Source organism: Chrysemys picta, chromosome 12 (assembly GCF_011386835.1).
Source record: "Chrysemys picta bellii isolate R12L10 chromosome 12, ASM1138683v2, whole genome shotgun sequence".
NCBI classification, from domain to species: domain Eukaryota; kingdom Metazoa; phylum Chordata; order Testudines; family Emydidae; genus Chrysemys; species Chrysemys picta.
The window spans coordinates 29,995,945-30,138,831 of NC_088802.1; the positions used below are offsets into that span (position 1 = coordinate 29,995,945).

Genomic DNA, 142,887 nt, shown 5'->3' on the forward strand with positions numbered 1-142,887 from the left:
TTCTCCTCCGATGCGGGGAGGGGCTGAGCCCAGGTGAGAAAGTTCTAGCCGGTGAAAGGAATACCTGGAGATTAAACTGCAAGCAGTGCAGTTGACCTTCAAGAAACTCTGCAACCTGTATAAAACCACTGTTGCCAAGTACTTTGTGTATAGTCATTTACACTAATCCAAAGTTAGTGCAAAACACCACAACATCAAAATGGTTTGATATCCACTTTGCATTGATGTGAATGAGGGCAGCAGTGAATCAGACTCATAATGCCCAGAGGTCCAGAGAGAGCATGGTAAGGTATCACAAAGGGCATCCATTCCATCTATCAAGAGAAAGAGATGGGAGCCTCCTATCTAGTCTATTCCTTTGGGTGTAATTTGTTTGCAAATTACTAGGGGGGGAGGGATAGCTCAGTGGTTTGAGCATTGGCCTGCTAAACCCAGGGTTGTGAGTTCAATCCTTGAGGGGGTCACTTAGGGATCTGGGGCAAAATCAATACTTGGTCCTGCTAGTGAAGGCAGGGGGCTGGACTCAATGACCTTTCAAGGTCCCTTCCAGTTCCAGGAGATAAGTATATCTCCATTAATTTAAATTTAATTTATGTTTCAACTAAATTTTTGCACAGATACGGGATGATGTTTAAAAAAAATCAGGGAGAGAAAACAAAAATCGTAACCTTTCAAAAAGTCTTACGATTTTTAAGACAGTTTCATGATTTACTTTCGGGTCTGTTTCATGATGTTTAACTGATAGGGTTGGCGACACTGCAGAAAACAACATTTAGAGTGAGAACTTGCTACCAGTTAATTTAGTGTAATAAGCTTAGTTTGCACGTTTTGTTTTATTTGCTCAGTAATCTGCTTTGTTCTGTTTGCTATCCCTTATAATCACTTAAAATCTACTTTTTATAGTTAATTAACTTATGTTTTGTTTATTCTAAAACCCAGTTTGTGCAATTCATAACTGGGGGGGGGGAACAAAAAGCTGTTCATATCTTCCTCCACATTGAGGGAGGGGGCGAATTTCATGAGCTTACATTGTATAGATCTCTATACAGCACAAGACAATATAATTTTGGGTTTACACTCCGGAGACTGTGTTCACTTGAGTGCTAGGCAATCTCCGAGTGGAGCCTTCCCACACAGAGCTGATTGCAAACTCTGAGCTTCTACATCTGAGTGTGTCCCTATCTGTGTGTGTACTAGAGAAGGCTTGAGGGCTGGGCGCAGCAGGACAGGGTGAGGGAGCCCAGGCTTGTGGAATGGGTGGGTTCAGTGGGGCCTCAGTGCATCAGGTGGCACCCCGGAAAGGGGGGCAACCCATCACACTGTTCTTTCCCTGTTTTGACTTGAGATCCTTCCAGCTTGTTAATATAAATTGCATTAAGTATCTGGACACAATTAACTTTTTAGTAAAGACTGAAGCAAAAAAGGCATCTGAGACCATCCCCCACTCCCTTTTCCCTAACACTCCCTAATCCTTCCTGTACTGGGGAACATCTCCCGCTCTGTTCCAAGGGATAGGATTTTTGCAAGATATGAAAATAGAGAAGCAGATTTTGTGGCCTGAACAGATAAATTCCCCACACAGGTAACAAAACAGCCCTTTTGTTGTAGGCCAAGGAAGTAGTTTTTTTGTCTACACAACATCTGAGACAGACCTGCCTCAGACTGGGTTTTTTATGTCAAATAACAATGGGGTGATCCAAAGCCTCTTGAAGACAATAGAAAGCTTCTCACTGACTCTAGTGGGGTTTGAGTCAAAATAACCCCAAAGAGAAAAAGATATTAAAACAGTAAAGAGGTCAACCTGAATCCTAATGGCAAAATATGGGACCAAAAAGCTGTCTCAAGTGCTGCCTGAGTAGCTCTGTTGAAATAAATGCGTTTGAATGGGTGTAAATGAAGGTAGGCTCTGACCGGGTGTTAATTCCCCGGTATATGTGAAGGTACATCTGTCACCTTTATGGCAGTGCCAGATTAAGGCAAAGGCACAGGATCCTGGAGTCCAGTGATCAGATCAGAATCTAAACTTCCATTTTTTAAAAAATAGTTAGTTTGAAGCCCCTGTGGTTGGGAAGAAAACCTCAGAAACATGAACCAAATGTAACTCATAGCGATGATTGCTTGAGTCTGCTGAGAGCCTGATACAATCATTGAGGGAATTGCCCCATGCATTTCAGTGGGGTGTTAAGCCCTAGCCACACTGCCCTGTGGGCCCCACCAGGCCCCCAGTTGGTGCCTGCATATGAGGCAGAAGAGGAAGAGAACAGCCAATATTGCCTCCACTGTCATTCCAAGTGGAGGGGCAAGGCTACAGGGGTTTATTGCAACTTCCTCAGAAGCAGCTGATATTCAGGAGCAATTTCAGGCAATGTAGGGCCATATGCACAGCATGACACAGGATCCCTGTAGCTACATCCCTGACAGGGAGCATCAGCTCACATGCTCAAGCTTTGATTTGAATCATAGAAATGTAGGGCTAGAAGGGACCTCAAGTTAGTTAGTCCATCCCCTTGCATTGAAGCAGCACCAAGGAAACCTGCAGACCATCCCTGACAGGCGATTGTCAACCCTGTTTTTAAAACCCTCCAATGAGTGGGTCATCCACAGGGTCTGAGACAAAGTTAATAATGGAATAACCTGCTCATGGAAGGTGTTTCTTCCTTAAAAGACTGAAGGGGCTAAATCAGTTGAGCTTATCAAAAAAGAAGATGAAGAGGTGGCTTGATTACCTGGTTAAGTGCCTTAATGGGGAGGAGATACCGGGCTCTTCAATCTAGCAGATAAAGGCACAACAAGAACCAATCGCTGTGTTAAAATCAAACAAATTATACTTAGAAATAAGGCAAAAAATATTAACAGTCAGGGTGATTAACCAGTGCAATAAACTCCCAGGGGAAGGGGTGGATGGCTTCAGATCATAGAATCACAGAACTGGAAGGACCTCGAGAGGTCATCTAGTCCAGTCCCCTGCACTCAAGGCAGGACTAAGTATTATCTAGACCATCCCTGACAGGTGTTTATCCAACCTGCTCTTAAAAATCCCCAAGGATGGAGATTCCACAACCTCCCTAGGCAATTTATTCCAGTGCTTAATCACTCTGACAGTTAGGAAGTTTTTCCTAATGTCCAACCTAAACCACCCTTGCTGCAATTTAAGCCCATTGCTTTTTGTCCTATCCACAGAGGTTAAGAAGAATAATTTTTCTCCATCCTCCTTGTGACAACCTTTTATGTACTTGAAAACTGTTATCATGTCCCCCCTCAGTCTTCTCTTTTCCAGACTAAACAAACCCATTTTTTTCAATTTTCCCTCATAGGTCATGTTTTCTAGACATTTAATCATTTTTGTTGCTCTTCTCTGGACTTTCTCCAATTTGTCTACATCTTTCCTGAAATGTGGTGCCCAGAATTGGACATAATACTCCAGTTGATGCCTAATCAGCGCGGAGAAGAGCAGAAGAATTACTTCTCATGTCTTGCTTACAACACTCCCGCTAATACATCCCAGAATGATGTTTGCTTTTTTTGCAACAGCATTACACTGTTGACTCATATTTAGCTTGTGATCCACTATGACTCCCAGATCCCTTTCCACAGTACTCTTTCCTAAGCAGTTGTTGATGTCACTAGGCATCACCCTAGGTAACTCGGGAGGGTGGAAGGCCACAAAGTGTCAATGAAGCCTTCCTGCACTAGGCCTAAGTGAACCAAACTCTATCTTTCCATGTTTAAACTCTAATCAACCTCAAAAGCCAGGTGCAATTAGAATATGTAAGCAACCAGTTATCTGTGTGCAACCCCCTGCTCAAGCGGTAATAATGAGGCCTGCATGTTTCTGGCTGAAGGGAAAAAGGACAAGATAATGGTTTAAAGAAGTTACTAACAAGCTAGGCTTATAGCTGCCAAGAATGACTTAACTATTACCAGGGACGGGAGGGGTAGAGGGAGGAATGGGGGGGAGAAAGGGAGGGCTAGAGGGGAAAGGGGGGGGGGGTGAGGCTTAACTGCAAAATGTATAAAAGAAGAAAAACTGTTCCTGTTAATGTGCTTGATCTGAGACGTGCCTGTCTCCTAGCACCGCTTTGGGATCCCAAATAAACTTTGTTTGCTTCTCCACCTGGTGTGTTTATTGACGCGAAGCACACCGGGCAACGAACCCCTCTGTTGCTTTGCCTCGGGCACTCTGTGCTGGCAACAGTTTTGGCGCCCAACGTGGGGCTCGAGGCTGAAATTTAGCCTTGCCCGGACCCCTCTCAGAGGTCGACAGATTGCGGCGACGACCAACGCCCAGCGCGCACCGGTGACTTTACTGGGGGCCTCGGCGGAGACATGGTTTGGTCGACCCCGGAGGGCACAACGGTGCAACGCGCTCGAGTAGTGGAGAAGCAGCTGCGGGCGACGGTGGGGAACCGGTCCCGTGGATAGGGCGACGGTGCAGAACCGGACCCTTGGATAAGGTAGGAACAGTCCAGTGGGGACTTTATCTGTCTTGACCTGGGGACGCCCAGTGTCTACCTGTTATGACCTGGGGACGCCCAGTGTCTCCCTACGGGGCAGGGACAGAGTAGTGCAGGCAGGGCAAGGTGTACACTCTTGGAATGCATTCTGGTGAACTGGAAAGTGTTTGGATCGGATCCGTTGATTAAAAGTAAACTGAAAAGTTTCTGTACAGTAGACTGGCCTCAATATCAGCTATAGGACCAGGAAAGGTGGCCACCGGAAGGATCACTTAATTATAACACGATCCTTCAATTACTTCTGTTTTGTCAGCAAACGGGTAAATGGAATGAACATATGTATGTACAGTTGTTTATGTTGCTAAGAGATAGGTTAGATATTTTGCAAAAGTGTAATTTGACTCCGACAGGTTCGGTAGTAGCTACTGTTAGTCCCCAGAACCCCCCCACAGCTGTAATGGCAGGTCCGGTGTCCCCTTCGGCTATCACACCCCCACCATATAAAGACAAGGTGTCTCAGCTCCCAGAGATTGCCCCCTCGTTGGAATTTTATCCGTTGATCAGTGAGACCGTGGTGTCCAGACATGGCTCAGATAGGAATCAGGCCACTACTATGCAGGTTTACACCCATGTGCCTTTTAACCTGGTGGACCTAGCAGCCTTTAAGGCACAGGCAGGGGAATTCTCTACGAACCCAAGCAAGTTTATCTTGGTCTTTGAAGGGTGCCTGGCTAGCTGTAAGCCTGACGGGAATGATTGTAATGTCCTTATGCGGACCCTGCTGTCTGAGGTGGAGCGTAAGCAGGTTGTGTCTAAAGAAAAGGAAAAGAGGCAAGCGAAAATTATGGTTGCAGCAGTACAGGCCGGTGGCAGGGGAAAATTCCAGGAAGGTGGAAGGGGCCGGGGAATGAGAGGACGTGGGTACCCTGGCTCACAGGAAAGGCGTCTGGGTCGCAACCAGTGTGCCATATGCCGAAAGGAGGGACATTGGAAAAATGAGTGCCCCGAAAGGGAAGGTACCCCTATGATGGCAGCGGAGGATCAAGAATAGGGGTGTCAGGGGAGACGGACTATCCTGCCCCCGGAACCCCGAGTAAAAATGCGGGTGGGAGATTCAGACATAGACTTCTTAATAGACTCTGGAGCTGCACGAACTGCTGTAAACCAACCCCTGCAGCTGCCTGTGTCAGACTCCCTCACTGTGGTGGGTGCCACAGGGAAAGGAACCAAGTGCCCAGTATATGCCCCAGCGGAATGTGCTTTGGGAAACAGAACTCTATTTCACAAACTGGTTTACCTCCCTGATTGTCCAACGCCTCTACGGGGACGGGACCTGCTTTGTCGCTTAGGAGCCACCCTGCATTTCACCCAAGATTAAATAACCCTCACCTTACCCCCAGAGAATGCCTGGATAATGACTCTTGCAACTGAGCCCTCAGCTTTGCAAGCCCCAGAGTGGAGCCAGTGGGAAGACAAAAGGAGGGTTAAAAAGCAGCTTTGCTGGACAGTGCTGGCCCAGGGATTTAAAAATTCCCCCACTCTGTTCGGCCAGGCCCTGGCCAGAGACTGGGAGGAGTGGGACAATGAGGACAGGGTCCTCCTCCTGCAATATGTGGATGACTTGTTGATTGCTGCTGTGGGTCTCACCCCTTGCCTTAAAGCCACTGTGAGCCTCCTGAACTTTGTTGGACTCCTCAAAAGTGGGTGTGCTCATCCTGGTTTGTTGCTCCAAAGCTCTGTATAGAAGTTATTTTGCTGGATAATGGCAATGTGTATGTGTTCATTGTTGGGAAAAGGTGTATGAGTGAAGAGTGGAAGTTTCCTTTGTAAGTTAAAAGAAGCCAAGAAGGAGAGCAGGAAAAAGAACAGAACGAGTTATCTGAGGGGAAAAATATAGCTAGCAAGCTCAGTCCAAAGATAAGATGCTGGCACCATCCAAGGACACTGCCCAGAGCTAAGACTTGGCTGACAACCAAGAAAAGGGGGGCCTGAATGTGCCCAAGCAACTATGAGATCTGCAAAACACTGTCAGGCATTAATGAAATGTGTTAGGTTTCTTTTCTCACAGATAAAAGAAGTGCTACCCAAAGACCCTAGCAGCCCTGCCATTCATTGAAATAAGGAGACAGAGTCTACGTAAGGTCCATCAACGAAAAACTGCTTTGGCTCCACACTGGAAAGGCCCTTTCCAAGTCCTGTTCACCACCAACACTGCCAAGACGGTGGCTCTGAAATTTGTCAAGGAGATCATTCCCCGCTTCAGACTCCCCCAGTGGATGGAATCTGACAACGGAACACACTTCACATCCCAAGTTGTTCAGAAGATATCAGATGCCCTGCAAATCCCCTGGAAGTTCCACACTCCATGGCGACCGCAGGCCAGTGGAGTAGTGGAACGCACAAATCAGACACTTAAGCGGCACCTCTCAAAGGTCTGCCAAGAGGCTTCCCTTAAGTGGCCTGATGCCTTACCCCTTGTTTTGCTCCGCATGCGCACTCTCCCAAAGGGCAGGTTAGGGCTCAGTCCCTTCGAGATTATGTTTGGAAGGGCATGGCCTATGAATGGTACACCGGTTCTGGCAGGGGAGTGGGAGGTAGGCTGTGGTTTCTTATCTCAGTATATGTGCTCTCTGTCTGCTGTTCTCTGTTCTCTCCACAGGTATACCAGAGATTTGCAGCCTCTCCCGCTGGATGCCCCTGTCCACTCCTTGCAGCCAGGCGATTCCGTTCTCGTTCGGACCTGGAAGGACAAGCCTCTCCAAGAGAAGTGGAAGGGACCCCACACCGTCCTGCTGGTCTCCCACACAGCAGCAAAGGTCAAGGGACACAAGAACTGGATTCATCACTCCCGTCTGAAGGCAGTGCCCGCTCCTGAACGGTGGACCGTCCAGCCTACGGAAAAGGACTACCAGCGACGACCTGAGATTTAAACTGTTATTCAAAAGACAATAAGGCCTGCTGGGAATGCCCTGTGGTCTCTTTGGACAGTCTCAGTGCACTCCCCGTGAAAACTCTAAGCGTTGGTTGTGTTTACTCTCACAGGGCCAGCCTAACCTGGTGGCCTAGTCCTTTTGTTTTTAATCTGCCTACTATTGGTAATTGATATTTTGTGGGTATTTGGGGAATTGTAATTGTTAGGCCCTAGGGTCACCTGCCCAGCATGAGTTCAGGTCCAGGGTCCGCCACAGTGGTACTCTTTGCCATAGGGACACTCCTCTCGTTACCTCCCATTTCCCCCCAGGCACATGTGGGATGGAAAGGGATCCCTACTAACTTGGAAACAAACACATATGAGTCCTTGAAGGTTTGCTTTGCCCAAGAATTTAACCTCTCTAACTGCTAAGTATGCTCCCAAATCCCGCACCACGCAGCAGGGTTACCCTGGAGGGTGGTCCCCCAAAATTGGTCAGATATCTGCTGGGGATGGTTCAGTAGGGGAAGAAATACCTCGGGTACCCCCTTGTCACAAAACTGTATCATTGAATCCCAGTATGCATTAAGGGACAACCCCTGGCCACCCCAGGCAGCATAAATCTTTGTATGCCACCTCAGAGCCCATTAAGGAAGGAGACAGGTTGGGTATGATCCTCCTCCCATCCTATGGGGTGGGATGGCTAACTCAATTTTATCGTAGGCTTTCTGTGTTTCTCACCAAGTATGCCAATAAGACCTTAGCCATAAAAAAGAGCCTTAACTCAAAGCTATACCAGCTCCGGTTGCTGTCCCTGCAAAACAGACAGGCCTTAGATTATATTTTAGCCTCCCAGGGCGGGGTGTGTGCCCTTATTGGGAATGAATGTTGTACTTATGTTCCAGAAAACTCACAGGACATTAACAAGCACGTCCTGTCAGCCAAACGGGCTTTTAGCAGTGGGAGGCCCAGGAAAGGAAACCCACGGTTTTCGATTCCCTTTGAAGTTGGTTGCCTGACCTAGGAGGACTGGGGGGTGGCCTTGTGCGTCTCCTCCTCACAAGTGTGGTACTGTGCCTGGTCACCCTCCTCCTGATTGCTTGTTTTAAAATGCTCCTCCGTAAGCTTTGTGCCCCCCCTGTTCCTCAAAAATCCCGGCATACCCTCTCATTGAAGACTCCAGCTTCATAGCACTTAATCATATCTTGTCCACAGAATATGAGAAAACTCAGCCAAAAGCTTGTTGAGTATTCTCAAAGGAGGGAGTTGTTGACGTCACTAGGCATCACCCTAGGTAACTCGGGAGGGTGGAAGGCCACAAAGTGTCAATGAAGCCTTCCTGCACTAGGCCTAAGTGAACCAAACTCTATCTTTCCATGTTTAAACTCTAATCAACCTCAAAAGCCAGGTGCAATTAGAATATGTAAGCAACCAGTTATCTGTGTGCAACCCCCTGCTCAAGCGGTAATAATGAGGCCTGCATGTTTCTGGCTGAAGGGAAAAAGGACAAGATAATGGTTTAAAGAAGTTACTAACAAGCTAGGCTTATAGCTGCCAAGAATGACTTAACTATTACCAGGGACGGGAGGGGTAGAGGGAGGAATGGGGGGGAGAAAGGGAGGGCTAGAGGGGAAAGGGGGGGGGGGGGTGAGGCTTAACTGCAAAATGTATAAAAGAAGAAAAACTGTTCCTGTTAATGTGCTTGATCTGAGACGTGCCTGTCTCCTAGCACCGCTTTGGGATCCCAAATAAACTTTGTTTGCTTCTCCACCTGGTGTGTTTATTGACGCGAAGCACACCGGGCAACGAACCCCTCTGTTGCTTTGCCTCGGGCACTCTGTGCTGGCAACAGTTTTGGCGCCCAACGTGGGGCTCGAGGCTGAAATTTAGCCTTGCCCGGACCCCTCTCAGAGGTCGACAGATTGCGGCGACGACCAACGCCCAGCGCGCACCGGTGACTTTACTGGGGGCCTCGGCGGAGACATGGTTTGGTCGACCCCGGAGGGCACAACGGTGCAACGCGCTCGAGTAGTGGAGAAGCAGCTGCGGGCGACGGTGGGGAACCGGTCCCGTGGATAGGGCGACGGTGCAGAACCGGACCCTTGGATAAGGTAGGAACAGTCCAGTGGGGACTTTATCTGTCTTGACCTGGGGACGCCCAGTGTCTACCTGTTATGACCTGGGGACGCCCAGTGTCTCCCTACGGGGCAGGGACAGAGTAGTGCAGGCAGGGCAAGGTGTACACTCTTGGAATGCATTCTGGTGAACTGGAAAGTGTTTGGATCGGATCCATTGATTAAAAGTAAACTGAAAAGATTCTGTACAGTAGACTGGCCTCAATATCAGCTATAGGACCAGGAAAGGTGGCCACCGGAAGGATCACTTAATTATAACACGATCCTTCAATTACTTCTGTTTTGTCAGCAAACGGGTAAATGGAATGAACATATGTATGTACAGTTGTTTATGTTGCTAAGAGATAGGTTAGATATTTTGCAAAAGTGTAATTTGACTCCGACAGGTTCGGTAGTAGCTACTGTTAGTCCCCAGAACCCCCCCACAGCTGTAATGGCAGGTCCGGTGTCCCCTTCGGCTATCACACCCCCACCATATAAAGACAAGGTGTCTCAGCTCCCAGAGATTGCCCCCTCGTTGGAATTTTATCCGTTGATCAGTGAGACCGTGGTGTCCAGACATGGCTCAGATAGGAATCAGGCCACTACTATGCAGGTTTACACCCATGTGCCTTTTAACCTGGTGGACCTAGCAGCCTTTAAGGCACAGGCAGGGGAATTCTCTATGAACCCAAGCAAGTTTATCTTGGTCTTTGAAGGGTGCCTGGCTAGCTGTAAGCCTGACGGGAATGATTGTAATGTCCTTATGCGGACCCTGCTGTCTGAGGTGGAGCGTAAGCAGGTTGTGTCTAAAGAAAAGGAAAAGAGGCAAGCGAAAATTATGGTTGCAGCAGTACAGGCCGGTGGCAGGGGAAAATTCCAGGAAGGTGGAAGGGGCCGGGGAATGAGAGGACGTGGGTACCCTGGCTCACAGGAAAGGCGTCTGGGTCGCAACCAGTGTGCCATATGCCGAAAGGAGGGACATTGGAAAAATGAGTGCCCCGAAAGGGAAGGTACCCCTATGATGGCAGCGGAGGATCAAGAATAGGGGTGTCAGGGGAGACGGACTATCCTGCCCCCGGAACCCCGAGTAAAAATGCGGGTGGGAGATTCAGACATAGACTTCTTAATAGACTCTGGAGCTGCACGAACTGCTGTAAACCAACCCCTGCAGCTGCCTGTGTCAGACTCCCTCACTGTGGTGGGTGCCACAGGGAAAGGAACCAAGTGCCCAGTATATGCCCCAGCGGAATGTGCTTTGGGAAACAAAACTCTATTTCACAAACTGGTTTACCTCCCTGATTGTCCAACGCCTCTACGGGGACGGGACCTGCTTTGTCGCTTAGGAGCCACCCTGCATTTCACCCAAGATTAAATAACCCTCACCTTACCCCCAGAGAATGCCTGGATAATGACTCTTGCAACTGAGCCCTCAGCTTTGCAAGCCCCAGAGTGGAGCCAGTGGGAAGACAAAAGGAGGGTTAAAAAGCAGCTTTGCTGGACAGTGCTGGCCCAGGGATTTAAAAATTCCCCCACTCTGTTCGGCCAGGCCCTGGCCAGAGACTGGGAGGAGTGGGACAATGAGGACAGGGTCCTCCTCCTGCAATATGTGGATGACTTGTTGATTGCTGCTGTGGGTCTCACCCCTTGCCTTAAAGCCACTGTGAGCCTCCTGAACTTTGTTGGACTCCTCAAAAGTGGGTGTGCTCATCCTGGTTTGTTGCTCCAAAGCTCTGTATAGAAGTTATTTTGCTGGATAATGGCAATGTGTATGTGTTCATTGTTGGGAAAAGGTGTATGAGTGAAGAGTGGAAGTTTCCTTTGTAAGTTAAAAGAAGCCAAGAAGGAGAGCAGGAAAAAGAACAGAACGAGTTATCTGAGGGGAAAAATATAGCTAGCAAGCTCAGTCCAAAGATAAGATGCTGGCACCATCCAAGGACACTGCCCAGAGCTAAGACTTGGCTGACAACCAAGAAAAGGGGGGCCTGAATGTGCCCAAGCAACTATGAGATCTGCAAAACACTGTCAGGCATTAATGAAATGTGTTAGGTTTCTTTTCTCACAGATAAAAGAAGTGCTACCCAAAGACCCTAGCAGCCCTGCCATTCATTGAAATAAGGAGACAGAGTCTACATAAGGTCCATCAACGAAAAACTGCTTTGGCTCCACACTGGAAAGGCCCTTTCCAAGTCCTGTTCACCACCAACACTGCCAAGACGGTGGCTCTGAAATTTGTCAAGGAGATCATTCCCCGCTTCAGACTCCCCCAGTGGATGGAATCTGACAACGGAACACACTTCACATCCCAAGTTGTTCAGAAGATATCAGATGCCCTGCAAATCCCCTGGAAGTTCCACACTCCATGGCGACCGCAGGCCAGTGGAGTAGTGGAACGCACAAATCAGACACTTAAGCGGCACCTCTCAAAGGTCTGCCAAGAGGCTTCCCTTAAGTGGCCTGATGCCTTACCCCTTGTTTTGCTCCGCATGCGCACTCTCCCAAAGGGCAGGTTAGGGCTCAGTCCCTTCGAGATTATGTTTGGAAGGGCATGGCCTATGAATGGTACACCGGTTCTGGCAGGGGAGTGGGAGGTAGGCTGTGGTTTCTTATCTCAGTATATGTGCTCTCTGTCTGCTGTTCTCTGTTCTCTCCACAGGTATACCAGAGATTTGCAGCCTCTCCCGCTGGATGCCCCTGTCCACTCCTTGCAGCCAGGCGATTCCGTTCTCGTTCGGACCTGGAAGGACAAGCCTCTCCAAGAGAAGTGGAAGGGACCCCACACCGTCCTGCTGGTCTCCCACACAGCAGCAAAGGTCAAGGGACACAAGAACTGGATTCATCACTCCCGTCTGAAGGCAGTGCCCGCTCCTGAACGGTGGACCGTCCAGCCTACGGAAAAGGACTACCAGCGACGACCTGAGATTTAAACTGTTATTCAAAAGACAATAAGGCCTGCTGGGAATGCCCTGTGGTCTCTTTGGACAGTCTCAGTGCACTCCCCGTGAAAACTCTAAGCGTTGGTTGTGTTTACTCTCACAGGGCCAGCCTAACCTGGTGGCCTAGTCCTTTTGTTTTTAATCTGCCTACTATTGGTAATTGATATTTTGTGGGTATTTGGGGAATTGTAATTGTTAGGCCCTAGGGTCACCTGCCCAGCATGAGTTCAGGTCCAGGGTCCGCCACAGTGGTACTCTTTGCCATAGGGACACTCCTCTCGTTACCTCCCATTTCCCCCCAGGCACATGTGGGATGGAAAGGGATCCCTACTAACTTGGAAACAAACACATATGAGTCCTTGAAGGTTTGCTTTGCCCAAGAATTTAACCTCTCTAACTGCTAAGTATGCTCCCAAATCCCGCACCACGCAGCAGGGTTACCCTGGAGGGTGGTCCCCCAAAATTGGTCAGATATCTGCTGGGGATGGTTCAGTAGGGGAAGAAATACCTCGGGTACCCCCTTGTCACAAAACTGTATCATTGAATCCCAGTATGCATTAAGGGACAACCCCTGGCCACCCCAGGCAGCATAAATCTTTGTATGCCACCTCAGAGCCCATTAAGGAAGGAGACAGGTTGGGTATGATCCTCCTCCCATCCTATGGGGTGGGATGGCTAACTCAATTTTATCGTAGGCTTTCTGTGTTTCTCACCAAGTATGCCAATAAGACCTTAGCCATAAAAAAGAGCCTTAACTCAAAGCTATACCAGCTCCGGTTGCTGTCCCTGCAAAACAGACAGGCCTTAGATTATATTTTAGCCTCCCAGGGCGGGGTGTGTGCCCTTATTGGGAATGAATGTTGTACTTATGTTCCAGAAAACTCACAGGACATTAACAAGCACGTCCTGTCAGCCAAACGGGCTTTTAGCAGTGGGAGGCCCAGGAAAGGAAACCCACGGTTTTCGATTCCCTTTGAAGTTGGTTGCCTGACCTAGGAGGACTGGGGGGTGGCCTTGTGCGTCTCCTCCTCACAAGTGTGGTACTGTGCCTGGTCACCCTCCTCCTGATTGCTTGTTTTAAAATGCTCCTCCGTAAGCTTTGTGCCCCCCCTGTTCCTCAAAAATCCCGGCATACCCTCTCATTGAAGACTCCAGCTTCATAGCACTTAATCATATCTTGTCCACAGAATATGAGAAAACTCAGCCAAAAGCTTGTTGAGTATTCTCAAAGGAGGGAGTTGTTGACGTCACTAGGCATCACCCTAGGTAACTCGGGAGGGTGGAAGGCCACAAAGTGTCAATGAAGCCTTCCTGCACTAGGCCTAAGTGAACCAAACTCTATCTTTCCATGTTTAAACTCTAATCAACCTCAAAAGCCAGGTGCAATTGGAATATGTAAGCAACCAGTTATCTGTGTGCAACCCCCTGCTCAAGCGGTAATAATGAGGCCTGCATGTTTCTGGCTGAAGGGAAAAAGGACAAGATAATGGTTTAAAGAAGTTACTAACAAGCTAGGCTTATAGCTGCCAAGAATGACTTAACTATTACCAGGGACGGGAGGGGTAGAGGGAGGAATGGGGGGGAGAAAGGGAGGGCTAGAGGGGAAAGGGGGGGGGTGAGGCTTAACTGCAAAATGTATAAAAGAAGAAAAACTGTTCCTGTTAATGTGCTTGATCTGAGACGTGCCTGTCTCCTAGCACCGCTTTGGGATCCCAAATAAACTTTGTTTGCTTCTCCACCTGGTGTGTTTATTGACGCGAAGCACACCGGAAAACGAACCCGCTGTTGCTTTGCCTCGGGCACTCTGTGCTGGCAACACAGTCATTTCCCATTTTGTATGTGTGCAACTGATTGTTCCTTTCTAAGTGGAGTACTTTGCATTTGTCCTTATTGAATTTCATCCTATTTACTTCAGACCATTTCTCCAGTTTGTTCAGATCATTTTGCATTTTAATCCTATCCTCCAAAGCACTTGCCACCCCTCCCAGCTTGGTATCATCTGGAAGATCTGCTTTAGTCAGACACATATTATTGGCTCAAATTGGGGTAACTGGGTGGAATTCTCTGGCCTGTGCTATGCAGAAGGTCAGACTAGATGATCTAATCGTCCCTTCTGGTCTTAAAATCCACGGATCTATGAAAATCTATGAGTCCTTTCATGTTTTCTGAGGACTTTCAGTGTTACTAATGTCAGCTTTGAATCCTTGCTGTCATTTCAATGGATGAGGTCCCAGTCCCACTGGAATATAAATAACTAGAGTAATTGTAAATAATCAATAATAATTTATATGCAATACACAATTTAATAACATTAATAATATTCTAAAATAAATGTTAACAAATAAAATAAATATTATATATGGCAGATGATCAGATGAAGAAGACTTGAGTTTGCAGGACATGTGGTTTGGATGAGTAGAGGAAAATTGCAGGGACTAGTATCAGATGCCAGGGCAGGGCGCGCCCATGGTGAATGTGGTTTATGATATGGCTGACTGGATGGACAGACTGCAGTACAGAATGTTTCTCTAGGCTGTGGGAAGACCAGAAAATGTGGCAGAAGGTTGCTGGCAAATGACTCTCATGCGCTGTATTTATTGTTCATTGTGATATGACTCTGTGTGGCTTTACACTATGAGAGAAGGTATATATGTAATCAATGGAGCATGTTTTATGGTATGTAGCCCAGTATTAATAATGTTGGGACCAAACACATTCCCTCTTAAACTGTGATAAACTCCATGCCCTATTGTGTGGGTGAGCAAGGGTCTTCAGAAATTTCTGTCTTACCCAAAGAAAGCAGCAACAAACTTTGGCAAAGCTACTCTTTGCTAGGACTGGTTAAATTTTGTTCAGAAGAGAACATAGACAGATATACACCAAGCACGTCGAAGGTGAAGATGGGAATGTGTTTGTTGAGGTATCAAGTCTCTGCCCAGGACTGGATTAAAAGGCATAGGCACTATAAATCTACTAGTAAGGCACCAGCTTCTGGAGTCATGTGATTACAGCAGAATCCCACCTTTAATAAAACACCACCATTATGTTGCTAGCTCTCACAGATGCAGAGAAATATCTGACAATGTGACCTGAGTGTAGCTGATGCAGTGACAGCTCCTGGGTTTGCAGAGAGCCTGAGGCAATTGCTCTGAGAGGCAGGAGTTGCCCTGGGTGTAACCAATGCAGCAACATGTGCCTGAATCTTTAGAGAGCCTTGGGGGGAACTGCCCTGAGTGTGACTGATATCGGGACATCTACCCAAGTCTGCAGATTGTCCCTGCTCAACCACAGGCTGAATTAAAGTGAGAATTGGGCTGTAGGTCTCTGCCAATTATATACATCTCAGCCCTTCCTGGAAGGGGATTGGAGATCTGCACCAGGCATCACAAACAGTCAGTAATAAGACACAGCAAGGAGGAATCAGGCACTGTGGTGAATTGAAAGTCAGAAACTGAGGTTACCAGCACCAGCCCCTGCACCGTTTGTGTGGAAAAAATGCATGTGGGCCACATTGCTGAGGCAGATGATGTCTGTCTGTCCCCATGTGCATCATGTACTAGGAAGGGGTTATCGCCGCTTGTAGAGGATTCTCCTCACCAGAGAGCCTGTGCAGTTCAGCCCCAGCTCCCTGAGAGAGAGGCACAGTAGCATGGCCATGTTCACTGGTGTGTCCATGTCCATTGGGGTATATATGCCCATCAGTGTGTACATGTACACTTGTGTATCCATGTCCATCACTATGTCCATATTCACTGAGGTGCAGACATCCACTGGCATTGCCTTGTTCACTGGTGCGTGCATGTCCATTCATTTGTGTGTCTCCATTTGCGAGGGCACATCCATTCATTCCTTCTGGGACCTGCTGCTTCCGGCTAATGAGACTGAATCTATGTCCATCTGGATTGTGCTGTCTCAGATATTTCCATAGCACCCGACCACCTATCACAAAAGGCATCACTAACAGAGCCAAATATGCATAGTGGGTGGAGTTTGTTGAATCTGAAATAAAACCACAAATAAATCAAAGACTGAAATATCTTACGTTAGTCATGTGCTGAAAGACATGTTATCACTGGAGTAATAGAAATGGAAGAGGTTTCCATCACTTTTCTTCCCCGCCCCACAGTGTGCCAGGATCAATGCAATCTCAGGTAGGGTGTGATTTTGTAAGGTATTGAGGTTATCAGTAGTCCGCAGCATTGGGCCCTTATTGGGAACTTGAGGAATGCACAGTGAAATAATGATAAATAATATTAATTCTTTGTCCTTTTACCCATGAAGCCCAAAGCTCTTTTCCAGCAGTAACTAATCATCACTAGTTACTGGGAGGTAGGTCAGTATTACTATTAGAGCTGAAGGAATAATTTGCAGTGAATAATCTTGACAGGTTTCCCACACACCAACTGCAAAACTAATTCCCCTTGATTGCACAGTTCACTCCCCAGGAAGGCATCAACTGCAAAATTCTTGACTTTCAGATTCAAATTTATATCTGAGTATCTATTTGCAGTATTGTTGTAGCCTTGTTGGTCTCAGGATATTAGAGAGACAAGGAGGGGTGGAAGGAGGTAATATCTTTTATTGAAAGCTTGTGTCTCTCACCACCAGAAGTTGGACCAGTAAAAGATATTACCTCCCACACCTTGTCTCTCAGATATCTAATCTGTCATATTATCTGTCAGTTTCACCAGTGAATAATTCCCAGGCTGCAGACCAATCATATGGAATAAAGGATTTGTACTGTAACCTTCTTAACCATACATGGCACAAGTTTCCAATTGTATACTTGACTGTAAATAGTCCCAACTTGTGTGATGTTTTATTGTTGTTATAATTAATTTGTATTATGATAGCACCGAGAGGCTCCAACCCAGATCAGGGCCCCATTGTGCTGGGCCCTGCACAGATAGAGTGAGAGATAGCTCTGACCCCGAAGAGCTCACACACTAAATAGACAAGAGAGACATACTGCAGGAGGCGAACTGGTGGCAAAGTGACTCACCCAAGGTGACACGGCAGACCAGTGGCATAGCTAGGAACAGAGCCCACATCTCTGAATACCAGTCCCATGCCTGCACCACTTAACCACACTAACTCTTCTTTAACCACATTTGTCATGCAATCAGGAAGTAAAAGCACTGTCATGTGATTAACACAAAAAATCTGTGCCAGGGCTTAGTATAGAACCCAGGAGTCCTGGTTCTTAGACCACTGCTCCAACCTCTAGAGAGACTGCCTCACACGTTGCCTCTGTTTAGAAAATACAGTTGTTCAAGTGGTGAAAATTTCCAAAGGGAACTTAACATTAAACACTCCCCATGTGATATTTGGGGCCAAGGAGAGCAGAATACATCTGGACTCCATGGGCTTATGGAGACAAATCCACTGGAATTTTGCACATGATGGGACATCATCCAGAAACAAGTTTCCCTAGCGTTTGAGGAACATATGGCGCTAACCAGATAGAGGGAATAATTTCCTTTCACTTACTCTTCCCTTCTGCAGTCCCATTGGCAGATCTCTCAGTAGTCTTGGGGCTCCCTGGTGTGGAAGGCGAGAATAGGGTGGGATCTGGAATGGCGAGAATAGGAGATGGGATCCCAGAAAGGATTCAATAAACAGAAATTGCACAGGAGAAGAAAATGTAACAAATGGTTATTTGTATTTCAGTAACAACTAGGGACTCCAGTTAAGATCAGGGCCCCATTGTGCCAGGCATTGCACAGGCACACAGGGAGAGACAGTCCCTGTCCCAGCTGAGATCAGGGCCCCGTTGTGCTGGGCACTGCACAGATACACAGGGAGAGACAGCCCCTGCACCAAAGGGCTCATGACCAAGGCGGGGGCGGATTTTTCAAAAGTTTCTAGCCCTTGTGGTGGGGGAGAGAAAATATGACCTGAGTAGCCAATGCAGCAGCAGTTGCCTGAGCCTGCAGCAAGCCTGAGACAGTCACTCTGAAAGGGGTGATCTCCCCATGCATCTCATTGGCATGTTAACTCCCAGCCTCAGTGCTCTGGGGGCCCTGCCAGCCCCACCCAGCAGGGGGCGCTATGTGTGGCAGGAGGGGAAGAGCGCTGCCACCCCTGGAGTGGAGAATGGAATCTCATGTTGATGCCTCTATCTCTCCAGAAAGGGACGGGGGTCCCACCTGCCACCAACACTCCAAGTGGGGGTTAGCGTCACAGCATGGGCTGAGGGTCCTGGCACAGGGATAGGACTGCAGGAGGCCCATATAGCCTCAATACAAGCCTGGCAGCTGGTAGGGTGGGGTTGGAGTTTGAACACTTGGGCTGTCCCCGGGCTGGGGAAAAGGAGTCTTCTGAGAACGTACCAGCCATCATCAGAGAGACAGATGCTGTAATGATTCCATTCCAGTGTTTAATATGATAGTCTCCTTCAAGCCATTTGCTCATGTTCTCAACAGTGAAGTACTTATCCGACAAGGTGATGTAGCCTTCAAAGCTGCTGTTGAAATATTGTGGTTTCTGGCTGTTTAGTACCAGGATGTTGTCGCACTGGGAAGTGTAGTGGTTTCTCTTACACACTTCAGGCATGCTTCTGGAAATGTTCACTGGGATCTGCACAGAGGAGCCCTCAGGGATGGAGCAGGAATGGCGAGGCCAGGCTGAGACATCTAGAAGAAGGATGCAACAATTTTAATTGATCCCTGGTGCTACTGTGCTCCTGGGCAGGGGCGGCTCCAGGCACCAGCGCACCAAGCGTGTGCCTGGGGCGGCAAGCCGTGGGGAGGGGCTGCTGACCGCTGCAAGGGCGGCAGTCAGGCAGCCTTCGGCGGCCTGCCTGCGGGAGGTCCACCGGTCCCGCGGCTTCGGCAGCAATTCGGCGGCAGGGATGCGAAAGGCGCGGGACCGGCGGACCTCCTGCAGTCATGCCGCCAAAGGCTGCCTGACTGCCGTGATTGGGGCGGCAAAATACATAGAGCCGCCCCTGCTCCTGGGAAGTTCTTTGCATGTCTGAGCAGAGCCAGGAGACCCCAGCATGAAAGGGAATGAGGTGGGACCCCCCAGTGGGGGAGGGGAGAGCACAATATACCCAGTCCAGTCACAGAGAAACCAACCTGTAGTTCTGGTCCCCCCACCTCAGCAAGGATCTATCAGAACCAGGGGGTCCATGGGGACTCCTTTATGGAGAGAAACTGAGAAGACTGGGGCTGTTTAGAGAGGTGGTGAGTAAGAGGAGATGGGATAAAAATATAAATAATAATGAACTGGACAGAGAAGGTAGATCAGTCCCTGCTATTCACTCTATTCTTGTGTTAGGAGACCAGGGAACACTCAATGACACTGTAAGATGACAAATTTAAAACTAATCTAAGGAAATACTTTTTCACACAACACACAAATTGCCTCTGGAACTCACTGCCATAATAGCTTATTGAGGCCAAGGGATTAGCAGGATAAAAAAAAAATGGCTATTCCGATTATCCATGTAAATGTTCAGAGTCATAAGAGTAAAGATGAAAAATAACTAGAGTTTTGGCAGGAATTTTGCCCTCCGGTTTGGGGGAATGAACCTAACCTCTAATTGATAGGGGTCAGAAAGAAGCTTCCTGTATGGGGTAAGGTACTCCATCACTGTTCACTAGGGGGTCTCTTGTCTCTTCCTCTGACTCTGGTGGAACTGGCTGTCAGAAAATTGGGCTGGGTGGACCCTTGCTCTGGTCCAATCTGGCCACTCCATAGCCCTCATCCTCTCAGACAGAATGTTGTATGGGCTGTAAAGACAAATGCTGAACACAATCTTCTCCCCAGCAGGCCTCCCCTGGATCTTTCCCTCTCTCCCTATTGCCTGGGCCATGAGCACCATACAGATCTTCCTCTGAGCCACACTGACTGGCCTATCCCCTGGCTCGATGGCTCAGTTGTTCTCAGGGACTGGATGTCATTTCCCCTCTCCGGTTGCTCAGCCTGGAGATGACTACGATTTCCATAGCGTGTGATTTGTGTTATGGAAACCTACGATGGCGTCGTTGTAACACACCAGCCTCTTCCCTCCAGCTCTGCCTAACAAGGTGTGTCAGGGAGGCCCCGGGAAGCCTCAATGCACTGTGGGCAGCCTCACAGATATTTCCTGCCTGGAAAGGGCACATAGGCAGCTGCCTCCTTACCTGGCTGCTGAGTCGGGCACAGCTGGGAAGAGTTAGCTGCTGAGTGGACTGTGCTGAGTGCCAGCCAAAAGAGAGCTAGGACCAATCTGCATGGCCCTCCAGGAAACATGGCAGCAGATGAGACTGGAGCTTCTTCTGAGGAGCAGAAGCCTGCAGCAGTGAGAGATCAGCCCAGTTATGTTGGATGCTCTCTTGAAGACCCGCCTGCGGCTCATCAGCCCCTGGGCTGTGCCGCCACCATTGTGGAAGAGCCAGCTGGGTTTGAGCACACAATGCAGCTGCCTCTCTCCCCCTATGACTCTGAGGGTCTGTACAATGATGGGAAGGGTTCAGGAAGAGAGTTGAGTGGCAGCTCACCCCTCTACACTGCAGGAGGCCCAGCATGGGGGCTGTGGATTGCTGGGCATGAGAACTGTTCTGAGACCCAGTCCAGCACCCAAGAACAATGGAGAGCTGCTCCTCTGCCACTTCTTAGAGGGGCCTTTGTGGGACCCAGTGCACAGAGTGGAGCTGCCCTTTGAAACTGGCCCTTACTGCTCCCTGTGTTTCTGTTTTCACTCTCCCCAAAGCCAGGCACCAAATTAGCTGCAAGTCCAGGAATCTTCTCCCCCTCTTCCAAAATGGCCAGAGAGGCAGATACCCCAATAGGAAAGCGAAATCACAGCCTGCTATGTAGCCTGGCTGGTGGTCCCCACCCCTCCCTTTCCACACACCCCCAGTGCCAGAGCCAATCGGTATGGGGGAGCTTCGTCCAATAGGTTCTGTGGAGCCATTGAAAGGGGACAGGACCCCCTCTGCACGCAAGAGGGCAGGATGGAGCCATTACACCCCTCCCCCCATGGGGTCAATGGGGAACAGATCTCAGAGCTCCCCTCCTCCCCATTTACTGAAGGGAGCCAGGAATCGCTCTGGTCACTCACCTGGAGAAGGATGGTGAGCTCACACTGATCAGACCCTCTGCACCCAGCAGGCATGTGGTGGGAGGAACTTCTCTGTGGGAAAAGAAACAAACAGGGTCAGCCCATGAAACCCTTCTCCTTTTCCCACAGTCTGGGGTGCTCTGCTCCTCTCCTGCAGGGCCCACAGCCACCTAATGGGAGGCCACTGCCCTCCCTGCATCTGCCTCGACATACAAATCCAACCATGAGCATAGGTCCTCATGCCCTGGCTGGGTCGCCTTGTGCTTTCTGCTCCTTGGGGGAGTAGCAAGAAAGACACTTCCGTACCGAGCCCCTTGGTGCTCAGCACAACCTGAGCCAGTGTCATTTATTCCACAGCACCATGCCCAGGTTGGTGTCCTCATGCCCTCACCTTTCAATTGTCCGTCAGTTTGAGGGAGGACACTCGCTGCAGTCCCCACATTACCTACAGTCTGCACAAATTTGATGTCCCCTAAATTCTATTGCTGATCACAGATTTTAAGGCCTGAAAAGATCATCATGATGTACTCTGGTCTCCTGCATAAACACAGGCCAGATCATTTCCCCCAGGGATCCCTGCATGGAGTCCAATAACTTGTGGCTGAACCAGTGCAAGGCTTTCAGAAAGACCAGCCCAATCTCAATTTAGGCCTGGTCTGTACACAAAGGCTCTGTCTATGTGGGAACATGTTCCCAACTAAGCTGATCTAGTTATACCAGTGTAAGTTTTCATATAGACACTCTTATACCCCTTTAACCCCTTCCCAAGTGACATAAACTAAACAGGAAAAAGGCACTTTTCTACTGGAAAAAGGCCTTGTCTATATGGGGAAATTTTGTGTAATCAAAGTTACACAATTATATCAATATAGTTCTGCTGATATAGCCCACCATGTATACACTTTTATAGCAGAGTGCCCTTTTTTCAGTTTAACTTATGCCACTTAGAAATAAGTTTAAGCTAAACAAAAAATAACAAAACAAACAACAACAAAAAGCTGCTCTTGTACCAGAATAAGGGTGTCCACGCTGGGGGAGTGGCAGTGTATACAAGCCCAGGTTTAGCTAAATCAGTAGAAATCATACCTCTGGGGTATATCAGTGCAACTTTGGCTGTGGACTCTCTTACATCAGCTGAAACCTGGTTTACAGCAGTTCTGAGATATAACCAGTTTTAAACCAATGTGAGTACAGAGGTTGTATCAGTTTCACTTAACCTATTTTTATACCGACGATTTCAGTTAAACCAATGTGCAGACTGTACAAACTTCTGTGTATAGATAAGCCCTTAGAAGGTGTGATGCAGAATCCACCACGACCCTCGGGAAGCTGCTCCAATGGTTAATCTCCCTCCCTGTTGAAATGTGCATCTTGGGTTTCCGATGTGAACTTGTCTAGATCCCAGCCACTGGCTCCTGACTGGAATCAGCCATGTGGGCTCATTGCAGGGAGGTTACGGGGAGAGAGGGGGTCACACACAAGGGGGCAATGCAACAGTGTTGTGAGTTTCTGAGCTGTGTGCCCGCCCCTCTTTCCGCCTCTCCACCACACAAGCACTGCAGCTTCCAGCCTGACCACTGCAGAGTGACGTCACGGAGTCACAGCTCACCCTCTCTCACTGCCCAGCTCTAGTCCCACCCCTAACATGTGACAGCGAATCAGCAGGCTCCTCGAGGAGCGTCAGACCCTCCCCTTCTCCTTCATTGGCCTAACAAGACACTCCTTTCCACAACTTGCTCTCCCTCCTCGTCCAGGTGTGCGAGTTTGCTGGGTGTCCTCTCACCTCCTGCCCGCTGATTTGCCCAGGTCCGCGGACAAGAGATCAGGGTGCGAGTCAGGAATTCACCATTTGCCTGCGGCTGCTGCAGAACCGCAAGGAACAAATCCCAGGAACGTGCCACCCCCCAGCTTTAGGCACAGTGCGTCAATCACTCGTTCCTGCGGATCTGCCAAATGCTCCCCTCACACACTCGGGGGGAGGGGGAGGCTATTGAATGTGCAGGAAAACGGGTCTGCAGTATTTCAGAAGAAACAGGGATACATCTTTCAGTTTCCCCCGGTGGGGAGGGTAGGTAGGGGAGCAAACGCCAAACGTGCTAAATGACCTGACCAGAACCTCCAGGGACAAGATGCCACGTTCGAGCAGAGGAAACAGGAAACAAAGAACCTGGAGAAAGCAAGAGTAGACTGGTTTATTTTGAGAGTGAGCTGGGAGGGAAAGAGGCAGTGACACACTGATTGTTGGGGCGACCTCTCGCTCCTGTCTGCGCCGCTGCAGTGACTGAACCAGAATCGTTACCAGTGGAAGGACCTCACCCAGAGTGAGGAGCACAGAGGGCACAGCCAGTGCCTGCATCTCCATGCTGGTCCCTTCTCCTCCCCTGCACCAGCTCCCCTCATCTTTCATGTCACTCTCCTTTCTAGGGTTGCCAGCCCTCCAGGATTGTCCTGGAGTCTCCAGGAAGAAACTTAAAGATCATGTCATGAGATGAAACCTTCAGGAAACAACCCACACTGGCAGCCCTACTCCTCTCCTAGTGCTGTGAAAAATCCCATCTCGCTGGGCATTTGGGGGGAGCAGTTCTTTTTTCTCTTTCTCTTCCCTATCCACATTTCTGTTCTGGCCGCTTCTCCCTGATGTGCGAGCTCATGACAGATGAATGCTGGGAAGGAGCTGGGGAGGGGCTGCTAAGTCACACACCCCAGGACTCAGCCCGCCCTCACTGAAGTTAGTCCATGCAGAGCCTGGCTGGGAAATCTCTCTGGCTGGCTAGGAGCCGTGGCCACAACCCCAGAATCCTGGCACGGCGGCGTTACTCCCCTTCCGGCTCTCACGTCAGACTTAGGCCTCGTAAACCAGCGCAGCGCCTTCCGCTCTGTCCTGCCCCCCTTGGGTGGCACCTGTTGGCATGGGATGCTACAAATGCAGGAAGCGAGGGCGAGGCTCCCCCCGCCCCACTGCACCCACTTCCCCTCCAGTGTCCCGCCTCACGTTCCATCCCCAGAGCGAAAGGGGGATCCCTCTCCCAACCCCCTGCCTGACTCTCAGCCCTAGAGCCAGGAGGGAAAGTGTCCCCCTTCTGCCGCCAGCCCTAGAGCCACGAGGGAGTCCGTTTGCTGCTCCCCAGCTGGTCCTAGTGCTACTGGCATTGCAGCGAATGGATTTGGCACAGAGCCTTGTATACAGGAGGGGAAATTAACCCCTAAATTTCCAGATCCTCAACCTGACAGCAAATTTCCCAGGACCTAGAAACCTACCTGGGGTCTAGAGCTCTGTACCACACAAAGAAGCTTGCCTCATCACCTGGATCTAGCATCCCAGCATAACACACCCCATGCTTGGAGCTGGAGAATTCTCCACTCCACAGGCAACCACCCCCCTTTCCTGAGCCCCAGAACCCCCCATTCCACTGGGTAACTTTTGCTATCGAGGCATCTAAATTACCAATTTTCATCTGGAATCCAAACCACCCCCATCCCGCCATTGCAGGAGCAGGGATTCCACGGCTGAACTAGATTGCAAAGGTGAAGGGTGAGTCTCTTCCCCTCTTACCCACTGTGCTCTTTTCTTGCTCTCTTGACTCCCCAGGCTGTTATTTATATTAGAGGAACCAGCTGAGATTGGGGCCCCATGGTGCTAGGCAAGAGATTGTAAATTTTTCAAGGCAGGTACTATCTAAATAGACAAGACAGACACACAAAGGATTGTTATCACCTGGGGAACTGAAGTCTGGAGAGGATCAGTAACTTGCCCAGGATCAAACAGGGAGTGTGTGACAGCGTCAGTAGTTAAACCCAGCCCAATGCCTTAACCACAAGGCCTTGCATTAAGAACAGGGCTGGTTAATAATATTGTCAACACTTTTTTTCAATTGCTTCCATTAAGTTTTCAACCTACTTTGGTTCCTGCAGCAGTAGCTGAGGGCAGAAACCGAAGAATGAGCAGACACTACCAGAGCTAGGAGATTAGTAATATGGAAATATAATTGTTCCACCCCGTGACTGAGTGAAACCCTCTGCTGAGCATTACTTAGTGTGTCATGTTCACCCAGCATCAGATATCATCTGGGTTTCCAGAAGGCACCTGGTCCTGCCATGGAAAACCATCTCCACAACAGGAAAGAGCCCTAGGAAGCAGCTAAGCCAGGGATCTACTGAGTCACTGCACTAAAAGAAAGTTTTAAATTATTTACTTGTACAACATACACATCGGGCCTAATTCTGCTGGTGTAACTTTTTTTACTTCTATGGGATTCCTCCAGATTTACACCAGGGTGAGTGAGAGGGGAATCTGGCACATCATTCTTAAACTGGCTGACTAGGAGACATCAGACTCCTCTTCATACATTCACAGGCTCCTTGGGTGGTGGTAGTGGGGTGGGATTAAAGGATAGAATCATAGAATACCAGGGTTGGAAGGGACCTGAGGAGGTCTGAGCAGATCTTCTCTTTGTGCTATAAACACTCTAGTCCAGAGGTGGGCAAACTTTTTGGCCTGAGGGCCACATCTGGGTGAGGAAATTGCATGCAGGGCCATGAATGTAGGGCTAGGGCAGGGGGTTGGGGTGTGGGAGGGAGTGTGGGGTGTGGTGTGCAGGAAGGGGCTCAGGGCAAGAGGTTGGGGTAGAGGAGGGGTGCAGGGTGTACGAGGAGGCTCAGGGAAGGGGGTTGGGGTGCAGGAGGGGGTGCAGAGTGTGGGAGAAGGCTCAGGGCAGGGGTGCGAGGGGGTTCTGAGGAGGGGGCTGTGGGAGGGGGCTCAGGGCAGGGGGTTTGGGTGCAGGAGGGGTGGGGGCTGCCGCAGAGGGCTCAGGGCAGGGGGTTGGGGGCTCAGGTTGGGGTGCAGGAGGGGTGTGGCACAGAGCTCAGGGCAGGGGGGTGGGGTGCAGGGTTCAGGAGGGGCTTGGGGTGTGGGCTCCGGCCCAGCACCGCTTACCTGGAGCGGCTCCGGGGTGGCAACAGCACGCAGCGGGGCTCAGTCAGGCTGCCTGCCTGCTTTGGCCCTGCACCTCACCGCTCCTGGAAGTGGCTGGCACCATGTCCCTGCAGCCCCTGTGGGGGGGGGGGGGGGGGGAGGAGGGCTCTGCGCACTGCCCTTGCCTGCGGGTACCTCCCCCAAACCTCCCATTGGCCACGGTTCCCCGTTCCCAGCCAAGGGGAGCTGTGGGGGGTGGTGCCTGCAGGCGAGGGCAGAGCCCTCTGCCCCCCCCCCCCCCCCCAAGTCTGTGGCACCACACGGTGGCAATCCCTTGGGCCGGATCCAAAGCCTTGATGGGCTGGGTCCAGCCCACAGACCATAGTTTGCTCACCCCTGCAGTAGTTGCTGGCTGCCTGGCTGTGGTGGCAGCATTGCATGCATCCCCTCATGTGCATTCTGTTTCCTAACAGCACCCTCTCCCCTCCCCCCCCCGTCCCACACACACATTCTTGTGGGGACTCTAACTAATCCCTCTGCAGGGACTGATCTTTGCAGGTGTGACATACCCCAGAGAGGGGTAGGAGTCACTCTGTAGGGTAGGGGGAGGAACAGAGAGAGTTCTCTGTGCTTTGCACATCGGTGCTGACAAGGGGAGCACAGAAAGACCATTAGATCTGTGAGGTGGAGCAGAAGCAGTTGGTTCTAAGGCAGGCAGAAAGTCTGGCGTGGGGCCGGTTATGTTGTGCACATCCCACTCTGGGCTGTGAGCCAGTGCACAGTTTGTGAGAGTCACTCGTGGGCCTTTCTTGCCAGCAGGACACTCTGTAACCAAAGGAGAGGGAGGCCTTTTCTATACTGGATTAGTTGTGGTGACCCAAACCTCCAAGAGAGGGCAGGTAAAGCTCCCATAAACTGTGATTTAAGTCAGTGCAATTTACCCTAGTTTCAAGCAGGGTTAAGCTCCATCAGTGCAAACAGTGGCTTATCCTGTCTACACAGAGAGTTTGCGCTTTGGCAGCTACTCCCAATGGTTGAAAACCCAGGGTAGACAAGGCCTCAGCTCTCAGTCTGAATAACCCTCCTAGGCCATGCACTGTCTACAGCTTAAGCAGCTGTTTAATGTGCGTCTTGCTCCACATTCACTCCATACCCAAAGGTTTTACCCAGCAAGCCATAGGGGAGGGGTGATTCCACGTGAGGAGAGGAGCTTCTGTCTTAGGAGAGATCCAGGCATTTGGAGGAGCTGTATCCATTGCCCTGCACCTGGGAGTGAACAAGAAACCCCTGGAAAAACTCCAGCTGAGCCAAACACAGCAGCCCAGCCCTGGTAAAAGAGTCCCTCAGCCTGGCTGCTCCATTCCTCCATTGAACTCCACATCCTCTTCCAAGGTCAGTGCCCTGATCTTCAAAACTCTCCAGGGCCTGCCCCCGCATCCATGATGGAAATGTCCCACGGAGAGTGCACAGGCCCCAGAGCAAAGCCAGGGAGAGATGGAGACACCTTTGTCAGTAGGGGGCCCCTGACTGAGGAACTATCTTCCTGGAGGAATCAAGGTGATCAGGAACCTTTGCACACAGGCTTTACCTCAGAGATAACACACACTGTTAAGACAAAATTACAATGCAAATTACCCCACAATTACACAGATGAGAGGAGAGACAGTAATCCACTCAGCAACACACACACCCATTCTATGGGTGGGGGGGGAGGGTCAGGTGCTTAGGACAGCAGGGGCTAGGAATCAGGACTCTTGGGTTCTGTCCCCAGCTCCAGGAGGGGAGTGGGATCTAGGGGGTCAAAGCAAGGACTAAGGAAACAGGGCATGTGATTTTCTTTCTTCCATACTCAGTGTGTGACCTTGAACAAGTCACTTTTATCTCTGTACCTCACTTTACAGAAACAAACATTAACCACCTTTGTAAACTCTTTAAGCATCTCAGGCTGAGTATTCATGATGATTTCTTATGAGTTTCTAATCTTGGCAGGGGAGCACAGGGGTGTTGGGGAATGTGTGGTGTGTGTAGGTACATAGCTGTATTGCTGGTTGTAGCCCTGTCATTTTTTAGTCCTTCACTATTATAGCTCTGGCTGTTCTCATTCTTCTTATAAATGTCCAATCCCTTTTTTGAATACTAATAATTTCTTGACCTCAGCGGAATCTTGGAGTAGTGAGTTCCACAGGCTTAATCAGTTTTGTATGTGTAAGCAGAGTCAGAATGAGTTCTACCCTGACATCTGGTGGTGAGCTGTGGAAAAGGACTTCAGGGCTGATCTCGTTTGTATGGACACACCCACCCTGCCTAGCATGATGGACTGCCTGCCTACCCAAATGGTCACTTTGGCTGTTGTGGGATCCCCAGTCTCTTTGTTATTGGGGCAGAAGTAATAAAGGGTTGTTATCCTGGTTATGTGAACCAAGGACAGTAGAACTATACTTGGCATTTTATGCCTGAGGGACCTGCCCTCAGCTAGAAGCACTCACTAGGCAAGGGACATGGGTTCCAAAGCCCAGTGAATTAAGAGAAAATGGGGACAGGTACTGTGCAGGCCTCCTTCTGAGGGCCATAAACACCACTTTGCCACCCCTCCCGCCCTGTATAATAACAGAGCTAATTTTGACTCCTTTAGGAATCTTGTTACGTACTGCAGAGCTGAAATCAAGGATACCTAGGTCTAAGCATTAGACCTACTTTAGGCTAGTGGTTTTGAATGCACCAGCACAGAGGCTCCCCTACTAGCAGCTGACATCACTGGGGGATGGGGCTAAAGACATATTGGTGAATGGCTAGCGGAGAGGCACGGCAACTGGCAGTCAACCCAAGCAGCAGAGCATGTAGGTGCCCCCATACCTTCTCCCCTTCCACCCAGGCTAGGAGGTGAACGCTGCAGATGAACTTCTGAACGCTGGGGCTGCACTGACCAAGGACAGAAACTGCAGGTTGGGTGACTTTTGGGTTGCTGGACTTAAGACCATGAGGGGAAAAGGACACTGTCAAACTTCCTTGGGGGTGGGTCTTTGCTCATGGATTTTGTTATGAATCCTGGTTGTAGTGTTTCCCCAACATAATGCCGCATTGTTTCCCTCCTTTATTAAAAGGTTTTTGCTATACTCAGACTCTGTGCTTGCAAGAGGGGAAGTATTGCCTCTTAGAGGCACCCAGGGGAGTGGTATGTAATTGTCCTAGGTCACTGGGTGGGGGCTCGAGCAAGTTTTGCCTTGTGTTATTGAAAAGGAACCCCCAGACACTGAATCCAGCCCTTGTTGCCGCCAACTCTGATGGGCAGAAGGGTTACATATGAATATGTATTTCCTTTGACCAGTTTTAAATCAGCTGTTTTTTATGGTCATTGAATATTTCCTTGTTCTTGTATTATGAGAAAGACTGAACAGGAGCACCCAAACTTCCTTTCCCATATGCTATTTGGTATCCCCCTTTATCACTTCTTCTATTATTCATCGCATCTCTAATGTGAACATTACCATATGTTATGTTAACTTATAAATTTCTCCTTATATGAAGGATTTTCAAGGCCCCCCTGATCATTCTCACCCCCCTTCTCTAAACACCTCGCATTCTTCCCTCTTAGAGTGATCACTACTACAGACAATATTCAATAAGAGAATGAACCACTTATTTACATAATGACTTTTTTTGTTTTATTCTCCACCCCATTCCTCATGCATATTAACATTATGTTTGCTTTTCGAACAGCAGTGGCACATTGAGTAAAGGTCGTCATTGAACTGGCCACATTGAAGTTCCTAACTTGTTACATTTATTTTAGGAGCCAAGAGGCTTTAGAATTACCCCTTCCAATGTGCATTATTTTACGTTTGTCAACTCAGAATTTAATCTGGTTATGGTGCCCATTCACTCAGCTTTAGATCTCTGAAATTCCTCACCATCCTCTCCGGACTTGAGGAACCCAAATAACTGTATCTAGTGCAAGTTTTGCAACCTCACTACTAAACCTTCTTTCCAGATCATTAATAAATCTATTAAACAGAGGATCTATACAGAACCCCATTGTTATCCTTTTGCCATGAGGAAAATTAGCCATTCATTCCTACTCCTAGCCCATTTCTTAGTATTCTCTTTTGAAGGACTGTCACAGGATTTTTGAAATTCCAAATAAATTATGCCTATCCAGGTCTCCTTTATCCATGGTTTGCTGACATGGTTTAAGATTTTAACCGATAAGTTAGGCCTCCTATTCCTTTGCAAAAAACCTGCTGTTTTTCCCCGTAACAGATCACGGTCAACAGGTGTTTTACGATTTTAATTATCAACCAATTTATGTTACAGAAGTAAGGCTCCCCAACTTGTACTTAGAACATTTTTTAAAATATAGATATAACATTTTCTATCCTCCAATCCTGTAGCTGTTTTTAACATGATGTTGCATATTTTTGCTAACAGCTCAGCACCTTCATTCTTAAACTCCTTCAGAAAGCTTGAATGTACCATCTGGGCCTGGTGACTTATTACCCCTCTTCTTCTGACAATTCAATCTCTGATAGTACCTCAGCCTGATTACCAGAAAAGTAAGTAAGTATCTCCTAAATGTCCTCATTGGCAAAGACCAATGCCAAGAAATGATTTTGCTTATCACCAATGTCTGTATCTTCCTTAATTGCTCCCTTTACTCCAAGGGACCCACTGATTCTTTTGCAGCCTTCCCGTTTCTGAAAGATTTAAAAAAAAATCTCGTTTGTTATTATACCTTTAGCTCTTTGCTCTCTAAATTTCATCCCAACCCAAGCTAGTTTCCTTCTGATGTATTGCCTCTTAAAGTTTATACTCCTTTCCATTAGCTATACTTGATTTGGATTTCCATATTCTGAAGCATTTCTGTTTGTCCCAAATTACCTCTGAATCCTTGCCATTTAGCTATAACCATGTACTTCTTGTTCAGAGGTATGCACATCTTCTGAGACTCTTGCTGTATCCCTAAGCAACCTCCATGCTAAATCTAAGGATTTTAATGTCCTTTTTGTGATTTTAGGCTCTTTTTGTTGTTTCTTCATTAAAACATTTCCCCTTTCTAAAGTTTGTCACCATGGTGGTTTTTATTATTTCTATTGCAGTAGCACTTAATGCCCCAATCTATGATCAAATCCCCATTGTGCTGGGTACCCTACAAAAAAGAAAAACAAAGACAGTCCCTTCCCCAGATAGGTCACATACCAGAAGTATAGCAAGACAACAGATTGATATACGAACAGTGTTGTGTGTGGGTAGAGAAGGAGGCAACAAAGTAAGAGTAAAGATATGTATGTTAGTTTTAAAGATACCCCCAGTATAACCTTTCTACTTTTCTTCGCGCTTGGCCATTAAATGTAATTGTACTGCAGTTGCTATTACTTAGGCTTTGTCTATACTACACAGCTTTTAGCAACACGGTCATGCTGCTAAAAGTTGGGCAGCGTAAACACTGTTTGCAGGCACTTTTGCCGACAAAATACTTCCACGCCTTATGAGCAGGGTTTGCATTGTCGACAGGAGAGCGCTCCTGCTGACAACTAGCCATTTACCCTGCCACTTGCTGCAGCAAAACTTGGGGAGAGGTGGGGGGGAGGTTAAGCACCTGTGAACAACGAAAGTTTTGTCATTCAACTGGCAGCGTAGACAAAGTGTAGCTATGTCTACGTTGACAACTGAATGACAAAACTTTTGTTGTTCACAGGTGCTAAATGACACCCCCCTCAAAAGACAAAAATAATTTGCCAACAAAGCTACGACACTCCTTGGGGGTGGAAGTATTTTGTCAGCAGAAGAGCCAACAAACAGCAACTACACTGCCTGACTTTTAGTGACACGGATGTAATGACACAGCTGTGTCGCTAAAAGTTGCATAGTGTAGATGAAGCCTTAGTGGTGCAACTAGAGTTCTTTTCTAAATCAGTTTTGGTGCATTATTTAGGATTAAGTCAAGAATAGCAGAAAAGAAGTATCAAGGTGTTGAAACAAAATGATTCACTACATTTTAAATAACTGTCATGAATTTGAGAAATTCTGTTGCTTAGCTAAGGAAATATAGATCTGAGAATTTCTCAAAGTACTACAATCTTTATTGTTTACCCCAACAATCAGTGACTATCACAATACACACAGGGAAGAAGCAGTCAGAGAAATTAAATTTTAAAGTGATCAAAGTGATAACCAGAGATTACACAAAGTTAACATTAAAAAAGAAAAATCACATTATCTGGATGGTAACCTACCTAGCTGTAACTTGAGAAGCTGATTTCTACTGTTATCTTAAATGTAATTCTTTAAATACAGGACTTAATTGGCATTAACAAACTAACTTCCTATACAGATTAGAAGGGGGAAGCTGCAGCTGGCGGACTAAACAAATGAAGCTAGTTTCTCAATCTATTTTACAAGGACTTCTTCACAGATTCTCAACCTTCCAAGAGAAGCTTAAGAGATGACCTGATCATAGTCTACAAATATATACTTAAGAGTTAGATTTCTTATAGCAGATGGCTCTTTAATGAGGCAGAAAAAGGTAGAATGAGATTGATCCCCTGCCTAGAAAATTGAAACTAGGTAAATTCAGATTGGAAATAAGGTGCATATTTTTAACACTAAGGGTAATTAGTCACCTAAGGATGTGGTGGATCCTCCATCATTTGAAGACTGGATATCTTTCAAAAAGATATGCTATAGCTCAAAAAGAAGTTTTGGGCTTCATACAGATGTTACTGGGTGAGGTTCTTTGGACTGGTTATGCAAGAGGTCAGCTTACACAATTGTAATGGTCTCTTCGGACCTTAAGGTCTATGAATTGTTGCAGCAAAACTACTTTACAAATGTTGATAACAGTTTCTAAAAACAAACAACAAAATGACATTTTTGTGAAGAAATTCACCAAGTATAACTTTCATACAGTTTTAACCATGTTGTTCATTTACACAAGAGCATATAGTTACAGTCACTTAAGGCAGCATGAACAATACGAACATAACAGAACAAAGGAGTTAATGCAATCAGAACTTTACACAACTTCCTAGCTGAAGGTTGTTTCAACTCTGTGAGCAGAATGTTATACAGGGTATGTCTATACTTACCTCCGGGTCCGGCGGTAAGCAATCGATCTTCTGGGATCAATTCCTGAAGTGCTCGCTGTCGACGCCAGTACTCCTGCTCGGTGAGAGGAATACGCGGAGTCGACGAGGGAGCCTGCCTGCTGCGTGTGGACCCGCAGTAAGTTCAAACTAAGATACGCAACTTCAGCTACGTTATTCACGTAGCTGAAGTTGAACTATCTTAGTTCGAAGTGGGGGGGTCACTATGGACCAGCCCACAAATATACAATTTGCAGAGTTGCTAAGAGCATCTCCACATACACACTTGTATTGAGATTTCGTGTTAAAGGAGGGATTTCATCACACAGTTGCACTTCCGGATCTCCATCCTGCCCCAGCTCTGCTTCTGTCCTTCGGTCCTGACACACAGCCACCCCCCACCTTGCTATTCCAGTCCTGGGCTAACCCACCCAGCACTGCCAACGCTCCTCAATCCCAACTCACAGCTCCTCTGCTATTCCAGCCTGGGCTACCCAGCACCCACCCAGCTCTGCGGATACCCCTCAGTCCCGAGCCAACGCCCCACACTGCTATTTACACACCCACACCCCGCGGCCGGAGGGAGACGGTATTGGCGAACCGGGAAGTTGGCAGGCTCACCCGCCTACTACTAAAGGCCCCTCCCCCAGCCTAGCGGGAGGGAACACTGGAGGCCGGAGGGAGACGCTAAGCGGGGAACCAGCTCGAGGGTGTGACTTACCGCCGAGCCAGAGGGATCCCACACGCTGCGGAGGGGCCACGCGGCGACAACTCTGAGTGCACGGGCAGCCCTAGGCCCGGCCTCCGGCCCAGAAGAAGGGCGGAAGTGACCTATTAGGGCGGGAGTAGAAGCTGCGCCAGCTGCCTCAGCTAGCAGCCCTAGCCTGACTACGCCCATGCACGGAGGTGGAAGTGACGTTTCCGCGGGGCGGAAGTATCCTCCCACTCCCTGGGCTACAGTGGGGGCGGTAGAGCGCGTAGCCCTGCTACTGCGCCTGCTCAAAGCCGGGTGAGTAGGTGACGGCGTGGGGCTGATCTACGAAAAGGGGGATGGATGGGTGACGTGCGGGAAAGGAGGCGGTCACGTGTCCCCGGCAGAGGGCCAGGTTCCTAGGCGCGGCCCCACTCAGCCCCTACGTGTTCCAGGCTCGCACCCCGCCCGCCCCTCTCAACGCTGACGCTGGACTCTGCGGGGAGCGCCACGCAGCCGTCTCCCCGCGCCGGCTCCAGAGATGGGGGGCTCCCCCAGCGCGCTCAGAACAGCTGTAGTCAGCCTGGGGCGCTGGGAGCCCCGCGCCCGGGCTTTCCCCCCCCCCCCCTCAGACCCTATCTGCCCGCTTCCAGCCTATTTCTCCCCCGCGCCTCCCTTCAGCCCGACCCACCCCCCAACACGCACTCTCCAGCCCTTCCCTAGCTAAACCTCTTGTTTCTCCCTGGGGTGTTCTCCGGCATCCCAATACTTACCTCGCGGCCTGCAACAAGGGCCCTGGGAAACACAACTGAGCGAGATGAAGTTTCTCTGTTGAAGACACACTAGTAACTAAACTGCCCTGCGCGTGCCAACGAGTCATCAAGGGGCTCGGCTGCTGGCGTAATCACGTACCAATGAGTCATCAAGGGGCTTGGCTGCTGGCGTAATCACGTGTCGTGCATTGTGCAACAGTCGCCTCAACAGCTGACTGCTGCTTCCCGTGGAGGCGTGACCCATTGAAACTTGTCAAATCTGTTGAGGACGCACAGCGTGGAATAGAACCCAGCTCACGTGGGGTTTGCCTACACTTTGTAATTATATACTTAGTATTTGTGAGCCCCGTTGACTGGACCTCATTGTACAAACACAGAACAAAGAGATGGTTCCTGCCCAGAGATCTTATTATCTGAATATAAGAAAAGAGACCACAAATGGTTACAAACCCTACTTCTGGGAGAATTCTGCACTGCTGCCAGAGCCGGCTTTAGGCCGATTCAGCCGATTCGGCTGAATTGGGCCCCGCGCTAAGAGGGCCCCGCGCTGCAGCTGTCCGCCCCGCCCCCCCGCTCACTTCCCCCTCTTCCCCTCCCCTGCACGCCCCGCCCCCTCCCCTGCGTCCCGCGAATCTCTGAGACTAAGCAGGGGCGGGCCGGCGGGCAGCACGAGGTAAGCTCGGGTGGGGCGGGAGAAGGGCTCCGGGGAGGCGCGGCCCGTTCCCGCAGGCCCCAGCGGCTCTGGCCCGGCTTGGCTCCAGCCCGGCCCTCGGGGCCCAGCTCCGGCCCGGCCCGGTCCCCGCGGCTCGGATTCCCCCCCCCCCCAGTGCAACCCCCCCCCCGGCGTGGCTCGGGTCCCCCCCCTGTCCCCGCGGCTCGGCTCCCCCCCCCGTCCCCGCGGCGCGCTCGGCTCCCCCCCCCCGTCCCCGCGGCGCGCTCGGCTCCCCCCCCCGTCCCCGCGGCGCGCTCGGCTCCCCCCCCGTCCCCGCGGCGCGCTCGGCTCTCCCCCCCCCCCCGTCCCCGCGGCGCGCTCGGCTCCCCCCCCCCCCGTCCCCGCGGCGCGCTCGGCTCCCCCCCCCCCCGTCCCCGCGGCGCGCTCGGCTCCCCCCCCCCCCGTCCCCGCGGCGCGCTCGGCTCCCCCGTCCCCGCGGCGCGCTCGGCTCCCCCCCCCCCCCGTCCCCGCGGCGCGGCTCGGCTCCCCCCCCCCCCGTCCCCGCGGCGCGCTCGGCTCCCCCCCCCCCCTGTCCCCGCGGCGCGGCTCGGCTCCCCCCCCCCCCTGTCCCCGCGGCGCGGCTCGGCTCCCCCCCCCCCTGTCCCCGCGGTGCGGCTCGGGTCCCCCCGTCCCCCCCGCGGCGCGGCTCGGGTCCTCCCTTGCTAAAGCCCCGCCCCCAGGAATCGGGCCCCGCTCTTGCTAAAGCCGGCCCTGACTGCTGCACATGTGCAGAATTCATGTCCCATGCAGATTTTTTTGCTTTCCTGCACAATAATTCAATTCTGTTGTAGAAGCAAAGGGAAGCCGCAAGAGAGGTCATATGTCCCTCCTGGGCAGTGTGAGTATGTCAGTTTGGGAGCAGCTGGGATAGATGTAAATTATCACTGTGTGTGTGTGCGTGTGTGTGTGTGTCAGAGCTGAGTGTGCTGCTTAGTGAATTGTTCATGTGTTACAAATGTGCTCCGTGAACTGTTTACTACTGACCTTTCTGGAGATGGTTAGCCAATATAAATTGTGAACTTGATTCCCCAGCCCTCGCTTGCTCTCAGTTGTGTGATGTAATACTGAGCATACGGCTGCATATATTTGTTGACTAATAACTAGAAGTAAAGGGTCAAACCTAGCTACATTACTATTTGACAAAGGGGGTTTGGGGATTTCCTCCTATACTCCCCACTCCCATTCTCCAGCCAGCTCAGAAGTCCACCTGAATCCCTGTCTGTGTTATTTCTTCCTCCAGAAGGGTGTTAGTCATCTGCTGCAAGGACCCTGAACTCTTAAACGTGGCCCAGAATCCTGTGATGCTGCAAAGTAGATTATAGGCAGCCCTCAATCCCAGCTGCTCTTCTGTCATTTTCACATTGCACTGTGGTTGCAATTCCAAGCTTTATTAATCATTTCAAGGCTTAGTATTTTTCTTCCTGTGCACCATCAAAGAACTGCAGAAATCATCCTGAGGCACTTTTGCTGATAGCTTAACTTTATTGACCTTTAGAGTGATACAAGACACCTCTTTTTGGTCAAAATAATCCGTATCTTATTTATGGTTGGTTAAGGAGTACAGGGAAGGGGGCTGTTACTCCAAAATATGCCAGCTGGTGGGTTCCAAGTGGGTCATCATCAGCTGGGGATTACAAGAGTGTAGTGTGCTCTGACTGTGCTTCTTTGCTCACCCCTCCTTGTTTCCTGTTTAGGGATTTACATAGAACAGTAGTCAGTACTCTTCCATTCCAAGGGACTCCTCGGCTAGGAAGATCTATGTAATTTTTGGCTTTTTCCCTGTGTCAGAGTGGCACAAATGGGTTAGATTACAGCTGTTTACTTACCCATTAAAAAAAAAAGACTTTGATGGCAAATACAACTTTTATCAAGCAGTAGGTAAAATGTCAGGACCAAGTATTTCCCAAAGTAGACCGCCAGGTTTGGATGAAGTTACCGAAGGGTAAAGGGATATTTGTTCTTTTGCACAGTGTGAATGACCCTCACATCGTGCATCATAAACAGCTATACCAACTTCTTGTGCTTGAGAATTCCCTACAAAACTGTATGCGGAGGGGCACAAATTATTTTGCATATCCTGCAGTGTTGTTCTCAGTTATGACTGATGGTCTGTAATTGTGGATATTTGCATAACAAAACCACAAACTGAAAGAAGATGCAACTCAAGAGGATGACAGAAACAAATGTCAGAAGACCATTACAAGCACACTGAAAAACAAAACACAGGCAAAGAATGAATGTGTGGGGGTAAATGGAAATATAAGAAAATGTTATCATACAGAAATATAATAAGCTTAGAAGAGCTATAGCAATGGGGTCTTACCTTGCTCTGAGATCTTGAATAGACAGTTCTGTTTTTAAGCTTTTTATTAAAGTGATGACTGTAGTCAATTTTCTGTTAATAATAATAATAATACACTCTAAATGAATTATTCAAAGTTCTGTATTAATATGTCTAATAAGGAATCTATTTGTCAAAAAACATTTCCTGAATCTTTTTTTTTTGTCTGTTGTGTTACAGACGTACTTGCTGACAGGTATCTTGAGTTAAATTACCAATATAATTGAAACTGGAGTGTTTATATTGTGTTATTTTGACAAATAAAATATGCTGAATTTTGCAGAATTTTAAAATATTGTGCACATAATTTTTAGTGCAGAATTCCCCCAGGAACGAAACCCAGGAGTACAAGAAACAGTGAGACAATATGGGTCAGTGTGCTTGTCAGTAGTCTCAGCACACCAGCTTACCTAAAGTCAGTGCCCCATAGTGCTGGACTCTGCATAATAAGTGACCGTTCTTCACTTCCTGTGAGTAGACCCATTGAAGCGATCAGGATTACTTATAGTGCTGAAAGCTAAGCCTGTGAAATTTGAATGCCTTACTAGACAAGGGAAGGTTCATTCTCCTGAGAGGGAAACTGAGCTATAGTGAGATTCAGTGATTTATTCCAAATCACACAGGGAGTTTGTGGCAAGGCTGGGAATTGAACCTAGATCTCTTCAGTGCTAGTCTAGTGCCTTAGCCACAAAGACACCCCTCCTATTATTAATTCCCCACCCCCCTTCATGCTTTTTCCATCTTTGTGTGTTGTCCATTTCCAGTCTCTGGTCTTTAGCCTGTCCTGTGAGTGTAAAGTGCTTAGCATATTTTTGGGTGCTATATATATAAATAGCTCATCATATTTTTAGTCATGTTTAAAATATATTACTTAACATGATTGTGGAAACTAGTGTACATGTAGATGGTTGTCTATAATGTTAGTTAACATGTCTTGGTAAAGAACTGTAGACAAATTCTTGGGCAATGCAGAGGAAAGGAGGAGGTCTCTAACGCTGAGCAGGAATGTAGGTCAGGGGAGTACATGGGAGTTTCTGGCAGTTAGAAGGCAGTTTTTTATGGGGAGATCAGAAAAGGTTTCAATTAGGGTTTCTACAAGTCACTCTTGTTCTTCCAGGAATTGTCACAGTCCCTGAAATTTACACACAATCTTCTGCCTCTCGGTTTCTGTTTGTTTCTGTATAAAATAGGGAAAAGGCTGGTCAGGGACATTGATGGAGCCTGGGGTCTTTTCATGGAGAACTGAGTGTGCTGGAGGGAGAATTTCTTTGAAAATCCTAAGACTTCTGTCATTTGACTACACCCTGTGGTTACTAGGGAGAGGATTCTCTCGCACCTTCCCCTTTGGCCCCAATATCTCTGAAAGGGATGTTTCCATCTCTGTCATGGTTATCATACTATGTTATTCACGGTCTCGGGAATTCAGAGCCCGAGCAGCAGCAGGAGGCAGGACTTAGCACTATACTGACAGAGATGCCAGGGGAGGAAAAAGAAACAAACATGTTATCAATGCAGGAAATTATCAGACACAGTGGACAGCACTTCACGAGTGACATTCAGTTTACTTGGGGAGGATTTCTGTGACAGCCTCAAGGGCTAGAAATTAACTCATTGACAGAAACGGAAGCTTAGAGCTTGTCTACACATGATTCTAACCCAGCAATTCATGATCATGGAGAAACTCACACAAGCCCACGTTTAACAAAGCCACAGAGGAATCTTCCTACAAACAGAGCTCCCACTGCAAGTCCCTGCCAGTTCATAACAATGGGCACCTACCAGATACTCCTGGCTGCTCTTCTCTCTATTCACTTTAAATCCCAGCAGCTTTTCTCTCTCTTCCCTCAGAGTCTTCAAATGGGCCGGAATTTTTTCCTGAGGAAACAAAAATGATTTGGGAGGTTTTGTTTTGACGGTTGAGAGGGGTGTGGAGCTGGATGTTTTTCCATCCAAAGCCCAAGATGACTGTTGGTCCTAATTGCTTTATGATATCAGGGTCACCAAGGAGATGAAACCTTATTAATGGAGACTGGAAGTGTGTCATATTCCAACTTGTTACCAATTCAGGTTCAGTTTTTTTAGTAATCGTAGAGGTTTAACTAACAAAGTTATACAAATCCCAGAAACCACCAGGGCTCTAAATATGGGCTGGGCTTCTCCCAGGAGCCCAACACCCATTGAATTTCAGACTTGAAGCCCTGGGGATTGCACTGTTTGGACAGAACTGATCTAAGCACTAGGGCAAACCCCATTAGATGTAGGGAGACCGTTCATCTGGTTTGAAGCTGCACGGTTCCAGTTTTGTGGAGCACTATCCCTGTCCAGTAGAGACTTAGCAGTGGACGTGGTTTTGTCCGGTGAAAATGAGAAGAGAGAGGAGGAGACTGAGGGTGGGGCAGGCACCTCCATGCAGGCATGGGTGGCAGGTTTGTAGAAATTTTGGTGGTGCCCAGAACCTGCCCCCAACTCTACCCCCCCAAACTCCGCCTCCCACCTGCCTAAGGCTCTGGAAGGGAGTTTAGGTGGAGGGGGTAAGGAGGTCTGGGGTGCAGGTCCTGGACTGGGGATTAGGGTGCAGGAGGGGTGCTGGGTGCAGGCTCTGGGAGGGAGTTTGGGGGCAGGATCGGGTGTGTGGGAAGGGGGAGGGGTGCACGCTATAGGAGGGAGTGCAGGGGTGAGGGCTGTAGGGCTGAGGTCGGATGAGGGGTTCATGATGCAGGAGGGGGCTCAGGGCTGGGGCAGAGGATTAGTGTGTGAGGGGATGCGGGCTCTGGCGGGGGCGGAGGTCAGATGAGGGGCTCATGATGCAGGAGGGGGCTCAGGGCTGGAGCAGAGGATTAGGATGGGGTGGATGAGGGCTGGGGCTGAAGGGTTTGGGGCGTTGGAGAGGCTCAGGGCTAGGGCGGAAGGGCAGAGTAAGGGCAGCCTGTCCTGCCATAAGGGATTGGGGGCACTAGCAGGGCCGGCTTTAGGAAGTGCGGGCCCAATTCGAACATATTCGGCGGGGCCCTGACAGGGATGACTTAAAAAAAAAAAACACATAAAAAAAAACCCTTTCATTTCTTCCATGTATTATTTACTTTCCATAACTATATAAATAATAACAAAATTATATATTACATACATTGCATAATGTATGTGGATGCTAAACCCACCTAAAGCTCTTGACGCCCCTCCCCCGGGACCCCTGCCCCATCCACCCCCCTTCCCTGTCCCCTGACTGTCCCCTGTCGACCCATCCAACCCTTCCTCTCATTCCTGATGGCCCACTGGGACCCCTGCCCCATCCAACCACCCCTTCTCTCTGTCCCCGACTGCCCCTGGAACCCCTGCCCCTGACTGCCCCCCACCGCCCAATCCAACCCCTGCTCCTTCCTGACTGCCCCCCCCGGGACCGTTGCCCCCATTCAATCCCCCTGTTCCCTGCCCTCTGACTGCCCCAACCCCTATCCACCCCCCCACAACCCTCCAAACTTCCCTGCCCTCTTCCAACACCTGCTCCCTGCCCCCTTACCGCGCTGCCTGGAGCCGCTCGGCTGGGTCCGGGTCTGGGCTGGGTCCGCTGGGTCCAAGGTCCAGGTCCAGGTCCGGTCCGGGTCCGCTCGGCCGGGTCGGGTCCGGGCCCGCTCAGGGCTTGTCACATCCCCTTCTCCAGTCTAAAGGCAACACTCTCATATAGATTGGCTTGCAGGTCTTGTGATTTAAGCCTCACTGATCATTTAACAGTTTATGTTCTGTTAAAAGTTCCCTTATTTCACCAGTGGGAGCTGGTTTTAAAAAAGGATTCAGCATCTCAGATAAAAGTTTCTCATATCAGGTATCCTTAAAAACTTCACTTTTTGCTTTTCTTGTTACAGCACTGAATGAAACACTTACAGGCAACTTTCAGTGAAATTAACTTGTAATTAAAATCCAAAGTTATTAGGGGGAGACAGGAGCAGGGGCATAGACAGGACATTCCAGGTGAACACTGTGCCCACAGCAGCTGAACCAAGGTGTGACAGGGATCCCAGTGGGGGCCAGCTGTGGTCACTCAGGGTGAACTGCAAAGAATGGACAATCCCTAAAGCTGGTGGATATTTCAATACTTAGATTTACCAAGTCAGCATAAAACAGCTTCTTTATTACCTCACTGGTTGCCCAGAAGCCAACACCACAGTTCCCTTGAAGTTACCCAGCCTCAGGCCTCCATCCAGGTACCTAAGTCATATACGATGAAGATTTCTGAAAATCTTATCTATCATATAAAATAAAAGGTTCTACCAATCCCAAAGGATCAGACACATTACCTCCCAGGTTAATGAATATTCCAGATCTTACCCAAATACACGCTCACAGCCAATTCTTATTAACTAAACTAATATTTATTAAAAAATAAGAGAGAATATGGTTAAAAGTCAGTATACATAAAGACATGAGTTCAATTCTTGAGGTTCAGATTCATAGCAGAGATGGTGAGCTTTGTAGTTGCTGAGAGGTCTTTCAGAAATAGTCCATAGGTTATAGTCCAATGTTTATATTTCAGGGCGGTCCAGTCAGAACTAGGATTTCATTTCTTGTGGTTTAGGCTTCCCCTGCATGAAACCTCAAGCAGATCTGAGGATCAGGACCCAATGGTCTTTTATACAGTTTTCTAGCCTCCACTTGACCATACAGTCCTGGGTAAACAATAGGCTTTGGATGTAACCTTCTGCTTCCTAAACACCACCAGTAATTAGTTACACAAATTAACATAGGGCAATTTATTCATTAAGCAGTCTATCACAAACTTCAAAGAGACATACAGACGATGACATTACTTCACCCAAGATTAATTTAAATGTTAATATTCCCTGAATTAATAGTTATAGTGACAGACAGGAACTGTTTGTTTACATGGCTAGCATCAAAGATGCATTCCATTAATATTACCTCCAACTTCTAGCAACATAGGTTTGCATTTCAAAATTTTAGCCTATCTACCATGAATGGCCCTAATCACCATTTGCATACCTTTCTAACATGACTTTAAAGGTTGGCTCTGGGTCATTCAGCCTGCGAGCTGCTTAATGCTTTCTGGCCATGCGTTATATTTTGTATAAGATTTGCTGCAATTATATAGCATTGGTAGCAACAGTGGTTTGCATAATTATATTTTAATCGGACAACGTCACAATCCAAAGTTATTAGGAAGACACAGGAGCAGGGGCATAGACAGGACATCCCAGATGAATGCTGTGCCCACAGCAGCTGAACCAAGGTCCAGTGACAACTGGCTGTGCGCTGTAGCTCCAAAACTCATGGAGGTTGGGCTGGGGTGCAGAGGGGGCAGTTGTGCTGCTGGGGACTGAGTCTGGGTTGGCTGCAAAGGTTGGTGTGAGAAACTGACACATTGTACTAAAGGGGGAAAGGTGCCTGCTTAACTTTGATCAGGGTTCCTCTCCATGATCTGTTGCTTCGTATTGGCTGGGGATCACCCTGCTTAGATACAAAGATTGTTCTATTGCTAAGTGTGATATTTGCCCCAGGGATTAATACTTGCTCTCCTCAAAAGGGAGGGTGATGCTTACTCAGGGGCTTGGGATGGGTGATCGGAGATTCTCCTTACAAATATCTGGGGGCCCACCTGAGAAAAGAGGCCAAAGCACCTATGCTGGAAGCAGAGGAGTAAATGGGGGTGGGGAAAGCATCTCAGGCTGGGGTTATTCTGGGTTGGGGAAGGGAGTCCTGAATCTCTAGGCACATGCATATGTCTAAGCACCAGACCGCCCCTTGTTAGAGAAGTAAGAGTTAACTGTTAGAAAACTGGAAAATGTGGAATGCAGGTGGCAATTGCTTTAAAATGCCACTGCCCAGCCTTAGAGTATGTCTACACTTACCCTTTAAAGCGCAAAAAATCCCTTTTTTGCACTAAAACCGTGGGACCGTCTACACTTGTTAATGACTTTTTGCTGGGGAAAATGCTTAATGAAATGGAGGCTCAGATCATGTACAGTGGGTTTCTACCTGCCCCTAGAGGAGGATAACAAAGGGGAGACAAGATTACAGTGATCAACAGGTGTCTCAGCCAGTGAGGCTATGAGGAGGGTTTTGAGATTTTTGACCACTGAGAGGCATTCACTGAGACAGGACAGTTCTCATGGGATGGATACCACCTGAGTAGAGAGGGAAATAGACTTCTGTGATGGTAGTTGGCACAACTGATTAAAAGAGCTTTAAACTAGGAACACAGTGGAGACAGCTGGGGAATGATCATGTAATCTCCATGCCTGATTTTAAAATTGAGAGGGAGGAAAATCAAGTAAGAAAGGATAAAGCAATGGAGAAAGGAACAAAAGTGGGTAGCAGAATGGACATTAAGAGGAAGGATAGTGCTGATATCAGTCAGGTAGTTGATACTGGCAGTAAAATAACTGGACCCAATCGGATGAGGAATTTGGGCAAAGCCAAGCAGCAACAATTAAGATGTTTGTACACCATGCAAGTAGGGTTACCAACTTTCTAATTGGACAAAACCAAACACCCTTATCATGCCCCCTGCCCATCCCATTCCTTGAGGACCCACCCCCTTTCACTCGGCTGGGGCAGGGGGTTGGGAGTGGGAAGAGTGAGGGCTCCAGCTGGGGATGTGGGCTCTGGCTTGGAGCCGGGGATGAGGGGTTTGGGGTGCAAGAGAGACTCTGAGCTGGGGCTAAGGGGTTCAGCGTGTGGGAGGCTCAGAGCTGGGGTGGGGGTTGGAGCATGGGAAGGGGTGCTGGGTGCAGGTGGTTCTTACCTAGGTCAGCTCCCAGGACATGAATGGCAGATCCCTACAGCCCCTAGGTTAAGAGGCTGCCAAGGAGGCTCCATGCACTGCCCCTGCAGCTCCCATTTGCTGTGGATCCTGGCTAATGGGAGCCGTGGAGCAACTGCTCAGTGTAGCTGAGGGCTACGGCCTGGGGGAGCAGGGGCGGGGCTTTGCCATGCTCCGCCCGGCACTCTGGCCAGGGGAGAGGGTCTTCCTGCGCTCCACCCAGGAGAATGGGGCTTCATAGAATCATAGAGTTGGAAGGGACCTCAGGAGGTCATCTAGTCCAACCCCCTGCCCAAAGCAGGACCAATCCCCAATTTTTGCCCCAGATCCCTAAATGTCCCCCTCAAGGATTGAACTCACAACCCAGGGTTTAGTAGGCCAATGCTCAAACCACTGAGCTATCCCTCCCCCCATGGTGCTTGCCGAGCTCCGCCCGTTGCTACAGCCGGGGCCGGGAGCAGGGCCGGGGGCTTGCCACGCTCTGCCCAGCACTCTGGATGGGAGAATGGGGCTTGATGCGCTCCGGCCGGGGCTACGGCAAAGGGAGCGGAGCCGGGGGCTTGCCTCATTTAATACCAGACACTCAAGTTCACCCACCTTAGTATTTACACTTCTAACATTCGTATACAAAAATGATCAATATGTAGTTGTCTGCCTTCATGTGATATAATTGAAAAGGACTCCTTTCCATTAGTCTGCTTCCCTTCAGTTCCTACCTGTACTTTATCCACTTCTCTTCTCTTTTCTTTGGGACATAGAGTATCCCCGGCAATTAATGCTACCCTAAAGGATATTTCTGTCTGAAGCATGTGCTCCTCCACATCTATCAGCTTTCCAGAGCCTAAATTTAAAAATTCTTCTGCAACCTTTTTTAAAATTGTGGCCAGCAATCGCAGAGCCCATCCTTCCTGCATAGGTTCTACCTTTTCCCAAAGTTTCATCAGTTCCTAATGAATCTAAATCTTTCCTCCCAACACTGCCTCATCCACACACTGAGAACCTACAGTTCTGCCTGTCTATCTGGCCCTGTATGTGAAAATGGAAGCATTTCTGAGATTTGTCTGATGTTATTAGTGAAGTAAGCTGACAGTTCTTCATGGTGCTTGATTCTTGGATCTGGGCTACACATTGTGGGTTGATTACATAAGTCGGTAGGCAGAATAGATCTGCCATCCATACACCTCCTGCCTTCACTGCAGGGGAATGGAAGGGTTATTTCACCTCGTTTGCTGCAGAGGCCTAGTTCTGTAAGTGTTGTTTGTACTCCTCGTGGACAGATTCACAAGGGTTTTTTTGTGCCAACTGTGTTTTAAATCTCTGCCCGTGCACTTCATCTACTGCAGTTCATCTGTGACCCATCCATGGGGTCTTCCCGCTTTGCGTGGGGGGAGTGGGCAGCTCGGAACAAAGGCTTATGGTTGTGGTCATCAGGTGATTGTACTAAGTCATCAGCACCTTGGCCTTTATAATTGGTGAGGCTTGTTCTCTTAGGGTGAGTTGAAAACCTAGAGAGTTCAGGAGTTTACAGCTTTGATTGTTTGCTACCCAGATGGGAAGGAGGGAATGCTCTGGCCTCAGCCTGGATGAAAGGCTGATCAGATCAGGAGTGTAGTACAATGTGGACAGGTCAAATTTGCAGTCCTAGGCTGAAGATAGGAATGAATGTATGTCTGGGGGCATGTGTTGGCCCAGAGATGGTCTGGAAGAGTCCCATGTGGATCATGAGATCACGTACTATGGTACCATTTATATTGTGTATGAAAAGCTACCTGTCACCTAGGCCAAGGAATCTGGTGCATTTCAAAGCCATGCTGGATAGCAGCACTGTGTGTTCCTCCCAGGTTGTCAGTGTTTCCATTGGTGGGCTGTACACCCCTACACATCTCTCAATCTTTGTCCCGCAGATCATATGGATGCAGTCACATGTGTATTTTTAAGGCTATGTTACACTACATATCACTGGCAGCAGCACACAGCATATGTGTAGTTACATGCTTCAGTGAAAAGCTCACCAAACCCACACTGCGGTGTGTAGTTACACCTTAATGAAAGGCTCTGGCATGGCTTGGGCAAGTAGAGATCTATGTAGAGTGTGTACTCAGGTACATACACCATTCAGGTGTGACTTTACTCCAAGTATCTAACTATTTACACAGCTATTTATAGCCATCCTCAGGGACTACATGAATATGTACACTACACACTGTAGAAAGAAGGGTGCACTTTAGACACATGCCTAGGTAGAACATCCTGTGTATCAGGAGGGGAACAGGTGAGCTACCCCATTTCCTTTGCATTGTATTTACTTGTGAAGTGTGAAAGCACTTTTACAAGCTCCTTGTGGGTGCTGGAGGTAGCTGAGCTCTTGTGATCCCTGCTGGCAGGGGGAGTCAGGGCCGGCTCTAGGCACCAGCAAAACAAGCAGGTGCTTGGGGCAGCACATTTACAGGGGGCGGCATTCTGGCCATCTTTTTTTTTTTTTTTTAAACTCACTTCCTCCCCTCTCGCAACGCTGCAGAAGCGGAGAACCCATGGGACCCTGGGAGCTGTAGTTCCTTGCCTAGCTCCCTGCCTATGGAGCCAGCCCTGGAGCAGGGAAAGAACTACATTTCCCAGCAATCCCTTGGCAGCTATCAACAGGAAAGGCAGGGGGAAGGGAGTGAGGTAGCTGAGCTATGCTGCAGCTTGCTGTGAATGGAGAGCTGGCTGCTAGAATGGGGTGGCACTGTGAGTGGGGGACAAGTGTGCCCAGCCCAAGGAGTAGAAGGCTTTGCCCCAGATATCCCCTTCAGAAGACTTCCCCAGACTGGATTAGAGATACTGGTGTGACCTCACCTTGTAGCCCCCAAAGAAGGAATTGGGTGGACTAAAGGGACAGTGCACCTCTCTATCTGAAGCGTAACAAGGGAGGTACGTGGATCCCACTAGACTTTAAAATGAAAAGTAAGGGAGGGGAGGCTCTGCTAGAGGATCTGGGCAGCTTTAGATACAGTACCAGGCATGTAGGAGGATTTGCACTTCTGAGCCATGGAAGCAGAAATTGACTTTTCCTTTCCAGATATAGCTAATATTCAGAAAGGGAATCTAGCACCTGCCTTCCAGATTTGAACACCCTCAAAATTCAGGAGTGCTCAAGCTCAATTTAGGCAGCTGTTACTTCATTTCTCCCAAATCAAATATACTGTAACTTGCTGTAGAAAAAGGAGCATAAAATTGAGCAAGCAATGCTTCCCAGTGATTTTTAGGACTGGAATTGCTATGTTCAACAGCCATTGCTTTTTTTTTTATATAGTTTTATTTGTTTAAAAGGAAGACAGTGATTGCATTGGCAAATTCCCTATAGAAACAAAGAGTGGGACAAAAGAATAATAAAGGCACCTCAACTTTTCCTCATTTATGTAGGACAGTCTTATAATATGCATCCAGACATCCTCCAATCACACAAGCTGAAAATTGTTCCACTTTACTGCAGTTCTGTAACCATATGGGAACCAAACCTGTCTGTGTTCTGTGCACATCCAAAATTCCTGCTGAATGACCCGCCCTGGGAGCGAGTTACCAGTGACCCAGGGCTGGGACAGCAGGAGAGTGCAGGTTGGGGGTAGAGCCCAGGGCTGGGGCAGCAAGGAGCGGGGGCCGGGGGGGGGAGCCCAGGGCTGGGGTGGGGGGCAGCCAAAATTTTTTTTGCTTGGGGCGGCAAAAAACCTAGAGCCGGCCCTGGGGGGAGTTGCATATGCAGAAAGACTTATTGCATTGAATATAGACCCAGATTATAGTTATTAGTCAGACATGAGTCTGGTCCTTTTATTGTACAGTAATATACTGAAATTAAATTAGTAATAAGCTTTGTAGTATTTTGTTTTCTAGGTCAGTGCCAAACAAAGCTGTTATGGAACACTGCTGCATTTTCCTCAGTAAAATCCTGACATTGTATTACAAACATCATGTTCTTAAAAGGCTGTGCAGATATCAGTAATTGCCAAGAAGCAGAAAACTTTTTTTAAAATGGAAAACTTACAGATAAGATGGCACTGCAAACAGCGTACACTTAATCTTTTATTCAAAGTTACATTAGCACAAAATTGTTACAGGTTCGATATATATTGAGATTCAAATAGCTAGACTCAAACAACTTTCATTAATCAAAGATTAATACAGCATAATACAAAAAGGAAAAATCAATTTGTTACCAACCCATTCTAAAAACAGCAGTGCAGCTGGTCAAACTCTCTCAAGATTTTGCAAAAAGAACGAGGAGTACTTGTGGCACCTTAGAGACTAACAAATTTATTTGAGCATAAGCATTCGTGGGCTACAGCCTACTTCATCGGATGCATGCAGTGGAAAATACAGTAGGAAGATATATATATATATATATATACACACACACACACACACACAGAACATGAAACAATGGGTGTTACCATACACACTATAAGGAGAGTGATCAGTTAAGGTGAGCTATTATTAGCAAGAGAGAAAGAGTAATGAAAATGGCCCATTTCCAGCAATTGACAAGAAGATGTGAGGAATTGTGTGTGGGGGGGGGGGGCGCGGAGGAGAATAAGCATGGGGAAATAGTTTCTATTCCACAGATACATTACTAAGATATAGGCAGTGATTTGCTTACCCTTAGCTGCTATCCAGATAAAGTAGTAGTTAGCAATAAAAAAAAAAAAGTCCTAGTTAACAGCTCTGTTTTTGAGTGCTCAGTTTTACAGATTCCAATTCAGTTCCATTCTTTATATGGGGAGCCATCCTGCAGAATCACCAATATATATAACTATAATTTCACAGGCAATGATTTTTTCAGGTCATCTTTCTTCTGGCAGCAAAATATTTTATTATTGAAGCAAGGTCAACAGTGCCATGAAGCATCATGGGACTTTGGGTGAGTTGGGTCAACAAAACTGTTGGGATATGTAAGGGTTAAGTAGAGACCTGGGAAACTGCTGGTATGGCATTAGGGAGTAGAGTCACAGGCAGGCACCATTTCTTCACTTGAGCTTGTTGGGGATAGATAAGTGTTGCAGCTGCATAAGGAATGTGGAGATCTAAAAAGATACTCTTTGTGTAGAGCAGTATTATCTCCCCTCCCTTCCTTTCCCAGCTATATAAACGAGCTCGGGGTCATGGCTCCTTCCTCCCTCCCCATGAACTGCTGATTAAGGGAACTTGTGGCAATAAATTACTGCAAAGAAATGTATTTTCAAGGTAAAGACGTGTGTATAATATGCATAATGCTGTAATCAGTCAATGGGGTGTGGGGGGGGGTGGGTATAATCATAGTGTGGGTGTTTCTATTACTTAATAAGGGTTTTTGGGGTGTTGTAGCAGATGTAGGCGTTTACATACTAACTTAAATAAAAAGTGTGGGCTGTAAGTAATCCAGTGCTTACTCGACAATTGGGTTGAGGGAAACAAGTACTGCAATAAAGAAGCCCGTCTACTCAATCCGCCTCTGGGTCAGCCTGCTCATTCGCTAACAAAAACTGAGCATCACTGCCATTTTAAATTTATGAACAAATTCTCATTGTTGTTTCTTTGTCGGAATTTTTAAAGAATGGATAAACCTCTCCTGAGAATGAACAGTCATTAAATGTGAACAATGGAGTCCCATCGGTCTCACTGAAAAAGATCACCTGCCTCTCTGGGAAACTAAGATAAACTCCAATTTTCTTGGGCTTTTCCTGCACCATGACTTGGGTCCATGGATGTGTTTTTGCCCAGTAATTGCTCCCACACAAACCCATAACCCAGAATCCCTCTCTAGGGGAGAAGGAAAGTTTTCCTTTTCTCTGTATGGATTTTCTGGCCACTCCCAGGTCCCAGTCAGTGCTTGTCCTAACATCCACCTCCCAATAGTGCTTTCCAGAGGAGAATCCTTCAGAGCCCAACACACAGACAGTCAAATCAAACCTCTCTGGATTTGGCAAAAGTCTTTGAGGTTGGGATTCATGGTTCAAACTCCTCTTATCCCAAGAAATGGAGAGGTTGGGGTGGGCTGTTCTTCTATCAAAAGTGATGTAATCTGCAAAGAGAGATTGGGTTTTCAGAAACGCTGGTCTAATGTCAGTCTGAGCTGGGATAAGGGGCTGTTTACAGGATGGGCCCCGTCCTGCACTCAGTTCTCAGGGGGGCGTTTGGCCTGCTTGAAGCCTGCTTGAGAATGTTTTTGTTGTATTAAAATATTTCAGAAACATGAGACTTGTTTGAGATTAACTCTAAACTGAAAGTGATTCTGAATTATTTGGGTGGCATTCACAAGGGGAAGACAGACAAATAAGTCCAACATATAGTGGAGACTGGAATCCACAAAATCCTTGCTAAGCTGCTGCGTGGAGCACATGACTTATGAGGAGAGGCTGAGGGAACTGGGATTGTTTAGTCTCCAGAAGAGAAGAATGAGGGGGGATTTGATAGCAGCCTTCAACTACCTGAAGGGGGGTTCCAAAGAGGATGGAGCTCGGCTGTTCTCAGTGGTGGCAGACGACAGAACAAGGAGCAATGGTCTCAAGTTGCAGTGGGGGAGGTCCAGGTTGGATATCAGGAAAAACTATTTCACTAGGAGGGTGGTGAAACACTGGAATGCATTACCTAGGGAGGTGGTGGAGTCTCCTTCCTTGGAGGTTTTTAAGGCCCGGCTTGACAAAGCCCTGGCTGGGATGATTTAGCTGGGAATTGGTCCTGCTTTGAGCAGGGGGTTGGACTAGATGACCTCTTGAGGTCCCTTCCAACTCTGATATTCTATGATTCTAGCCCTCCAGGCACATACATTCACTAGGCACCTAGGTTTTCACCATTCAAGTGCTCAGATTGCCAAAACTTTGGTAGCTGGGCCTGCACTCAGCCACCTGAGTCCTGACATTGTTGAGCAGCTTGGCACCTAATGCATGCTCAAGCCCCAGCAGAATTCAAAAACTAGGTGCCCTGTCTAGCCTGCTTTTGGGGCATGATCCAGTGGATGTGAGACAGACAAGGTGGGTGAGGTAATATCTTTTATTGGACCAACTTCTGTTGGTGAGAGAGAAAAGCTTTCAAGCTACACAGAGCTCTTCTTCTCACTAGCAGAAGTTGGTCCAATAAAAGATATTTCCTCACCCACCTTCTCTCTCTAATATCCTGGGATATTACATAACTAGAACACTCCTGTGTATACCAGTCAATGTGCTCAGATGAGGTGGTGTCATCCTTATATGTGCTTAAAGTTTAGCCCTTGCTTAAGTACCCTGATAAACGGGGGCCAAGGAAAAAATGTTAATATCTAAACAGTGAATTTGATTATAGAGAAGAAAATTATTGCACCTATTATGTTGGACCTCTGTACTTCCATGGTGTGTTCATTATTGCACTACAAATGTTATAAAGGACTTTCTTAGTACAGGCTGGACCTCTCTAAACCAGACTTCCCACGGCTGGCAATATCCGTTGTCTGGTATCCGTGGGTGCTCCGGGGCTGGAGCACTCAGGGGGAAAAGCGGGGGCCCTGAGCTCAGCAACTCCTCCCCGACCCTCCCAGAGCTTCTGGAGTGCCTCAAATAGCTGTTTGCAGCGGTCAAGCTCAGGAAGGGAGGGGGAAGAGCGGGGCTTGAGGGAGAGGTGCTCGGGAGAAGAGGCAGGGTGGCTGGGAGCACAGCCCTGCAGCTGGCGGCGGGACCAAGAGCACAGCCCCAGGGCCGGTGGCAGGGACTGGGAGCGCAGCCTCATGACTGCGGTGTTCTGGCCGCAGGGCTGTGCTCCTGGTCCCCAGCCGTGGAGCTCCGCAGCTGCCCTGCCTCTTCCTCTGAGTGCCCCCCCACCCTGTCCCCGCTCCATCAGAGCCGGCCCCTCTGCTGCCACCGTAGCGGAGCCAGCGGCAGCAGAAGGGCCATCATAGACCTCCCCTGGTCCGGCAAATTCTCTGGTTCAGGACTGGTCAGGTCCCGAGGATGCTGGACCAGCGAGGTACAACCTGTAATAAAAATAATGTTTTGTCTAGAGAAGCTAGAAGTGGGGATTGCAAATCAAGACTTCTGAGTTCTGTTCCCTTCTTTGACAGTGACTCATTGAGTGAGCTTGTTCAAATATCTTAAGTTAGTCTCTATAAAGTGTGTATAATACCTACTCCAGTGAGGGACACATGCAGCTGGATTAATATTTTCAAAGAACCAGAAGCAATGGGTTTAAACTGCAGCAAGGGAGGTCTAGGTTGGACATTAGGAAAAAGTTCCTAACGCGAGACGAGATGTTTGCAGAAATCATGGAATCCACCCGCAGTGACAGAGCTCATCTGAATGAGTGGAAGGACACGGTTTCAAAGTATAGGAAAGAAGCCAGTGAATGTGAGGACATGAGGGACCAACGTGAGGAGAGGAGGGACGCTCGAGATGAGAGGTGGCGGCAGGAAGATCAGAGGAGGCAGGATGCAACGCTGGGGCTGCTGCGTGAGCAAACAGACATGCTCTGGCGTCTGGTGGAGCTTCAGGAACGGCAGCAGGAAAACAGAGTGCCGCTACAGCCCCTGTATAACCCCCCTCCCCATGTTCCATATCCTCCTCACCCAGACGTGTAAGAACACGGGGGGGGGGAGGCTCTGTACACCTTCTCATTCCACCCCAGTGGACAGCCCAAGCAAAAGGCTGTCATTTTTTTTACCTTTTTTTAGTGGCCTTTTCCTTCCCACCGATCCTCCTCCCAAACCCCACCCAGGTTCCCTCCCTCTTTTTATAATCTATTAATAAAGAATAAATGATTTTTAAACGATAGTGACTTTATTTGGTTTGAAAGCAAGCTGGGGGAAGGGGGAGGGTGGGTTCCTTACAGAGAATGAGTCAATAAAGGGGACGGGTTTTCATGAAGGAGAAACAAACAGATATTTCACACTGTAGCCTGGCCAGTCATGAAACTGGTTTTCAAAGCTTCTCTGATGCACAGCGCTTCCTGGTGTGCTCTTCTAATCGCCCTGGTGTCTGGCTGCGTGTAATCAGCGGCCAGGCGATTTGCCTCAGCCTCCCACCCCGCCATAAAGGTCTCCCCCTTTCACAGAGATTGTGGAGCACGCAGCAAGCAGAAATAACAATGGGGAGATTGATTTGGCTGAGGTCTGAGCGAGTCAATAACGATCGCCAGCAACCTTTTAAATGGCCAAATGCACATTCTACCACCATTCTGCACTTGCTCAGCCTGTAGTTGAACAGCTCCTGACTCCTGTCCAGGCTGCCTGTGTATGGCTTCATGAGCCATGGCATTAAGGGGTAGGCTGGGTCCCCAAGAATAACTATTGGCATTTCAACATCCCCAACGGTTATTTTCTGGTCTGGAAAGTAAGTCCCTTGCTGCAGCCCTTTAAACAGAGTAGTGTTCCTGAAGACGTGAGCGTCATGAACCCTTCCCGGCCAGCCCACGTTGATGTTGGTGAAACGTCCCTTGTGATCCACAAGTGCTTGCAGCACCATTGAAAAGTACCCCTTGCGGTTTATGTACTGGGTACCCTGGTGCTCCGGTGCCAAGATAGGGATATGGGTTCCATCTATCGCCCCACCACAGTTAGGGAATCCCATTGCAGCAAAGCCATCCACTATGACCTGCACATTTCCCAGAGTCACTACCTTTCGTAGCAGCACCTGAGTGATTGCTTTGGCTACTTGCATCACAGCAGCCCCCACAGTAGATTTGCCCTCTCCAAATTGATTCCCGACTGACCGGCAGCTGTCTGGCGTTGCAAGCTTCCACAGGGCTATCACCACGCGCTTCTCAACTGTGAGGGCTGCTCTCATCTTGGTATTCTGGCGTTTCAGGGCAGGGGACAGCAAGTCACAAAGTTCCATGAAAGTGCCCTTATGCATGCGAAAGTTCCACAGCCACTGGGAATCATCCCACACCTGCAACACTATGCGGTCCCACCAGTTTGTGCTTGTTTCCCTTGCCCAGAATCGGCGTTCCATGGATAGAAACTGCCCCATTAACAACATGATCTCCAAAGCACCGGGGCCCGCGGTTTGACAGAATTCTGTGTCCGTGTCCATGTCCATGTCTTCATCACGCTTGTCGCTGCGCTGCCGCCGCCGCTGCCTCCTCGCCTCGTTTTTCTGGTCCTGGCTCAGCATAAACTCCACGAGAACGCGCGAGGTGTTTACAATGTTCATGACTGCTGTCTTGAGCTGAGCGGGCTCCATGCTTGCCGTGATATGGAGTCTGCAGTGTTCACCCAGGAAAAAAGGCGTGAAATGGTTGTCTGCCGTCCGTTGCTTTCATGCAGGGAGGGAGGGAGGGAGCGGTGAGGCTGTACCCAGAACCACCTGCGACAATGTTTTTTGTCCCATCAGGCACTGGGATCTCAACCCAGAATTCCAATGGGCGTGGGAGACTGCGGGAACTATGGGATAGCTATGGGATAACTACCCACAGTGCAACGCTCAAGAAATCGACGCTAGCCCCGGTACTTGGACGCACACCGCGGAATTAATGTGCTTAGTGTGGCCGCATACATTCCACTTTATACAATCTGTTTCCCAAATTCGAATTATATAAATTCGGATTAATCCCGTAGTGTAGACATACCCTAAGAGGGAGCAGCAGGGCTAGGATCACACTCCACTGATATCCTAGAACCATCAGATGGCACCAGTGGCCCCATCCACCTAATCATCCCTCTGGAATAACAACAGCCTGCTGCCAGTTAACATGATGAATGCTGCAGTGCTGAAGATTCAGCATTCAAACCTTGCTGATCATGGAGGAGTTGTTACAACTGCTCATCACAGAAGTTCCTGAAACTTGTTTCTTTAAATCAAGCTTATGCAATTATAGAGAGAAAAAACTTTGCATTAAAATAATCTTATTTAAGTGCCAAAATCAAGCAGTCGAAAGATAGGAAATGTCCGATTTGCAGTTGCCTGTGCATACACAGATGCATTGATTCCAAGACCAGAAGGGTCTGACTTCCTGTAGGCCACAGGCCAGAGAACTTCCCAAAAATAATTCCTAGAGCAGATTTTTTTAAATAAAAGCCAATCCTTATTTAAAAATGGTTAATGATAGACAGCCCACGATGACCCTTGGTAAATTGTTCCAATGGCTAATTATGATTATATATTCTATTTTATTATTGGTTAATAATCCTCACTGGTAAAAATGTATACTTTATTTCCAGTCTGAATTTGTCTAGCTTCAACCTTCAGCCATTGGATTGTGTTATAGCTTCTTTGCTGCACTGATGAGCCCAGTTTTAAATGTGTTCCCCATATAGATACTGAAATCATGCAAGTATCAGAGGGGTAGCCGTGTTAGTCTGAATCTGTAAAAAGCAACAGAGGGTCCTGTGGCACCTTTGGGACTAACAGAAGTATAGGGAGCATAAGCTATCGTGGGTAAGAATCTCACTTCTTCAGATGCAAGACTCACCCAGCAGCACCTCCCGCTGGCATCCTGGGAATTAGCTCTTTTGCCAGCCTTGGAGTGCCCTCTGTTCTAGCCAAAGTCTCACCACTCACTGCTTTGGCCCCCGTGTCCCTCCCAGACCCAGTTCCCCTTTCTCTGGGATGCTGCCCCCTAGCAGTACCCCCTCAGTCTCTGGGTCTCCCCTCCCCAGGGAGCCCCCACCCTCTATCCACACCTCACCTCAGTCATAGGCTACTGCCAGTCACCAACTAGCTCCTGCTCACTATAAGCCACTCATCACTGGCAAGGTTGGGTTTGGACCTGCTGCCTCTGCCTAGCCTTGGGCTGTCCCCTGCAACCACAGTACCTGTTTGGCCTTATACTAGGCCACAGCCTGGGAGTTTCCTGGCCAGAACTACGCAGCTCCTGTGGCCTTCCCCCAGCCCTGCTTCACTCCATAGACTCATAGACTTTAAGGTCAGAAGGGACCATTATGATCATCTGGTCTGACCCCCTGCATGCTGCAGGCCACAAAACCGTCCCTACCCCTTCCCTTGACTCTGCTGTTGAAGTCCCCAAATCCTGTGTTTTAGTGACTTCAATTGGCAGAGAACCCTCCTGCTAGCGATCCCTGCCCCATGCTGTGGAGGAAGGCGAAAAACCTCCAGAGGCTCAGCCAATCTACCCTGGAGGAAAATTCCTTCCTGACCCCAAATATGGCGATCAGTAAGACCCCGAGCATGTAGGCAAGAGTCTGTTAGCCATTATACTATTTACCTACCATTGCTTGGTATTCCTTGGCTAATATGTTTTACCATTAAACCATTCCCTCCGTAAACTTATCTAACTTAATCTTAAAACCAGACAGGTCCCTCGCCCCCACCGTTTCCCTCGGAAGGCCGTTCCAATATTTCACCCTTCTGACGGTCAGAAACCTTCGTCTAATTTCAAGCCTGAACTTCCCCACGGCCAGTTTATATCCATTCGTTCTCGTGTCCACTTTAGTACTAAGCTGGAATAATTCCTCTCCCTCCCTTGTATTTATCCCTCTGATATATTTAAAGATAGCAATCATATCCCCCCTCAGCCTTCGTTTTGTCAGACTAAACAACCCGAGCTCCTCTAGTCTCCTTTCATACGACAGGTTTTCCTTTCCTCTGATCATCCTAGTCGCCCTTCTCTGCACCCGTTCCAGTTTGAGTTCATCTTTTTTAAACATGGGAGACCAGAACTGCACACAGTACTCCAAATGAGGTCTCACCAGTGCCTTGTATAACGGAAGCAGCACCTCCTTATCCCTACTAGATATACCTCGCCTAATGCATCCCAAGACCACATTGGCTTTTTTCACCGCCACGTCACATTGTCGACTCATAGTCATCCTGCGGTCTACAAGGACCCCTAGGTCCTTCTCCTCTTCTGTTACTTCTAACCAATGCGTCCCCAGCTTGTAACTAAAATTGTTGTTAGTCATCCCTAAATGCATCACCTTACACTTTTCACTATTAAATTTCATCCTATTTCTGATACTCCAATTCACAAGCTCATTCAAGTCTCCCTGCAGAATATCCCTATCCTCCTCCGAATTTGCAACGCCTCCCACCTTCGTATCATCCGCAAACTTTATCAGCCCACTCCTGCAATCGGTTCTGAGGTCAGTTATAAATAGATTAAATAAAATGGGTCCCAAAACTGAACCTTGAGGAACTCCACTGGTAACTTCCCTCCAACCTGACAGTTCACCCTTCAATATGACCCGCTGCATTCTCCCCATTAACCAATTCCTTATCCACCTCTGGATTTTAATATCGATCCCCATCTTTTCCAGTTTAACCAATAATTCCTCATGGGGTACAGTATCAAACGCTTTACTGAAATCCAGGTATATTAGGTCCACCGCATTTCCCTTATCTAATAAGTCCGTTACTTTCTCGAAGAAGGAGATCAGATTCGTTTGGCACGATCTGCCTTTGGTAAAACCATGTTGTAATTTATCGCAATTGCCATTAACCTCAAGGTCCTCAACTAGTTTCTCTTTCAGAATTTTCTCCAGCACCTTGCACACTACAGATGTTAAACTAACAGGCCTGTAGTTACCCGGATCACTTTTTTTCCCTTTCTTGAAAATAAGAACCACATTAGCTATTCTCCAGTCTAACGGGACCACCCCTGAGTTTACAGATTCATTAAATATTATCGCTAATGGGCCTGCTATTTCCTGCGCCAATTCCTTCAATATTCTCGGATGAAGATCGTCCGGTCCTCCCGACTTAGCCCCATTAAGGTGTTCAAGTTTTGTTTCTACCTCGGATACGGTAATCCCCCATCCTGTATGCCCCTCTGTCACGGTGCTAGTATCCCTAATACCTTCATTGGCCTCATTAAAAACCAATGCAAAATATTCATTGAGATATTGCGCCATGCCTAGATTATCTTTAATCTCCTCTCCGGCTATAGTCTTCAGCGGTCCCACTTCTTCTTTCTTTGCTTTCTTCCTATTTATATGGCTGTAAAACCTCTTACTATTGCTTTTAATTCCCCTCGCTAGGTCCAACTCTACACGGCCTTTGGCCTTTCTCACTCTATCTCTACATTCTCTGACTTCACTAAGGTAAGTTTCCTTACTGATCCCTCCCCTCTTCCACTCTTTGTACGCTTTCTGTTTTTTCCTAATTGCCCCTTTGAGTTGGTCGCTCATCCAGCTCGGTCTAAATCTCTTGCTTAGTAATCTTTTTCCCTTTTTTGGGATACAGGCCTCTGACAGCTCATGCATCTTTAACTTAAGTAATCCCAGGCATTATCTGCCTTAAGATTCATTAATACGTTTGCCCAATCCACTTCCCTTACCAGTCCCCTTAATTTGTTAAAATTAGCCTTTTTAAAGTTATAAACCCTAGTCTTTGATTTAATTCTGTTACTCCTTCCATGTAGTTTAAACCGGATTAGCTCATGATCACTGGAGCCCAAGTTGTCCCCTACTATCACTTCCTCAACGAGGTCCTCACTACTCACCAACATCAAATCTAAAATGGCCTCCCCCCTCGTCGGTTCAGCTACCACTTGATGAAGGAATTGATCAGCAAGCACATCTAGGAACATCTGAGCCCTATTATTGCTACTAGCGTTTGTTCCCCAATCTATATCCGGGAAGTTAAAGTCCCCCATAATTACACAGTTCCTATTAGTATTTACTTCTCTAAACACATTAAATAGTTCTTTATCCATATCCTGGGTCGATCCTGGCGGTCTATAGCACACCCCAAGCACTATCCCCGGAGAGGCTCTAGTAATCCTTTTACCCAGTGAGAGTATTGCCCAGACGGACTCCATGTTATCTATTCCATCAACTATTATTTCTTTACAGCTTATTTCACTATTGACATACAATGCCACCCCCCCACCTTTACCTTTGTCCCGGTCTTTCCTAAACAGCACATACCCCTCCATACCTGTATTCCAGTCGTGACTGCCATTCCACCATGTTTCAGTTATTCCTATGATATCCGGTTTCAATTCTCGGACCAAGAGCTCCAATTCCTCCATTTTATTACCTAGGCTTCTCGCATTGGTGTATAAACACCCTAATGTATGTTGTTTAGCCTGTATCCCATTAGTAATGCTATATGTTGCGGGCCTCTTTGTGTCCGTCCCCCCTGTCCTTCCTATGTCCAATCTCATCTCCCCGGCTATATCTCCTCTTATCTCACTCACCTTTTCAATGTTGGAATCTGGCGTGGAGATTAACTGTGCATCTCCCAACCGTCTCCCCAAACTTCCTAGTTTAAAGCTCTTTTGATAAGATGAGCCAGCCTCCCTCCCAGAAGTCTATTTCCTTCCCTACTCAGGTGAAGTCCATCCCGCGAGAACAGGTGTCTATCCCCGAAAGCCTCCCAGTGGCCATACATCCCAAAGCCCTCCTTATAGCACCACTCCCTTAGCCAACTATTTATTCTCACAATCCTATCAGCCCTTTGCTGCCCTTCCCTAGGAACAGGCAGAATCCCACTAAAGATAATCTGAGCCTCTATCTCCTTGAGTGTTTTACCCAGCCTGGCATAATCTCCCTTGATTCTCTCTAACGAGAACCTAGCCGTGTCATTCGTTCCTACATGAAGGATTATCAAGGGGTTCTTACCTGCTCCTTTTAGGATCCTTTTCAACTGCAGGTCCACATTGCATATCTTTGCGCCCAGTAGACAGCACACCCTTCTGTTCTCTGGGTCTGCCCTGGTCACAGGCCTGTCCAATCTCCTCAGTAAAGAGTCTCCAATTACATACACCTGCCGTCGCCTGGCAACAGTGCGATCTAGTAATCTAGTCTCTGATCCCTCTAGTCCTGACCTGTGTCTGTTCCTATCTTCTCTTATGCTCCCCCTTATGCCTTCCTCTATCATCTGGGGGCCCAGGTTTTGTGCTGTCTCCATCAACACCTCCCCTCTCTCTATTGGACTAGCTGCTCTTCTCTTCTTCCTCACCCTCCCACCTTCAGTCACCACCTGCTGCCCCTCCACCTCGTTATCCAAACACCCAAACCTGTTCCTGAGTTCTATTCCCCCCTCACTGGCCCTCCTTTTCCTGGGCCTGCTTCTCACAGTAACATGCTGCCACTTCCCTTGTTCTCCCCCTTCCATTCCCTCCTCACCGTCCTCTACCTCTGCCTCCACCTGCACTGCAGAGCACTCCCCTTCAGCCCCTCCTTGCCTGTCCTCCATCAGCTGCTCAAACCCCCATCTGAACTCCACCAGGGTATCTACCTGCATCTTCAGCCCCTTAATCTTTTCCTCCAGTAACACTATAAGGCGACACTTCATACAAACATACCTGTGTTCCAGCTCCCCTGCTAGGAGTATATACATACCACAGCTTCCACATGCAGCCATCTGCATTCTGTCTGCTGCTCCAGGTACCTTCTCTAGCTCCCCAGCAGCCCAGCCCAGCCCATCTCCCTCTACAGCTAGAGGAGACTGTATGTCTGCTCTTGGCTTCCCTGGCTTTTATAGGGCCAGCTAGGTCTGTTGGGAGCATGGCTACAGCTGAGGCTGCCTCCCCAATCAGCCCAGCCTAAGGCTGCCAGCCCTCTCCAAGGGCTGGCTTTTAACCCTTTCAGGCCGGGAGCGGGTGACCACCCCACTACAATACTAGACTGTGATCAAGTCACCCCTTAACCTTCTCTTTGTAAAACTAAATACATTGAGCTATTGGAGTCTCTCTCTTTCATATATTATGATATAGTCTACCATCCCGATGTGTAGAAAGAATAGTAAATATGGCAGGCGACCAGCTTGGCTAAACAGTGAAATCCTTGCTGATCTTAAACGCAAAAAAGAAGCTTACAAGAAGTGGAAGATTGGACAAATGACCAGGGAGGAGTATAAAAATATTGCTCAGGCGTGCAGGAGTGAAATCAGGAAGGCCAAATCACACTTGGAGTTGCAGTTAGCAAGAGATGTTAAGAGTAACAAGAAGGGTTTCTTCAGGTATGTTAGCAACAAGAAGAAAATCAAGGAAAGTGTGGGCCCCTTACTGAATGAGGGAGGCAACCTAGTGACCGAGGATGTGGAAAAAGCTAATGTACTCAATGATTTTTTTGCCTCTGTCTTCACGAACAAGGTCAGCTCCCAGACTGCTGCACTGGGCAGTACAGCATGGGGAGAAGGTGACCAACCCTCTGTGGAGAAAGAAGTGGTTCGGGACTATTTAGAAAAACTGGACGTGCACAAGGCCATGGGGCCGGATGCGCTGCATCCGAGGGTGCTAAAGGAGTTGGCGAGATTGCAGAGCCATTAGCCATTATTTTTGAAAACTCATGGCGATCGGGGGAGGTTCCAGATGACTGGAAAAAGGCTAATGTAGTGCCCATCTTTAAAAAAGGGAAGAAGGAGGATCCGGGGAACTACAGGCCAGTCAGCCTCACCTCAGTCCCTGGAAAAATCATGGAGCAGGTCCTCAAGGAATCAATTATGAAACATTTAGAGGAGAGGAAAGTGATCAGGAACAGTCAGCATGGATTCACGAAGGGGAAGTTGTGCCTGACTAACCTAATTGCCTTCTATGATGAGATAACTGGCTCTGTGGATGAGGGGAAAGCAGTGGATGTGTTATTCCTTGACTTTAGCAAAGCTTTTGATACGGTCTCCCACAGTATTCTTGCCGCCAAGTTAAAGAAGTATGGGCTGGATGAATGGACTGTAAGGTGGATAGAAAGCTGGCTAGATCGTCGGGCTCAACGGGTAGTGATCAATGGCTCCATGTCTAGTTGGCAGCCGGTTTCAAGCGGAGTGCCCCAAGGGTCGGTCCTGGGGCCGGTTTTGTTTAATATCTTTATTAATGATCTGGAGGATGGTGTGGACTGCACTCTCAGCAAGTTTGCAGATGACACTAAACTAGGAGGCGTGGTAGATACACTAGAGGGTAGGGATCGGATACAGAGGGACCTAGACAAATTAGAAGATTGGGCCGAAAAAAACCTGATGAAGTTCAACAAGGACAAGTGCAGAGTCCTGCACTTAGGACGGAATAATCCCATGCACTGCTACAGACTAGGGACCGAATGGCTAGGTAGCAGTTCTGCAGAAAAGGACCTAGGGGTCACAGTGGACGAGAAGCTGGATATGAGTCAACAGTGTGCTCTTGTTGCCAAGAAGGCTAACGGCATTTTGGGCTGTATAAGTAGGGGCATTGCCAGCAGATCGAGGGACGTGATCGTTCCCCTTTATTCGACATTGGTGAGGCCTCATCTGGAATACTGTGTCCAGTTTTGGGCCCCACACTACAAGAAGGATGTGGAAAAATTGGAAAGAGTCCAGCGGAGGGCAACAAAAATGATTAGGGGTCTGGAGCACATGACTTATGAGGAGAGGCTGAGGGAACTGGGATTGTTTAGTCTCCAGAAGAGAAGAATGAGGGGGGATTTGATAGCAGCCTTCAACTACCTGAAGGGGGGTTCCAAAGAGGATGGAGCTCGGCTGTTCTCAGTGGTGGCAGATGACAGAACAAGGAGCAATGGTCTCAAGTTGCAGTGGGGGAGGTCCAGGTTGGATATCAGGAAAAACTATTTCACTAGGAGGGTGGTGAAACACTGGAATGCATTACCTAGGGAGGTGGTGGAGTCTCCTTCCTTGGAGGTTTTTAAGGCCCGGCTTGACAAAGCCCTGGCTGGGATGATTTAGCTGGGAATTGGTCCTGCTTTGAGCAGGGGGTTGGACTAGATGACCTCTTGAGGTCCCTTCCAACTCTGATATTCTATGATTCTATGATTATGTGATCACATACTAATTTTTCCACAGGACCTCTGTCTCATTCAGTGCACAGGATGGATGCACAAGAGGACAAAATTAAGGTTTCTCTGGCAACTGTATGTCTGGCATTGTCTAACTTGGAAGGGCTTGACTTTACAACCTAATATAGCTTTTTATATGTACTTTCCAGTATTGTTTAAATATATTGAGTATCTTTGCACTCCCAGTGCAACCAAAGTTCAAAGGTGTTTAGACTGAGGACCCCTATTTCAGAAAGATATTTAGGCACAGGCCAAACTTTAAGTATATACATTCTCTCCTGACTTACTCCCTGTGCAAACCAACTGTCTATAATATTTCTTACTTCTTTCAGGATCACGTGATCCCCTGCAATAGAAAACAGAAATAAGGTATTTAATCTAGGCGTGAAGATAATTTTCTAGTTACTGCTCCACATATGTACCAAAATAAGATCTTCTTATCCAATTTACCAAACACAAGATGCTGAGAAAGACAGTAATCTGCCAGGCAGTAAAGGTTACCTTTTTACTTCAGCCTAAAATAACTTCTACGATCCTTAACAAGAACACATCACATTTCATGGCAATGTCATCTTGCCAGGGGTGAAAGTAAGTCTAAAGACTTACCAGTATGGGGGCCTGGCTCTGGGCCCCCGGAAGGGGCAGGGCATTGGGCAGAAGGGCTTGTGTTGTCCTGGGCTCTGGTGGTGATTTAAAAAGCCTGGGGCTCCGGCCGCTGCTGTGGTAGCGGCGGTGGCGTCTGGGAGCCCCTAAATCGCTGGGCCCCAGGGCAGCTGCCTTCCGCCCCCCTCCCCCCCCGCATTGACAGCCCTGCTGGTAAGGTCCTTAAAGCACTGCCTTACCAGCAGGGCTGCCGATGTGGGGGAGTTTAAAAGGGGCAGCAACATTAAAGGGTCCTTAAAGCGCTGCTGTGGCAGTGCTTTAACATCGGCTGTGTATGGGCCACTTCTTACCAGCCTGTATCGGCCCACTTTCACCTCTGCATCCTGCTCTTAAAAAGGAAGATTTTTACTCCTAAATTGATAGCATCAGTGTTCTTTGGAATGTCATGCAAGTTATGAAGGACTCAATCTTCCAAGCCACTGAGCACTATTATCTTGCTCCAGAAAACCACTGTGTGCTGAATAGAGCAGGACGATTATCCCCCGTGTCTCATATACCGCACTTCTGTTAATTCACCCTGACTGATATTAGCCTTTTTCTCAGCAACACCACATTGTTGACCCATATTCAATTTATGATCTGCTATAACCCCCAGATCCTTTTCAGCAGCACTACCACCTGGCCAGTTATTTCCCATTTTGTAGTTGTGAATTTGTTTTTTCCTGATGAAATGTCTTACTTTCCACTTGTCTTTACTGAATTTACATCTTTCTTTGCTCAGCATCTTTCCCTCTTTTCCCAAACTGAAACTGACAATGTCTGGTAAGATGTCTCCTCGTCCCTCTTCCTTTAATCCCCAGCCCTGCCCCCCACCCCCACTGCAAGGAAACAGAATAAAGGCCACATTGTGCCTCACCCTCATGTGGTCATAGAGGGGTCAACAAATCATCTCTCTCTGGCACTGCCCATGTAAGGACCAAACACAACTCAGGCTTTGGGCCATTCCCCCTCCTACCTCACTCCTCACCAGCCTGTGAGTGGAACTGGTGCAGTAGAGGAGTGTACTGAACCCCATGGATTGGTGTTGCATTCCTGCTGCAGCCCAAGCACTGAACTGGGCAATGTAGTGTGGGACACTGAGCTGTGGCACTGTTGTTTTAGCATCACTCAAGCTGTTAAATTGTAGCATTAAAATATGGCATTATAGAAATGAGGGTTATTTATTTGTAACTGGAGTACTTTGAAATGAGCCTCTGCATGTTCATACTCATCAAGGCATGTGCATCATTAGCCACCAGGATGTTCTGGAGAGCTTTGTTCACTGGGGCTACTCACCCTCATCTCTTCCTCCCATTCTGAGAGAAGGGCTCTGATGGTATCAAAGGGGAGGTGGTGCCAACCACCCTTTAGTTCCTTCCCCTGATTTGAGAATTTCTAACCTGAGGCACTGAAGAAATGGGAAAGGTGCATGTGGAGTGTGCATGTGCAGAGGCTCATCACCCAAATATTCAGGAAGAGTAGCCATGACATCTAAGCATTTAACTGAGTACTTGCTGGAAGTTTTGGGTAGAGTTCTCCAGTCTGGGACTCCTGTCAGAGGAATGTACACAGAGGCAGATCAATATATGGAAATGATTGTCTTTTAAGACTGTCTCTTGTGCTTGCTGCTTGTAGTTTCGATGCACCCATGGCACAGAGAGAAGAGTGACTTAGGAATGCTTCTGGGCATCAGAGAGAGGTCTGTCTCTGGACCCCAGAGCTGAGTACAACATCACTAAGGCCTGGTCTACACTACGAGCTTAGGTCGAATTTAGCAGCGTTAAATCGAATTAACCCTGGACACGTCCACACGACGAAGCCCTTTTTTCCGACTTAAATGGCCCTTTAAACTGTTTCTTTACTCCACCTCCAACGAGGGGATTAGCACTGAAATCGGCCTTTCCGGGTTGGATTTGGGGTAGTGTGGACGGAATTCAACGTTATTGGCCTCCGGGAGCTATCCCACAGTGCTCCATTGTGACCGCTCTGGACAGCACTCTCAACTCAGATGCACTGACCAGGTAGACAGGAAAAGTCCCGCGAACTTTTGAATTTCATTTCCTGTTTGCCCAGCGTGGAGAGCACAGGTGACCATGCAGAGCTCATCAGCACAGGTAACCATGATGGAGTCCCAGGATCGCAAAAGAGCTCCAGCATGGACCGAACGGGAGGTACAGGATCTGCTCGCCATATGGGGAGACGAATCAGTGCTAGCTGAACTCCGTAGCTGTAAACGAAATGGCAAAATATTAGAAAAAGTCTCAAAGGCCATGAAGGAAAGAGGCCATAACAGGGACGCACAGCAGTGCCACGTGAAAATTAAGGAGCTAAGGCAAGCCTACCACAAAGCCAGAGAGGCAAACGGAAGGTCCGAGGCAGAGACGCAGACATGCCGCTTCTACGCGGAGCTGCATGCCATGCTAGGGGGTGCAGCCACCACTACCCCAACCCTGTACTTTGACTCCATCAATGGAGAATCATGCAACACGGAAGTGGGTTTGGGGGACGAGGAAGATGATGATGAAGACAATGAAGATAGCTCACAGCAAGGAAGCGGGGAAACCGGTTTCCTCAACAGCCAGGATATTTTTGTCACCCTGGACCTGGAACCAGTAACCCCCGAACTCACCCAAGGCAGGCTCCCAGACCCTGAGGGTGCACAAGGGACCTCTAGTGAGTGTACCTTTGTAAATATTACACATGATTTAAAAGCAAGCGTGTTTAATGATTAATAATTAATTTGCCCTGGCAATCGCGGCTAGTACAGCTACAGGAAAAGTCTGTTCATGTGTATGGGGATGGAGCGGAAATCCTCCAGGGACATCTCCAGAAAGCTCTCCTTCATGTAATCCCAAAGCCTTTGCAAAAGGTTTCTGGAGAGGGCTGCCTTATCCTGTCTGCCATGGTAGGACACTTTACCATGCCAGGCCAGTAGCATGTAGTCTGGAACCATTGCATAACAAAACATAGCAGCGTATGGTCCCAGTGTTTGCTGGCATGCAGACAACATCCATTCCTTATCGCTCTTCGTTATCCTCAGGAGAGTGATATCATTCACGGTCACCTGGTTGAAATGGGGTGATTTTATTTAGGGGACATTCAGAGGTGCCCGTTCCTGCTCGGCTGAACAGAAATATTCCCCACTGTTAGCCACGCGGTGGGGGGGAGGGGTGAAGTGATCATCCCAGAGAATTGGGTGTGAGGGGGAGGGGAGGACTAGTTGGGTTTGTGCTGCATGTGAACCTGGAAACCGCAGCCCCTCCTTTTACATTGCAAACCCATTGTGAATGGCCAACCCAACGGGTGCTTGGTATGGGAAATGAGGGCGCTGCTGTTTGAAACCATTCCCACATGTTATGAAGGTTAAAAAAGCCAAAAGACTGTGGCTTACCGTGGCTGCCTGCAAGCTGAATTCTATTGCCTGGCACTGCATGAGTGATCTCTCACACCAAACCGGCAAGCCCTCAATATAAGAGGAAAAATGTGACCTTGTAACGCAAGCACATGTGCTGTGTAATGTGAACAGCAAAATTTAACGTGAAAGAGTGTACCCATTGTTCTCTAAAATGTGTCTTTTTTAACCACCTCTCCCTTATCCTCCACCAGCTGCAAATGCTTCTCCTTCGCAGAGGCTAGTGAAGATTAGAAGGAGAAAACAGCGGACTCGGGATGATATGTTCTCGGAGCTCCAGATGTCCTCCCATGCTGACAGAGCACAGCAGAATGCGTAGAGGCAGTCAATGTCAGAGTGCAGAAAAGCACAATATGAACGAGAGGAGAGGTGGCGGGCTGAATCGCGGGCTGAAGAGAGCAAGTGGCGGGCTGAAGAGGATAGGTGGCGTCAGACTGCTGACAGAAAGCAAGAGTCGATGCTCCGGCTGCTGGAGCATCAAACTGATATGCTCCAGCGTATGGTTGAGTTGCAGGAAAGGCAGCAGGAGCAGAGACCGCCGCTACAGCTCCTGTGTAACCAACAGCCCTCCTCCCCAAGTTCCATAGCCTCCTCACCCAGACTCCCAAGAATGCGGTGGGGGGGCCTCTGGCCACCCAGCCACTCCACCCCAGATGATTGCCCAAGCATCAGAAGGCTGGCCTTCAATAAGAGTTAAAGTTTTAAAGTTTTAAACTGCAGTGTGTCTTTGTCCTTCCCTCCTCCCCCACCCCACCCAGCACTTCCCTCCTGCCCCACCCCTCCCGGGCTACCTTGGCAGTTATCCCCCTAGTTGTGTGATGAATTAATAAAGAATGCATGAATGTGAAGTAACAATGAGTTTACTGGCTCTGCAAGTGTTGTTTGAAGCGGGAAGGGGAGGGTGGGTTAGCTTACAGGGAAGTAGAGTGAACCGCGGGGCGGGGGGAGGGTTCATCAAGGAGAAACAAACAGAAGTTTCACACTGTAGCCTGGCCAGTCACAAAACTGGTTTTCAAAGCTTCTCTGATGCGCACTTTGCCCTGCTGTACTCTTCTAACCGCCTTGGTGTTTGGCTGCGTGCAATCAGCGGCCAGGCAATTTGCCTCAACCTCCCACCCCGCCATAAATGTCTCCCCCTTACTCTCACAGATATTGTGGAGCGCACAGCAAGCAGCAATAACAATGGGGATATTGGTTTCGCTGAGGTCTATCCGAGTCAGTAAACTGCACCAACGCGCTTTTAAATGTCCAAATGCACATTCTACCACCATTCTACACTTGCTCAGCCTATAGTTGAACAGGTCCTGACTACTGTCCAGGCTGCCTGTGTATGGCTTCATGAGCCATGGCATTAAGGGGTAGGCTGGCCCCCAAGGATAACTATAGGCATTTCAACATCCCCAACAGTTATTTTCTGGTCCAGGAAGAAAGTCCCTTCCTCCAGCTTTTGAAACAGACCAGAGTTCCTGAAGACGTGAGCATCATGTACCTTTCCCGGCCATCCCACGTTGATGTTAGTGAAACGTCCCTTGTGATCCACCAGGGCTTGCAGCAGCATTGAAAAGTACCCCTTGCAGTTTATGTACTCGGTGGCTTGGTGCTCCGGTGACAAGATAGGGATATGGGTTCCGTCTATGGCCCCACCACAGTTTGGGAATCCCATTGCAGCAAAGCCATCCACTATGGCCTGCACGTTTCCCAGAGTCACCACCCTTGATATCAGCAGGTCTTTGATTGCGTTGGCTACTTGGATCACAGCAGCCCCCAAAGTAGATTTGCTTACTCCAAATTGATTCCCCACTGACCGGTAGCTGTCTGGCGTTGCAAGCTTCCACAGGGCTATCGCCACTTGCTTCTCAACTGTGAGGGTTGCTCTCATCCTGGTATTCTGGCGCTTCAGGGCAAGGAAAGCAACTCACAAAGTTCCATGAAAGTATCCTTACGCATGCGAAAGTTTCGCAGCCACTGGGAGTCATCCCACACCTGCAACATGATGCGGTCCCACCAGTCTGTGCTTGTTTCCCGGGCCCAGAATCAGCGTTCCACGGCATGAACCTGCCCCAGTAACACCATGATTTGCACATTGCTGGGGCCCGTACTTAGTGAGAGGTCTATGTCCACGTCAATTTCTTCATCACTCTCATCGCCGCGCTGCAATTGCCTCCTCGCCTGGTTTTGCTTTGGCATGTTCTGGCTCTGCATATACTCCAGGACAATGCGCGTGGTGTTCATAGTGCTCATAATTGCTGCGGTGATCTGAGCGGGGTCCATGATCCCAGTGCTATGGTGTCTGGGCTGAAAAAAGGCGTGAAATTATTGTCTGACGGAGGGAGGGAGGAGCGAGTGACGACATGGCTTACAGGGAATTAAAATCAACAAAGGTTGCTGTGCATCAGGGAGAAACACAAACAACTGTCACACAGAATGCCCCCCCCCCCCAAAGATTGAACTCAAAACCCTGGGTTTAGCAGGCCATTGATTTCATGGAGGGAGCGGGAAGCAAATGAATACAGAACAAATCTGGTCCATCTATCTTTTACATCTTAGGCTGGCAGCAGACATTGCAGCATGACTGATAGCCATCGGCATCTTCTGGGTGCTTGGCAGAAGATGCTGCATTACGACTGCTAGCCATCATCGTCAAGACGGTTCAATAGGACTGCCGGCAGGACTGAGTCTCCAGGAGACAAAACATGTCTGCCCAGGTGCCTCTGACCGAACTCACGGAGGAGTACGACGACAATGGATACCAGTCGTAATACACCAGCTACTGCCAAAAGGCAAGGAGCTGCTGCTGCATAGCAATGCAGCCCCATGTCTGCCAGCACCCAGGTAGCCAATGACGGCTACCAGTCATACTGCACCGTCTACTGCCAAAAGGCAATTAGCTGCTGCTGTGTAGCAATGCAGTATCACGTCTGCCGGCACCCAGATGACATATGGTGACAGTGAGCTGAGCTGAGCGGGCTCCATGGTTGCCGTGGTACGTCGTCTGCACAGGTAACCCAGGTAAAAAGGCGCGAATCGATTTTCTGCCGATGCTCTGACGGAGGGGGAGGGGCCTGATGACATGTACCCAGAACCCCCCGCGACACTGTTTTTGCATCATCAGGCATTGGGATCTCAACCCAGAATTCCAATGGCGGAGATTGCAGGAACTGTGGGATAGCTACTCACAGTGCAATGCTCCGGAAGTCGACGCTAGCCTCTGTACTGTGGATGCAGTCCGCCGACTTAAGGCACTTAGAGCGTTTTATGTGGGGACACACACAATCGACTGTATAAAAACGATTTCTATAAAACCGGCTTCTATAAATTTGACCTAATTTTGTAGTGTAGACATACCCTGAGGGTGCTAGTACAGCCAGACAGCACTTTGTCCCATGTCAGCTAGCCCTATTGGCCACCCGGGCAAGCCTCATTTGTACTGTGGTCAGGAAGCAAACTCGCACACCAGTAAATGTAGGCAATAGATGTCTCAGCTCTTAGTGTCTGCAAGAGCTCCAGGTTAGTTATTTAGTTATTTTTGAAAAACTTGATGCAGGACTCTCATTCCCTTGCAAGATGTGGGGAATTGAAGCTGGATTACTGAGGCCCTGTCAGATGCTGGGCCTGATGGTTCCACTGGACCTGAATACTTGGGGTTGGTAAAGCTAACGATGGGCATCCCTAAGTGTTTCTATCACTCTTTATGTGCAGCACTAAATCCAAAGCAGACCTACAGCACTCAGTTATTTCTATGTAGATACATGGTAATGCATCTTTCATTCCTTGTAGAAGAAGATGGTTCCACACAGCTCTTCTTTGCCTTGCAAAGAGGCTTTGAAACCAATAAGCAGTCCTTTTGTGGACCGTCGGTCACATCCTCTGACATCAAAACTGGGGCCTGCTTCTCCTACAGACACTGTGCAGCTGGAAAAACTATGGATTCATGAGACATCTCAGAATCAATGTAACTGAGATAAGGGAAAAAGAGCACAGAAACTTCACATCCTCAGAGAGTCTTTGATTCCGGCATCAGTTCTTAGCCTGTCAGATATTCAGTAGATGCCTTCTTGTAAACCCAATCATGGGCAACTGAATTTCTACTCGATGTTTTAGGGCCAGCTTTTCATAGGTTTAGGTGATTACTTGGCGAACAGCAGAGGCTAACAGCGGGAGTTTGCCTGGGAGTTCGCCAGGGGAGAGCGCACTGAGGCTTTCATCTGCAGGTTTCTCTGAGTAGTTCCTGCAACAGTTGAGGAAGTTCTTAAGAGGACGGTGATATGGAAGGTGAGTGATCAGCTGTTGTCACCTGCACAGGCTGTGCCATGTTTGTCTTTCTTCCACAGGATTGAAGCGACTTTGTCTGTACAAAGTGCAAGCTGGTCTCCATATTGGAAGAGAAGGTTCGAGGCCTGGAGAAACGAGTATCGACTCTGCGTTGCATAAGGGAAAATGAAGATTTCCTGGACAGACGTCAGGAGATGCTTCTACGGCCACAATGTTCTGAAGATTCAGAGCAGGCGCAGCAAGGACAGAAGGATTGTGAAGAGGTTTGGCAGCATGTGACTTCCAGAAGGAGAAAGAGGAGCGTCCATGCACCAGCAATGGAGATACAGGTGATCAATCGTTTCCATGTTCTCTTTACAGGTACTAATGCGGAGAGTGGACTAGATGACCCATCTGAGGGAAGGAAGCAGAAGGAGACTCCACCGATTGGAAGGCAAAAGATGCACTGTCCTAGGGATGGGGGTTCCACGACCACCACTCCCAAGAGGAGGAGGAGGGTGGTGGTGGTCGGGGACTCCCTCCTCAGGGGGACTGAGTCATCTATCTGCCGCCCCGACCGGGAAAACCAAGAGGTCTGCTGCTTGCCAGGAGCTAGGATACACGATATGACGGAGAGACTGCCAAGACTCATCAAGCCCTCAGATCGCTACCCCTTCCTGCTTCTCCACGTGGGCACCAATGATACTGCCAAGAATGACCTTGAGCGGATCACTGCAGACTACGTGGCTCTGGGAAGAAGGATAAAGGAGTTTGAGGTGCAAGTGGTCTTCTCGTCCATCCTCCCTGTGCAAGGAAAAGGCCGGGGTAGAGACCGTCAAATCGTGGAAGTCAACGAATGGCTACGCAGGTGGTGTCGGAGAGAAGGCTTTGGATTCTTCGACCATGGGATGGTGTTCCAAGAAGGAGGAGTGCTAGGCAGAGACGGGCTCCACCTAATGAAGAGAGGGAAGAGCATCTTCACCAGCAGGCTGGCTAACCTAGTGAGGAGGGCTTTAAACTAGGTTCACCGGGGGGAGGAGACCAAAGCCCTGAGGTAAGTGGGGAAATGGGATCCTGGGAGGAAGCAGAAGCAGGAGAGCGCAAGAGGGGAGGACTCCTGTCTCATGCTGAGAAAGAGGGACGATCGATGAGTTATCTTACGTGCCTATACACAAATGCAAGAAGCCTGGGAAACAAGCAGGGAGAACTGGAAGTCCTGGCACAGTCAGGGAATTATGATGTGATTGGAATAACAGAGACTTGGTGGGATAACTCACATGACTGGAGTACTGTCATGGATGGATATAAACTGTTCAGGAAGGACAGGCAGGGCAGAAAAGGTGGGGGAGTTGCGTTGTATGTAAGAGAGGAGTATGACTGCTCAGAGCTCCGGTATGAAACTGCAGAAAAACCTGAGAGTCTCTGGATAAAGTTGAGAAGTGTGAGCAACAAGGGTGATGTCGTGGTTGGAGTCTGCTATAGACCACCAGACCAGGGGGATGAGGTGGACGAGGCTTTCTTCTGGCAACTAGCAGAAGTTGCTAGATCGCAGGCCCTGGTTCTCATGGGAGACTTTAATCACCCAGATATCTGCTGGGAGAGCAATACAGTGGTGCACAGACAATCCAGGAAATTTTTGGAAAGTGTAGGGGACAATTTCCTGGTGCAAGTGCTGGAGGAACCAACTAGGGGCAGAGCTTTTCTTGACCTGCTACTCACAAACAGGGAAGAATTAGTAGGGGAAGCAAAAGTGGATGGGAACCTGGGACGCAGTGACCATGAGATGGTTGAGTTCAGGATCCTGACACAAGGAAGAAAGGAGAGTAGCAGAATACGGACCCTGGACTTCAGAAAAGCAGACTTTGACTCCCTCAGGGAACAGATGGGCAGGATTCCCTGGGAGAATAACATGAAGGGCAAAGGGGTCCAGGAGAGCTGGCTGTATTTTAAAGAATCCTTATTGAGGTTGCAGGAACAAACCATCCCGATGTGTAGAAAGAATAGTAAATATGGCAGGCGACCAGCTTGGCTAAACAGTGAAATCCTTACTGATCTTAAACACAAAAAAGAAGCTTACAAGAAGTGGAAGATTGGACAAATGACCAGGGAGGAGTATAAAAATATTGCTCAGGCATGCAGGAGTGAAATCAAGAAGGCCAAATCACACTTGGAGTTGCAGTTAGCAAGAGATGTTAAGAGTAACAAGAAGGGTTTCTACAGGTATGTTATCAAGAAGAAGAAAATCAAGGAAAGTGTGGGCCCCTTACTGAATGAGGGAGGCAACCTAGTGACCGAGGATGTGGAAAAAGCTAATGTACTCAATGATTTTTTTGCCTCTGTCTTCACGCACAAGGTCAGCTCCCAGATTGCTGCACTGGGCAGTACAGCATGGGGAGAAGGTGACCAGCCCTCTGTGGAGAAACAAGTGGTTTGGGACTATTTAGAAAAACTGGACGTGCACAAGTCCATGGGGCTGGATGCGCTGCATCCGAGGGTGCTAAAGGAGTTGGCGGGTGAGATTGCAGAGCCATTAGCCATTATTTTTGAAAACTCATGGCGATCGGGGGAGGTCCCAGATGACTGGAAAAAGGCTAATGTAGAGCCCATCTTTAAAAAAGGGAAGAAGGAGGATCTGGGGAACTACAGGCCAGTCAGCCTCACCTCAGTCCCTGGAAAAATCATGGAGCAGGTCCTCAAGGAATCAATTATGAAACATTTAGAGGAGAGGAAAGTGATCAGGAACAGTCAGCATGGATTCACGAAGGGGAAGTCGTGCCTGACTAACCTAATTGCCTTCTATGATGAGATAACTGGCTCTGTGGATGAGGGGAAAGCAGTGGATGTGTTATTCCTTGACTTTAGCAAAGCTTTTGATACGGTCTCCCACAGTATTCTTGCCGCCAAGTTAAAGAAGTATGGGCTGGATGAATGGACTGTAAGGTGGATAGAAAGCTGGCTAGATCGTCGGGCTCAACGGGTAGTGATCAATGGCTCCATGTCTAGTTGGCAGCCGGTTTCAAGCAGAGTGCCCCAAGGGTCGGTCCTGGGGCCGGTTTTGTTTAATATCTTTATTAATGATCTGGAGGATGGTGTGGACTGCACTCTCAGCAAGTTTGCAGATGACACTAAACTAGGAGGCATGGTAGATACACTAGAGGGTAGGGATCGGATACAGAGGGACCTAGACAAATTAGAGGATTGGGCCGAAAAAAACCTGATGAGGTTCAACAAGGACAAGTGCAGAGTCCTGCACTTAGGACGGAAGAATCCCATGCAATGCTACAGACTAGGGACCGAATGGCTAGGTAGCAGTTCTGCAGAAAAGGACCTAGGGGTCACAGTGGATAAGAAGCTGGATATGAGTCAACAGTGTGCTCTTGTTGCCAAGAAGGCTAACGGCATTTTGGGCTGTATAAGTAGGGGCATTGCCAGCAGATCGAGGGACGTGATCGTTCCCCTTTATTCGACATTGGTGAGGCCTCATCTGGAATACTGTGTCCAGTTTTGGGCCCCACACTACAAGAAGGATGTGGAAAAATTGGAAAGAGTCCAGCGGAGGGCAACAAAAATGATTAAGGGTCTGGAGCACATGACTTATGAGGAGAGGCTGAGGGAACTGGGATGGTTTAGTCTCCAGAAGAGAAGAATGAGGGGGGATTTGATAGCAGCCTTCAACTACCTGAAGTGGGGTTCCAAAGAGGATGGAGCTCGGCTGTTCTCAGTGGTGGCAGATGACAGAACAAGGAGCAATGGTCTCAAGTTGCAGTGGGGGAGGTCCAGGTTGGATATCAGGAAAAACTATTTCACTGGGAGGGTGGTGAAACACTGGAATGCGTTACCTGGGGAGGTGGTGGAGTCTCCTTCCTTGGAGGTTTTTAAGGCCCGGCTTGACAAAGCCCTGGCTGGGATGATTTAGCTGGGAATTGGTCCTGCTTTGAGCAGGGGGTTGGACTAGATGACCTCTTGAGGTCCCTTCCAACTCTGATATTCTATGATTCTATGTGACTAAAGATGCTTATAAGCACATATTGGGATTTCCAAAAATGTCTAGCCCCCTAATTTCTGGAGTAAGGTGCATGGTCACTTTTGAAATTCCCACTAGGTGCTTCTCCGCATTGTTAGGCACCTAAAACTTTGAAAATCTGGCACTAAATCTTTGGGGATCGGCTGGAAAACCTTCTGGAATCCAGGGAATTGAAAGCTCTATAACAAAATAAATTGGCTGAGAAGATGTTGAGAGTAAGAGAATCTAAGAATGGACTTGTCTCTCTCCTTTCACTTTCAGGATGAGGGTCTGTGAGATGGAACATCAGAAGGGAAAACCATGCCCCCAACAAGCAAGACACCAAGTGTGTGTATCTGAAAATGGCTAGACAGGAAGTACTGGGTGAAGACACCATCTTATAACTGAGTTATCCCCTATTCCACATCTGATCTGAAGCTTGTAATGGGTTCCCCTCTCAAGTGTTGTGAGGACCAGCACACTGGGTCAGTTTGTTCAAACCAGTATGTTAGGCACAGAATCAGCAGATCTCCAAAGATCTCCAAAGACTCTAAAAAGTGTAGACTGCAGTACCAGACTCCAATGACCCGGGCAGATCTACGGGCTTCAGTGTTCCGGAGCCACTAGACAAGGGACTTGCCTGTGTCAACGTTGTTGGATCATCATGCTGGTTGTATCCAAGGCAGTTGGAACCCTCCTTGGCAGTACTGCATTGGCAGTCCCTCAGGCCTGACTGCCTGATCAAGGCTTTGTGGCTGTGGCTCCATGGTCTGCTGCAGGATTTGGGTTTTGTGGCCCCAGATCCAGGTCTAGCTGCCAGATCCAAATTTTGCGGCCCCGTATCCTTTGAGAGACAGATCCAGAGACCAGAGCAACTTCGGTCACATGGCCAGGCCTCCTAGGTCAACCTGAACTAATCCAGGGACCTTGATGGTGAGTTGATCCTTAAATGAATCCTGGTCTCACAGATGACCAGACTTAAACCAACTGGATCTGAGAGGTGTGCAAGGGGTTTGCGAGGTAGCCCTCCCACTTCTGAGGGTCCAGACAAAGCCCATGCTGGATAGGCATCTACTTTTCTTTTCTTTCCCTATAGGAAATCAGACTAAGTAACAATTGATCTATTATAAACAGCATTTGCCTCTGAAGGGCAGAGAGAGAGAACAATGATGACAGAAGCATTGAGGATTTTGCGCATGGTTGATCCAAGCTCGCTGCACTTTCTTCAGTAGGAAGGAGCTCAACAGCAGTTGGGCTGCACCCCCTTTACAACCTCTGAACGCTCTGGTATGAGAGGGAAGAGAAGGGTGAGCGACCTCTGCAGACTCTGCCTTCCAGAACTTTACGGTACTTCCCAGCACACAGGCCTCGATCCTACAGTGGGAAGATGCAGAAGCCACTCATAGAATGACTGTTAAAGTGATGTCTTTGACATTTAATACATCAAATTCATTTGCCATCACAGGACGGTATGATCTCAGCAATAGTAACAATTTTAGAACAAAATTTCTGCTAGTTTCCAAAATACATTCAAAATAGATTATAACAATCCATAGTGTTTAAGGTGCGTACCCTTACCACAATGTTCCCGCTTACATTTCTTCAACAGGATGGTGGCAGCGATGATGCAAGTAAGGCCAACTAGTGCCAGAATTGGTATATAGATCCAATTTGTGGCAAAGAATCATCCAAGAATTATCACAAATTCCAATTACTGTCCTATATTGTTAGAAATATATTTCCATTTCAGATATAAAAAATTGCTCAAAGAGCTCACATTAGTGATGCAAAAGAGAAAAACAACATGGATAGATTTTTCTTCCTTTTTGGAGAGAAAGGAAATAATTCATAGTGAACACAAAGGCTTAGTCCTGATTCACACAAGACCTGAAGCTGTAACATCACCTTATAGAGCAGCACAAACCTTTTAAGAAAGAAACTATTTTATCTGTCTAAGGTCCCAATCCTGCAAACAGTTATGCGTGTGCTTAGTGTTAATTGATTTCAATGGGACTACTGGTAATAAAATTAAACATGTGCTTGCAGAACCAGTAGCTTGGCGTAGATGCCTAAGTCCCATTTTAGGTGATACTGCGACCCACTAAGCTCCTGTTTGGCTGCCGCCAAACCATGATGATGCCTAAACTCACTCAGGGTCCATGTTAGTACAGTAAACGAGTTCCCTAACTGCTGATGTTTTGGCCCTGGGTGTGTGCACTGCTGCCTCACCTGAAGTGCCCAGATGCCCTCCTCCTGCCTAACCCCAGAGCCATCCATGAGCCCACTCTAGGGCCCAATGCAGTAAATGTGCTCAAAGGCTGCCTAATTCCACACAAAATGGGGGAAGAGAAGAGGGGGAGAAGGAAGATTATCTGTCCTATGCTGACTTGCTGTTCATTCCAACCCCTCCCGTCCTCTCCCTCACAATCTGTGCCCCCAGACTCACTGCACACCTGCCCCCATTTACTCTCCTCTACTCCACTGTCTTGTCTCCCTCACTCCCCTCCTTTTAACATCCCTGCCCCTTAACTTATAGTTGATCCCCTCCTAATGGAAAGAAAGAAAGAAAGAAAGAAAGAAAGAAAGAAAGAAAGAAAGAAAGAAAGAAAGAAAGAAAGAAAGAAAGAAAGAACATAGTGGCACTAACATGCCATTTGCTGCTATCACACTGTTTTACTCTGCTGGTTATCATACCCCTTCCCCAGTGGTGCAAGTAGAATCCATCTCTTACCGGTACACTGTGGGGCACCAGCTAAAGGGGGGCACGTGACCTCCCACGGTAGCCTCCATGTGACCCCTCTCCACTCCCAGCCCGGGGCCCCCATGCTCTCCCCATCCCCTCCCAATGATCCAGCCCACATTACCTGGGGAGGACCTCCAGCGGCTGTACTGCCCCCAGCCCTGTCCCCCCAGCCCTGTCCTCCAGTGGGGCTGCTGTACAGGTGGAGGAGCTGCAGCTCCATGGAAGGGCAGGGGGTGGGGCTGGAGGTGGTACAGCTGCACCAGAGGAGCTGCCAGTGTGGGGCCACCCAGCAGCCCCACGTTCTGCTCCTCCTCTGTCTTTCTGGTACACCATGCTGGCTGTAAATATCTTGCTGGTACGGCATACTGGACCAGACTGCCCTACTTTCACTGCTGCCTTTCCCCCACTACGTCTCTGTCTGGACTTGTTAGATTGTTGGTTCTTTGGGACAGGACTGTCTGATACTCTGTCTTTGTGTAGTGCCAAGCACTATGAGGCCCCATTCTTGGATGCCTGTTAGGCATGACCACAATATACATGATTAATAGTAAATAATAATAAATAATAATGGCAACTCTGGGTGTTGCTAATGGATTTGCTTTTGTCTCAGAAGATGCATTTTTGAGCTTGTAAAACCTTTAAATAAAATTTACTTTCTCCCAAATTTTACCTAGTCACTGCAATTAAACAGGTGTTAAAAGAAAACACCAAATAAAAAAATTAAACAGTCTAATTTAAAAATCTCTTTCCCTCTCAACAACTCATTGTTTGCTTTTTTAGCTCTTGTGGTGTAGCTATTCCACTAGTTCTCCATACACCAGAGATCACCTGTAACAGGCAGTCCTTTTTCTACAATACTAAAACGACAAAGTATTCCACATGTGGCAAGTTCAGATTTGGAACTGATGGAGAGATAGCTCTCAACAGGCTGAGGAGAGGAACAAAAGAAAACAAAAAAATTCTCTCCATCCTTATGCACACTGTCTCCCTCATCCAGGGCCCTCCTGTTCCTCTTGTGGGCATCCTTCTCCCCCACATCACACAGCTAAGGGCTGAGGCATGGATCCTGTGGTGCTACACAGCAGAGAATACCTGATCCCAGTCATCCCAGGGATGTCTGCTGGGCACACTCAGTCCTGCCTCTGTTTCTCCTGGGGGAGGTGCTAGTATTTGCCATTTCTATTCAGATCCTCCATGATCTGCTATTTGTGTCACACATCATGATATTTTTCACAGATTAAAGTTTCACTTACCATTAACACTGGAATTTATGATTGTAGGATGTGGAAGAGGAGCTGGAAAACAAATGGATAGGAAGGTGGGGAAAATGTAGATAAAATGCATAGTTCTTCATTAATGTAGTACAGTTGATGACGATGTCTCTTGTAGATTCGATGGATGACTGATATTTATTACAGTTGATAATTCATATCAAAGTAGATTTTTTTTACAGAGAATATGGGTTTACAATAGAAATTTCATATCAATATCTAGCCTTCACATGGATGGACACCACAGAAGCACAGAATTTACAACATACCTAGAGGAGGGTAGTCTCCTTTCCAGGGCTGTTGCCATGCCAGGAATAGCTCACTGTTGTAACACTGTTTCTGGCCCAGTTCAGGACCATAAAGCAGAAGTGAGGTCCAGGCCTACATCTGTCCTGCCACATTGGCAACAGCTCTGCCTTAGAAATGCATGTTCCATGTGTAGGGACTTTGCTGCATTTGGTGCTGTGTGCCCTTCAGAAAACAGAAATGGAGGAAGGCACACCTCCCATGGCCCCTTCCATGGCCAATGAGGTGAAGGAGGTAGTAGCCCCAGACAGGGCCAGCAACATAGATGGAATTGGACAAAGTCCCCCAACAGTGGCCCAAGGAGGAGAGGGCTGGGGAAAGTGATGCTATGTGTATTGTTTGAGAGCTCCCTTACATGCAGTGCTCTCAGGCTCCACTAACCATGGACAAAACACGCGTAGGGGGAACACAGGATTGGACAAATCTCTCCCTTTGCACACTGTCCTGAGAAGCCCTCTTAACTTATATTTGTATTATTATTATTTTAAACAGAAGAGGTTAACTTAACTCCTTAACTCCTCTCATCCAGCAGAAGAAGGCTGAGGGAGGGAGGAGAGCGAGATGCCCTCTAGGGGGCAGGAAGGCCTGTTCATGAAAAGATAGGGCCTTCTCCTACTGGGTCACCTCACTTCCCTCTCCCCCAGGACTACATGTTGATCTCAAGAGGCCCTTTTCTCCTCCTTTTCCTTCTCAGCTTCTCAGTTGTCCACACTCACAAAAAACTCAGCACAAGCAGCACTTTGTCTTGTTCTTTGGAGACTGTTTCCTGTTCCTGTCATTTCTAAACCAGTGGGATGAAAATGACTGCAACCATTTTTGAAATTATTCATGATTTTTTCATTTTTTTACCATAATATATTATATATTTCAAATATCTGTTTATTAACCATTTTGTAGTTTATGGAACTAAATTTAAAGCTATTCAAATAAAATAACTGATCAAAATCCAGTACAATTCTGTAGAAGTTTAAATCTTCATAAAATACTTTAGCTATAGAGAGTTACAGGGGATGAGAAACGACAAAACTTAAGGGTGACCTTGACAAGGACTTTGGAAAACAAAATAGATGGGATCTTCCTCCCACACACATTTCATGCTGTATATACATGGCCTCAAAGTATTTTTATTTTATTCCTGCTTGCTTTTATCTTAGAAATATCAGAGTAACAGCAATATCAACTCTGATCTCCCTAGTTTTCTAGAAGATTTGTCAAGGGTCTTAGAAGATACATACACATGCTGCAGTCAACGGAATTAGGGTATTGGCTCTTTAACAAAGAAAGTCTTTTCTCCAAAATGTTAGTCATTGAGGTTAAATAGATATCAACAATAACAAACAAAAGCCAATGTATTTTAAACTGCCTGAATAAAAATCCCTTTCTTTCTCAACTGTTTGACTTTCACAATCTTGGCTCTTTTGATGTCATAATTACACTACTTTCTCAGTTATCATAGAATCTTCCAGCCTAGGCCGGGCTGGAATTTGTCATGTAAAAATGCAAGCATAAGAATAAATAAATAAAAATGAAGGCCTACTTTATCTATTATTTAGATGCTAAAAAGGGAAGAAAAGCCAGCTCCCCTTCGCCCCTTTTTAGGTCCTCTTTAAGAAGACGTTCCTTTGCTAGGATATTAAAACCTCAAAATAGCCTGCATGTGGGAAGGCCAGAGTTAAAACAGAGGGAAAGCCAGCTAACAGGGGGCTCTGATCAAGAAATACAAAATCTCTCTCCTTGAGAAACCACTCTCCTCTTTCCAGGGCCTTCCTGCCCCCTAGAGGGCATCTCGCTCTCCTCCCTCCCTCAGCTTTGGACTGAGGCATGGATCCTTTGGTTCTGCATGGCAGAAAACAGATGCCAGTCAAAACAGATGGGATCTCCATGATTCACACTCACTCCTGCCTCTGTTTCTCTCAGGGAGATGCTGCATCTCTGAATGTCAGTATTTCCCTTATTATTATTTGCTTGTGTTACTAGAGTACCCAGGAACCCTAGTCACAGACCAGAACCCCATTCTGCTAGGCACTGTACAATCCAACCCATTCCAGAGCCTGCCATTGTCCTTGTTCTAGTAGAGGACAGCCTCTCTCTCCCCAAGCAGGTGAACTGCTCAGGGTGTTGCTGCATTATGTGGTAGCTGCATATTGCATGGGGTGCATCATCAGAACCTTTGCAGGCCTCCATATTGAAGAGGTGTCAGGTGAGGAAACTCTGGCATCTGCCAGCTCCATGAACTGGAGTCATGCAGTGTGGTAACATCTTATTTCCTTGCAGTGCCAGCCCTTCCCCTTCTTTCCTCCTCTCACCTTCTTCCCTCCTCTCACCTACCCTCCATTTTGCAGCAGATTTATATTCCTTTTCTTGTTTTGGTCCAGTTCTAATCAGAGGTTCTCATCACACCCTTTCCCAGTTTAGAAATGAAGCCCTGAATACTCAGCTGGATAGGACTTCCTATTCTCAGATAATAAGCACAGCACTTCTGAATCCTCTTCATTTACCTCCTGTGACGGGGCAAAAGAATTTGTCATGTCCTCTGCCCCTTACTGGTCATTATATTCTTCCCTCATCCCCTCTTTTCCTTTTAATCACAACCACCTCGTCAAACACATTGGAGGAGGACAATGCAATGCTGGGTGTGTGCATGTTAGGAATGCCCACTTTTCTTCGGCACAGGGGCAAAAACATTTTTTTGGTCTCAGACCACTTCCTCCCATCATTGGTACTCTGATTACCTCTCTTGTTTATTTTGGGGGAGATTTTCAAAAGCAGTAAAGGCATTTAGGCTCCCAACTCCCATTGGAAGTTAATGAGAGTTGGATGCTTAACTCCATTTGTGTCTATGAAAGTCTCCAGCTATGTGTATGGTATTGATTAGACTGGAGGTTGTTTTGGTTTGGTAGAATCCAGATAAATTAATTATGTTGCATTTACACTATATTTACTCCAAAGTTATACTTTTTGATACATTTTTTGGTAGGTGTGTATATTTTAAAATAAAACTACAAAGTAACTATGGTGTGAAAAAATAGTGTAAAATGAAATGTATTAATTACTGTCTTTGTTCTGATCCTCCAGCTTCTGTTATTGGTCCCACAAACCATGATATTCTTCACAGTTTACAATTTCACTTACCAGTAGTTGTCATGTTTGGAGGATATTTGAAAGAAGCTGGAAAAGAACAGATGATAAGGTGAGCAAAATGTGACTGAAGTGTGTATTTTTTCACTAGTATATTAGCATTCATAATGCCCTATACAACAGTAGAAGATTACAATGGTACACAAGAAATACAGGTTTATAATAGAAATGTCATATTCACATCTAGAATTTACCCAGACAGACACTAAAGATGCACTGAATTTACAATATAACTACAGTATGGATAAAAGGAGCTCATCTCTGGAACGTTATCTATAACAGAAACATAAGTTTACCAAGTTCACCCCATTTTTATGTACACTCACATGACATCATTAAATAAGAATCCAAATCCTGGTTCATTACCTCTGTCCCCCAAAAGTACCTTACAAAAAAAGGTTGCTATTAACTAAACACCTGGTCCAAAGTCCAGTGAAGTCCCATTGACTTTAAAGGACACTGAATCAGGCCCAAAGGGTGCAAAGTTTTAATTCAGTAATTAATTGTTAAATAGACTGGTACTGTAAAATTGTGCACTTGTAGTAACACTGTTCTTTGTGGGTGGAATTCGCCCCAATGCAGATTTAATTCCCCAAACTAAATGCATCTCTTTGTGAAAATAACATGGAGATAATACACATATAGCACACAAGGAATTCTCACATTACTTACTAGTGTAATCACTGATCCCCTTTGGTGCAGCCCGAGCTTAAAAATATAACCAGACGGTATATTATGTACATTTTAGTAATTTGTATGCACACAAGTTAATCAGGCAGTATTCCTGCAGTGTTAAGGTCAGTAGAATGGAGCCACATTTAGTGCTAGATTCTGCCTCACTCTCACAGAGGTGCACAGAGGGGAGAGGGGCTAACAAACATCCCTCTTGCATGGCTGCTAAAGGGCCTAGGAGGATTAATACCCCCGTGTTCAGACCATAGTCCTTATACTTTTCTATCTACTACCCAGGGGTGAATGGTGCCCAAGAGAGTTGGCGAGAGATAGGGAGTGAGCAAAGCCTTGGTTCCACCCATGGGGAGGTGGGTGTGGGAGGAGAGACTAAGGCTAGGTCTACACTTGGGGGGGGATCGATTTAAGATACGCAAATTCAGCTACGCGAATAGCGTAGCTGAATTCAACGTATCCTATTCGACTTACCCTGCTGTGAGGATGGCGGCAAAACAACCACCGCAGCTCCCCTGTCAACGGCGCTTACTCCTCCTGACGTGGTGGGAGTACACGCATCATTTCAGGGATCGATTTATCCGTCTAGATGAGACGCGATGAATCGATCCCCGAGAGATCGATTTCTACCCGCCGATCCGGGCTGGTAGTGTAGGCTAGCCCTATGTGTCACCAAAGGGATGTTGCAGTATCTGGGTTTACACATTCACCTGAGGATTCTGTGAGGTTATGCACCTGGGAGGTCACTGCCCTTTCCCACAGGCTACCTCCCGTGGGTTACAGCTGACAGTGTGGAGACAAATTATTATTTACTATCTGTGTCTGCTGTCACACAAGACCTAGAGATTGTTTCTTTTACTGCTGATTCATTCATTTTCTTTCCTTGTCAGAGTCTGACTCCATCCCAACATTACTTTTTGTGTAATCATATGACTGTATTGGGAGCCGGTCACTAATTAGGGGGTCTGACCATACTCAGCTATTTAGTTTCTGCAGCCGAAGTTATCATTGATGGTGCTGTCTATCTGCCTAATTTGGTGTCACTTATTTTCCATATGTATTTTTCACTTGAGAGGACTTTTCTAAAGTTTTCCATGTTCACAGTGCTCTAAAGTGCTCTACTATGTATGTGCAGAAGATTACAAGAAGCGACATTGTAACATTTAGAAAGATCTTTGTTAATTTTAAAATTTACTTCCACCGATTATGATCAAAATAAACAGTAAGAAAGCTAACCTGGAAGAATACATATTCCAAATATGAATAATAAAATGTGGGACAGTTCAGTTAATGTAAAACAGAGCCCTCTTTTGACCGGGTACTCAGAACGTATGCAGTTCTCCTTCAGATTTGTCCAATTTACATTCCTCATCCATGAATTACCTGAAAAATAAGGAGTAAGATACAGTAAATAATTTTTAAATTATAAAATAATTTAAATTGATTCAGGGTCAGAACTTGCTCATTGCTATTTTGTATTTTTAAATCGTTTGTATTGTTTTATTGTCATTTCTAAAACCCTTTAAGAATGCAGGTAGTTGGTTTGTTTCTCACAGGTTCTGACTTTCTCCCCACCTCACCTTCCCCACATAAACACTGTCTTTTTGTCCTGAGTTTTTTATGGCATATGAGCCATTCTGCCCTTTTACCTGCTGAATTTCTAGTTTTTCTAGCACTGGATCCTACAAGATGCCAAGAACTCTGCTCCTGAAAATCATTTACATTTGAGATTAACCTGAACTATATGAGTAGCCCCGATGAGATCAGTTTACTTACTTAAATTTAAGCAGGCACTTAAATACTTTGCTGTATTAGGGAACTTTTAGGATAATTATAAATGACTATTTTTTATTATTTGTATTATCATATTGCCTAGAAACCCATAGTATGGACCAGGACTCAATTATGCTAGGTGCTATATAAACTTGGAACAAAAAGACTGTTCCTGCCCAAATGATCTTAGGCCTGGTCTACACTACGGGTTTAGGTCGACTTTAGCAGCGTTAAACCGAATTAAGCCTGGACACGTCCACACAACGAAGCCCTTTCTTTCGACTTAAAGGGTCCTTTAAACCGGTTTCTTTACACCACCTCCGACGAGGGGATTAGCGATAAAACCGGCCTTTGCGGGTCGGAATTGGGGTAGTGTGGACGGAATTCGACGTTATTGGCCTCCGGGAGCTATCCCACAGTGCTTCATTGTGACCGCTCTGGACAGCACTCTCAACTCAGATGCACTGACCAGGTAGACAGGAAAAGACCCGCGAATGTTTGAATTTCATTTCCTGTTTGCCCAGCGTGGAGAGCACAGGTGACCACGCAGAGCTCATCAGCACAGGTAACCGTGATGGAGTCCCAGGATCGCAAAAGAGCTCCAGCATGGACCGAACGGGAGGTACGGGATCTGCTCGCCATATGGGGAGATGAAGCAGTGATAGCTGAACTCCGTAGCAGTAAAAGAAATGGAAAAGTATTAGAAAAGATCTCCAAGGCCATGAAGGACCGAGGCCATAACAGGGACACACAGCAGTGCCGCGTGAAAATTAAGGAGCTACGGCAAGCTTACCACAAAGCCAGAGAAGCAAACGGAAGGTCCGGGGCAGAGCCGCAAACTTGCCGCTACTACGCGGAGCTGCATGCGATCCTAGGGGGTGCAGCCACCACTACCCCAACCATGTGCTATGACTCTCTCACTGGAGAAACACACAGGGAAGACGGTTCGGGGAATGAGGAAGATGACGATGGAGGTACTGTAGGTAGCTCACAGCAGCAAGGAAGCGGAGAAACCGGTTTCCCCAACAGCCAGGATATGTTTGTGACCCTGGACCTGGAACCAGTATCCCCCGAACTCACCCAAGACCCTCAGGGCACACAGGAGACCTCTGGTGAGTGTAACTTTGTAAATATTTGTAAACATTACAAAAAAAAAGCAAGCGTGTTTAATGATTAATTTGCCCTGGCAATCACGGCCAGTACATCTACTGGAAAAGTCTGTTAACGTGTATGGGGATGGAGTGGAAATCCTCCAGGGACATCTCCAGAAAGCTCTCCTGGTTGAAATGGGGTGATTTTATTAAGGGGACATTCAGAGGCGCCCGTTCCTGCTCTTCTGACCAGAAATGTTCCCCGCTGTTAACCACGCGGTGGGGGGAGGGGTGAAGTGATCATCCCAGAGAATCGTGTGTGTGGGGGGGGGGGGGTGGTTTACTTGTGTTTGTGCCGCATGTTAACCGGGAAACCGCAGCCCCTCCTTTTACATTGAAACCCCATTTTAAATGGACAACCCAATTCATCCTTGATATGGGAAATGCGCTGCTGTTTGCAACCTTTCCTGCATGTTAAGAAGGTTAAAAAAGCCAAAACACTGTGGCCTACCATGGCTGCCTGCAAGCCAAAATATGCGACCTTGTAATGAAAGAGTGTACCCATTGTTCTCTAAAATGTGTCTTTTTTAACCACCTCTCCCTTCTCCTCCACCAGCTGCAAATGTTTCTCCTTCGCAGAGGCTCGTGAACATTAGAAAGAGAAAACGTAGGACGAGGGACGATATGTTCACGGAGCTGCAGATGTCCTCCCACGCTGATAGAGCACAGCAGAATGCGTGGAGGCAGTCAATGTCGGAGATGAGAAAAGCCCAATATGAACGAGAGGAGAGGTGGCGGGCTGAATCGCGGGAAGAACAGAGCAAGTGGCGGGCTGAAGACGATAGGTGGCGTCAGCTTGCAGACAGACGGCAAGAGGCAATGCTCCGTCTGCTGGAGCATCAAACTGATATGCTCGAGCGTATGGTTGAGTTGCAGGAAAGGCAGCAGGAGCAGAGACCGCCGCTACAGCCCCTGTGTAACCAACAGCCCTCCTCCCCAAGTTCCATAGCCTCCTCACCAAGACGCCCAAGAACACGGTGGGGGGGCCTCCGTCCACCCAGTCACTCCACCCCAGATGATCGCCCAAGCATCAGAAGGCTGGCCTTCAATAAGAGTTAAAGTTTTAAAATGCAGTGTGTCCTTTTCCATCCCTCCTCCCCCACCCATCCCAGGCTACCTTGGCAATTATCCCCCTACTTCTGTGAGGAACTAATAAAGAATGCATGAATGTGAAAAAACAATGACTTTATTGCCTCTGTAAGCGGGAGGGGAGGGTGGGGTGGGGTGGTTGGTTTACAGGGAAGTAGAGTGAACTGGGTCGGGGGGGGGTTGGAGGGTTCATCAAGGAGAAACAAACGGAAGTTTCACACAGTAGCCTGGCCAGTCACAAAACTCGTTTTCAAAGCTTCTCTGATGCGCACCGCGCCCTGCTGTGCTCCTCTAACCGCCCTGGTGTCTGGCTGCGCGTAATCAGCGGCCAGGCGAGTTGCCTCAACCTCCCACCCCGCCATAAAGGTCTCCCCCTTACTCTCACAGATATTGTGGAGCGCACAGCAAGCAGCAATAACAATGGGGTCTGAGCGAGTCAGTAAGCTGCGCCAGCGCGCTTTTAAACGTCCAAATGCACATTCCACCACCATTCGGCACTTGCTCAGCCTGTAGTTGAACAGGTCCTGACTCCTGTCCAGGCTGCCTGTGTACGGCTTCATGAGCCATGGCATTAAGGGGTAGGCTGGGTCCCCAAGGATCACGATAGGCATTTCAACATCCCCAATGGTTACTTTCTGGTCTGGGAGGAAAGTCCTTTCCTCCAGCTTTCGAAACAGAGCAGAGTTCCTGAAGATGCGAGCATCATGTACCTTTCCCGGCCATCCCACGTTGATGTTGGTGAAACGTCCCTTGTGATCCACCAGGGCTTGCAGCAGCATTGAAAAGTACCCCTTGCGGTTTACATAGTCGGTGGCTTGGTGCTCCGGTGACAAGATAGGGATATGGGTTCCGTCTATGGCCCCGCCACAGTTTGGGAATCCCATTTCAGCAAAACCATCCACTATTGACTGCACGTTACCCAGAGTCACTACCCTTGCTATCACCAGGTCTTTCATTGCCCTGGCAAATTGGATCACAGCAGCCCCCACCGTAGATTTGCCCACTCCAAATTGATTCCCGACTGACCGGTAGCTGTCTGGCGTTGCAAGCTTCCACAGGGCTATCGCCACTCGCTTCTCAACTGTGAGGGCTGCTCTCATCTTGGTATCCTGGCGTTTCAGGGCAGGGGAAAGCAAGTCACAAAGTTCCATGAAAGTGCCCTTACGCATGCGAAAGTTTCGCAGCCACTGGGAATCGTCCCATACCTGCAGCACGATGCGGTCCCACCAGTCTGTGCTTGTTTCCCGGGCCCAGAATCGGCGTTCCACGGCATGAACCTGCCCCAGTGACACCATGATTTCCACATTGCTGGGGCCTGTGCCTTGTGAGAGGTCTATGTCCATGTCAATTTCCTCATCACTCTCGTCACCGCGCTGCAATCGCCTCCTCGGCTGGTCCGGGTTTCGCCTTGGCATGTCCTGGCTCTGCATATACTCCAGGACAATGCGCGTGGTGTTCATAGTGCTCATAATTGCCGCGGTGATCTGAGCGGGCTCCATGATCCCAGTGCTAGCTATGGCGCCTGGCTGGTCAGAAAAAAGGCGCGAAAGTAGTATCTGATGGACCAGGAGAAGGAGGGAGGGCGGGAGGGAGGGAGGGCCGAGTGACGACATGGCGTACAGGTACAGGAACAGGGAATTAAAATCAAGACAGGTGGCTGTGCATCAGGGAGAAACACAAACAACTGTCACACAGAATGTTCCCCCCAAATATTAAACTGAAAACCCTGGGCTTAGCAGGCCGTTGATTTCACGGAGGAAGGGGAAGCAAATGAATACAGAACAAATCTATTTTTTACATCTTAAGCTGGCAGCCGATGGTGCAGCATGAGTGATAGCCTCTCCAGTACGATGACGACGGTTACCAGTCATAATATACCATCGTCTGCCAAAAGGCAAGGGGCTGCTGCTGTGTAGCAATGCAGCCCCACGTCTGCCAGCCCCACGTCCGCCAGCACCCAGCATCGCCCTTGGCCTCTTCTGGGTGTTTAGCAGACAATACTGGGCAATTGGCAGAAAATAGTATATTACGACTGGTAGCCATCATCATCGAAACAGTAGCATGTCTGCCCAGGTGGCCATGATTGACAGCCACTCCAGTACGACGATGATGGATACCAGTCATAATATACCATCTCCTGGCAAGGGGCTGGTGCAATGCAGCCCTACGGCTGCCAGCCCCACGGCTATTACTCATGCTACACCGTCTACCGCCAAAAGGCAGTTAGCAGCTGCTGCTGTGTAGCATTGCAGTCCCACGTCTGCCGGCACCCAGAGGACATATGGTGACGGTGAGCTCAGCTGAGCTGAGCGGGCTCCATGTTGTCTGCACAGGTAACCCAGGTAACCCAGGTAAAAAGGCGCGAATCTATTGTCTGCCGTTGCTGTGACGGGGGAGGGAGGGGCCTGACGACATGTACCCAGAACCTCCTGCGACACTGTTTTGCATCATCCGGGCATTGGGATCTCAACCCAGAATTCCAAGGGGTGGCAGAGACTGCGGGAACTGTGGGATAGCTGTGGGATAGCTACCCATAGTGCAATGCTCCGGAAGTCGACGCTAGCCTTGTACTGTGGACGCGGTCCGCCGACTAGAGCACCTAGAGCATTTTATGTGTGGACACACACAATCGGCTGTATACAACCGATTTCAATAAAACCGGCTTCTATACATTCGAACTAATTTCGTAGTGTAGACATACCCTTAAAGAGTTGTAAGAAACAACAGCAATCTGTAACCCACTAGCCCCCTCTTTTTGTCCTCTAATTGCAGAAGTGTTATCTGGCCCCTTTACCTTGAATTTTCCATTATAATAGTTCTAAATACTTATGCTAAACAATCTGTTCCACCTTGCATTTAGCTATGACAGTTGGGCATGCCTTTCCCAGACCTGAATAAATGCTCTGTGCAGCTTAAAAGCCTGTCTCTCTCACCAACAGAAGTTGGTCCATTAAAAGATATTTCCTCATCCACCTTCTCTCTCTATGCTGGGACCAACACGGCTACATAATACTGCATAATACTGCATACTTAAAAAGCAAGTGAGTTATATCCCAAATATCCCAAATGGATAGTTTCAGTATTCTTTGGAATGTCATGCAAGTCACTAAGGACTCAGTCTTTCAAGACACTGAGCACTATTATCCTGCTCCAGAAACACTCCAACACAAGCTTACAGTTAAGCACATGAACAGTCAGATTGCCTAAAGTGCACTGCTCAAGTGTTTCAAGGTAAGGCTCATGCTTAAGTGCTTTGCTGGATTGGAGCAGATTATGAGGGGTAGGGCTGAGCTAGGAGAGAAGGGCTTAAAGCCAGAGGCTAAGTGACCAAGGGGAGCTAGCAAACAGGGGAGTTTGAGAGGCAAAGAAGGAGATCCCCCTGCTGAACAAGATGCTGAATATTAATCTAGGGGTGAGTGAGCTTGTTTGGCAGTTTGCATTTTTGACTTTTTTTTTCTCTCTCTTTCAGATTTTTTAAAGTTGCAATGTCAGTTGAGACTGTGTGTTTGGGGACTGTTTGAGCCTTCGTTTCCTTGATCATCTTTGATCAGCCTTGATCAGCCTTGTGATCGCCCTCCCCCTGTGTGATTAACGAGGGGGTAGGGCTGACCTAGGAGTTAAGGGCTTAAAAGCCAGACCCTAAGCGACCAATGGGAGTTAGCAAACAGGGGAGTTTGAGAGGGAGTTTGTGGGAGGGAGACAGAATATAATCACTATGGTTAGGAAAGGCCACATCACCAGTACCAACGCTGCTCCTGTCTCCTTCACCTGCACCTGTATACAGACAGAGAACACGACCATGGATGCCTCCACGCACATCTGGATTTGCAGGGATTGTGGCCTGCATTTCCCTTTCATAGAAAGCCAGGCTGAGTCCATCCAGTGGGAAAGGTGCCTGCTGGTGGAATCTCTCAGGAAGCAGGTGGGACAGCTACATGAGGAGGTGGCTAGCCTGAAGATCATCTGTGCACCACAGTTACCAACTTTCATGCAGTAAATAAGCACCCTGACTTTCAAAATAAGCCAAAAATCAAGAAAATCCCATTTCAAAACAAAGCCAAAACAAGCCAATCCCTAAGAACCCCACTGACTACTACCCCATGCTATTCATCCATGTGGGCCCTAATGATACTTCAAGGTATGACCCTGAGCAGATCAGAAGTGACTACAGGGCTCTGGGAGTAAGGGTGAAGGATTTGGGGCTCAGGTGATGGTTCCTTCGATCCTTCCAGTGGAGGATAGAGGCCCAGGCTGAGACACATGCATGCTGGAGGTGAATGAATGGCTGTCCGGATGATGTTGCCAGGAGGACTTAAGCTTTCTTGATCTTGGGATGATGTTCTAGGAAGAAGGACCCTTGAGTGGAGATGTGGTCTGCTTACTGAGGAAGGGGAAGAGTATATTTGGATACAGACTGGATAATCTAGTGAGGAGGGCTTTAAACTAGGTTTGACAGTGGCAAGAGGCAAAAGCCCACAGGTAGGTCAAAAACATTAAGACCTGGGTGAAAGGTCAGAATCTGGGGGCAGCATGGGACATTATCTCAGGGACAAAGGAGAGACAAGAGGGAACATAAAAAGGAAATCAAATCAGTATCTTATATATCTGTATACTAATGCAAGAAGTATGGGTAATAAACAGGAAAGACTAGTGAATAATTACAACTATGACATAGTTGCCATCACAGAAACATTGTGGGATAATACACATGACTGGAATATTGGTAAAGAAGGGTAGAGCTTGCTCAGGAAGGACAGGCAGGGAAAAAAGGAAGGAGGTGTGGCCATATGTATCAAAGATGTATATACTTGGACTGAGGTTGAGATGGAGAGAGGAGACAGACTTGTTGAAAGTCTCCGGGTAAGAATAAAAGGGGTAAAAAATAAGGGTGGTGTCATGGTAGGGGTCTACAAGAGACCGCCTAAACAGGAAGAAGAGGTGGATGAGTTTTTTTTTTAATAACAAAAACATAAAAAGCACAGGAGTTGATGATGATGGGGGGCATCAACTATCCAGACATGTGTTGGGATAATAACACAATAGGGCACAGACTGTCCAGCAAGTTCCTGGAATGTATTGGAATCATTTTTTTATTTCAGAAAGTGGGGAAAGCAACTAAGGAAGAGAGCTGTTCTAGAGTTGATTTTTGACAAATAGGGAGGAATTTGGAAGTGGAAGACAACTTGGGTGAAAGTGATCATGAAATGGTAGAGTTCATTATTCTAAAGAATGATAGGAGGAAAAACAGCAGACTAAAGAGCTGGTACGTAAGATCATATGGGAAGCATGTCTAAGGAAAAACTGTTCAAGAGAGTTGGTAGTTTATCCAAGAGACATTATTAAAGGCACAAGAGCGAACATTATATCAATTATATCAATATATTAGAAACAAGCAGAAGACCAAGGACAGGAAAGGCCGATTACTCAATGATGGGGAAAGATAATAAAAGAAATTGTGGAAATGACAGAAGTGCTACATTCTTTTTTTGTTTCAGTTTTCACCAAAAATTTTAGTATCAATCAAACATCTAACATAGTGAAGGCCAGTGAAAATGAGGTAGGATCTCAGGCTCAAATAGGGAAAGAAAAAGTTAAAAAATTACATAGAAAAGTTAGATGTCTTCAAATTGGCAGGTTCTGATGAAATACACCCTAGAATACTCAAGGAGCGGACTGAGGAGATAGCTGAGCAATTATAAATTATCTTAAAAAACTCAAGGAAGATGGGAGACAGGAAGAGGGCAAATGTAAGGCCAATCTATGAAGAGGGGAATAAGGAGAACCTGGGGAATTACAGACCAGTCATCTTAACTTCAGTACTTGGAAAGATAGTGGAGAAATTATTAAGAAATCCATTTGCAAACACCTAGAAGATAATAAGGTGATAAACAACAGTGAACATGGATTTGTCAAGAACAAACCATGTCAAAGCAAACTAATAGGTTTCTTTGATAGGGTAACAAGCCTTGTGGATAGGGGGAAGTTGAAATGTGGTATATCTTTATTTTAGTAAAGCTTTTGATACAGTCTCACATGACCTTATCATAAATAAACTAGGAAATACAGCCTTGATGGAGCTATTATAAAGTGGGTGCATACCTGGTTGGAAAATGATTCCTAGAGAGTAGATGTTGGTGTTCACAGTCAAGCTGGAAGTGTTCACAGTCAAGCTGGAAGGCCATATTAAATGGGTTCCTGCAGAGATTGGGCCTGAATCCAGTTCTGTTCAGTATCTTCATTAATAATTTAGATAATGGCACAGAGAGTACACTTATAAAGTTTTAAAACAATACCAAGATGGGAGGGGTTACAGGTGCTTTGGAGGATAGGATTAAAATTCAAAATGATCTGGACAATCTGGAGAAATGGTCTGAAGTATATAGGATGAAATTCAATAAGGACAAATGTAAAGTACTTCAGTTAGGAAGGATCAATCAATTCCACAGATACAAAATGGGAAATGACTGCCTAAGAAAGAGTACTGTCAAAAGGGATCTGGGGGTTAGAGTGGATAACAAGCTAAACAGGTGTCAACAATGTAACACTGTCATGAAAGAAAAAACAAAAGAGAACATCATTCTGGGATATATCAGCAGGAATGTTGTAAACAAGCCACAAAAATAAATTCTTCTGCTCTACTCTGCGCTGATTAGGCCTCAACTGGAGTATTGTGCCCACTTCTGGATGCCACAATTTAGGAAAGATGTGGACAATTTGGAGAAAATCCAAAGGAGAACAACAAAAACGATTAAATATCTAGAAACATGACCTCCGAGGGAAGGTTGAAAAAACTGGGTTAGTTTAGTCTGAAGAAGAAAAGAGAAGACTGAGGGGGGACATGATAATTTTCAAGTACATAAAAGGTTGTTATAAGGAGGAGGGAGAAAAAATGTTGTTGTTAACTAAGGCCTCAATATAGTCACGGAGGTTGAGGAAGTCACGGAATCCATGACTTCCAGTGACCTATGTGACTTCAGCCTGTGGTGGTCGGGAGCTGAAGAATCCCCCGCCGCCCATGGGGTCAGGGAGCTGGGGGTACCCCTGCCGTCTCTGGTTGCCTCTGGCGCTCCAAGCCACTACAGGTGGCGGGGTACCCCGCAGCTTCCAGCTGCTATAGGCAGTGGGGTACCCCTGAGCTCCAGGCCACCATGGATGGTGGGGATCTCCCAGAACTCCCGGCCACCACAGGTGGTGGGGAACCCCCAAAGCTCCCGATTGCCATGGATGATGTGGGAACCCCTGATCTCCCATCTGCTGTGAGTGATGGGGGTCCCTGGAGCTGCCGGTGGTGGGGGAACCCCTGCGTTTCTGGCTGCCATGGGTGGTGAGGAACCCCACAGATCCTGGCTGCCATGGGTGAACCCCAAGCTCCCAGTGGCCATCGGCCCCTGGAGCTGTGGACAGAAGAGGTACCCCACAGCTACCGGCTGCCACGGGCGGTGAGGGCACCCACTACTCCTGGCCCGCATTGGCAGTGGGGGGACCCCCGGAGCTGCAGGAGCAGGGATACCCTGCAGCGTCCAGCTGCTGCAGGCAGCTCCTAGCCCCCATGCAGCTGCCCCACTTCAGGCCATGTGGGAACCCACAGATCCCCATTTTGTTAGGGATATTTTTAGGAAAAGTCACGGACAGGTTATGGCTTCCATGAATTTTTCTTTTTTGCCTGTGATCTGTCCATGAGTTTTACTAAAAATATCTGTGACAAAATCTTATCCTTATTGTTAACCTCTCAGGATAGGTGTGACACAGGGCTAGAAAGTGTTAAGCAACTTGTGGGCTAATTGACCCAGATTCAATCTTTAGAGACATATTAGTAGATAATGTTTGTGTTTTTGGGTGTTTACATGTATATTGTTAGGTTAACAATTTAACCAAACAGTTCCTGTCTATCAATTTATTCTGTTAATTCAGAGATCAAAAGAAGATGTTAACATTTAAATAAATTGTAAATGTAGTGATATCACTGTCTTAATTTCTCTTTGAAGTTTGTGGTAAATCACCTGCAAATGGTGGGAGATAGGCAACTGCCTTTTGTTAATCCATGTAGCTAATTACCGGTGATGTTTAAGAAATAGGAGGTCACTTCAAAGACACTATTGTTCACTCAAGGACTACATGCTATCAGGAGGCTATCATTGCGTGCCAGTAATTCTATAAAAATTCTTGGGACCCCATCCTTTCACCTCAAATGTGCTTATGCTTTATCAGGGGAAGCTTGAGCCTCAAGATTGAGGTCTCCAGTTCCATTCTGGATCACCCTGATATTGCACATTGGACGGAACCTATGGATTCATTCTAAAAGAACTTTTTGCAACTGTAAAGCTCACCATCTCTACTATGAAACTGACCTAAAAACTCTATTCATACCTGTATGTATAATGACCTTTCAACCAAAATTCTCTCTCTTTTCTTTTTTAATAATTGTTAGTTTAGTTAATAAGAATTGACTGTAAGTGTGGGTAAGATCTGAAATATTCGGGTAAGATCTGAAATATTCATTAACCTGGAGAGTGTGTCCCATCTAGGGTGACCAGATGTCCCGATTTTATAGGGATAGTCCTGATTTTTGGAGCTTTTTCTTACATAGACACCTATTATCCCCAACCCCCTGTCCCAATTTTTCACACTTGCTATCTGGTCACCCTAGTCCCATCCTTTGGGAATGGTAGAACTTTTTATATGATGAACAAGATTTTCAGTAATCCTCATCATATTTGACTTGGCTGTCTGGGAGGAAGCCAAAGCCTGGGTTGCTTTAAGGAAGCTGTTTTATTGCTGGCTTGGTAAATCTAAGTATTAAAATAACCACCAGTTTTGGGTATTGTCTGCCCCATTCTTTGCAGTTTTCCCTGATTGAGCAATCTTAGCGTGGCCCCCTTGAAACCCCAGTCCCAATAGGATAAGAAGAAATGGGCTTAAATTGCAAAAACGGTCTCTTAGGTTGGACATTAAGAAAAACTTCCTAACTGTCAGAGTAGTTAAGCACTGGAACAGATTTTCTAGGGAGGTTGTGGAATCTCCATCATTGGAGATTTTTAAGAGCAGGTTAGACAAACACCTGTCAGGAATGGTCTAGAAAATACTTAGTCCTGCCTTGAGTGTGGGCTACTGGACTAGATGACCTATTGAGGTCCTTTCCAGTCCTACACTTCTATGATTCTATGATTAACACTTCCCTAAAATCAGTTACTCTTTTAAAATCCCCACCCCTAACACAATACACAAAACTAAGATACCAAATAAATAAAAAAAGGAATAATTTTTTTTATTTAGTTCAGAAATAACCCCTCTTTCACATACTTTTTTCTTTTAATAAAGACTGAGTGACGACTCCAGAATTTGGCCTTATATTATAAATATGAAAAAAGCCTAGAAATTCAGAAGATTTTTCATACTTAAATAACAAATGCAGAAGATGATCCCAATGTCGATGATGAAGAAAAGAACAGGGATAACAACAATGCCCATGGAAACCATGTTGTCTACGACTAGTTTTGTCACATCTATTTTTTCTGTAGAAAAAGACAAAAAATGGTCAGAAGTTGCTGAAAATATCCAATACGTATATTTGTTCTGCACCAGAAATATATTTTCCATTTTAAAGATAAAGAATGAATCTAGGTTGTTTGGGTATTTTGTTATGTGTGTTTGCTGAAAGCACAATTAAAATTATTTGATGAATGAAATGGATAGAGAACTGTTGAACTTTCAAGAAAACAAGGAGAACAACATCATAATGTTTTCTTGTTTCTCATTTATTAATGATTATTATTATTCAGTATTCCATTTTTTAAATAGTCTTCACAACATACAGGATCTTTAAGCATAAAAAGGGAAAAGTAATGGTCTATAATTTATCCCCATGAGTCACCAATAAATCCTGATCACAAACTGACTCCATAGGTTTGGGTGGTCAGGAGTTTTGTTAAATCCTCCATAGAATTCCTGCATTTCAGATGCTCAAAAACACTTGTTCTTTGAATTTCCTTAAAGTTCTCACAGTGCCTAAAAGCACTCTCTTCTGGAGCTTGCTGAACATATTCCTGAGCTGTTCATTCAAATCCATAGAGATCACTCCAACTGTTCCAATAATCACTGGGATCAGGGCCGTCCTTACCCATACACAAAGTACGCAGCTGCATAGGGCACAAGGAAATTTCGGGCACCAAATTTCCTGGTGCCCTACGCAGCTGCATGTTGCTCCAGCCCCTGCTCCGGCTCTTCCCCAGGGCCCCTGCCCCTGCTCCGCCCCACCCCGCCCCACCTCGCCCCTCCCCTAAGGACTCCAGAAGTGGTTGGGCCTGCACTCCCACACTCACTGCAATACCTTTCCCAGGCTGAGCCAGCGGACATTTGTAAGATAAAGTAAGTCCTGGTGTTCGGCGTCAGTGTCTTCACTACTGTGCGAACAACATGATCAATGTCCAAGACATTTTTGCAGAGGGCCTCCTGATGTATAATACAATGCAGAAAAATCACCTCTTTATCAGCGTCATCTTCTTTTACTTTGTCCTGAATTCTTTTTAAAAGTCCTACGTTTTTCCCTGTTAAATTTGGTGATCCATCTGTGGTTACGTTTGCCTGTTTACTCCAGGGGAGTTTCAGATGTTCAAGGCACCCAGACACCCTCTCGTATAAATCCAGTCCCTTAGTTGTGCCTTTCATTGATTCAACTGATAAAAATTCCCCTGTGATTTCAAATTTGTTGTCAATTCCTCTGACAAAAATCAGTAACTGTGCTGTGTCCTTAATGTCAGTGCTGTCATCGAGAGCTAATGAAAACAATGTAAAGCCCTGTGCTTTCTTGTTCAACTCAGGAGCCAAATGTTCATCAATCACTTCTACACGGCGAGTAACAATTCTTCGTGCAAGCCCCCGCCCTTGCTGTCCCGGCCGGAGTGCAACAAGCCCACGACCCCACTTCCCTGGGTGGAGCGCAGCAAGCCCCCAGACAGAGTTCCGGAAAGAGCAGGGCAAGCCCCAGCCCTGCTCTCCTGGCTGGAGCACGGCAAGTCCCCGGCCCCGCTCCCCCAGCCGGAGTGCTGGCTGGAGCATGACAAGCCCCCGGCCCCGCTCTCCTGGCCGGAGCACCTGGTGGAGCGGGGCAAGCCCCTGGCCCCATTCTCTCAGCCGGAGCGCTGGGCTGAGCACGGCAAACCCCTGGCCCCACACTCCTGGCACTATATGTTTGCCCACCCCTGCACTATATTTTTAAACTTCTGTTGCATAAACTTCTGGTTTTCCCACCAGTAGCACCAGTAACATCTCCCTTTGTGGAATGTGTGAAATGATAGAAAAGCTTTTGTAGCCTGGGAACCGATGGGAGCCCCTCACCCCGACCAAGTTAGTTTCAAAATTTTCTAAAATTAAAAAAAAACAGCTTTACATTTTCAACTTCCTGTTGTGCCAGAAATTATTTCACTGGGATTAGCCAGGTTGTGTCCAGGGAGCTTCTGCCATCTGAATCATCCCTCTCACAATATATTAGAGTTCTGTTTGTAAAAGTATCATTTTATGTCCTTGAAATTTAATAAAGATTTGTTTTCTGTGTTTCTGCAGTGAATTATTTGGGACAATAACCCGCTGTGTCTTGTCCTGTTCTACTGGCTGCAATACCTCCACAGCTCACCCACAGTGCAGGACAAGCCTGGGCCAACGAACCTTTGTGGACTGTTCCAAAAGGAAATATTTTTGTGATGAACTTATGGTTGAAGTTCTGGAGACAGCCAACAAGTAGATCCAACACCAAAACCAGATGAACTTGTGGCTAGAGGAAAGGTATGGTGAAACACAAGAGGAAAGGCTCAGACTGGCTTCACACCTCGAGGACAAGGTTTCAGCACAGGAACAGATATTTAATTCACAGTTCCAGGAACAGGAATGGCTGCTAAGGGAGGAGGATAGAGCTCAGCAGATAGAACTGTTCCTTTGCCCCATGCAGCCCTCCATATTTATCCCCTTCCTGTGGATGCTTCCACCCCCTCCAGTAATTTCATAAGTGGTCATGTCATTGCATGGCACTAAAACTCCACCCCTATCCCCAAGTACCCCCATCCCTCCTGGCAATCATTAATCCCCTGTACCACCTATCCCAACAAGAGCATTCATAAAGGTACTATTCCTCCTCTCCCATTGGGTCATGCAAATCCATAATGTGGGTGCACCAAGCATCCCTGACTCCTGTTGCCTGGGTGCATCCACATCCAGCAGTTATAACTCCACTTTCTGGCTGAGCATACCCATTCAACAGCTCCTCGTTGTTATAGGTCCATTCTGGGGGAAATGGCTCACCTTTGGCTTCACAAAGATTGTGGAGAGCACAGCAAATCACAATAATGCAGACAGCATTAATGACAACGGAATCCAAACAGTTCTGTAGACCTCTCCAATAGGATTTTAATCTGCCAAAAGCACATTAGCAACCATTCCACACCTGCTGAGAGTGTAATTAAACCTTCTTTTGCCTGGGCCTCTGAAATCAGGGTTCAGTTCCATTGGCCAAGGCAAAAGTGTGTATGCAGGTTCCCCCAGAATAACAGTGGGGGACAGTAACTCTATTTATGACAATGTCATTTTGTGGGAATAATGTCCCAGCTTGTCCATGAACGTAGACTCCCAACTGGTGATAAACTCTGGCATTGTGAACTATCATAGTACAACCCACATTGACATTCATAAATGATCTTCTATGGTCAATAAGGACTTGCATAACAATGGAGTTGTTGGCAATTTATGTACTCACGTGTCCTTGAGGAGGACAAACTATGTGCACATAAGTCCCATCAATGGCACCAAGTGCAGTTTGGAAACCCCATTCTCCCAAACCCAGAAATTATTTCTCTAACATCTTTTATGCCAGCCACTTTGGGGTGAACCACACTCCTGATTGTCTCAGAAAACTCCATCACCACTTTACCCACAGTTGAGTTTCCAACCCCAAGCTGATTTGCACCAGACCTCTAGCAGTCTGAGGTAGCCAGCTTCCAGACAGCTATAGCAACCTGCTTCTGTACTGGCAAGACTGACATTGTGTGTTTGTCTTTATGCTGGAGGGTCAGGGTAAGCTACTCACAAAGGTCCAGAAGTGTGGCTTTCTTCAGGCAGAAGTTCGGGATCCACTCCTAGTCATCCCAGGTCTACAAGACAATGTGATTCTACCAGTCTGTGCTTGTGAGTCTGTGCTCGTGGCCTTGCACCAGAAGCACCAGTTTATGCAGGGGACTCAGTGGCTGAACTGAGTGTCAAGAGAAGCATCAGCCACTTTCAGTTTGCCAGGTGAGGGTATGCCTCCTGCTCCTGCTCCATCATAAACTGTGTCAGGTGTCTTTGGTGGGTCAGAAAATTCTGCCAAAATGTCCACCACCATCTCATGGAAGTGCTGCCTGTTTCCTGACACAGGAGTGAGAAGTTAATTAAAAGGTGCTCCTCCATGTTGCTGGCTCTGGTAGCTGGAAACACACAGACCAAAATGACCACTCAGCAGGCTGTGTTGGTGGGTTGTTTAAACTTCCTGAAACATACAGGCTAAGCAGTAGTAAAGTTTTCCAACAGTGCGCTACTGTCAAAGGACTTGAGGGACCACATTTCCAGCAGGTCCTAGGGAGTCTGGGATATGGCTGGTTTGACTCAGGTCTCTGTACTGCAGTGTGGATGCCAAAGCCCCATGTTCAAGCCTGGTTAGAAAATTCTTAATGTAGAGTTAATCAGTGTAAATGTTCTAATCCAAAATCAGCTGACTCAAGCCCCACTAATCCAGGGCTTACATAACAGTGTAGACATACCATACTCATATTGTCTTTTTAGGACATAGCTGTATTCATATTTCTGTGAAGAACAGACCACAGACTATTAGAACCAGATTAATCCAGTAAAAATCTGTTCTCTAACTTTGGTTTCTAATTCAGGGAATTGTTTGATTTAGCCAGTTCTCAACTGCTTGTTCTTTTTGTTGGTACATGAAAGTGTAGTACACTCTGCAAGGAGATCCACTGGCAGAATCTTACCTTTAGGCTTTGTCTACACTGGGGAAATGAGGTGTGTTAACAAATGTGTTCACTGTTATGCTTCAGTTAACACCTTTTAAACATCACAAAGCACCTAGTGTACACAAAGACAGTTGTGTTGACATTAGTGTGACAATATGTGACACTTCAGTAATGATAGTCTAGATGTGTGAACTGATGAACATTAATTAATTCAAATTAAATTAATTAATTAATTCTAAAATTAATCCTAAAATATTTTCCTAGTGTTTACAATCCAACACTGATGGAGCTAAGTTCTCTGAAAAACAAACCTCTCATTTGTCCTCATTATTTACAAAAGTGAGTTTTTTTCTATAAACTGGAGTTGTGCCAGTTGGAAGCAACAGAGGAGGAGAAAGACCTGGGTGTATTAGTTGATCACAGGATGACTATGAGCCACAAATGTGATGCAGCTGTGAAAAAGGCTAATGGAATCCTAGGATGCATCAGAGAAGATATTTCCAGGAGCAATGAGAAACTGTTATTATCATTGTGCAAGGACCTGGTGAGACCTCATCTGGAATAATGTGTGCAATTTTGGTCTCCCAAGTTTGAGAACATTTAATTCAAACTGGAACACGTGCAGAGAAGGGCTACGAGGGTGAATAGAGGAATGGAAAACCTACCTTATGAGAGGAGACTCAAGGAGTTTAACTTATTTTTCCTAACCAAACAAAGGCTGAGGGAAGACATGACTGCTGTCTATAAATACATCAGAGGGATAAATACCAGGGAAGCAGAGGAGTTATTTCCCTGACACCAATATTGACAAAAGAACAAATGGATATAAACTGGCCATCAACAAGTTCGGTATTGAAATTACATGAAGGTTTCTAACAATCAGAGAAGTGAAGTTCTGGAATGACCTTCCAAAGGGAGAAGTGGGGGCAAAACACCTAACTGGTTTCAAGACTGAGCTTGAAAAGTTTATGGAGGGGATAGTATGACAAGTTTGCATACTATAGCATGTGGCTCAGCTGCAACTGCTAGTAGTAAATACTCCAATGACCTCAAAGGGGGATACTAAATAGGGAGGGCCCAGAGTTACTTCAGATAATTCTTTCCCAGGTGTCTGGCTGGTAGGTCTCACCCATATGATCAGGGTGTAATTGATTGCCATAATTGGAGTTAGGAAGGAATTTTCTACCAGATGAGGTGGCAGAGACCCTAAGGGACAGGGGGGAGTTCATTTTCCTCTGCAGTTTGGAGTATGGGTCCCTTGCAGGTATAAACTAGAGTAAAGGGTGGATTCTCTATTACTACAATGCTCGTTCTAATTAGTGGAAATACTTTAACTGAGTTAAGTAAGCATTCTGTCAGGCACATAGGGAAACTATGTCCATGAATTTTGGGATTTCACTCTAAATGAACCAATGCACACAGGCATTCTTAACTTTGGCAGTTCCCTGATTCCTGAGCATATTACCATGCCATCTCATGTAACCCACAATAACTGTCTGTTATTGTGGGTTACATGGGTATTATCTGTCTCATTTTCTCCAGATAATACCCAAACCAGATAGAGAGATTTATGAGTCTGCTATAGACTTCAAGTTGATTGTTGTAGTGCTTTATCTGAGACAGTAATGAATCCTGCCTTTAGATACAGGGAGCCTGGGTTCGGTCCCCACAGATTGCCTTAGGTCATGTCTATGCTACAAAATTAAGTTGACCTAACTTACATCAGCATATGGCCATTGTGATAATTACATCACTTGTGCATTTCTATATTTTGCTCCTTGGGTTGATGGTTTGCGTCCGCAGGAGGTGCACTTGTATTGATTGCATAGTCAGTGTTGGATGGCTTCTGAGGGCCAGTAACAGTTGAGGTAAGCAACGCAGTGTCTACGCTAACACTTCATTGACCTAACTATATGGATATTGATTACGCTTCTTGTGGAAGTGGAGTTATTAAATTGGTGGGGCAGTGCCTTTGGTGGGAGCAAAATTTTAGTGCAGAGACTTACAGTAAGGTTGATGTAAGCTGCCTTGTGTTGACCTAACTGTGTTGTGTAGACCAGGTCTCTGAAATGGCATCATTACAATTGAGCATCAATGTGGGGAACTGAATTTCTGTGGAACACTGAAGCCCAGGTTGAGCTACTCTAACCAGTAGAAGTATGTACATAATCCATGCTGAAGCAGCATGGCTTTCTGTCCCCTTACATTAACTACATTGTGTACAAAGTTATAAGAATGGTACTGCCTCCAAGCACAGTAACTTGCACCTTGAGTCATTGTAGTCTATGCTTCCGATCTAGAAGTCTGGGATTCAGCCCCCCTCAAGGGGCATTGTTATACTTAGCATTCATTTAACATAGATTTTGCATGAAATAAAATTAAAATGTCAGCAGTTTAAGCTGGGAAAATACTTTAAAGAATTATATGACTATTCACTTCAATCTTTAAATTAATGCAAAGCACAAAATATGCAAGGTGTTCACCCAGAAGTAAATCATGCTAGCTGTATTATATCGCTGTGTTATTAAATCTTTGGGTTTTATTGTGTGAATGTGAGAAGTTTAAACTAGTATATGCAGAAAGGAATTCTAAGCTGTGAAACTATCCATTAATGCATGAAGCAGCCTATACACCCATGTTTATCTACTGTACAATGGTCTGTGCAAACAGCTTTGTAAAGTACCTACAGATCTGATATTTTCCTTTCATTTTCACTGATAGCCTTGGGCTATCACAGAGGATTTATTTATGAATTCTTAGTCACCAGTTAAAGTTCTTCCACATTCTTTCATATTAATATATAAAAAAAGAATTATTCTATATAATTTCCTCATACATGGCTGGATCCATTCCTCATCCTAATTAGTAGAAATACTTTCACTGACCTCAGGAGGTATTGTATCAGGCATATGGAAACTTAAATTGTCAAATAGATTTTGTGGGCATGGGGAAATTTTATTTCTCTTAACTGCTTATTTTTGCAAATGTATCTCTGGCAAAGCTGAAATAATTTGAAGAACAAAATGCTTGGGGAAAGAAATGTCACTTGTCTGTTTGTAAAGCATTCCCCTGAATCTGCAGGCAAACCAGTGTCATAGGAGTCAGGTTAGCAGTGTTAGTGGCTGAAAAGGGGAATGTGAGAATCAGTATAATGTCAATTAAAGTGACGAGTTTTGTGTTGAACAGATTAATGTTAGGGTCACCTATAACGGAGATGATATTTGTCACAGTTCAGGGCAATGACATCAGTATTCTCCCACATGGTCCACCAAGGACACCCACTTTCAGGCTCCCAGCTCCATACCTATCACCTCTCTTGGGTGGAAACATGCCTCTGACTCCCTCCAGAATGGGTTTTTTCCAAGCTGCACAGTTCCCTGCCTTCAGTGTGATATCCCCAGCAAGCCAGACTGCTTAAGGAGGCCACTGTCTGTGTTTTGCTTTGTCTTTATGGGGTATAAAAAGTATAATTTGGAAATCTGACCCTAGTGAAGCAAATAAACAGCAGCTTAAATTACATCAGCCAATAAGTAAGAAGGCTTTTAGAAGGGTCAAAATGGATTTGAGGAGCAAATTACAAAAGGTGACATAACAAATAAGATTCTTTAAGTCTTTCAGATGTGGGTCATTTGCAAAATAATTGTTGGGTCTTCTGGATCAGCCAGGGGTAAAATGAACAATTAAAGGAGGATAAGGACATTGCAGAGAAGCTAAAGGATTTCTTTGAATCCAACTTCATGATAGGAGAGAGCCCTACACCAGCTCTACCACTTTCTGGCAATAAACATGAGGTACTCTCTGAGATAGAGGTTTCAGAAGAAGTAGAGATGCTTGAACAAATTCATAATTTCAGTTCCAGTGAGTTCAGGGATGGGCCCAGATGGGCCATCCAATATTTACGAAGGAGATTATGTTTGATATGGTTGAACTGCTATTAAAAATATCCAATCCCTCACTACAAACAGCTACTGTTTCAGTAGACTGAAGGGTGGCAAATGTTGTACCTATATATGTATATAAAAGGCTCTAGCAGTGTATGGGGAATGAGAGAGAAGAAAACATTAGATCTGCATCTGGCAAATTGGTGGAAGCAATTAAAATATATAATAAAAAAACACCTGGAAGATCATGGACTGATAGGATCTAACCAGCACAGATTCTGTAAAAGAAAATTGTGTCTCACTAATCTCTTTGAATGTGTCAAGAAATTAGTGGATAAGAAGTGTTTACAATAAACAAAATGTATTTAGACTTCCAAAAGTCTTTTCTCCAAGGTTCCTCATTAGAGGCTACTACAGAAATTATTTAGTCATGGGGCAGAAGCAAAGTATCATCGAGGATCAAAACCTGGCTAGGAGAGAGAAAGTAAAAAGTAGGTCCATGTTTCCTAATGGCAAAAAGTTGAGAGTGGGATAATCAAGCTTCTGTAATTGATCAAGTGTAGTTTAACATGTTCACTAATTATCTGGAAAGTGGGGTGAATAGTAAAGTAACAATAGTTGCTGATGACACAAAGTTATTTAGATTAACCAGGAACAAAAAGAACTGTGAGGAATTTCAGAGATAATGAAACAAGCTGGGTGAAATGGGAAACATGATGGCAAATAAAGTTCAGTGTTGATAAATGCAAAGCAATACACAAAGAGAAGGGACTGTGTTACCTTGAAAGTGTATGTTATGAGATGTTGTTATAGGATAAAGGTTGTTATTTTACAATGGGGTATGTTGCTGGGTGAAGATCAAAAGAACTATATGCCATTGGGTGCCCAGAGACACAGAGACAGGGACTGCCGGACAGAAGCTCTACCCAGGCGGCTTGTTTGGAACTTTAATGTTAAGGTTATTGTGTGGCTCCTGAAGACAGAGGGAGAAGTATTGCAGAGTGCACTGGGGAGCTAGGTTGTGATCAGGAAGAAAAGCACTGGCTGAATTTTATCAGATTAGATTTCCCTAGATTTCCCTAGTTGAATAAGGCACTCAAAAGTTAAGTCAACCCAGTTACATCACTCAGAAGTATAAAAAATCCACATCCCTGAGCTACTTAGGTAAACCAACCTAATCCCTAGTGTAGACAGGGATGGATTCTTCCATTGACCTAACTACTGCCTCTCAGGGAGGTGGATTAACTAAGCCAACAGGCGCTGACCCACTGTAGGGTTTCCAGTATAGACAAGCCCCGGAGAAGAAGAAGTGTTACTGATTGCTATTGTTAAGGTTGTGTTATGTTTAGTCTGGTTCATTAAAAGCTTAGAGTCTTTTCAAACACAGGAGATGGAGGAGTAGTCAATCATTCAGTGGAGGGTTGTAAGAGATCTGCAGGGCCATTGGAGCAGAGTATGGAAAAGCAGTCAGGATCTCCTGATATTCACAGGCAAGTGTCCTCAGAGGAATAGCAACCCAGAGACACTAGTGTGGAACAAGGTGCGTGTCCAAGAAGGGTCTGGTTGTGATGAATTTGTACACTTTACAAGGGTGTAAATAAATTGTATCAGTTCAAGACAGGGACCTGTACATCACTGCAGGTGGCTAAATAAAGACCTTTGCTCAATGTGCAAGACAACTATATTGGAATGACATCCCCAAGTATGAGCCATTAACAAATGAGCTATTGCAAAATGCCTGATTAAAAGCAGTAAAATGGTCTGTACTTACACATTCACTTTGAATGGAATCTTATCCTCTAGCTCCTTCTAAAACCTGCAGCAATATCCAGTTAATAGATAATGTGAGAAAACTGCGGAGAAAGAGATCTTATAAAATGTGAGCAGTAGCATGTGGGTGGAATTTAAGCAAGCAGAGATGTTCAAGACAAAAAGGAGGAAATTCTGTTCTTGTTTACACTGATGTAGCACCAGGGGAGTTGGCAGTTTACCAGTTTTACTTTAAAGTACCACTCCTGTAAACAAACAGTACTTGTGAGCAAAACAAACATAGGATTATTTAAGAAAGAACATAAATTTAACTAGAAACACGAGAGAGTGGTGAATACAAATGTTTCCAATACTAGATAGATATGAACCAGGGCCTACATTTATTAGTAGTTATCTTTCCTATCTAATCAAGTAGGTTTCCCCCCACCCCCAAAGTTCAGTCTGTTGCAGAGCTGTCTGGCTTCACAAAAAACAAGATCCAAACAGTCATGAAAATACCCCTGCTCCACAAGTGGTTTCCTCACTGAATGGATCCAGAGCGCCTCTCCACACTCTGTATTATACTGAAATAGTCTGTCTTTATTCATAGACAGGACCATTCTTTGTTGCAATGTTCCTTTTTTAACCTCCAAGTGGTTTCAATTGTTTGCAGTTGTCTGTCATGATTTGCCATTGAAAGTCTTGGGATGGATAAACACTACACAACTGAACCTTGCATTGTCTCACTGCCTAACAAGGGAGGGTGACAAATTCCTCTTGCTGGAATGGGTCATCACTGAGACCCATTACCTCTGGTAACTAACTTTCACACCCAAGACCATAGAGCATACCTTCAACATAGTTATGCATTTCCTTAAATACTACCTGTACCTGCATCTCACAAAGATTATGAATCCTGACAAGTTATGAGCTTTCTGCAGATACCATACCTGTTACTGCTTATAGACACCTGCAAAACAAGTGTCAGCTGGAGTCAGTTTGTCAGGCCTCAGATTAGAGTTGTTTTCAGAGAACAGGGGACCCTTTGCCAAGGAGGAATGGGGTCACACAGTGTCCTTTCCAGGAAGCAGAATGGGGGAAATGATATGGGGGTAGGAAGACATGGGGGCCACAGAGACCCTGGCATGGGGAAGAGGGTAGTCCTTGCAATAGAGGGGATGGGAGGATGGCTGACAGGGAGTTGTGGGGGAATGGAGGGATACCAGAAGCCCCATGTATGTGCAATGAGCTCGGATGACATAAGATACAAACCGTGCGACCTGCTGGTATAGCTCATGGTGGAGCTCAGAGAGAAAAGGGCTTGGCACAGGTTTGGACTTGCTGAGATTCAGCAGAGGCTTGCAGAGATTCACACAGACTAATCATGATGGAGAAAGACATGTGGAAACTGATGAAACCTTTGTAAATTCTCATGGCAAAGGTTGGTCCAGCAGATATCAAATGTATAGCACTGCCCACAGCTCTCTCCCCACACCTCCTTGCTCTCCTGCACACAGCTGTTCAAAGTTGATTCCTCACACCCAGCCCAGTCCCCTCCCGCAACGCTAATTTTCCCCCATGAGTGTTCTGCAGTTCTGCTGGCTCAGGAAAGGTAATTTCCTCCAGCACAAAGGTGATTATCGGCTCAGACACCAGGAGGAGAAGGACCAGGGCAGGTCGATCATCCCACACTGAAGAGGACATGGCTGGCCCTGTAACATGGTAGGGAACATGTTAACGAGTGTCTGTGAAGCAGCACGTGAATCTGCAGTGACAACAATAGAAGCAGTGTAAAGGGGACCCTGTCTGGGCTCCCCCACCCTTTGATTTACGGAGGAGGTTCATTATGTAGCCTTGTGTGCACTCAGACTCAACAGGACCAGGGAGGCATGAATTCCAAAGAGCTAGGATTTGATTTGATTTGATTTCACACTAGAGAAATCAAACTGGTTTAAGCTCCTAGAAACATTTCCAGGAAACTTTGTGTCCACCCACAAAGCCACGGCAAGTAATTTACAAAAAGTCTAATAACTGGTTAGAGCCGATGGCTTTCCAGCAGCTTTGATTACTGCTTAAGTCTGGGTCAGTATGAACTGGTTTAGTAGTAGAGTGGAAGCAGAACAGCTGAAACAGTTCAGATAGTGGCACTGAATACTGGCACCATTTTCCACAGGTGGTGATGATTTTAGCTGATTTCTCACTCCTGAGGGTAACAATGGCAGGGAGGGCAGTGCTGCTGCTGGCATGCTGATGCCGCATGTGCCTGTATGCGCTATAATGTGTGCTGCAGTGGTGCCTGCTGATGTTATCTCTGACTGGCGTGAGAAAATGTCCTACCGTGGAGGAAGAAATAAGGCTGCCATCCCTAGAAACCTTTGGGAGAAGATTGCATGTACATCCATGAATGTTTCATTGAGATCTCTCAGGAGAATTCGAGGGACATCCCTGTATACATAAAAAACTGTCCCTCCCCCACCCCGACCCTGCCTAGCTCTATAGGAGAATGAAAAGCTGATAACAATGCTACCTCTCTTTGTTGTACCCATACCTTCTAGTACGAGTACATTAATGAAATGTTGGTAGCTCTGTCCTGCTAAGTTGGGGCACCATCCCTGTAATGGGAAATAAATTTACACACTTACCAAGGATCCTTCCACTACAGTGACTGCTGGGACTGAGTGGATTGCAGTGGAGTCTCAAATGGGTCCTGGCTCCTGGCATAGCTGGACTCCCCAGTTTCATGTTCCCCATCGTCCTCCACTTCCTCCTCCACTTCCTCTTCATCCTCACCAGTAGTGTGGCTCGGGCTCTTTGGAGTGGATTACAAAGTGTGGGGGCGGTTCTCTACCAAGTTGTCCCAACTAGCTAAAGAGGGGGGTTTCCTGCTCATCACTGGAGTGACTGTTGGCCTCCCTGGCATTCTGCTATGCCTGCTACAGTTCCTTTGCTTTCACACAGCACTGCTGGTAATCCCTGTTGTAGCCTTTCTCCTCCATCCCTTGTGCAATATACTCATAGATGTTGACATTTCTATGGCTGGCCCAGAGATGTGCTTACACAGCCTCTTCTCCCCACAGGCTCAGGAGATCCAGTATCTATTCCAAGCCAGAGCACCTCTGGAGCTTGTAGCTGCAATGGTCAGTTGGGCAGTTTCACCCAAGGGTGGAAAGCTACTATGTGAGCTCACCAAGCTGGGCAATCAGGAAAAGCCATTTAAAATTTTTGCAGACTTAAAAGGGGAGTGGGTCCTTCAGTGTATGTGACCCCCGTGCAGTGGAGTTAAAACTGAGACCAGAGTGTACAGTGTTGGGCATTGTGGGACACCTGCTGGAGGACTGTAAGAGGTGACAGTTAATCATAGAAGATTAGAGTTGGAAGAGACCTCAGGAGGTCATCTAGTCCAACCCCCTGCTCAAAGTAGGACCAACCCCAACAAAATCATCCCACCCAGGTCTTTGTCAAGCAGGGCCTTAAAAATTTAATTTAACCTCTAAGGATGGAGATTCCACCACCTCCCTAGGTAACTCATTCCAGTGCTTCACCACCCTTCTAGTGAAATTGTTTTTCCTAATATCCAACCCCACTGCAACTTGAGACCATTGCTCCTTTTTCTGTCAATGCAGTGTCTTCACTCATGCTGCGTCAACCTCAGTATATTGATCATGGCTCAACACTGGGGAGCTGGTGTTACTATGCTGGCATAACGGGGTACTTATATCAATGGCAGGCAAATTTAAATGTTTACACACACACACACACACACACAACTAGATTGACACAAGGTTGCTTATGTTGACCTAACTTTTTAGTGTAGAACAGGCCTGAGATGGCCAAGAATATCGAAACTTCCAATTCAGGATTAAGAGGAAACAGCTTTTTAGCCCTGCACTTTTGCCATGTGATCACTTCACACAGGTTTCAAAAGTAATGGTGTGATGATGTTTCCAAAACTATTGTCAAGGAATGGTTTATTCTTGTAAAGATTTTAATTAGATAGTTAAATGCTATTGTAAATAAGGTACTAAAAGTTTCTTCTGTTAAACACCAGGTTGTTTAGACCACGTACAACTCCTGGAGAGGACGCATAAGCCAACTTTGGTACCAGAGAGAAATGTTCATTAATATGCCTGTCTCAAGACTTTCAAAGGGAATTGGTGGGTTTATAACAAATACTGATATTTTAAATTACACTATAATGGAAGAAAAGGGAAGTTGATAGTAATACATATAAATCAGAAGCTAAGAATTGTAGAAAATTGATAAGAGAAGCAAAGGGACACAAATCAAAATCTATGGCCAGCAGAGTTAAGGACAATAAGAAGGAGATTTTAAAATTATATTAGGAACAAAAAGAATCCTGACAATGGTACTAGTCCATTACTAGATGAAAATTGTAATTTATTATTATTAATCATAATAATAATGATAATAATAACTCCCAATGTGGAGATTCAGAGGCCTGAATCTGGTTATGTAGCAGTAAAGACAGCATAAGGGTGCTCCGGTACCTGATAGATTTCTGCTGCAGGAACCATGGATAAACTAATCTAGCCCTATGGGCTACAGGTGTCAACCCACTGACATCACCAGATTTTCAGCCACTCAGGCACTCTCCTTTGGGCTATGTCAGCCCTATCTTTGTCTTGCAGTTTAACAGTAGGTGCATCCCAGTCCCCAACTCACTTCAAATTGTTCCCTGGTGATACTCAGCCCCTGACACTTGCTACTCACTGAAATCCCAAAGCCTCTGCCCTCAAAGGAGCAGGGCACCACAGTTTACCAGTTTTACTTTAAACTGTCCCTCCTGTAAACACACAGTGCTTGTGAGCACTTAATAAAATAAAAACAGATTTATTTAAGAAAGAATAGTGATTTAACTAGAAACATGAGAAAGTGGTGGAAATAAATGGTTCCAATACAAAACAAAATAATAAAATGTGAGCCTGGGCCTACAGTTAGTAGTAGTTACCTTTCCTACCTAATAAAGTAGGTTCCCCTCCCCCCAAGTTCAGTCTGTTGAAGTGCTGACTGGCTTCAAAGAAACTAGGATCCAAACAGTCATGAAAATACCACTGCCCCACAAGCAGTTTCCTCACTGAAAGGATCCAGAGTGCCTCTCCCCCTATGTGTTACATGGAAACAGTCTTTGGTCTTTATTCGTAGACAGGACCATTCTATGTCTGTTGCAATGTTCCTTATTTTAACCCCCAAGTGGTTTTGATCGCTTGCAATTGTCCCTGATAGTTTTCCATTGAAAATCTGGGGATGGATCAAGGCTACACAACTGAGCATTGCATTACATCACTGCCTAACCAGGAAGGGTGACAACTCCCTCCTGCTGGAATGAGCCATCACAGACATATTACCTCTGGTGACTAACATCCACACCTAAGACCATACAGCATACTTTCAATATAGTTACATCATTCCTTAAATGTTGCCCATACATACATCTTGGAATGATGAAGTCCTTATGCACATAAAGGGTCAAAATCCATGTCTGGTGCATGTATCTCAAATGACATCAGAAGAGCGAAATTTGGGGAAGCCCCGAGCCTCTGTCCCCTTCTCCTGCCTGCGTGGCTGTGTGTGGCTCCCAACTGATTTTCTCTGGGTCAATGGCACTCGATAGAAAAAAGGTTCCCCACCCCTGCTGTATAGGCTCCTTCTTTCCCCAAAGGTTCCTCAGGTCCTAATAAACATGAATCCTTCCTTCCAACACCATCATCTCATCCACACATTGAGACCCTGCAGTTCTGCCTCTCTAAGTGGCTCTGCAGGTGAAAATGGAAACATATCAGAGATTCATTTGATCGTATTAATGAAGCAATGAGACAGCTCTTCAGCTGTGGAAGTCAACGAATGGCTATGCAGGTGGTGTCAGAGAGAAGGCTTTGGATTCTTCGACCATGGGATGGTGTTCCAAGAAGGAGGAGTGCTAGGCAGGGATGGGCTCCACCTAACAAAGAGAGGGAAGAACATCTTCGCAAGCAGGCTGGCTAACCTAGTGAGGAGGGCTTTAGGTTCCCCGGGGGAAGGAGACCAAAGCCCTGAGGTAAGTGGGGAAATGGGATACTGGGAGGAAGCACGAGCAGGAGAGTGCAAGAGGGGAGGACTCCTGTCTCAGACTGAGAAAGCGGGACAATCAGCGAGTTATCTTAAGTGCCTATACACAAATGCAAGAAGCCTGGAAACAAGCAGGGAGAACTGGAAGTCCTGGCACAGTCAAGGAACTATGATGTGATTGGAGTAACAGAGACTTGGTGGGATAACTCACATGACTGGAGTACTGTCATGGATGGCTATAAACTGTTCAGGAAGGACAGGCAGGGCAGAAAAGGTGGGGGAGCTGCATTGTATGTAAGAGAGGAGTATGACTGCTCAGAGCTCCGGTATGAAACTGCAGAAAAACCTGAGAGTCTCTGGATTAAGTTTAGAAGTGTGAGCAACAAGGGTGATGTCGTAGTGGGAGTCTGCTATAGACAACCAGACCGGGGGGATGAGGTGGACGAGGCTTTCTTCCGGCAACTAGCACAAGTTACTAGATCGCAGGCCCTGGTTCTCATGGGAGACTTTAATCACCCTGATATCTGCTGGGAGGAACCAACTAGGGAGCTCTTCTAGACCTGCTGCTCACAAACTGGGAAGAATTAGTAGGGAAGCAAAAGTGGATAGGAACCTGGGAGGCAGTGACCATGAGATGGTCGAGTTCAGGATCCTGACACAAGGAAGAAAGGAGAGCAGCAGAATATGGATCCTCGACTTCAGAAAAGCAGACTTTGACTCCCACAGGAAACTGATGGGCAGGATCCCCTGGGAGAATAACATGAGGGGGAAAGGAGTCCAGGAGAGCTGGCTGTATTTTAAAGAATCCTTATTGAGGTTGCAGGAAAAAAACATACCGATGTGTAGAAAGAATAGTAAATATGGCAGGCCACCAGCTTGGCTAAACAGTGAAATCCTTGCTGATCTTAAACGCAAAAAAGAAGCTTACAAGAAGTGGAAGATTGGACAAATGACCAGGGAGGAGTATAAAAATATTGCTCAGGCATGCAGGAGTGAAATCAGGAAGGCCAAATCACACTTGGAGTTGCAGCTAGCAAGAGATGTTAAGAGTAACTTTCTTCAGGTATGTTAGCAACAAGAAGAAAGTCAAGGAAAATGTGGGCCCCTTACTGAATGAGGGAGGCAACCTAGTGACAGAGGATGTGGAAACAGCTAATGTACTCAATGCTTTTTTTGCCTCTGTCTTCACGCACAAGGTCAGCTCCCAGACTGCTGCACTGGGCAGTACAGTATGGGGAGAAGGTGACCAGCCCTCTGTGGAGAAAGAAGTGGTTCGGGACTATTTAGAAAAACTGGACAAGCACAAGTCCATGGGGCTGGATGCTCTGCATCCAAGGGTGCTAAAGGAGTTGGCAGATGTGATTGCTGAACCATTGGCCATTATCTTTGAAAACTCATGGCGATCAGGGGAGGTCCCAGATGACTGGAAAAAGGCTAATGTAGTGCCCATCTTTAAAAAAGGGAAGAAGGAGGATCCATGGAACTACAGGCCAGTCAGCCTCACCTCAGTCCCTGGAAAAATCATGGAGCAGGTCCTCAAGAAATCAATTCTGAAGCACTTAGAGGAGAGGAAAGTGATCAGGAACAGTCAGCATGGATTCACGAAGGGGAAGTCGTGCCTGACTAACCTAATTGCCTTCTATGATGAGATAACTGGCTCTGTGGATGAGGGGAAAGCAGTGGATGTGTTATTTCTTGACTTTAGCAAAGCTTTTGATACTGTCTCCCACAGTATTCTTGCCAGCAAGTTAAAGAAGTATGGGCTGGATGAATGGACTATAAGGTGGTCTGACAAAGTTCCTCCTCTATCTTGGTGGGTCCTGCGCTTACTGGCGGATTTTCTTGCCTCAGAGATTCACCATGTGGGTTGGGGAACAGCCCAGAGACCTTTCCCTCTGGAAGAACGTACAGTCCAGGTCAATTGGGAGGTTTGGGCGGAACCCGGGCCCACACTCTACTCCGGGTTCCAGCCCAGGGCCCTGTGGACTGCAACTGTCTATAGTGCCTCCTGTAACAGCTGCATGACAGCTACAACTCCCTGGGCTACTTCCCCATGGCCTCCTCCAAACACCTTCCTTATTCTCACCACAGGACCTTCCTCCTGGTGTCTGATAACGCTTGTGCTCCTCAGTCCTCCAGCAGCACACCCTCTCACTCTCAGCTCCTTGCGCCTCTTGCTCCCAGCTTCTCACACTTGCACCACAAACTGAAGTGAGCTCCTTTTAAAACCCAGGTGCCCTGATTAGCCTGCCTTAATTGATTCTAGCAGCTTCTTCTTAATTGGCTCCAGGTGTCCTAATTAGCCTGCCTGCCTTAACTGGTTCTAGCAGGTTCCTGATTACTCTAGTGCAGCCCCTGCTCTGGTGACTCAGGGAACAGAAAACTACTCATCCAGTGACCAGTATATTTGCCCTCTACCAGACTCCTGTACCCCACTGGTCTGGATCTGTCACATATCCCTCCCCCCTACTCAACGCCAAGGGGTTGGGCAGCTTGGGACGCCAGACAGTGCACACGTGACAAGCCATTGGTGTTGCCATGACAGCTCCCTGCTCTGTGTTGCACAGAATTGGAAAGATTGGAGGGATAAGAACCATCTGGTCACCCTTGCGTTCTTCTCCTTGTTCCGCTGCATCCATTGAAGAGGGGCATGGTTGGTCATGAGGACAAATCTGTGCCCGAGCAGGTAGTAGAGCAATGTTTCCATGGCCCATTTTACAGGGAGGCATTCTCTCTCCACCACTGCATATTTTTGTTCCCTTGGAAAGAGTTTCTGACTGAGGTATAGAATTGGGTGTTCCTCCTCCCCGACCATCTGTGATAGAACGGCCCCCAACCCTACTTCTGATGCATCCGTCTGCAGGATAAACTCCTTGGTGAAATCAGGGGCTATCAATACGGGGTTACTGCAGAGGGCAGTCCGTAGGTCTGTGAATGCTTCCTCTGCTGCGTCAGACCATCTCACCAGATCAGGTCCACGGGCTTTCACTAGGTCTGTCAGGGGGATTGCCCTTGTGGCAAAGTGGGGGATAAATCGTCGGTAATACCCCACCACACCTAGGAACGCCCGGACTTGTTTCTTGCGACTTAGTCGGGGCCAATTTTGGATGGCCTCTAACTTGTTCACTTGGGATTTTACCAAACCTTTTCCCACAATGTAGCCAAGTTATTTGGCCTCTGTAAACTCTACAGCACACTTGGCAGGGTTTGCTGTAAGACCAGCTCGCCTGAAGGTATCGAGGACTGTCTCCACCTTCTCCAGGTGGGTTTCCCAGTCTGGGGTATGAATGACTACATTGTCCAAGTAGGCAGCAGCATAACTGTTATGCGGGCGTAATAGCTTGTCCATTAGGCGCTGGAAGGTAGCTGGGGCCCCATGTAGTCCAAAAGGGAGGACAGTATATTGAAAAAGACCCTCTGGTGTAGAGAACACAGTCTTTTCCTTTGCGTCTTCTGCAAGGGGAATCTGCCAGTACCCCTTTGTCAAGTCTAGGGTAGTCAAGTCCCGGGCATTACCCAGATGGTCCACTAACTCATCTATGCGAGGTATGGGGTACGCGTCGAACTGGGATACTTCGTTTAGTCACCAGAAGTCATTGCAAAATCTTGTGGTGCCATCAGGTTTGGACACCAGCACGATTGGGCTGGACCACTGACTGTGGGATTCTTTGATGATCCCCAACTCCAGCATTTTTTTTTACTTCTGCTTTTATTTCCTCCCTTTTTGCCGCTGGCACCCGATAGAGCCTCATTGTTACTCTGGTCCCAGGGTTTGTGACGATGTGGTGATATGTCTTGGTTGTTCGACCCGGTTTTGTCGAGAACGCATCTTGGTTCCGGAAGATCATCTCAGACACCTCATTCTTCTGGTCTGGTGTTAAATCGGGAGACACTCTCACCTGTTTGGAAGGCTTGTTTTCCTGGGTTAGGTCTTTTTGGACCATTGTGCATGCCTCTTGTGCATGCCAGGGTTTCAGAAGGTTAACGTGATAAATCTGTTCTTGTTTTCTGCATCCTGGCTGCCACATCTTGTAGGTTACTTCCCCCATGGGTTCAACCACCTCATAGGGCCCCTGCCATTGGGCCAGAAGCTTGCTTTCTGCCGTGGGTACCAACACCATAACCCGATCCCCTGGTTGGAACTGTCGCACTTTTGCCTGGCGATTGTAATAGGTTCGCTGGGCCTCCTGTGCCTTCTCCAAATGTTCCCATACAATAGGGGTAACCCGGGCTATCCGGTCTCGCATCTGCATTACATGCTCTATTATATTTCTCCCCTCTTTGGGTTCCTCTTCCCAGATTTCTTTGGCGATATCTAGTATGCCATGGGGGTGACGCCCGTATAATAACTCGAAGGGGGAAAACCCAGTTGAGGCCTGAGGTACCTCCCAGATAGCGAACATAAAGTAGGGTAGTAGGGTGTCCCAATCCTTCCTGTCCCGACTTACCACCTTCCTTATCATAGCCTTGAGGGTTCGGTTAAACCTTTCTACCAACCCATCAGTCTGCGGATGGTAGACCCAAGTTCTCAGGGTATGTATATGGAGCAGCGTACAGAGGTCCTTCATTAGCTTCAACATAAATGGGGTTCCTTGGTCGATTAATATCTCCTTCGGTAGCCCCATCTGGGCAAAGATCCCCACCAGCTCTTTGGCTATAGTTTTAGAGGCTGTGTTCCGCAGAGGGACGGCTTCTGGGTAGCGAGTAGCATAGTCCAAAACAACAAGTATATATTGGTGACCCCGAGCCGTCTTCTCCAGGGGTCCCACTAGGTCCATGGCTATTCGCTCAAAGGGGACCTCTATGATGGGAAGGGGTACTAAAGGTGCCCTCAAGTGGGGACGGGGACTGTGCAGCTGACATTCTGGGCAGGAGGCACAGTACCTCCGCACTTCTTCATGTACTCCGGGCCAGAAGAACCGTCGTAGGACTCGTGCCAGGGTCTTCTCTACCCCCAAATGCCCCCCAAAAAGATGACTATGAGCAAGACTTAATACAGCATTCTGGTGTTTTTGAGGTACTAGGATCTGCTGTACCTTCTGCCCCTGTACTGGTGCAATCCGGTATAAGAGATCCTTCTTCATTATGAAGTAGGGTCCTGGTCCCTGGGTTTTCCCTTCCATGGGGACCCCATCTATTTCAGTCACCTCCTTCCTAATGACAGGTTTCAGAGTAGCAGCCGGGTCTTCTGCCTGGTCCCGTCCAAAATTTCCTCTCCCGGGACTAATCTGCCCAAGATCTAGGGGCCCAGTCTCTGTTGCCTCTACTGGTTCAGAAGCATTAGGGTGGGGTCAGACTCAGGTGCTTCTCCCTCCTGTGTGGCCTCCTTTTCAGCTGCGCGGGTCCGCCTACCTACAAGAGTGACCCTCTGGCTTTGGGTCAGTATTCGGGTTCCCAAGGCCTTAGCTGCCCTTCTTTCCCTTTTTGTCTTTCTACCCTGTCTGGGAGTGGGGAACAAATCTGGGGATATTTCAGAGAAGATTGGGGGTTGACAGTCTGCTGTGGATGCCTCACCAATTTTAGGGTCCCCATCTTTCTCCAATCTCCCTACTGGGAGTAAGTTTCCAAACCCTGGGAAGTCCCTCCCTATGAGTACCGGGTATGGGAGTTTAGGGACTACACCTGCTGCTACCTCAGTAGTGTTCCCTTGGATCTCGATTTTTACTGGGATGGTGGGGTAGTAACTAACTGTCCCATGGACATGTAACCCTTCTGCCCCTCTGAGTTGGCAGCAACAAGGGCCGGGTTCAGTATCTAGGGGTTCCGTTTCAATAACGCAATGCAAAACCGGCTCGAGCCCCCACCCAGTGACCTGGGACAATTACATACCACCCCCCACCCCCCGGTGCCTCTAGGAGGCAATACTTCCCCTCTCGCAAGCACGGAATCTGAGTGTAGCAAAAGCCTTTTAATAAAGGAGGGAAACAATGCGGCATTATGTTGGGGAAACACCACAAACAGGATTCATAACACAAACCATGAGCAAAACACCCACCTCCAAGTAAGTTTGGCAGTGCCCTTTTCCCCTCAGGGTCTTAATCCAATCACCCCAAAGTCCAACAACCCCAAAGTCTCTGTCCCTGGTCAGTGCCGCCCCAGAGTTCAAAAGTTTATCTGCAGAGTTTTACCCCCCAGCCTGGGCGGAAATGGGGGGGGCACACAGGATGTTAAGGGGCACCTTACGTGGTCCGAGGCCGACTGCCTCACCTCTCCGTGGAGTTCTGCTGCAGCCTTTACCACAAATGGCTCCGCTCTACCAGCCGCGCCATGCCGCTCCATTCTGCTCCTCCAGCCGTCCTCACAAACTGCTCCGCTCTGCTCTGCTCCCCGTTCTGTGGGCCGCTCCAACTGTCCCACAAACTGCTCAGCTCTGCCAGTCGCTCCACTCCACCAGCTGTCCCATGAACCGCTCCAGCTGCCCCCGCAAATGGCTCAGCTCCGCTCTGCGCCACTCCGCTCGCTGTTCCATGGGCCGCTCCAACCGTCCTACAAACTGCTCAGCTCTGCCAGCTGCTTAGCAATATATCTTCAGGCTCCCCCACTGGTTAACACAGCACTCAGTGATCTCAGCTCAGCAATTTTAGCTCTTTTAGTGATTTCAGCTTGTAGTAGGGGAGCCCCAGTGCTGGTGCACCATTGGCCCAAAGTGAATTCAGTTCAGCAACTTCTAGCTAGACTCCTAATAGAAGCAAACTTAGCTCTGCTATTCAACAGTGGAGGGTAATGGGGGGGGGTAATGCAATTGGTGTTCCAGGCCCCCAAAAGGGGCCCATACCATCAGGTACACATCCCTATCACCAACCTTTCTCAATTCACTGGGTTTTGTAACCCATGCCCCTTGTCTAGCAAGTGCTACTTAGTTACTGGTGAGTCCCTCTGTCATACAACAGTTCCACTGGCTTTGATTCACAGAATCAGGGTAACAACACTTTATTCTTCCTGCCCCAATAACAGAGAAACTGGGGATCCCACACCAGCCAAAGTAACCACTTTCAGTTGTTGTTGTCCCAGGCTAGGCAGGTGGGTGTGCCTCTGCAAACAAGATCAGCCCCTGAAGTTCTTTTCAACCCTCACCATAATTCAAGACCAGATGTCAGGGTAGAGCTTATCCTGACTCTGCTTACAGACACATGTTATCCCCGTACGAATAGCCTGCAGCAGCTGACTACGCTTCACGAGCTTCCCTGAGATAAGTGTGATAGCACTTCCCGAATCAACCAGTGCCGTGGTCCCAACCCCATTTAGTTTCACTGGTCTGGTATACATATGTGGGGTTAGTGAGACCCCCACAAGGTGAATTAGGGAGCATGGATCTGCCCAGTTCCCCAGGTTACACTGCATAGGCGGCTCAGCATTGGGACACTGTGCAGCTATGTGTCCCCACTCCACGCAGGCATAACATCTGTATGGAGCCCTAGGCGTTCCCCGGTCTCTTGGTTTGGTGCAGTCTAACATCACAATCCTCTTCTCCCTCAATGCTCCGACTCTTTGTGGCCTCTGATGGGCCTTCAGCCTCTTTTTCCACCTGGGCCCTCCTGGTGGCCCAGTCTTTAGGGCTTGGTGCTGCTAGTTTAACCCGTGGTGCCTCTTCCTTAACTGGTTGGGTCAGGTCCCTCGCTGTCCTTCACCTCTGTACCAGGGCAACAACCTCATCATATGTGGAGGGTTCGTTCTGGCTTACCCAGGCACGAAGGTCTGGTGGTAGTCCCCTCATGTATCGGTCGATGACCAGAACCGCTAGTATCTCTTCCGGACTCCGGGACTCTGTTTGCAACCACTTTCGTGCAAGTTGGATGAGGTCATACAATTGGGACACCGGGGTTTTGTCTTCCTGGTACCTCCAACCATGATACTGCTGTCGTTACCCCAGATCTGGCCAGGATCTCTGCTTTCAGCTGGGGGTAGTCTGCCACAGCCTCTTCAGGCAGATCATGGTAGGCCTTCTGGGCCTCCCCACACAGGAATGGGGCCAGGATGCCAGATCACTGATCTCGAGGCCAGGCCTCCTGTAGGGCTGTCCTCTCAAAGGCCAGAAGGTATGCCTCTACATCATCCTCCCATGTCATTTTCTGCAGCCAATGGCTGGCCCATATAAGCCGCGTCCTATCATGGCCGCGATTCAGCTCTGTAAGGGACTTTACCTGGTTTACCAGTTCCCGCAACATAGCTCGCTCTTGAGCAGCTTGGTCCATCAGCAGGCGATTAGTCTCTTGCTGCAGCCACACTGCCTCCTGTTGGGTGGCTGCCTGGACACAGGTAGCCTCCTGCTGGGCCGCTGTACCTTGTATCAGTACCCGCACTACGTCATCCATTGTGGTGAAAAAAAATAAACCCTCTTCCTTTTTTTGGTTTGTTTTGTTGTTGTTGTTGTTGTTTTTAAATCAACTCCTTCTTCCGCCGCGCTGTGCACCCCAAGATCCCACCTCTGACACCAGTGTGACAATGTTCCTCCTCTATCTTGGTGGGTCCTGTACTTGGCGGATTTTCTTGCCTCAGAGATTCACCATGTGGGTTGGGGAACAGCCCAGAGACCTTCCCCTCTGGAAGAACCCACAGTCCAGGTCAATTGGGAGGTTTGGGGGGAACCCGGGCCCACCCTCTACTCCGGGTTCCAGCCCAGGGCCCTGTGGACTGCAACTGCCTATAGTGCCTCCTGTAACAGCTGCATGACAGCTACAACTCCCTGGGCTACTTCCCCATGGCCTCCTCCAAACACCTTCCTTATTCTCACCACAGGACCTTCCTCCTGGTGTCTGATAATGGTTGTGCTCCTCAGTCCTCCAGCAGCACACCATCTCAGCTCCTTGCGCCTCTTGCTCCCAGCTCCTCACACTCACACCGCAAACTGAAGTGAGCTCCTTTTAAAACCCAGGTGCCCTGATTAGCCTGCCTTAATTGATTCTAGCAGCTTCTTCTTAATTGGCTCCAGGTGTCCGGAGGTAAGTGTATTAGCCTGCCTGCCTTAACTGGTTCTAGCAGGTTCCTGATTACTCTAGTGCAGCCCCTGCTCTGGTGACTCAGGGAACAGAAAACTACTCATCCAGTGACCAGTATATTTGCCCTCTACCAGACTCCTGTACACCACTGGTCTGGGTCTGTCACAGTGGATAGAAAGCTGGCTAGATCGTCGGGTTCAACGGGTAGTGATCAATGGCTCCATGTCTAGTTGGCGGCCGGTTTCAAGTGGAGTGCCCCAAGGGTCAGTCCTGGGGCTGGTTTTGTTCAATATCTTCATTAATAATCCGGAGGATGGTGTGGACTGCACCCTCAGCAAGTTTGCAGATGACACTAAACTGGGAGGAGTGGTAGATATGCTGGAGGGTAGGGATAGGATACAGAGGGACCTAGACAAATTAGAGGATTAGGCCAAAAGAAACCTGATGAGGTTCAGAGTCCTGCACTTAGGACGGAAAAATCATTCACTGTTACAGACTAGGGACTGAGTGGCTAGGCAGCAGTTCTGCAGAAAAGGACCTAGGAGTTACAGTGGATGAGAAGCTGGATATGAGTTGACAGTGTGCCCTTGTTGCCAAGAAGGCTTTATGGGCTGTATAAGTAGGGGCATTGCCACCAGATTGAGGGATGTGATCATTCCCCTCTATTCGACATTGGTGAGGCCTCACCTGGAGTACTGTGTCCAGTTTTGGGCCCCACACTACAAGAAGGATGTGGAAAAATTGGAAAGAGTCCAGCGGAGGGCAACAAAAATGATTAGGGGGCTGGAGCACATGAGTTATGAGGAGAGGCTGAGGGAACTGGGATTGTTTAGTCTGCAGAAGAGAAGAGTGAGCGGGGATTTGATAGCAGACTTCAACTATCTGAAGGGGGGTTCCAAAGAGGATGGAGCTCGGCTGTTCTCAGTGGTAGCAGATGACAGAACAAGAAGCAATGGTCTCAAGTTGCAGTGGGGGAGGTTTAGGTTGGATATTAGGAAAAACTTTTTCACTATGAGGGTGGTGAAGCATTGGAATAGGTTACCTAGGGAGGTGGTGGAATCTCCTTCCTTAGAGGTTTTTAAGGTCAAGCTTGACAAAGCCCTGGCTGGGCTGATTTAGTTGGGATTAGGTCCTACTTTGAGCAGGGGGTTGGACTAGATGACCTCCTGAGATCCCTTCCAACCCTGATATTCTATGATTCGTGGTGGTTGATGCTTGGGTCTGGTGCCTGGGGTGTGCATTTTGGGTTGATTAGATAAATTGCTAGGCAGACTATATCTGCCAGCCGTACCCCTGCTGCTTTCATTGAAGGGGAGTTGAAGGGTTATTTCACCTGCTTTGCTGCAGAGGCCTAGTTCTATGAGTATTATTTGTGCTGCTGGCTGAGGGATTCAGAAAGATTTTTGCTCCAATGATGTTCTAATTTTCTGCCTGTGCACTCCATCTGTTGAAATTCATCTTTGGAGCATTGTGGTCATCCCAGTTGGTGTGGAGGAGTGGGCAGCTTGTGAGCAAGGCATCTGATAGTGGACATCGGTAATTGTGTTAAGTCACCAGCACCTTGGCCTTGTAATTGTGGGGCTTGGGCTCTTAGGGTAATTTGAAAACCTAGAGAGTTCAGGAGCCTTCAGGGGTGACCAGCTTTGATTGTTTGCTACTGAGGTGGGAAGGATGGAAGGCTCTGACCTCTGCCTGGATGAGGAGTTGATCAGATCACGAGTGTGGTACACTTACGAAAACTCAAATTTCCAGTCCTAGAGTGAAGATATAATTGAATGTACATCTATGGGTATGGGGTTGGTCCAGAGATTGCCTGGGAGAGTCCCATGTGGACAATGAGATAAAGTACTATGGTACCATCTGTATTGTTTAAATGAAGGTAGATGTGTCCGAGGACAAGGAATATGGGGAATTGCAGTGTCATACTATAGGCGCCAACTCCGTGGGTGCGGCGGGGCTGGAGCACCTATGGGGAAAAATCCGGCAGCTCCCTGCCCCGCCCTCCCGCCCCAGCTCACCTCCTCCTCCTCCTCCTCCCCTGAGCGCGCTGCAGCTCCGCTTCTGCCCCTAGCTCCCAGCGCTTGCCGCCGTGAAACAGCTGTTTTGAAAACAGATTGGGTTTTCAAAAGCGTTGGTATAATGTCTGTCTAAGCTGAGATAAAGGAACTTTACAGGGTGGACCCCATCCTGCATGCCCTTCTCCTGTGGGAGAGTTGCCTGATTGAAGCCTGTTTGACAATGTTTTTGTTATATTGAGAGTTGTGTGCAGGGCTGGTGCAAGGATGTTTCGTGCCTTAGGTGAAACTTCCACCTTGCGCCCCCTCCGAGCCCTGTGGCAGATCCCTACCCCCCTCCAAGGCGCCCCCCTCTGCGGCACCTCCCCAACCCCCCCGGCCTGGGGAGCTGTGCGGCAGCTCCCCAACCCAGCTCACCTCTGCTACGCCCCCTCCCAGAGCACACCCATCGCTGCTCTACTTCTCCTGCCTTTCAGGCTTGCGGCGCCAATCAGCTGTTTGGTGCCGCAAGCCTGGGAGGGAGAGAAGCAGAGCGGGGTGGCATGTTCGGGGAGGAGGTGGAGCAGAGGTGAACTGGGGTAGGGAGCGGGTCTCCTATGTTCCACCCCTCCCCCCACGTTACTTGCTGCAGGCGGCCCTCCCCGCGCCCCCCTGCCCCAGCTCACCTCCACTCCACCGCCGCCCCAGAGCCCGCTTTTGTCTGCCCCCAACCACTTGGCGCCCTAGGCAGCCGCCTAGTTTGCCTAGTGGTTGCATCAGCCCTGGTTGTGTGAGGTTCACACAAAACTGAAAGTGATTCTAAATTATTTGGGTGGCATTCACAAGGGGGAAATAGCCAAACATGTCCAACATTTAGGTGACACAGGCATTCACAAGACCCCTACTCAGCTGCTGCCTACCCCCTCAGGCACATAAATTCCCTAGGCACCTAGGTTTCCACCATTAAAGTGCCCAAGGTGCCTAAACTTTGGCAGCTGGGCCTGCACTCAGCCTCCTGAGTCCTGACATTGCCCAAGCAGCTTGGCACTGAGTACATGCCCAATCCCCAGCAGGATTCATAAACTAGGTGCACCCCTGCCTAACCTGACTTTGGGGCCTGATCCAGCAGATGTGCTCAGATGAGGTGCCACCCTTATATGTGCTTAAAGTTTAGTACTTGCTTAAATACCCTGCCAAACTGGGACCTTGGGATCAGGGACAGTTGAAACCAAGTATCCCAGCTTACAAGTTTGAAATGTCTTTTTGTTTCCAAGTTTTAGCTAATTAGACTGAAAAGTGCTTGAGGCCAAATAGAAAAGTGTGAGAGAATCCACAGGGTATAGTCAAATTTCCAAAATGTTAGGGTTTGCAAAGAAATTCTGCCCCACACACTCAGCACTCCATGAAAGGACTCCAGTTCCCTCCATGTCCCTGGCCAGCCCTTTCCCTATTTTTTTTTCTTTTTACTGAAACAGACACAAACCAAGAGGCGGAAGATTGTATCTTGAGAACAACTCCTGCTGGCCAAGATAGACGAGCAGATTCTGAAGATCCAGAATGAAAATAAATCACTAAACTCTCTGAGGAGATTTCCTGTCTCAGGGAGCTGATCAGGGAGCTAGAGGGGAAGTATCAGAAGCCACTGAGTAAATTCCTGCAGACGAGACTGTGTTAGAAACATCCCAGATCTCAACGCAGGGAGAGGACAGCTTCTGAATTGTGGACACTGGGGCCTGGTCCACACTAACCCCCCACTTCGGACTAAAGTACGCAAATTCAGCTACGTTAATAACGTAGCTGAATTCGAAGTACCTTAGTCCGAACTTACCGCGGGTCCAGACGCGGCAGGGAGGCTCCCCCGTCGATGCCGCGTACTCCTCTCGCCGAGCTGGAGTACCGGCGTCGACGGCGAGCACTTCTGGGATCGATCCGGGATCGATTTATCGTGTCTAGACCAGACGCGATAAATCGATCCCAGAACATCGATTGCCTGCCGCCGGACCCGGAGGTAAGTGTAGACGTACCCTGGGACTAGCAGTCAGAGATCGCAGTGTAACTCAGTGTAGACATGCCTGAAATGTGAATGACTATTGATCTTTGAAGGGTTACAGACACATAGATATTGGAGATGGAAATACCCCATTCAGCAAGGCCTTTTACACCATATTAGCAAAATCTTGTTCAGGATCCCCATGTGTGTGAGTGTCAGGTGGGACTGAGATTCCTTTACTTCATGTCACCCAGTTTTGCACATCATTGTCTCTTGCCCTCATTTTTCGTCCATTTATTTTTGTCTCCCCCTAAATCTCCTTTATTCCCTATCACAGATTATTCCAACTTGTGTTCCCAGTTCTCCTCCCTGAGTTTATCCCTTCCCCCTTGCACTTCCCCCTTAGTTTTTCCCTTCTCAGGATTGCTTTGTTTTCACTCTTTTCATCAGTTTCCCACCACCATACTCCTTTCCCCAGGCTTCTCTGTTTACTTTTGTTTTACTTCATTATTGCCTGGGTTTTTTTCCTTTCCTTTCTTCTCCCCCCAAAATACCATGCAGCCAGACAACCTTTAGTATCTAAAACTGAAGATTTTATTATGGATGAAAAGAAAAGAAAAGAATGTTATTAAACATCAAAGAAGTCAGATACATATGTTAGACTTCAGAGTCCATAAATCAGATTCTTAGCAGTGAATTTGCTGGCTAGTAAAGTTCCTCTGTAACACATGCACAGCTTGGATGGGTCATTTGGGCCTGGGGCTGGTTTTGTTCAACATCTTTATTAATGATCTGGATGATGTGATGGATTGCACACTCAGCAAGTTCACAGATGACACTAAGATGGGGGGGGGGGGATGTAGATACACTGGAGGGTAGGGATAGGTCCAGAGACAAATTGGAAGATTGGGCCAAAAGAAATCTGATGAGATTCAACAAGGATACATGCAGAGTCCTGCACTTAGAAAAGAAGAATCCCATGCACCGCTACAGGCTGGGGACCGACTGGCTAAGCAGCAGTTCTGCAGAAAAGGACCTGGGGATTACAGTGGATGAGAAGCTGTATTTGTGAGTCAGCAGTGTGCCCTTGTTGCCAAGAAGGCATATTGGGTTGCATTAGTAGGAGCATTGCCAGCAGATCGAGGGAAGTGATTATTTCCCTCTATTCGGCACTGGTGAGGCCACATCTGGAGTATTGTGTCCAGTTTGGGGGCTCCCCACTACAGAAAGGATGTGGACAAATTGGAGAGAGTCCATCAGAGGGCAACAAAAATGACCAGGGATCTTGGGCACATTACTTACGCGGAGAGGCTGAGGGAAATGGGCTTGTTTAGTCTGCAGAAGAGAAGAGTGAGAGGGGATTTGATAGCAGCCTTCAACTACCTGAAGGGGGGTTCCAAAAAGGATGGAGCTCAGCTGTTCTCCGTGGTGGCAGATGACAGAACAAGGAGCAATGGTCTCAAGTTGCAGTGCGGGAGGTCTAGGTTGGATATTAGGAAACACTATTTCACTAGGAGGGTGGTGAAGCACTGGAATGGGTTACCTAGGGAGGTCGTGGAATCTCCATCCTTAGAGGTTTTTAAGGCCCGGCTTGACAAAACCCTGGCTGGGATGATTTAGTTGGTGTTGGTCCTGCTTTGAGCAGGGGGTTGGACTAGATGACCTCCTGAGGTCTCTTCCAACCCTAATCTTCTATTATTCTATGATTCAGTCCTTTTTTCAGAGCTTCAGTTCATCGAGCAGTTATTCCAGAGGTTGTGAGAAGCAGGACTGAAGACAAAATTGGGAAGATGCAACTGTCTTTTATATCCTTTCCATGTGGCTTGTACATCCTTTGTCTCAAACATAGCCACAGCATATGGGCATAGAAAAGTCTTAGAGTTCCATATTCACTGGCCTGCCCCTACATGTCCCGCTGACACATAAGGTGAAGCCCCTGGCTTCTTTCAATGGGTTCATTGTACAGCTGATCGCTCTTGAAAGGCCTTTGAATAGGCTAGATAGTGCTGATGCAAATCTGTTTAGGGGTGTCACCCAGAAACACAGCTCAAGTTTGAAATACAGGTATATCACACATATTTGTAATTCACAGTAGAATGATGATACAAACATATAAATAAGATGATCATACTTGGCAAATCATAACATTTTCATTAATACCTTATACAGCACATCTGGTAAGATTCATTTTAAATTTATAACACTGGTATCAATAATATCATAAAGTGTCACAACATTCCTCTCCGCCCCCAGCTGCTTCTCCTCAACATAGCATCCCTTCCCTGGTGACCTGTAGGTCACACTTGGCAGTCCCTGGGTCTCCATTTTCCAGGCTCCCTGCTGGTGCAGTGCCTCCAGCTTCTCCCCAAACCTCCCAAATCCCAATTAATTAGTTTGGTGTCCCTGCCACCCCCCACATCTGTGTGTTCCCCAGCCCAACTGGTAATTAGAGCCCCAGACCCCACAGCACTTCTGTCTCTGACCCTCCATCAGTTCTGATCCTGCAGCCCTCTGTCTGTCCCTCAGGGACCCTCTGCTCCTCCTGATGCTTCAGGGGTTCTTCAATCCCTTCCCATTCCTAGGGCTGTTGGGAGGGAGGGGGCAGGAGTGTCATAGAGATGAGGTATTAGTGGTTGGGTGGACAGATGTTCTCCAGGGTCAAAGAGATGAGCCAGGGGGTAGGTAGATGAGAGTCCTGCATGATCACAGACACTAGGATGACTTAGGCTAGAGAAGGCCATTTTTTATTCTCAGTGGGCTGTTCCCACCATGTCTCAGTGCCACTGTCTGACTTCCTGCGCCATAGAGGACAGTGACAAACAGGCTGAAAAATCCTTGGGTCAATGAGATTGGCTTCTCTATAGGGTTACCATATTTCCACAATCAAAAAAGAGGACACTGGGGAGGGGAGGAGCCCTGCTCTAGCCCCGCCCCTGCCCTGCCCCGCCCCCATCCACTCCCTCCCACTTCCCACCCCCTGACTGCCCCCCTCAGAACCCCCAACCCCCTCGCTCCTTGTCCCCTGACTGCCCCCTCCTGAGAACCCCCCACCCTAACCACCCCCCTAAGACCCTACCTGTCCCCTGACTGCCACGACCCTTATCCACACCCCCACCCCATATTCACACCCCTGCCCCCAGACAGACCCCTGGGACACCCATGCCCTATCCAACTGCTCCCCGCCCCCTGACAGGACCCCCAGAACTCCTGACCCATCCAACCCCCTCTGCTCCCTGCCTGCCTCGACCCCCTCTCCACACCCCCGCCCCATATCCACACCCCCTCCCCCACACAGACCCCCAAGACTCCCACCCCCTATCCAACTGCTCCCCGCCCCCTGACAAGACCCCCAGAACTCCCAACCCATCTAACGCCCTCTGCTCCCTGCCTGTCCCAACCCTTCTCCACACCCCTGCCCCCCTGACAACTCCCCCCCAAACTCCTGACCCATCCAACCCCCCGTCCCTGTCCCCTGACCAGGGCCGGCTTTAGCAAGAGCCCAGGAATCGGGCTGCGCTCCAGCCAGGGTCGCGGGGCTTGGGGACGGACCGGCGTGCTCAGCCGGAACCGGGGCTGGCGCCCCGGGGCCCGAGCCGAGACAGGCTGGAGCCACTGGGGCCAGGGCCAGAGCCGCTGGGGCTGGAGCCGGGGGTTCTCGTCCAGAACTGGTGCCGGTGCCCTGGGGCCCAGGCCGGAGCCGCTCGGCCAGGGCCGGACTGGGCCGCGCCGTGCCTCCCTGGAGCCCTCCTTCTCACGTCCCCCCCCCGCCCTAGCTTACCCCCCCCCCGCCCCAGCTTACCTGTTGCTGCTGCCCGCCTGCCCCTGCTTGTTTTCAGACTTCCCGCGAATCAGATGTTCACGGGAAGCAGGGGAAGGGGAGGAGCAGGGGTCAAAGTGTTCAGGGGAGGGGAGGAGGGGGAAGACAGCTGCGGGGCTGGGGGCATGCTAAGGCTGCAGGGGATGGGGGGAGCCAGGAAGGGGCTTTGCCGCCAGTTTTCGATCTATAAAATAGCCGACCGGGGGGAAATCCCAGACATTTTTAGATTTTTAGAAATCCCCCCGGACGGCTATTTATAGACCGAAAAGCTGGACATGTCCAGGGAAATCCGGACGTATGGTAGCCCTATTCTCTATCTCAATCACCCCCAGACACCCCACAGAGCCTCCAGGGCAATAGAGACTGCAGGGTAGACAGGAGGCTTCCAGGGTCATAGAAAAAAGGAAGTGTGAGGCTAGAGAGGTTAATTTCACGTCCCCCGGGTATATCTCCTCCCCCACCCCTCTCAGGGACTAAGTCTGAGCTGGGATCCTCCCACCCAGAACCAGGGTCGGATTCTCTCTCCAGGGACCAAGGCCAGTGGGAAAGTGAACAGTGGGCTCTCGTCACCAGCATCGAAAAATGTCACCTGCCCCCGTTCACAGTCCAGACAAACCCGGATCCTCCTGGGGTCCCAGCTCACAGGTAGAGGGGTGCGTGGGGAAGTGAGAGCCTGGAACTGATCCCAGCACCGCTCCACAGCCCAGATTCCCTGCTCAGGGTTAGGGCTGATCCCTCCCTTCCTCATCACAGACTCTCTGGTCACCCCCACAGCCCAGTATCCCCTATTACCCACCTCCACCCCCCAGCAATGTCTCCCCGCGGTGAATCCCTCGCACCCCAGCACACAAATCTCAGTGTCAAATCTTTCAGGATTGTTGGGCAGATCCCATCGTGTGTCTTCCCATCTCACACTTTTCCGATCCTCAGACAGGATGAGCTGGGGATGAGCTGTGTCTGGATCCAGAGTCACATTCACTGCGGGGAGAGAGAAGCAGAGCGTTAGGGGCAAAGCTCAGCCATGGGGGAGGCTGGGACCTTTTCTCACACTCCCCAGCAGCCCTGTTCTGGCTGGGACAGTCCTGGACCCCAGGGAGCTGCCTCTGCCCTAGGTACCTGAGACTGAGCAGTTCCTCAGCCTCGGCAATGGGAGCCACTTTTGCATCTTCTTATTTGGCTATCGAGCAGTGGTTCTGAAACTGTTACAGGGGTTCTTGGGAAAAAAATTCCCTAATGGCAGAGAGAGCTGTCCATAGGGGCCCCGGGCAGCATGGGGCCAGCAGCCCAGAGCATTGGGGACTTCCAAGAGCTAAGCAGATCAAAGCAAGCATGTCTATCATACTGAGGAGATTTAAACTGCAAGACTCCTTATATTAAATAAAAAGGGAGGTGAATATTTTTTGCTGTTTTTAAAATTAAATAGGCTGCTAGTGCTGTTTTTAAATTATTGTGAAGAACGAGTTTAAGCTTTGTTGTAATGTGCATTGTTTGCCTGGACTGCTCAAGACCTGAATGTTTATGTAGGAGGAACTCTTTGAGTTTGCTTCTTAAATACCTTCATGCTGTTTCACTTCTGATACTCCTTGGTGTAACATAGGAGCCAGAGGCGCCAGTACGGGGGGGTGATGAGGGTTACGTGCTGCCCCCACGTCGGTGTGCCCCGCACATGGGTCCCTCCCCTTTTTTTCTGGCGGCCCCTGTGGGCCCCCCCACTTTTCCGGTGATGACCTCCAGGACCTGGGGTGCACGGGGGGCTTTGCCCCCACACCCGTTTTTTCTACTGGCGCCTCTGATAGGAGCCTTGTCTTATAACAGGCTTAATCAAAAATGATACAAGCTACAAAAGTGAGCTCTTGGAAGAGTGTTGCAATTTTCATAATGTAATAAAAATACTGTAACGATAAATAATAATTAATAAATAGTGTGTAATAAGCATGTCATAAAAACACATTTTATATTTCCAAGATCACTGCTTTTATAATTTATGCTGAGGTAAGGGGAAAAAATCTCTGGAAATATTCATTTTTAGGAGGGGGTTCACGAGACGTGACATTTCAGTGAAAGGGGTTCGCGGGTTGTTAAAGTTTGGGAACTCTGCTATAGAGGCAGTAGCTCCCTGTTCTGTACCTGGGGCTGCTTCATTCCCAGTGGCAGAGACACAGCAAAGAAGGCACAAAAAGCTTTGAATTAGGAGGATCCAGAGACGCAGGTACCAGCTTTGAACCGCAAAGGGAAGCTCCCTCCCAAAATTGCATCCTCCACTCCCAGGCCACGGACCAGAGATGAAGATGCAGCATTGGGGAAGAGCCAATGACTCCAGGCCAGTGAGCAGGAAGCAGGAGGTGGCATTGGGTGGGACAGCCCCTTCCCCAAACCATAGAGAAGGGAGGGCTGCAGGTGGCAGCACTAGAGAGACACCGACTCCCCAATCCACAAAGTAGCTCTAGTGGCAGAGCCCAGCCCTGCCCAAAGGAAAGGTAGGATCTGGAGAAGAGTCGGGGGCAGAGTCTCACCCCAGGTGAAAGGGAGAGGATGTGACAGCCGTGAGGAGAGAGCTGTCTCCACTGGCACTGATTACCCTGGATTGAATATTGAAAAGGCTTGTCCATGACAATATAAATTCTCAGATCACAATTAAGGGGTTCTGGAGCTGGGCAGGGAGAATGTGTCTGGTTACTGGTGTGGGGGACAGTTGTTTTCATGGGATTTTTCTGTTAATTGAAGGAAAATCTCCCCCAGGGCTCACTCTTGGTGTGTGATCCCAGAGATCCCCCCTTCCCTGCTCTAGCTCAGGTAGCAAAGAGTCTGGAGGGGGAAAGAATCACAGAGATTAGAGCACATGGTCTCTGATTTACAACGCCAGCCCAGGGAGCTGCTTCTCTGCCCCAAGTGCCTGAGCCCAAGCAGAAATGCCCTGGCAGTTCCTCCCCCTGGCTGCTGGAAGCTGCTGTGGGGGCTGCAGAAACTGCCTCTCTCCCCCTTTCCCAGCTGCATCTGGGGCTGCTCCTCAGAGGATTAGAGAGGAAGGTCTGAATCTGAAGTTGCAGGGAGGGGTAAATTTAGCTACAAGTACCTGTTTTCACAGGATTTTTCTCTTCATTGAATGGTAATCTCCAAAATCTCACCTAGTCTGTATGATCCCAGGGATTTCCCTCTTCTTGTCTCTACTTCAGAGGGCAGCACGTCTGGGGGCGGGAAAGGATAAAAGAGATGAGATTTCATGTTGTCGTATTTATACCGACATCCCCACTCTTAACTGTCATATCTCTGTTTTAATTATCAAAGAGAAACAGTTTGAGACAGAGACACCCCCAGATCTGTCTTTAAAAAGCTAATCTGAAACATTCTATTTTCTCTTTCATTCAGCCATCACAAATCAACAGAACTAGCATCCATTAAGTTCAAAGCCATCCAAGGAGATATGATGTGGAAGACAGATTTCCTGTTCCCTCATCCTCCAGACCCCAGTTGGTTTGTCTCATTCTCCTTTTGCATTTTGTCATAAATTAGACAGATCTTCCAAAGATTTTAGCATGAATGTAAGTTTACACACTTTGGTCAGTTTGAGATCTGGAATGCTGAGACTTTTCAAGGCCCTAATCCTGCATTGTAAGCTATTTTGTCTATTTACTCAGTATCTGTACAGAGCTCAGCACAGTGGGGCTCTCGTCCTTCATAGACTGAAATACAAATAACAAAATTCTTTACAGATGTGGAAATTGAGGCGGGGAGAGGATTGGCTCAATGGGCCTGATTCACCCCTGCACTGGTAAAGAGACAGAAGGGAAGCAATTTGTGGGTCTCCTATTCTTGGCTTCAGGGGCTAGCGCAGACCTTGGGATAGGCTATAGAAGTCCTGAGGTCTAGCTACAGTTGCACCCCTGTTTCACTGGCCCCTATATGGCTTTGACAGGAACAGAGTATCAGAGGCACAAATTTACCCTGGCCACACTCCTCTGTCCCTACTCCACCCCTCTCTCCTCTGCCCTGCCCTCAACAACTCCACTTTCCCCGCTCTCCCAGGAACACTCCTCCTGCCTATGTAACCCACACCTGCTTGGTGTGGTGCTCTGTCTCCCTCTAGTGGCATCTAGACCATCTAGAGATTGGTGAATCTGCTACAGTCATGTGGCTTTTAGCTCATCCAATAGAGACGCATACACTCAGCTTGAGAAATCCCAGGTTTGATCCCGATGACCAGGGTCAGTCAACATTACACCTGCAGCTGCTGTGGAGTAGGCACAAGAGGCTCCTGTTCTGGAGGGATTCTCCAAGGTGTGCACCTTCCCTACAAACCTCTTTGACCCTCACGACCTGCCAGAGCACAATGACAGACTGGGTCCACATTTCACAAGTGCCTTGAATTTAGGGTCTAAATTTTGGGTGCGACCTTTAGGCACTTGGAGTCTGGTTTTCAGTGGCATTGGGCACCTGCAGATCCTACTGACTCCAGCTGCAGCTGTGGATGCTAAACAGCGCTGGAGCGCATGCCCTGAAGTTCTGTAGTTGGGAGAGAGAAACTGAGGTATCCTAAATTTTGCTGTATTTTTACATTAATGATTGTACCAAAGCTGATAGAGTGAATCAATGTGAGAAATCCTCATGCCTGGGCTTCTGCGATGACATCTGCTTAGTTTGTCTACTTTCCACTTTTTATTACATAGATACATAACCTAATTATGATCAAAGGGCCAGAGCCCATCTCCTCCCACAGCCTCAGAGACACAGCCTCATTTCCCCTCCTAGATCCCTTCTTGGTACCTTTGAACTTCCTCAGAGTCTCTGTTACAGCAATATTTTTCTGGGCAAAATCCTTGAGTCTCTTTTCCAGCTCAGGAGAAATCTCCACTGGCTGCTGGAACATCCCCTTCTCACACCTGGAAAGAGAAAGAATTTCACGTTATTACATTTCATTTACTAACTCACTATAATTCCTTGCTACAGGAAGTTGCTGCTCTAAGGTGCCTGGAATTAAAATTCCTCCACTTCCCCCAGCCTCAGAGCAGGTGCAGAACAGGCCATGGCAGTACAACCTTCCCTCCAAAGGTCCCATTCATATTCTTCAACTCTGGCCTGGACAGAGCAGATCTGATGATAAAAGAGGAATCAAGTTTTGATGGCCAGTTCTCTCCTTGGTCTCCATGCACTAATACTGGTATGTTCCCATCTCCCGTGTGTGCATAGTGTTATGGGATCTTTCTTCAGGAACTAGACTGAGACCTCAGTTCCCTCCAAACCAGCTCATTCCACACACGTCTCCAAAGAGTCCTCAGGTGGTAAAGACTCTTGAGCACTGCTGACTGGTGCATGATTTTACCCAGTGCCCTGGGGGTGAAAGAACCATATTCCATCCCCAGAATCCTGAGGCAGCCTGTCCCCCACTAGAAAACATTTCAGATAAATTTTCCCCACTGAATAGATCATTCTAGAGGCTTGTATAACAGGATTTGAACCTCAGGATTAAGTTCATCAGAGAGATTAGTATCCAAATGTGACCCTGCACCACACATTTTACTGTAGAGCCCTGGGGAGATGTGGTGTTAATATGGTCTCCAAGCCCTTTCCCAACATCATAAAGCACAAGGGGGAGTGATTGAGAACCACATACCTGCTCAAGGTGCTTTTGAAATCCTAGAGGGGAGAGAGACAGAAAAACAATCTCAGTACCCACCTGCCACATTCTGGGGAAGCCAGAGAAGGGATTTTGCAGATATGGGGGAAAGAGGCACTGCCCTGGCCTCAGGGCCATGCACTGGCTGAGCTAATGTCATCTCTAACATAAATGAGTCTGTAACTCTTCAAAGAACAATAGGAATTCACATGTAACAATGCACACACTGAATTACACTGTGATCTCTGACAGCTGGACTCCTGTGCCCATGATTCAGGAGCTGTCCTGTCCCTGTGTTGGGATCTGGGATGTTTCTAACATAGTCTCACCTGCAGGAATTCACTGGCTGGCTTCTGACACTTCCCCTCCAGCTCACTGATCAACTCACTGAGACGGGAAATCTCCTCAGAGAATTTAGAGATATTTTCATTCTGTATCTTCACAATCTCCTTGTTCAGCTTCTCCAGCTGGGCCAGCAGGAGTTGCTCTTGTTCCTCCAGGAACTGCCGCAATTGCCGAAATTCAGACACAATCTTCTGCCTCTCGCTTTGCGTCTGTATCTGTTTAAAAAGAAAAGGAAAGGGCAGGCAAGGGACATAGTCTAGGATCCTTTCACAGATTGCTGAGTGTGCAAGAGAGAATTTTTTTTGCAAACTCTAGACGTCTGATACTTGACTATTCCCTGGGGTTTCTAGGGTGAGGATTTTCTAACACCCTCCTATTTGGCCCTGATACCTCTTAATGGGATGTTTCCATGTCTGACATGGCCAGAGCACTGTGTTATCAGAGGCCTGTGCCTATCATGATCCAGAGCAGCAGAAGGCAGAACTCAGCACTACATTGACAGAGATGCTAGGGAGAATGTGGGAAATGACTGCAGACTTGGGCAGACAACTCTGCATGAGACATAGTCAATTCCCCTCTGGGAGGAATTTTGTGAAAGCCGCAAGGGCTAGAAATTAACTCATTAATTGGAATGGGAGCTTAGATTCTGCAGAATAAGATGTTGTCCTGCTCAAGAGAGAGGGTTTCTAAGGCCCTGTCTATGTATGTGTGCGCACAGTAGGGTTACCATATTTTGTGCCTCCAAAAGGAGGACACTCCCCGGGGCCCCGGCCCTGCCCCCAGCCCCGCCCCAACTCCGCCCCTTCCCCAAAGTCTCCGCCCCCTCCCCTGCTTCCCGCGAACATTTGATTCGCGGGAAGCCTGAAGCAGGTAAGGGTGGTATGGGGGGAGGAGGCGCGGCCCAGTCTGAGTTGGCTCGGGCCCTGGGGTGCCGGCCCCGGGCCCGGCCTCCGGCCGAGCACCCCCGGCCCGCCCAGCACCGCCGTCCCGTCCCCCGAGCCCCCGGCTCGGCCCGGCCCCGCACTGCCGGCCCGGCCCCCAAGCCCCCGGCCCGGCCCCGCTCCGCCGGCCCGGCCCCGCTCCGCCGGCCCGGCCCGGCACCGCACCGCCGGCCCGTCCCCCGAGCCCCCGGCTCGGCACCGCACCGCCGGCCCGTCCCCCAAGCCCCCGGCTCGGCACCGCCGACCGCGGGCCCCGCATGTCCCGATTTTCCCGGACATGTCTGGCTTTTTGGGATTTCCCCCCGGACAGGGATTTGGAGCCCAAAAAGCCGGACATGTCCGGGAAAATCCGGACGTATGGTAACCCTAGCGCACAGACATGAATCAAACACAGTAATCTGTGATCATGAAGAAACAGAAAGAAGCCCACATTCCCTGAGGCCACAGAGGAATCTGTCTCCAAACAGACCTCCCACTGCAAGTCCCTGCAGGTTAATAACAATGGACACCTACCAGATACTCCTGGAATTGCTCCTCTCCAGTCACTTTAAATCCCAGGAGCTTTTCTCTCTCTTTCCTTAGCGTCCTCAAACGGGCCTGGATCTTTTCCTGAAGGAACAGAAATGTTATGGTTGTTTATATTTTGAGGGCTGAGAGTGTTTGCAGCGGGGTGGGTTGAGTTGTTTTTCCACCAGAGACGCTGTAGATGACTGTTGGCCCTACTAGGTATATGACAGCAGGAACACCAAGGAGATTAAACTAATTGAGACAGGGAGTGTTTTATATTCAGTCTTTGGAATTATTTGTCCTCTTTTCCCCTTGGGTTAAACCAGCAGGAAACTGGAGTCACATGGTGGTGAATCAATAAACCCATTTTTGAGACAGTTTAACTTACAAAGTGATATAAATCCAAGAAGGCATCAGGGCTAGAAATATGGGCTGGGATACTCAAAGGAGCCCAACTCCCATTGAACTTCAGCCCTGAACTTCTGGGGATGGCACTGGTTGGACAGAACTGGTCTAAGCATTAGGACAAACTGCATTAGCCATGCTGATTTGTGTTAGGAATAGTTGGGGTTTGACAAAGTGTGGTCCTAAACACTCTCATTTGTAATGCCTTCTGGGTAGCTAGCCTCCAAAGCAAAGTGCCCAGAAGCAGTGGATTTTGGAAGAATCCAAAAGGCTGCATGGTGGGACTAATGGAACCACCTTGGTTGGTCTTCCCACATACAGAATAAAACAGCTCAGACTGATACAGGTCAGCACCACCCAGTCGTCAGTTCTGCTGAAATTCAGTCTAATCCCAATGGTATTTGGCATGGACCTATGCTATCTGGAGCCCTTTTGTGTGCGGACTCAAGGTCCACACAGTATTTAGGTCAGTGAACCCCACTAGTGCAGGCTGTCACCTGGGTTTAACCACTCAGGGAGCAGGAATTCAGAATCCCAGTGGGAAACCTCAGTATCCTAATGAACTTGGGACCTTTCTCAAGGGTTCTTTATAGCCTTTATTAATTACAGCCTAGTGGTTAGGGCACTGGTCTGGGACTTAGGAGATGTGGGGTATCTTCCTGGGTCTGCTGCTGGGTGACCCTGGGCAAGTCACTGTCCATCTCTGTGCTTCTGTTTCCCCTTCCCACCCTTTGTCTTGTCTATTTAGTCTGAAAATTCCTCAGGGAAACCCTCACTGTGTTTTGTGATGCCAGATCTTTTTTGAGGTCTATAGTGGATACTGTGATGCAAATAATATTAACAATAATAAATATTGTGATACTGTGACACTGGGCCCGCAAGGGTTAAACAACCAGCAGGCTAAATGACCCAAATTCAACCTTTAAAAAGATACTAGAAAAATATAGAAATGGTAATCAGGGCCATTTCTTGTGGATAGTTATCAAAGCCATGTTAGTAGACCAGAGTGTTTGAAATGTAAGTCTGTATTGTTAGAGAATTAGAAGTAAATGCTAACTATATTTGTCTGTGCTTACCTTTATCTGTTAGAAGCTTCACAATATGATTTTATTAGCTGGTGGATACAAAACTTCTTTTCCTGGCTGTTACTATGATCTATTGAGTCAGAGATCAAAGGGATGGGGCCTCAGGGTGGAGTGCAGGTGGGGCCATGGCCCAAGCATCTGCGCTCTCAAAGGCAGCAGGTCAGCAGCTGTTTGGGGAGGCTTAGCCTCCCCTGGCCTATTATACCCGCTGCCCATGCATTTAGATGAAAATTGGGTGTAATAACATCATTGTCTTTATTTCTCTTTAAAGTTTGTAGCAAACTACCTTTGAATAGTTAATAGCCTTATGTTAATCAATGCAACTAATTACCTGTGTACACATAGGAAATGGGAGGTTTTACGTCAAAGGACAATGTACATTACTTATTCTTCACCCAAGGAATCCCTGCTGGGTTAACTGCTATCAAGAAGCTATGGCAGCCTGCCAGAGATCTATAAAAGACTCTAGGGCCCCAATCCTTTCATCTCAAGTCTGCTTGGACTTTACCATGGGAAGTTTTGCGTTGCAAGACTGAGCTACAGCTACAGCCTGGCTTACCCTGCTATTTCTCATGGAAGAATTTAAACACTCTACACAGGGATTGCCTATTGAACAATAACCTTTGGAACTGATTCTGAAAGAACTTTTTATAAGTCAACAGCTCACCACCTCTACTATGAAACTGACCTAGGAACATCTGCACGTATAATGATCTTTAATCACAACACTCTGTCTCTTTTTTTTTTCAATTAATCTTAGATTAGTTAATAAGAATTGGCTATAAGGGTGTATTTGGGTAAGATCTGAAATATTCATTGACCTGGTGCGTGATGTGTCTGATCCCTTGGGATTGGTAGAAGTTTCTTATACGATGAATAAGATCTTCAGTGATCCTCATCATATTTGACTTGGATGTCTGGGTGGGAGCCCAAGGCTGGATTGCTTTAAGGGAACTGTATTTTTGGCTTCTGGGTAACCAGTAAGATATTGTAGAAGCTGTTTTGTTGCTGGATTGGTAAATTTAATTATTAGAAATAACCACTAGTTTTGAGGATCGTCTGCCTCATTCTTTGCAGTTTGCCCTGATTAAGCAATCTCAGTGCGGTTCCCCCAACAACCACGCTCACAGATAGAAATCAGTAATAACAACAACAGCTTGTAACATCCCATTCTCCACTCTGAAGGCAACTCTCTCACATAGATTGCAGCTCATGTGATTTAAACCTCACTGGTCATTTAACAGTTCCAGTTGGGCTGTAAGATTCCTTATCTCACCAGTGGGAACTGGTCTCAAAATTGCTTCCAAGCTTCCCAGAGAAATGTTTCCCACATCTGTGATCTTTAATGCCTCTGTTTTTGTCTCTTTTGCCACCTTGTCCTGTACATTTCTTTTCATATAATTTTTCATACAGTGAAGGCTTTACAGAGCTGCAGTTACATCAATAGCTGTGGAAGAGAAAACTTAAATGTGACCTCCAAGTTGTGATGAAATTAACCAGTAATTAAAATCCTATTAGAATGAATTAGACTGGACAGTGATTACCTACCTTGTACTCCTGGGCAGCCTCCTCTATGGGAACCACAGTGTGAGCTTTGTGCATCCGGGATCTGTCACACACCAAACAGATGGGGGTTTGATCCTCTTCACAGAACAGTTTGAGAGGCTCCTGGTGTTCCACACACACTCTCTCACCTCCTGCAGCCTTCATTACCTGTAAATTCAGTTGTTTGACTATTTTTAAGACATTTGCCAACTGCCTGTTTGGCCTGAGGTTTCTCTGTTGCACAGTTTCTCTGCACTGGGGGCAGGAGGCGGCTGTATTGGATCCCTCCCAGCACTGGGTGATGCAGGCTCGACAGAAATTGTGTCCGCAGTCTATAATCACTGGGTCTTTAAAATCCTCCAGACAGATGGGACAAGTAGCTTCATACTGGAGACTTCCCACGGGGTTCTCTGAAGCCATGGCTCCCTATTGACAGTGTAACAGGGTTAGTTTCACTTTTATGAGCTCAGAAATATGCCCAGCCTGCAACAATAACTGCGTGTTTCCCTTCCTGGAACTGACTCATGCTGTTTGCTGAGCTGGAAAGTGCCAGTTATTGACATTCCAGCCTTCGAGGCTTTTGTGAAAAATGTACCATAAGGCTCCGATCCTGCAACCAACCCCTCTGCTGATGGGTCTCTGGAGCTTTACCTGTGCATCAGTGCCCAGCTGTAATGCTGAGCTTGCAGGAGCAGGGTTTGTTTGTCTAAGGAGTGATACTAAAGTCACAAGTTAAAATCTGGGTTAAGTTGGAATCAGTGTTTCACAGGCCTGACTCTCATTTACACTAAGGTCTGATCTACTTTTGAAAATTAGGTTGTCATAACTACATCACTCAGGGGTGTGGAAAAGCCGATCTACGACCCCATGTCCCCCTAGTCCCCTAGGATGATGGAAGAATTTTCCCCATCAACCTAGCTAGCACCTCTTGGGGAGTTGGATTACCTACACTGATGGGAGAATTCCTCCTCTTGGCATAAGTAGTGTGTACACTGAAATGCTGCAGCAGCACTGCTGTGCCACTATAGCATTTTAAGTGTAGACAAGCCCTACGGCTACTTTCGCAGTGTAAAGGGGCTGATGTGTAGTGTGGCTGATGTGATTAGGTTCACACTATCAGAGGTTCGTTCACCTGCACATCTACTGTCATAACTATAAAGGGAAGGGTAACAGCTGTCCTGTGTACAGTACTATAAAATCCCTCCTGGCCAGAGACTCCAAAATCCTTTTCCCTGTAAAGGGTTAAGAAGCTCAGGTAACCTGACTGGCATCTGACCCAAAGGACCAATAAGGGGACAAGATACTTTCAAATCTTGGGGGGGGAAGGCTTTTGTTTGTGTTCTTTGTTTGGGAGTGCGTTCGCTCTTGGGACTGAGAGGGACCAGACATCAATCCACATCTTTCTAAACAAGTCTCTCCTATTTCAAACTTGTAAGTAAATAGCCAGGCAAGGCGTGTTAGTTTTCCTTTGTTTTCTCAACTTGTAAATGTACCTTTTACTAGAGTGTTTATCTTTGTTTGCTGTACTTTGAACCTAAGACTAGAGGGGAGTCCTCTGAGCTCTTTAAGTTTGATTACCCTGTAAGGTTAATTTCCATACTGATTTTACAGAGATGATTTTTACCTTTTTCTTTAATTAAAAGCCTTCTTTTTAAGAACCTAATTGATTTTTCCTTGTTTTAGATCCAAGGGGTTTGGATCTTGATTCACCAGGAGTTGGTGGGAGGAAGGAGGGGGAATGGTTAATTTCTCCTTGTTTTAGATCCAAGAGGGGTTGGAACTGTATTCACCAGGAGTTGGTGGGAGGAAGGAGGGGGGATGGTTAATTTCTCCTTGTTTTAAGATCCAAGGGGTTTGTATCTGTATTCACCAGGGAACTGGTGAAGGTTTCTCAAGGCTTCCCAGGGAGGGAATCCATTGGGAATGGTGGCAGCGGACCAGAGCTAAGCTGGTAGTTAAGCTTAGAAGTTTTCATGCAGGCCCCTACATTTGTACCCTAAAGTTCAAAGTGGGGATACAGCCTTGACATCTACCAATGTGATATATGCCATCATGTGCCAGCAATGCCCCTCTGTCATGTACATTGGCCAAATCGGACAGTCTCTACGTAAAAGAATAAATGAACACAAATCAGACGTCAAGAATTATAACATTCAAAAACCAGTTGGAGAACACTTCAATCTCCC

The 142,887-nt window shown here is 47.6% G+C and overlaps 3 protein-coding genes and 1 long non-coding RNA gene across 15 annotated transcripts; 2 read left to right on the top strand and 2 right to left on the bottom strand.

The window, feature by feature from the left end:
* Nucleotides 1-3,618: 3,618 nt before the first annotated feature.
* Nucleotides 3,619-14,151, top strand: LOC135974466 (uncharacterized). 2 transcript variants are annotated; one of them, XR_010591723.1, is made up of 2 exons: nucleotides 3,619-9,476; nucleotides 11,545-14,151. It is a non-coding gene; the product is annotated as an uncharacterized LOC135974466 (long non-coding RNA). The 2 variants fall into 2 exon arrangements; XR_010591724.1 differs by having other exon boundaries at nucleotides 12,136-14,151.
* A 535-nt stretch (nucleotides 14,152-14,686) lies between these two features.
* On the bottom strand, nucleotides 14,687-35,071 carry LOC101934031 (uncharacterized). 8 transcript variants are annotated; one of them, XM_065562615.1, is made up of 7 exons: nucleotides 34,920-35,054; nucleotides 34,177-34,286; nucleotides 21,465-21,536; nucleotides 20,545-20,694; nucleotides 18,748-19,050; nucleotides 17,906-17,986; nucleotides 14,687-16,414 (listed from the first exon to the last, which is right to left on the bottom strand). In XM_065562615.1, the coding sequence occupies exons 4-7, from the start codon at nucleotides 20,651-20,653 to the stop codon at nucleotides 15,972-15,974; spliced, it is 936 nt and encodes a 311-aa protein (XP_065418687.1). In that variant the 5' UTR covers nucleotides 20,654-20,694; nucleotides 21,465-21,536; nucleotides 34,177-34,286; nucleotides 34,920-35,054; the 3' UTR covers nucleotides 14,687-15,971. The 8 variants fall into 8 exon arrangements, 2 of the variants coding, with proteins under 2 accessions (XP_065418687.1, XP_005311630.1); XR_010591715.1 differs by lacking the exon at nucleotides 34,920-35,054 and having other exon boundaries at nucleotides 18,748-19,009; nucleotides 34,177-34,757; XM_005311573.4 differs by lacking the exon at nucleotides 34,177-34,286 and having other exon boundaries at nucleotides 34,920-35,052.
* Nucleotides 35,072-36,260: 1,189 nt separating this feature from the next.
* On the top strand, nucleotides 36,261-107,662 carry LOC101934481 (uncharacterized). 3 transcript variants are annotated; one of them, XM_065562583.1, is made up of 4 exons: nucleotides 36,261-36,469; nucleotides 83,085-83,199; nucleotides 86,129-86,716; nucleotides 87,312-88,279. In XM_065562583.1, the coding sequence occupies exons 3-4, from the start codon at nucleotides 86,179-86,181 to the stop codon at nucleotides 87,812-87,814; spliced, it is 1,041 nt and encodes a 346-aa protein (XP_065418655.1). In that variant the 5' UTR covers nucleotides 36,261-36,469; nucleotides 83,085-83,199; nucleotides 86,129-86,178; the 3' UTR covers nucleotides 87,815-88,279. The 3 variants fall into 3 exon arrangements, 2 of the variants coding, with proteins under 2 accessions (XP_065418655.1, XP_065418654.1); XM_065562582.1 differs by lacking the exon at nucleotides 36,261-36,469 and adding an exon at nucleotides 75,355-77,158; XR_509664.4 differs by lacking the exons at nucleotides 36,261-36,469; nucleotides 86,129-86,716; nucleotides 87,312-88,279 and adding exons at nucleotides 75,346-77,158; nucleotides 99,404-107,662.
* Nucleotides 107,663-129,854: 22,192 nt separating this feature from the next.
* LOC101934755 (zinc finger protein RFP-like) lies at nucleotides 129,855-141,336 on the bottom strand. 2 transcript variants are annotated; one of them, XM_042845608.2, is made up of 7 exons: nucleotides 139,978-140,426; nucleotides 137,673-137,768; nucleotides 136,203-136,433; nucleotides 135,871-135,893; nucleotides 135,024-135,139; nucleotides 133,388-133,447; nucleotides 129,855-131,240 (listed from the first exon to the last, which is right to left on the bottom strand). In XM_042845608.2, exons 1-7 carry the CDS (start codon nucleotides 140,056-140,058, stop codon nucleotides 130,729-130,731), a joined length of 1,119 nt encoding a protein of 372 aa, XP_042701542.1. In that variant the 5' UTR covers nucleotides 140,059-140,426; the 3' UTR covers nucleotides 129,855-130,728. The 2 variants fall into 2 exon arrangements, with proteins under 2 accessions (XP_042701542.1, XP_005311631.2); XM_005311574.4 differs by lacking the exon at nucleotides 139,978-140,426 and adding an exon at nucleotides 140,705-141,336 and having other exon boundaries at nucleotides 129,856-131,240.
* Between the last annotated feature and the right edge of the window lie 1,551 nt (nucleotides 141,337-142,887).

Coding starts and splice junctions, on each gene's coding strand:
- LOC101934481 (XM_065562583.1), top strand. CDS start 86,179: ATGGAGTCCCAGGATCGCAAAAGAGCTCCAGCATGGACCGAACGGGAG. Junction 86,717..87,311: donor GGGCACACAGGAGACCTCTG/GTGAGTGTAACT, acceptor CTCCTCCACCAG/CTGCAAATGTTTCTCCTTCG.
- LOC101934755 (XM_005311574.4), bottom strand. CDS start 141,121: ATGGCTTCAGAGAACCCCGTGGGAAGTCTCCAGTATGAAGCTACTTGT. Junction 136,434..137,672: donor AGCAATTCCAGGAGTATCTG/GTAGGTGTCCAT, acceptor CTTTTTAAACAG/ATACAGACGCAAAGCGAGAG. Junction 131,241..133,387: donor CCTGGGATCATACAGACTAG/GTGAGATTTTGG, acceptor CTCTCCCCGCAG/TGAATGTGACTCTGGATCCA.
- LOC101934031 (XM_065562615.1), bottom strand. CDS start 20,653: ATGTTTCCTGGAGGGCCATGCAGATTGGTCCTAGCTCTCTTTTGGCTG. Junction 19,051..20,544: donor GTGCCCGACTCAGCAGCCAG/GTAAGGAGGCAG, acceptor TCCTTCTTCTAG/ATGTCTCAGCCTGGCCTCGC. Junction 16,415..17,905: donor TGGGACTGCAGAAGGGAAGA/GTAAGTGAAAGG, acceptor GTTTTATTTCAG/ATTCAACAAACTCCACCCAC.